The 144,179-nt window shown below is 40.4% G+C and overlaps 2 protein-coding genes across 3 annotated transcripts; both read left to right on the forward strand.

Annotated features, from left to right (window-relative positions):
- Positions 1-6,475: 6,475 nt before the first annotated feature.
- plch2a (phospholipase C, eta 2a) lies at positions 6,476-83,133 on the forward strand. The gene is made up of 23 exons (XM_076167220.1): positions 6,476-6,653; positions 7,254-7,885; positions 50,833-50,979; positions 54,624-54,867; positions 55,096-55,225; positions 57,497-57,667; positions 59,857-59,950; positions 60,473-60,676; positions 61,446-61,566; positions 63,037-63,208; positions 64,211-64,318; positions 66,784-66,939; positions 67,985-68,083; positions 68,562-68,662; positions 68,876-68,964; positions 69,587-69,769; positions 69,983-70,090; positions 71,053-71,177; positions 71,806-71,890; positions 72,627-72,773; positions 73,104-73,183; positions 76,100-76,469; positions 80,492-83,133. Exons 2-23 carry the CDS (start codon positions 7,732-7,734, stop codon positions 82,051-82,053), a joined length of 4,650 nt encoding a protein of 1,549 aa, XP_076023335.1. The 5' UTR covers positions 6,476-6,653; positions 7,254-7,731; the 3' UTR covers positions 82,054-83,133.
- A 4,007-nt stretch (positions 83,134-87,140) lies between these two features.
- LOC143013201 (putative glutamate receptor) lies at positions 87,141-94,521 on the forward strand. Of its 2 annotated transcripts, none has more exons than XM_076166743.1 (10): positions 87,141-87,199; positions 87,370-87,445; positions 89,098-89,129; positions 89,687-89,866; positions 90,522-90,745; positions 91,371-91,468; positions 91,948-92,165; positions 92,376-92,595; positions 93,438-93,688; positions 94,312-94,521. In XM_076166743.1, the coding sequence occupies exons 2-10, from the start codon at positions 87,382-87,384 to the stop codon at positions 94,408-94,410; spliced, it is 1,386 nt and encodes a 461-aa protein (XP_076022858.1). In that variant the 5' UTR covers positions 87,141-87,199; positions 87,370-87,381; the 3' UTR covers positions 94,411-94,521. The 2 variants fall into 2 exon arrangements, with proteins under 2 accessions (XP_076022858.1, XP_076022859.1); XM_076166744.1 differs by having other exon boundaries at positions 87,145-87,227.
- The last annotated feature ends 49,658 nt before the right edge of the window (positions 94,522-144,179 follow it).

A 144,179-nucleotide genomic window follows, 5' to 3' on the forward strand; every position in this document is an offset into this window, starting at 1 on the left:
ATCTACAAAATGTCCCATAGCTGCATGGTCATTGTCATTGAACAACATTAAAAAAAGAAAGCTATTCTGTGTTATGATTTAGTATCAGATTTAATATGAGTCTATAAGTAGCAGAAAAAATGTGATACAGTTTATGTACATATTGTGATACAGGGTGGTGCGTAAAAGTACACCAAAAAATGGTATAGGTCTTACAATAATTACAGCATAACACAGTTCTTGTGGATTTCTAAACAACATTTAGCTTTTATTGTGGTGTGTATAACTTATCTTTGTGTTCTTAAATTAATCGCACAGGGATCCATTAGGGTCTATTCAAAGGCCTACAGATCTGACAAGCGAATGCCAAATATTTCCAAATGCTATAAAATAAATGAACAAAATCTATTTCAGTGACCTAGTTCAGATAGATAGATAGATAGATAGATAGATAGATAGATAGATAGATAGATAGATTAATAAAGTTAATAGTTAATAAGTTAAATTAATATGATAGACAACAGAGTTGTTGTTTTAATGTGACTCACATGTTTCTAGAAGGCTACTATTCTCCCTGTGTATGTCAGTTTAATACATTCATCTAACTTTTTACTACTCTACAACTATAATAGACCAATCAGCTCTGCTTTAATCTGCCCTGCAAGTTGTAGAACCAGTTTCTTTGTCTATGCACAACTGCTCCCTGTGCCAGTTGGGTGTACAATAACCGCTATGTTGAACATCTCTTTATAAACCCACCGATATCCTTTTACAGTGTCTATTCTGTGGAGTTATACCAGCCCTTAGACAATGTGAACAGCACACTTAAAGGGACAGACCATCCTGCAGAGAAGGAAGTGGAACTTTGCTTGCTGTGGAGGTGGAGCTTTCATTCCCATCCTCCCTTTAAGTTCAGTAGCTCCTTTTGACTTGCTGCAGAGGGAAAGTGGTTGGTGTGTAGACAGAACCTTACTGCTTGGACTAAACCACTGAGGAGCAAACCAAGAGAGTCTTGGATTTAGACAGGTAAGACACTGTATGTATATTCCTTTACCTGCAGGCTTTTAATGAGTTGGCTGTTTTGTATAGGACTCATAATGTATTTTAGAGGCTATAAGTTTGTTGTGCTGTGTTTCATTATCATATTACATACATAATTTTGAGCACACGCCTGATTCCTATTAGCTTCCTAAAGACAGTTGAGGCTGGATAACTGGAACAGATCTGATTATTAGGCCAATATCAGTAAATTGACACTTTAGATTAACTCAAAATACAAGAGAAAAATGCACACATGTTTGAAATTTGATCAAAGTGAGACAATAGTGTGATTATGTTATAATTGTGTCTTCTATTAAACAAAAGTGTTTCCTTTAGGACCTCGCTCAAACTGGTAAAATAAATATTTAGAGTAAAGGACACTGCCACACATGGTTATGATAATAATATAATAATAATATATGAAAGTGCATTCGTCATGTGTTCATTCTCTTCAAGGTATCAATGCAGAATAAAGATTTCTAAACAACAAGTGTAGGTTGATCAATCACTTTGTTACCAATCAAAGTGCATGGTGTAATATGAGAGTTAGCTAACATTGTTGACTAGACCAGAGCTGTTACACACAGAGTTACTGTTGCACAAACCTGTACTGGATGGATTATCAGTATCACTGTGTAAAATTATTTCATTTCATGGATTTATTTTTTAACAAAGTAAAACCAAGAAGGAAACAGAAAACGATTGATGATATAACTTCTATCTTAAGAGCTTATCTCATATTTTCGAAGTAGAACTCGAAAGAGAGAATAATTACACTCATAGAATCAAGAAAAAGTTTTCCAGAATGCTACTATTAGCAAGTTCACCAGTACTGGAGTATAAACTTATAAGTAATACCTCAATTTTGTATTTCCATACTTTTTAAGTTTGTTTTATGGTAGCCTGAATGCAACATGTGTGGTGCTGAAGTTAAATGGAAAGTAATAAAAAAACCCCAATAACACTAGATATCGTAGAATATGTGCGGGTGGTAGTTTGTTGTTTTCAAAGGGACAAGCTTAAAGGACTCACACACTCACAGACACTTTAGAATTTGCATTCACGGGCGTGTCAGGTTGATAAACACTTGGGGCCTTGGGGAAAACATGGAAACATGAAAAGCTATCCGAAACACAACCAAGTAGGCTACCACACCCCTTTATGTGTTTGGGTCCATGTGGTTTGCCTAGCCCAGGGGTCAGCAACCTTTACCACAAAAGAGCAATTTTTGGCCATCTTGGCCCAAAAAATCTACCTGGAGCTGCAAAACACATTTGAGTTATATAATGAAGGTGGCACTGAGGAAGGGACAGGAGGCAGAGTTAGAGGTAGCAGAAATGAAAATGTTGAGGAGCTCTTTGGGAGTGACAAGGATGGATAGGATCAGGAATGAGTACATAAGAGGGACGGCACATGTTAGTTGTTTTGGAGATAAAGTCAAAGAGGCCAGACTGAGATGGTTTGGACATGTACAGAGGAGGGATAGTGAATTTATTGGGAAAAGGATGCTGAGGTGGGAACTGCCAGGTAGGAGACCTAGAGAGGACTAATTCGAGGATGTTTAAGATAAGAAAAGATCAGACAAACCTATCTATTGATATTAAATTGTTATGCCAAGTTGCCCTCTGGGTGTTTTGCTGACCAACAAGCTTACAACATTATAGTTTTAGGACTAATATTCAATTTGATATGGCAGCAGGACAGGTCAACGCCAGGCACTGCAGAGGTTTGAGGGGAAAACCTAGAAAAAAATTACACACACATGCAGAGATTTCCACTTCTTTGTCACCGTAATGCCAGTTTCATACTGGTAGGGATTTTAGTGCTGAAGCAGTGCTGCCGTGGAAGTGCTGCAGAGCAGAACAGCTGCCTGATGGATCCACTATAGTTTTTTGGTTGTTTTTGGCTTTGACAGTGCAAATTGTGAACTGAAGCGGAGAGCACAGGATTCCTGCGTGAGCCCCTTGTGACTCCTGTGTGTGAAAAGGCTGTAACACCTGTTTCACAGTGCCAGCATATACAGTAGCATTGCTGATGGCTGCTGCTGGAAAGCTTTTCACCCTATAGGCATCACTGCTGCAGGGCAGAACAGCAGTTGTGTAGTAGTCTCTTTTTGCAATGACCTGTCCTGCTGCTATATCAGATATTTGAGTGGTTTCATTTAAATAATTCTGAAGACAGAAAGCATGCAAGTACTTAATTTAAGCGCTCCTGTAAACTGTTTAAGAACAGCAATCTTATATGATTGTTGCATCTGACTATGTGAAATCTGTCTTATAAAATCTTGCATGTCATCAACTCACCCTACACCATCCACACTGATTTGGTGGGCCATTACAACAGCTAAATTCTGAATGCTTGACTGTGTCCACATTTTGTCTTCAGTAGCAAGAGGACTTACCAGAGAGTAAGCTAAGTGTAAATTTAAACTTTTATGTGTATGGTGCATATGTGTAACATTTTGACCCTCCTGAACACCATATAAATATCGTTTGGTAACCACGCTATAAATGGCAGCGTGGTTTGATGAGTGAAGACAGTTCCAAATTCCTTTGTGGAGACTTGTTTTTCAGGAGGGTGCTTGTTTTCAGCCTCTTTCAGCTCACGGGAATTACCAGAAACGAAACCCAGCACCTTACCTGGGATGGAGACCTTTAAGAGAGAAAACAATACAACCCTACTGCAAAGCAACTTGCTGTTAATGCGGAAATTGTCTTCTGTATGTAAGCTTGACTATTCATGCGTTCAGAGGAAGAATGAAGAAGAAGAATGAAATATTGTATCAATTAATGTATGTGCATGTGACTTTAACTTGCCAATATTTAGCTGAATGAAATAATAATGATAAAAGAAATGAAAATGGCATGGACAAAATTATTGATAGTCCTTAGAAGTGATGAAAACTAATTGGTGATATTTCACATAGACAATTTTTCTTTAATTAATACCATAGGTGTCTTCAATCTTATAATAGTCCTTGAGCCTATTTAAAAGGACGAAAGTTCCCCCTGTGCTATCTTTTATCATTTTGCACCACACTGGACATTGACAAGAGAAAGAAGTGAGGCACATCCGAGTGTAGTACTATATTTTAGAGGGAAATATTGAACGTAAGGTACTACTGCATTTATTGGAGCAGATTGCACATAAATTATTGTATTCATGGCAATCGAAGAATTTTAAGAATTTAGAGAGAGCTTTAGTGAATTAAATTTAGTCTCAGTAAGTTCATAAATACTACATATTTTAGATTTAAGCACTTTTTTAACCACTGGTCAAATTAGCTCCTTTTAAAAGTGAATGTGTTGAACATTTCACTGTGCTCATTCAGTCAGACACCCACAGTTAGATTAGGGAATCAGTCCATTATACAGACTCCTTAACAAGTTAGTCACTACAACACCCAGCAGTCATAACCACAAGTTGAAACACTTTCTGCAGAGCAGCTGACTCACCCTCTGACAACACGGCTGCTGGGCTGTCACTGCGGCTGTGTACTCTTTGGTCAGGGGGTTGTTCACACTATGATTTGACTCACTAGGAAGTGTTCATAAACTATTGGTTTAGAAAACATTTGAGAGTTTTTTTGTGTTTTTGTTTATTTTGCAGCAGTCTCAGGACATGCACATTTAAACTCCAATCAATGCAATACATTTCTTTCAAAACTTCAGGTAAGCAGACCTAGATTATGTAATTGTAAATCGATTGAGTCAAGCAAGATACTTCTAAAGACATTTTCTCACCTGTAGACCTCTCCTTATATCATCTCCTTAAAAATGGATTTTTGACTCATTGGCCCTTGTCCCTCTGTTCCCCTCCTCTGTCAATTTTTTCACTTTTGGTCCCTCGCATGTTAGATTCTTAAAAAACTAATTGAATTTCCAGTGACATTTTGTGGGAGCTGAGTGTGTTTGATTCATAGGTAGAGGACTTGAGTGACATCTGCTGCTGGTAGAGAAACATGTCCCGATTATGCCTACAGGAGTGGACAAACAACCCTCAATAAAAGTGCTCTTCACTCACAAGAGTGGGCAATTCAGTGAGAGGGTGAGTGTGCCTTCACTTGTATGTGACCAAAACATGACAACAATAAATTAAATCCAGTGAGCTGTATTTTTGTTTGATGTTGGAGAAGTGCATTTTGTCCAAATAAAAGATACCAGTGAGACCACTCAAGCGTGAGTCTACTGGTGGTTATTTTAGTACTAGGTGGAAAAATACACCCCTGCTTATTCAATTCTCTGTGTAATACATCTTTTCGTGTAATGAGTGTGAAACTACACAGAATTATCATCTCTCATCTACTTCATCAAGTACTTATAATACGCACAGTTTCGCAGAAGCTGTGTTTCTTCTCATACCTGCCAGGAGTCTGTCTTAGCCTGTTGCCTTGTATATTGCTCCCTCATGAAACACATTCTTCTAACTTTAGTTTTGCCCTACATTTTACCCTGGTTATCCTTGCCTCTACTCTCCAGCAATGTTTTTGTCCCCCCAGTCTGAAGCCAACTGACTTTATGTGATCTTTCTTTCCGTGCTCAGTCAGGGGTATTGTTGTGAAATATTTGCTTCAGTGCATGCTTGTGCCTGAGCTTGACTCTAACTCCATCAACAAACTGGGTGTTGATCTGAAGGCAGGAACATTCAATTATAGTTTAATGTTCCTGCCTTCAGGAATCTCTTTGTTCCATTTGAGGAAAACAATCCCATCTTAAAATGTAGATACAATGTGGTAAAGCCAGCATGTGTTGTGTGTTTAATGAATAAAACTGTAATCAACATATTGTCAATACTTTGATGCCAGCTTGTCAGATGTAGGTATAAGTGTAAGTTTTGTCAGACTAAATAAGTCATATTGTAAAGATCAAATATGATTTATGGGTCTCTAACACATGACCACTTTATTTTCCATGCACGCTTTACTCGTTTAAAAAATTGTCAAAACCAGCATTTTCCCACATTAAAGCCCACAGTGATACATAATTCCAATGGATGTGTAGCTTTAACATTTTTTTGTTCCCCGACTCACACCTACCAGTAGTGGGGCTTGAAAACAGCAATTTGGTGAACACTAAATCCCCAAATTCCATGAAAAATTCAACCGTTGCACATACCCAAAAAAATCCAGATGAATATTCTTTTTATAGCTGCCTAGTTTTGAGTCTTCTTTCCTTGTGTTCCCTCAGTTTTCTGCTATTGTTTTTTTTTTTTTTTTTGATATTTGTTCATCATTTAGCTTCTCTCTGTTGTCTTTCCTCCTAGAAGTAAGTTAAATGTGAGTGAATGGAATCACCAGTCAGTCAGTGAATTATTTTACTATCCCTGTGCAAACAATGAATGAACTGAACGGTCTGATAGCAGCAGGAACAGGCCCAGGCCTGCTGCTGAAGCAATCTGACCGCCAACCTTTCAAAAGCAGTTCTCAACACGTCCTTCAACAGACCCAACTCGCTACCTAACCTGACCTCCCCCACCTAACTTCACACACATTATTCAGTTGGAGCCGCGCAGTAGATGTACACGTACACTTGAAGGTGATTTGATAGGGCTTCCAAGACGAGAACTGTATTCGGGTTAATCCACCCTTTACAGGAGTGGATTTATTTGAGGGCTGTGTGGCGGAATACAACAATGTAAGTAAACAATTGAAGCTTAGGTAGGAGAGGTGGAGTCGTGGAAAATACCTGCATCTGTCATGCTGCTTTGGATTTAGATTCCCCAATGTTTCCGTCTAGTTTTAAGACTATGTCTCAAGCCATTAGAAAGTTTTTGATCCTATTTTTTCAGAATGTTAATCCTTATGTAAACGTAAATTTCCCCTCCAATCTACAGAACTCTAATGTGTCTTCATTATTGCTACTAGTGACATACAGTAGTTATTTACACATGTGAACATAGTGGTCTTTACAGGTCCCAACATGGGACACAAGTCTGACATGTCCAATTTAGTTGAATTGAGTATTTTTGTCTAAGGCCTGTGTGTCCATAGGTTGTGGAGTATAAGGTCAAAGGGAAACAAATGCAAAACTAAAAATACACAAACAATACAGTTAAATGATTTGCTTCTTGAATGGATGTGGATATTTTCAATTTGACTGACCCTAACCAAACAAAGATTCCACTTTATTTACTTTATTATTTATTCGGTAAAACATCTTCCAATCAACATGTGCCTCATCGTTTTGTCTGTTTATATGTGACACTGATTTTTTTCTTTCTCCCCTCTGCTGTAGGTGACTCATGCAGCTCAGCCTGCTTACGGAAGACCAATAATTGTCCATTTCTATAATCCATTGAGCACAAAGAAAAGACTAGCCTTTTCACGATCCCTACAGCTTTTCAATCCAAATATAAATGGGAAGATCATCTCAAGGCATTTTTTGCATTGTGTCTGGATACCTGCACTGACTCACTCAACCTTACACGCACTGAGAAAGTACCACCAGCCACAGGATTCCTGCAGGCTGCCACCACTGCTGGCCAACAATTTAAACAACCACTGAGGAATACTGTCTATTTTTTTGTGTCTAGTCCAGGTTCACATCAGGGAACATTTTTTTCTGAACCTTTCTGATAATGAGTGCAACATACCTCCTGAATATTATTCCTGGTTACTTTTGATTTTTGGATTGTATTGGATTATCTTAAGCCAGTTATATATTTCCCATATTTCCACTGCATTCCACCCCACACTATTTTCCATCACCAGCCATGGAACCCGTGACAATTAGAAGGGCCATGGTGCCTGACTCTCCAAACCCATCGCTAAGATCAACATCTACTATGACGACAGATGGTGACTCTTTTGTGAGCGCCACCAGCCTTCACTGCTGCCACTTCCTGTCTGCCAGTGTCATTGCTGTTGGTAAGTGATTGATTCCATGACGTGCAGGTGGTATGTGAGTGGTTGAATGTCCTTGGTTCAGTAACAAGAAGAGATAATCTGACAGGGATTTGTCTGTGAGTTTGAAAGTGTCAAGTCCTTAAATAATGGTAAGGTGCCAATAGTCTCTGCTGGGTTATACTGTACTGTGCTGTATTGTGCTCTGTATATTTTCCTATATGATGCTATGAATGTTACCAGGTTTTATTTAGAAAAGACTAGTTGTTGAATACACATGGTAGTCCTACCAGTAAGGCAATGTGGTAGTTCAGGTGTGGGATGACAAGAACCAGTAGCTGTGCTGCATACTGAGAGAGTTAGGGTCTGATATATGTTATGTTGAGCTAAAGGCGCCTGTCCTTCATCCATCCTGTAATATTAATCCTGATGTGCAAACTGAGTACAGTCTTCTGGTGGGAAGGACAGGAAGAGTTGCACGTTGTCAGCACACAAATGGCAAGAGAAGACACGAGCGGATGGTTGCGCGGAATGAGTGTATTTTGAAAAGAAGGGTCGAAGCACTGAACCTTGAGGTACCTCTGTGCTCTCTTAAACTGAGGTGCTCAGCTCAAGACTGTTTACGGTTGGCAAATGCCTTATCAGAAAGGAGGCCAAGATGTTAGCAGTGAGCAAATTGGAGGGTGGAGCTGGTGGAGGGTTAAAGCACTAATGTACTATTTATGATTTTTGGGAAAGGAATTGGGAAGAATTGTCTGTTCAAGAGTAGCTACTGTAGCTTTGTTTTGTTATTTTTGGTAGCTGTTTTAGTTGTCTTGCCATTCATAAGCTGGTTGTTACTGTAAAGGGAAACTATTGAGTGTTGTTAGTACGACGTAGATACAGTTCTACAGGATGATCATATTGCAGTGTATTGTATCGTAGATTAAGATGCTATCAATGTCACACACACAGCCATACACAACACAACATGTAGTGAAATCTAGCCTCTGCATTTAACCCATGAGCAGTGGGTAGCCACTGTGGGGTGCCCGGGGACTGCTACTCACAGAGAACAGTGTGATCTCTGGATTTACGCCACATCCTCTAAACCGAGTGTTGCTTGTTGCTCTCTGATGGTGTCAGTGAGCCATGGGCACAAGAGACTGTTAGGGTAGAACACAAATGTCACTCTGACTCACTTTGAAATGTCCGTGTTCATTTTCTGTTGTTTCTTTATTTGGTCCTACTTACAATGTGGATGTAGATGTCTGTCATTCTGGAATGTGTATACATACATACATACAGTACACACACACAGACACAGAGACACACACACACACACACACACACACACACACACACACACACACACACACACACACACATTTATATTCACAGAGCCTCTCAAGTGTCTTGTGAGCACTGAGCACAAGATAATGCATGGTAAATTGCTGCATGGTAAATAATTTTCAATTCACCGCATATTTGGTAACTTTGGAGGCCATTTCTTGTCATGTTCAAGAAACCAATTAGAGATGATTTGAGCTTTGTGACGTGGTGCACTATCCTTCCGGAAGTAACCATCAGAACATCGTACACTGTCGTCATAAAGGGATGGACATGGTCAGCAACAATACTCAGGTAGGCTGTGGCATTTAAACAATGCTCAATTGGGGGCCCAAAGTGTTCCAAGAAGATAAGCCCCACACCGTTACACCACCACCGCAGGCCTGAACCGCTGATACAAGGCACGATGGATCCATGCTTTCAAGTTGTTTACGCCAAATTCTGATCCTACTATCCGAATGTCGCAGCAGAAATCGGGGACTCATCTGACCAGGCAACGGTTTTCCTATCTTCTATCGTTCGATTTTGGTGAGCGTGTGCGAATTGGAGCCCATCTCCTGCAAGGTTTAGCCGTGTTGTGCGTTCAGAGATGGTCTTCTGCGTACGCTGGTTGTAAACAAGTGATTATTTGAGTTGTTGTTGCCTTTCTATCATCTCAAACCAGTCTGGCCATTCTCCTCTGACCTTTGGCATCAACAAACACATTTTCGCCCAGAGAACTGCAGCTCACTGGATATGTTGTCTTTTATTGGACCATTCTCTGTGAATGTCTCTAATTGCGTTTGCTTTGGGTGATCTGTAGGCCTTCAGCTCTCCACATTTCCCTCCTATCCACAAATCTCACATATTACTCTCTCCAGCATGGGCCAGTAAATTTGAGACTAAATAGTCTTTTATTGTCATTCTACTGTTTTGCATTGTATTTGATGGAATAAAACAGTACTAGCCAAGACCTTTGCGAACAGATATGTACAAATGCAGTCTATGTTGGTGTGCGCAGCCGTGTCTGTGTAAATAGTGTTTGGTGGGCTTTAGACGCTTTGAGCCATTCATTCCAATTGAACATAAAGTAGTTTCCATAGTAACCACTGGCTCTGCTGCTCATCGAAGGTTGGTGCTTTAGAACCTTCACTTGACAGAAAAAACTTTCTGTTGTTGTATTGTAAGCATGAGCATAATGCACAGTGTAATGTACCATTATTTAAATTTTTTTATACCTGGGCTCGGTGGTGGCAGTAATCACTGACATGTTTCTATATGCCTGTCCTATTGACGACACCAACAACTTTTGTGTCCAATTTGAATACAAATAATAAAGAATAAAAATTGCATGAGAAATATACTGAAGGCATATGGAAAACACATGAAATATACACTATGGACAAGAGTATTGGGATACCTACACTTGCTTTTCCCATTCTAACTCTATACAGTAGGTATTAATATAGAGTTGGTCCCCCTTTGCAGCTATTACAGGGGCAGTGACTTGGCTTGGGAACCTGAGGGTGGCCGGTTCATGGCATGAAGCTCCTGGCACAGTTTTTGTGCTGATGTTACTGCCAGAGGAGGTTTGGAACTTGAGTGATTGATTCAGCAGAGTGTTTTTTACACAACTTTTACACACTATGTGCCTCAGCACTCGGTGACCCTGCTCTCTAACTTTACATGGTCAGCCATTTCACGGCTGAGTTGCTGTGGTTCTTAATACTGACTTGTTGCATTCTATTTCAGTACAACACTCCAATTTAGTGAGCTCTTTAAAATTACACATTCTTTCACAAATGTTTGGTAAGGCAGACAACATGGCTAGGTGATTGATTTTATATATCTGTGGCAATGGAACCGAACAAACCTGACTTAAATTTTTAGAGATGTGTCCCAATACTTTTGTCCATGGTATTATACATTTGTATATGGCTATTATTGGAGATATATATTCAGTAGGTATGCGGGTGATAAGAGGTGAAATTACCAAACATATTACACTGAATTAATCTTAAGATTTGTTTTGGCATAATCTAATGAATAATTAATTATGTAAACTCTCACAGTGGGTTTCCCCACCTGCATTATCTGGCTAAATGTATCATGGAATCAAAAGTCCCTTACAACATATATATACCCTAGGAAAATTTAAAAAAAGAAAATAGTTTAACACCTTAACAATCCTTAATACATACCAAATTATAATCATCATCAGTAAAAAGTACCGTCAAGGTTGCTGAATTTATGTTTGGTATTTATTATTATGTTCTTTTTATTTATTTATCTATGGAAAAATAATCTTTACAAAGGTGTAAATGCGCTCCAATTCAAGAGAGCCATCTAAAAAACAATTATATATACAACCACAGGAGGGGCAGTATAACTTTTTTCCCACACTGTGAGTCCCAAACTAGTGTTTCACAATTGAGAGAGTGCCAATTAAGTCCTTATCTTGGCATCAGTTATCACAATGGAGTGCTGGTTTCCATGACAATCCCTTCATATAAATCTCTGTCTTCCTTCCAATGTGTGAGAGGTTAACCCTTTATAGGCTATTGTTACTGGTGCTGGTCATTTATCATATAAAGAACATTTATCAAGACAAGTTATATTCATGTATTTTGAGCTTTTATGTCAAATATTCTGCATATCAATATTTCCTCATTCAGTAATTTTTTCATACTTATTTCTCTTAACATCATAAAACCAGGGCATGTGACCGAGTGATGGCAGAAACAAAAGCCTAGAGAAGAATAGAACATTACCCCTGTCATATTTTTTTTTTATAAATGTACTACTGCATCTAGTAGAAATTTACAAGCATGACACAATGTGAAATGATTCTCCCTTATAGTGGTGCTGTTTATGTGGTTATAATAAGCAGTTTCTTGGGTCTTCCATGAGCATTGGGCTACATCCAGTTACAAGCTGTGTTGCTGTTGTCATGTGTCATCAGCTCGGAAAATTGGGAAAAACCATGGCTCTACCTTAACCTTAGTTTTCAGATGCAGAAAAAGATTGATAGCACTCACAAATATGTTTTCAATTAAAAATGACGTGAAAATGAGGCTGTGCTTCTAATACGTTTAATTCATTGTGTACTTTTTCTGATAACATTTATTACATTTTACTATTTATTAGCTGACTGCGTGTGTGTTTGCAGCTTGTTGTATATCTTCACGCATGCACTTTATTCACACAAACCTGTATAAGGATGTATAATTAGATGACATGGACTCATCACAATATTCCTGTGTTTGTGTGTGTGTGTGTGTGTGTGTGTGTGTGTGTGTGTGTGTGGCCTCTGGTTTGCTTGAGCACAACCACTTCCATTTACCAACTGCCACATGCTAGGTTAATGAATAATATAGCATGATGTAATGGCAAAACATCCTTATGTGCATAATACATTGTGACTGGTGATGAGGAGTGATGACTGATACTCAGGCAACAGGCATGGATAACAAAACTGAAATCATGCAATATTGAATAGCTTCTTTAATAGTTGTTGGTGGTTGCTGTACACACCAAACATCAAAGGCTTTGGCGAAGAGACCAAGGAAGGTTAATGTGTGCATACAGTTGGAAGTGAAGTGTGAGTGCAGATACAGCTTCTTACAAATGCAATGAAATGGACTCTGAAAATGAAAATGGAGGCTCCATCCCACAAAAAATGGATTACATATATATTACATATATAAGATAAATACACATTACATACATATTGGTGGGCAGCCATCTGCCTTGACCGGTTGGGTCTAGAGAGAGATAGAGAGAATGAGAGAGACCCATGTCGTGTTCAAAATACTTCAGGCTGGCAAGAAGGACTTCAAGTTGAGAGAGATCACACTTAAGCTGTTTATTAAGCAAAATAGGTGAACGTTGTGATACAAAGTATTTGTCTCAGCTGAGGTCTCAATGAGTTTCAGTGGTCCACAGACTGCAATCCAGTTAACTGTCTACACCTCCACTCAATGAGCCCAGAACTCAGGATTGTCATACAATATATACTGTTCAAAGGTGGGTGTGTCTCCTCCTTTGTGTTGGTTTCTGGTTGGTGGTCACTGGCGAGTTCACTCCACTCGGCACATTCCTCTTAATGCATCCTGTACAGTGCAGATGATATGATAGTGGGTTTTGCCCATATTGATTCAATCCCCACTTCTTCCAGTGAAGCCGGTCCAATGATCACATCGTGCAATATCCCGGATGCACAACATCTAATGCATGCAGTCCCTTGATTCACTCATTGATCCTGAAAACCTCTGGACTTGGTATAGCTGTCCTTTGATAGACGTTATACTTAACATAGTGCTCTGTATTACATTGTCCACTCACATGAACTGACTCATCATGTGAACCCCGAACTTCCCCGCTGTGGACAGACGAAGAATCTGATATTGTCAGTTATAGATCATCTTAGTTGGACCTTGTTACTGAGCTTCCTGTTGTCAGAATCTCTCACTCTCTTTGTGTCAGCAGGCTTCTCTGTATCAGACTTAGACAATTCTTAATGATAAGCACAGTTAAATGGAATGAATAGGATTATTCCACTCTTTACGCACAAAAAGAGAAGCAAAGCAACAATAAATAAAATACATGATAATACATATAAATAAATATGATTAATTTCTTTAACTTTAGTCATCAGGGAACTCTATAACACACACATTCATGGTTGCATAGCCTACTGACTGAGATTTCTTCCCAAATATCAAAATCCAGAATTATCACTTATAACAGTTGGAAATTACAGAAGCAAGTTCCTCCTGTTTTCTATTCTTACTATTCCTGCAATTGTGGGCCTTAATTGACACGTTATTAAAAAGTTGTTATGCTAACCCCTGAAACTCATCACAAGCTTAAATTGAATGCTTGACGTGTCAAACAAAGAGTCAACCATCATGAATGTCTCCACTGCTGACAAATAAAAGAGGAAGACAAGTGTCTTACCTGAACACACACAAACACAAACCAGGGAATACTTCAGAAAGCCAAATGTCAACAATTTCAACAAAGAAAATAGAGGCTTTGTGTTTGTGTCACAGATATTGTAACAGCCTCACCTGACAGATGACAGAACCATCAGAGTAGCTAGGACAACAATGTGATACGTAGGACAGGTTATATATATATATATATATATATATATATACATTATATATATTTCCATGTATCCATCTGTATACAGTATGGATAGATAGACAGACAGACAGACAGACAGTCAGACCAACTCTGGGAAAGAGAAGACAAGAAGGACGGACCTGAAATATTAAACAGAACTACTAGGTGAAGTGCGGCAGCCAGAGAGAGAAGTGTGGATGTCTGCGGTGTTTCCTTCGGGCTGTGGGGGATGTGTAACTGGGTCAAAAAATAAATAAATATAAAATAATGTAAATGTGTCCTCAGCCGCACCACAGTTACTAGGGAAGAACTCCATGCTTTAGTTTAGACATTCTGCCTCATCCTCTAACTGATCATCCAAATCAGAATCTGCTTTATTCATGGAGAAGCAGTTACAAATGTACATTATACATACATATATTACAGACAAGCTCAATACAAATACAATATTAATACAAAAATCTCCACATTACAAACCAGAATATCCATCCGTATATGTGTTTAAGAGGAAGCATATGTGCTCACACACACACACACACACACACACACACACACACACACACACACACACACACACACACACACACACACACACACACACATGTGTATGTGTGTACACTCATAGTGGTATACAGACAAAGAAATACACCATTTTAAAATGAAAGATGCAAGTATGTAGCTTCTGAAAATAGATAATGATTTGTAGATACTTTGCATGTGTAGGAAGGTCATGGTGTGTATAGCAGGGGATAGTCTTCATTGGTGACAGATTTGGCCCGGGGAAAGAAACTCCTGATGTGTTGGGCTGTCTGGTTTTTGCAGCTCTCTCTCTCACTCTCTCCTCTGAGGGGGAAGAGAGGGTGGCCGGAATGGGTAGGGGTCTGCCATTATTCCCTCTGCTCTCTTTCTCTTACCTATAAAATGAGATCACATGTGAAGGTTAAGCAAGAGCTCACTACTTCTGATATGAGATTGATTTGATTGAATTGCCTTAATTGAATAGCATTGGGTCTGATGTATTTCCTCCCAAGTTAATAAATTACTGTAATTTACCCATTGGGAGGTGGTTCCCAACCAACGAGTGCAAATATGGAACTGTACTGGTTATGTTTCATACTGAAGAGGGAAATAATCCTATTCATTCCATTTAACTGTGCTTGCTCATTAAGAATTGTCTATGTGTGAACTGTGATACAGAGAAGCCTGCTGACACAAAGAGAGAGAGAGATTCTGACAGGAAGCTCAGTAACAAGGTCAAACTAAGGTGATCTATAACTGACAAGATCAGATTCTTCGTCTGTCCACAGCAGGGAAGTTCGAGGTTCACATGATGAGTCAGTTCATATGAGTGGACAATGCGGGACAATACAGAGCACTATGTTAAGTAAAACGTCTATCAAAGGACAGCTATACCAAGTCCAGAGGTTTTCAGGATCAATGAGTGAATGAAAGGACTGAATGCATTAGATGTTGCACATCAGGGATATTGCACGATGTGATCATTGGACCGGTTTCACTGGAAGAAGTGGGGATTGAATAATCAATATGGGCAAGACGCCACTACCATATCATCTGCACTGTACAGGATGCATGAAGAGGAATCATGTGCCGAGAAGAGTGGACTCACCAGTGACCACCAACCAGAAACCAACACAAAGGAGGAGACACACCCACATTTGAACAGTATATATTGTATGAAAATCCTGAGTTCTGGGCTCATTGAGTGGAGGTGTAGACAGTTGAGACCTCAGATGAGCGAAATACTTTGTATCACAACTTTGACCTCTTTTGCTTAATAAACAGCTTAAGTGACCGTTCTACCTTCCTGAGCTATACCGTCATATTGCTCATTGTAAAGCAATGTTTTTTTACCTTTTCTCTTCATTACTGGTATTTCTTACCATGATTTTACATTTCATGAGATCAGAATTGTGAGGTATTATCTACCCATAGGCCATTTAAAAAATACAAGGCTTTTATGCTTTCCCAATGTTTTTCCGAAATGTTACAACTTTTGACTTTTCAAAATATTGAACCAATATGTGTGAAAAACACAACAGCAAGCCCTCAAGAAGATTAAGCATCCTTCACTAACTAAGTTTATGTACTGAACTCGCAACCAAAATGCCATAGGGAACCTTGTAATGGTGACCTAATGATTTGTTTACTAGCTGAGAAATATACAGTGTAACAAAAGAGAGGAAAAACTGGTTCATCTGGAATCTAAAATTAAATTTCAAACTAAATAGATGGAAATAGCAGTCTACTATTCCAGATCGGGGCATAGGCCAAAACATCCTCTGTGCACCAGGGAAATGCAACTTCACAGACTCAAATCTACGCAGTGCACCATGCAAACGAAAATAGAATATATGTCTCGAGCTCAGGTGTAAAAGTATGTCCTTAGCACAATGCCAGCTTAATGTGATTGCACACACGCACACACCCCCAAACACACCTCTCTCTCACACACACACACACACACACACACACACACACACACACACACACACACACACACACACACACACACACATACACACACCCACACACACGTTCCATTTCTGCACTGTTGCATACATAATGCTAATGTTCCTACCTCCCGTAGGACATGAAGGAAGCATGGCCTACATGTACCTTCACTTTACTATCGTCAATGACTACTTCATCCAGTCAAATTGATGTGGATATTAATTATTTAAGCTAATTCATAATTATTCGATAAATCATTTTCGACTGCTGACAAGCATTTGTCAATACTGAAGACAATTTTATAACTCACAACTCTTCATTCAGTCTGCATCACCAACATGCATTTTAGCCAAACAGTTAATAATCTCATTACCAAAACTCACTCAATGCACAAAAACACCTCATACATGTTCAAGTTCAACAACCTCAAAATAAACTTGTGTGACCAAAAAACACTGGTAACAATTCTCCCACAGAAAGCATATATTGTTATTATTATTATATATTATTATTTTTAATACCTAAGTTTGAGTATTTCATTTTTGCACAAGAACAACACCTTTTCCCTTTATTGAAGTAATGTATGTAACAACAATGAATCAGACATACAGCAGTTTGCTTCTAATTGTAATTTACTGTCATTGGGAAAAATGAAAAGTTGAAACAAAAAAACTGTTTCTCAAAGTCTAGGCTGCAATAGTAATGGCAGAATTTAAAAAAATAAAATAATCGCTAATTCTGTACATTACTGCAAGGGTTCTAGTCCTTCCTCTCTCCTGCATGTGACCACACCGCCAACATCTGGCAATGCATCTTGGAAAGTATCTTTTGGAATATCTAATGCAAAGCTGGTAGTCCTTGGGAGAAGGACTTAATTTAGATCATTGACATGCAGTATGTTACATTTACGACAACATATGAGGTTTTGATAGCACGCAAGCAGAGATTGCTCAAAGTTAAGTAGTCAACTACATTTAATTTAGCTTTGAAGCCAAGGATACTTTAAAAGAAGTATAACTTTATTTTGCAAGGCTAAAGACACGGTCACTGAGACTCATTGGGTGTTCTTTGTGCAGGACCCCAAGCAGAACATTCCTTAATTTGATATCTGCTCCTGGCGGTGATTGGTCCAAATATCACCTGGCTGGTTGCATTAACTGGACTGTTGTTGCTTGGTCTTTAATAGGGCCATTTGGGGTTGAGCATCCTTTCAAATTAAATGGAAATTGCCCTATAGATTGCACTTCAGCAACATGATATGTTTAAATAGCTACAACTCTGTGATTATAAGTCTAACCCGCTGTACAATTTGCACAATTTATTCTTACGTAAAAACCCAACATTTTTACAGACACAATTTATGCTTTATAAACAATGCTCACCGTCAATCAATTAGCATGTTTGTGTCAATGCACTGTTTGTATTTGTCACCGGGTTAGATGCAGATAAAACGATTTTCCACATTTTCTATTGTTTAAAGGGTGGATTTTGCTGCATTGGCACATCATAGAGAAATGTGTCATGGAGAAATCACATAGATAGCCAGATAATGAGAGAAAAATAGACAGACACAGAGGAAGCACGAGACACAGACTCATGTAGACACAGAGCGAACACAGACAGACTGAGAAACCGAGAGAAAAAGAGAAGCAAGACAGACAGAGGAAAAGAGAGAGAGCTAGAGAGAGACCACACACACAGTGTGGGGGAAACCAAGATGTAAGGTTAAGAAGACTCATTACTGAGAGAGATCGAGGAAAAGAAGAGAGGAAAAAGAAGAGGAAAATTAGGTTAACGCTAGGCAGAGAGAGGCACACACACATACACACATACAGAGCACTCACAGAGGAGAGAGAGAGGAGGCAGAGAGAGCTTTGTGGCGTATTATTCCCTGCTCTCTGTCTCTTAAGTGTCAGTTGCTTCAGCGAGGGAGCAGCAGGCAACATGGAGATGGAGCCTCAAAGATTCAGTATGTAACCATTTACTCTATTTTCCCTTTCTGTTGCTTTTAAGCTCCTCTAATCTTTTCTTGTCTTTGATTGTTTTCGACTTCTACATTAGTATTATAATGCTGAGATTGTCTGTGTGTCAGTAAAAGTTGTGTTATCTGGACATCAGTGTGGTTTACCATTGATGTGACTGACTCATTGGATTGTCTGTTCACCTGAGCTGATTCTGAGCATTTTGACACAAGTCTCAGTATATTGATGAGTTGTAGTGGTCTGAAGGTTTGAGGTGTTTCCACCCTGACAGTCACAATGGTTCATGGAGAATCACTTGGATATTTTTGAATCGTCTTGGAAAATTCAAATTCAGCTCAATGAAGTTAACTGAATGTGAAGGCACAGACGTTTAGACATTACATGTATTGCATGTAATGTAATTAAAGAAAAGCCTCTGTGTATAATTATTTGTAGCTGTGGCGGTATTTTTTTAATATATGTGGTCAGTTTAGGTTAAAACTGCAGCAAACTATGTAAGGTGTTTTTACTAACCTCAAATGTCAAAAACCGGTCACATTTGACCTTAACCATATGTAAGAGCTTAACCTTCCATCTGCATGTCATTTACAGTGTTATTTGGGGGGAGAAATTATTGTCTGTTTTACCACCTTATTGCAACTAAACATTTGAGACTTCACCTCACCTCCACTTTCACAATGAATTGCAATTGCAATTTTTACAAGACTAAGCCATTATAGTAGTAGACATGCATTCTCACATTGTCATTTTTTAGTTGACCAGTGCGCTGTTGCTTCATAGCGAGAATGTCCTTTTCTTCAAATCCAGTTGGGGCCAACTGGGACATCTAACTTGGTTCATCACGTTTCATTGCAAAGTTTTCAACTTGTCTTGCATCTCTTTATTGTGCCACAATGTCCATGATGTTTTGCACTGATTACTTTTGCCGGTTTTTATGCTGAAATCTTGTTTGCTGCAGCTGGTTATGAAAATTATTGCTTTTAAGGTAAACAACGACTGGCATCACCTGTCACCTGGTGGTGGTGACATCTCGTTTCCTCTGTTCTAGGGCAGTAAGTTTCTTGGGCTAAAAAAACCCAACAGTTTTGCTTGTGGTGGAAAGGATTCCTTAAAGGGTTGTAGAGTTGGTTTGCATTGGCGCTAAGTCACGGCCGTTTAAACCTGTACTCTCCCATACCATAACCACCAGTCAGAATCTCTGGCCAGAGGCTTTGTCTTCCATTCTGCAAGTCGATAAAAAACAAAATCATAGAATCACATGTATATAACAATGAACACAGAGAGTAATATGCCATGTGCTAACATACAATCCTGCGGTTACATCAGAATCACAGTGGGAGATATCAGAATCATAGCAGATTCATTTCCATACATGAATATGGTCAAAATCTGATCCCAAAATATCATATTCCATGTGTTGTCCTTTGGTCATTATGCAGATCTCATCAGTGTCATAAATGAGATTGGGTTGCATGGACCTCACAATGTGAAAGTAGCATTTGTGTATCAGCTCTGTGATGAACTGGACACCTGTCCAGGGTGTACCCTGCCCCTAGCACAACCAGTGCAAGGAACAGGTGAAGGGGGTAAAAAGAATGGATTCTTAAACAACTTTAATTTAATGTTGTTCCAAGCTAATATGTATTTGTGTATTGAAGCTGTAATGTAAAGGGGAAAAGAACACAAAACAGGTACTGGGGTTAAAGGGAGTCAGGGTTAAGTGTCACTGAGATAAATGGCTTTCACATACCATGTCTGTATTCCTTTGAGTGGACTGTTATGTATTCCCAAACTAAACACTATGAAAAGCCTTGAAATGCTACACAATTATTCATCACCCATACAACCCGACTTTACAGTACACTAGCTATGCTGCGTCGCTGTTACTTTATCCCCTTATGCATCCACTCCACATGTGCACCACATCTCAATGGTCTCATTAATACTTCTTTCCTTTTCCTTTTTTCCACTATATGTAAAAAAATAAAATAAAAAAAAAAGTCCCATAACTGCATGGCCATTGTCATTGAACAACATTAAAAAAGAAAGCTATTCTGTGTTATGATTTAGGATGAGTCAATTCTATAAGTAGCAGAAAGAATGTGATACAGTATATATATATTGTGATGCAGGGTGGTGCAAAATAGTACACCAAAATTGGAATTGATTGATTTGAAAAGGTCTTACAATCATTACAGCATAACACAGTTCTCGTGGAGTTCTAAACAACATTTAGCTTTTATTGTGGTGTGCATAACTTATCTTTGTGTTCTCAAAGTAATCGCACAGGGATCCATTTAGTCACAGGAGCCAGCCATGAAATAGAAGTCAGCAAGCAGGCAAGCGTTCTGTACATAGATGTGCAGGAAGCAAACCAGATTAAAGTGGAACAGCTAAACTCACGATCCAGGAAGCAGGCTGAAGTCAATTATGGAGAAATGTGACAGACAATGCTTTTGTGCATTGATTCTGTAAAAACATGAATTAAAAATCAAATTTTAACCTTCCTGAAAAGGCTTGACACTACTTGGCACTACTTCTCAGAAAAGAACCACTTTGTAGTAATAAAGGGTTTTATAATATTTCTCAGTGAGACACGTCTCAATTTTGATAAAAATTTCAGGTGCACAAATCCATTGTTTCTAGGGAGCTAAATGACGCCTGTGGAAGGACATTGATATAAAAGTACAAGAACTTCATGTTCGTTTATTGAAAAAGGTCAGGGTTTTTACTCGAATTTTAATTTAAAATGATACATCTTGTGATTCAACTCATGGAATCTCATGGTCATGGTGTCTACAACAATTGTGCTCTTTTGTTTCTGTAATGTGTTTATATAGAGCTTTAAGCACAACACAAGATTAAAAAAATACAGGCGAGCTTCAAAATTACTGTAGAATCAAGATTGATGATCAGAGGCAGAACTAAGAAAAGAAGGACTCTGGAAAAGAGCAGCAAATCTAACCTTGGTACAGACACACACAGTCAGTATGCCACTTTCCTCAATGATAACACCATGAAAAAGAAACATAAAAAAAAAAAGAAAGGTAAAACTGGAGAAAAAGTGCTGCTGTGGGAATGCAGCTAATACAAGCAACTGCAGAGAGAATACTGGACCAAGCAAATGTCACGGAATCTTTAATATTTCATGTAATTCTCACAACTGTAATTCGCTGCTCCAGAAAAAGAAAGGTCAGAGAGCACCTCCACCAAGGTTGAACATTTCTCTCTATATCTACATTTGTGGTTTTGGACTGAATACAAATCCTGAGTGAATCATTGTGAATTCATTTCCCACTGGCTTTTTCTACTGATCCAGTAGTCATGTCAGAGTTGTCGACCATGACACACGCCTCTTCACAACAGAGATGTCAAAATGTGAAAGCCAAAGCCAAATTAATCTTGTTAGTATAGAGTTTTATTTTGAATTACATGAGTACATGTATTAGTACTCTCCTTTTCTTTTTCCTGAAACGTCAAATGTTATTCTTGCTATGGTAAATCTGTCTCCTAGGCCTCAGAGCTTTTAGATGCTTGAGCGAATAATGCCATCAGTGCAATGCTTTTCAGTCACCCCACAAGCATTTCACAGATTAGATGTGGTTATAGTAATTGCACTGATGGTTTTAATGTGGTGTGTTGCTTGGAATGGCCCTATTTTTACATCAGTAAAAATGAAGCCCAGCTATCCTTTCTGGCAAAGCAGCTTGCTCTGAAATCATTTGGAGCAAATGTATTACATTTTTATGTATTATGTGGCTTGCATTTACTTGAGCACCAGTAGCACAAATATTGTGTGATCATTAAAGTATTGCGATGCAATACTTTAAGATAAATGTTTTTCTATGTAAGGCAACGGATCTACAACTACTACTTCTACTAGTGCTACTATTACTACTACTACTACTACTACTACTACTACTACTACTAACATTAGTACAACTACTCGGGATGCTTGTACTAGTAGTGCCACCACCCAGACTCATCATAGCAACCACCCACTCTTTGCCCTGCCAACCAACCTGTACATTCTAGTGACTACGACAACCTTGTAAATCAAGCCTCAACCCAAGCAACCACCTCAAAGTACCTAGGTACAACCTCACATGCCATTGTCTGTCATCTGGATTCATGGTGTGACTGCATCTACAGCATATTATTTGAGGAATGAAAATGAGAAGATTAAGATTATTTTCACTGGACTGTATTTAGCATTATGAACACTAATTCGTGACATCCCGATCCTCTTTAAGCAGTGTACTGACTGTGATTGACAGTTGTCCATTTGTGGTACAACAGCCAGTTTGTTCTGAAAAAATGCTGCTTGAAAGAGACTGTGCGCTTACTGTAAGAGCTTCTGCACCAGTCTTAGATCTGAATGCTGTCAGCAGTACACTTCACATCCCTGACAGGTGGCAAACTGCACTGCATTTCCTACAGCCCATGTCCAAGCAGCCTACGTTTAGCCAATCAAAAAAGACTTTGGAGCAATTTTAAATCAGTGGAAAGAGACAATTATTACTTACAGACACAAATGAAGGGTGAGACTTGTGTAATATTTTGATGGATCTGAAACAAATACCACCATCTTCTAACAACGGAAGCCCTCATGGGAGGAAGACACCAGTGCATTGTGTTTCTGTAGGGAGGGATGTTTGTGCAGACCAACTCAAGCAAGACAGGAAAAATAGTGTGTCCAGGGGATAGAGTTAGTCCTGAGATTTGTCTGTATTTTTCTTTTTTACTGAAACCAGAAAGGAAGTTAGCCTGAGGGAAGAAGCCTGAAAGTCAAAATCAATCAGGGTCTTTGCTCACTGCAGATAATTTTATAAAGGAAGTTGCCACACTTTCTCCAGGAGATGATTGCTGCAGGAGAGCAGAGGCTGTGGGTCATCCTCCTTTCCGCTCATACATAAGACAGCAGCGGACATGTGAAACTGGCTTCGCTTTCTCGCCAGAGCCTGCATTCTAAATCATTGAGGGGGGATTGGAAATGACAATTCTTATAGTTCATTTGCTTGTTCTTTTGCTTAACGTTGTCTCAAGTCATGGATCACCAGACACTGTTCATATTTATTTTCCACTCTCATTGCTTCAGTTCTCTCATGAAAAAAACTTGATGTACTTCTACGTGATCTTAACCACACACTGGTCCAGAGTGGTCATGATAAGACTTTATGGATCAATAGTTATGAAAAAGACCCCATTTATTGCTGGTGATAGTTGAGAGTGCCATTCTTTCGCAAAAGCGTTTTGACTAGGGTGATTATCACATTGATGTTATCATGATGCCTTAGTTACTAAACTTAGTTGCTCCCCTTGTGTTTTTCATTTATCTGGCTGTCAGTTCCCCACCTTTCTCTTTGATCTGGCAAGATCTGAAGTCTCTTCAAAAAACCACCGACAAAAAACTCCATGATGAACCAGTCCGTAGATCCGGCCCTGGATCACTCTTTTCACCATCCCCTCCTTTCCTTTGTCTGCTGCCTGTTTTTATATAGGCATGGTACTGCCCTGATGTCCAACAGGTGTGGCACCTTGTACACCATCTTTGTAGACTTTTTTTATGGCCGCTTTTTTAGGGATTGTAGTCCATATTGCAACCAGCAGAGGGGGACATATCTCCCCCCAGGACCCAGCCTCTCGTGGTGTCACACATCCCCCCTCTCAGACCCGATGTCCTCAGCAGGGCAAAGGCGGTGTAGAACAGCGGTCCCCAACCACCGTTTGGTACCGGGCCGCACAGAAAAACTGATAATCCAAAAAATATTTTTTATTCACTCTGAAAGATGTCTTATTATGAAAAATGTCCAGAACCATTAAACTGTGCTTCTGTGTCTCTTGACACATGCAAAGACGCTAGTCTGATACAGAAATTAAGCCCACAAGCTAGCAAAAATGAGCGGGAAACAAACGTCTGTAAAGAGCCATCATTCTCAGGGTTGATTTATCACCTGTTCTTGCTTTTAAAAGAGTGAATCGAGCCTGTCCGTGCCAGAAGATCAACTGCCTGAGAATGCAAATGACGGTGGCCTTAAAAGTTAGTTTCAGACAACAACTCTGTCTTTGTGACAGGATGTTGTATTTATCTATTTATCCCCTCACACCTTGAATGCCAGTCTGTGAAATTTTTGTCTTGCATGTAACGTTTGGGCATTCCGTCGCGAGAGAGCATCAGCATTTCCATGGCACCGGCCAGACCGCAGTGAAACTGGCTCTGGTCGCTGGCTCAGGTCGCCGACCCTAACCCTTTAGTATGGCCCCTGCGGGCTGATGGCAAGCTTCCCCCAGTGCCTATTTTGGCAAGAAAAAACTTTTACCAGCTTTTCCTATACCCCATACACTGCACAACCTCAGGAATCACTAGTTAAATTGAATGTCTGAGAGCATACAGCATTCAACCCACACGCTCAGTTTACACCACTCCACCATCTTACAGTTCAAACAATAAAACATAAACAATTAGCAACTATGAACACATACAAGCATGAATGTACAAACATTAGACAACCATGAACAGTATCACGCATGACACAACTATTTTAACCATCAAAAAATCTTTTCAGGTAAACTTTTACCTACGCAGTCCTTGAACATTTACTGTAAAAACTGTATTTACCTTATGAGATCATCGCAATTTTAATCTACTTGTATTCTACCTCAGGGTCTACGTATAAAGTTTAACAACAACAATAGTAATAATGATGCAACCTTCCTTCTCTCTCTCTCTCTCTCTCTCTCTCTCTCTCTCTCTCTCTCTCTCTCTCTCTCTCTCTCTCTCTCTGATGTGCCTGTCAAGATAAAATGTTAATTTTGGTCAGCATGTATAAAATAGAATTAATTAATGAATTCTTTTGTTTTTATATTCCATAATGTCACATTGGGTCTCCTACAGTATTGATTGATGTACTGTATGTAATAATCGGATCAAACGGTTAGCGGAGCCACACTGTAGTTTGAATGTCAGGACAGCCTTGGACAAAAGAAATTACGACTGATTAGTGTATGATAGCAGAGAGGCAGATAGACAAAGGAGAGATCCAAACACAGACACTGAGATAAATAGATGAGGCAGGCAGATATAATAGATGCCATTCAGAGGTAGTCGTAGCACAGGACTTGCAAATGCAGTCCTGAAGTCAGATCTGGGAATTTTAGATTCCTAGAGTATACAAGAGAGACATTATGTTTCTCCAATACATCCTGGCAGATGGTCATGCTGGAGCCGAAAGTTCCCTGGGAGGAGCGAATGGAAGAAACCAGTGAGAGGACGTGAGATAAGCACATGAACACAGACTTGGTGGAAGAGTGCCACAGATGGTAGTGATGTAGATGGTGTGTGCCATTAGCCATGCCTAATCTGCAAAGCCTCTACAGCCCAGGCATTGTGCTAAGCCTTTATCACAGGTGATAGGATACCAATTGTTTTGACCTCGTTCTAAGACCACACAAATAGGAATCCTTTATCAATGGTTACAAATTATGGTTATTTTAGTATGTTTGTATAAATGATCATCCTGCCATTATTTTTTGCCCACTCTGGAGTTAGACACCTGCAAGCAATTGGCTATACCCCTAAGTCCCACTTTGCATTTTCTCTGGTTTGGATCTTTGTGGATAAGAATCTATACTGCAGTAGTAAAATGACAAAAACAAAAACAAAACCTCAAAGCATTGAGAGAACTACTTGAAGACCAAAGATGATCAAGGAGTGGGTTCATCTTTGTCCTCCCTTTTTTGACTGACACACAGATACATGTCTGCTATTATTTAGACAGACATCACACAGTACCCCCATACTTGCACTCGTTGTGGGAAAGCACCACCAAATGGGTAACTTCATTGATTAATTTTTGGGGGACGGAAAAAATAAGCCTGCTGGCCTCATGAATTTAGACTTTAGGTCAGAGGTCTTCAACAGGGAAACTTGTGGTTGATTAGACAATTTAAATTTTTTTTCAAAAACCAATTTATTTCCCTACAAATTTAAATGTCTTTAAATTCACATTAACATGGATCTGACATATTGTACCGCTTCCTCTCAGATTGCGCAAACCCTCACAAACTGGTCAAAACCGGCCCGCTACGGGGTTCAATCTGGCCCGCAGGATGACTTTTGAAAGTGAAAAAATGCATAAAAGACACAAACTAGAAATTTGGGATGATATCGATGTTTGTCCAAAAGGATAGGCGAAGTTCTATGTACAGCGATTAATTATGAAATGATATTTAATTGTAATCACAGAATGCAATTAATGCAGTTCAAATCCTAATATTTCCTCTTATTATGTTACATTTTGCCTAGACGACATATTTTATTCCCTAAGGAATGGATGGAAGTATTTTTACCGTGAGGCTTACATACTGCCACTGCTATTTGAGGTAATTGCTCAGCTTGTGTTGGAGCCATAATGTATGAGAGTGGTGGCTGTGGCATTGTCAGCACAATGCCACAGCCGAGGTCTCATGGTCTCAGCTGAGGTCTCAATGAGTTTCAGTGGTCCACAGACTGCAATCCAGTTAACTGTCTACACCTCCACTCAATGAGCCCAGAACTCAGGATTTTCATACAATATATACTGTTCAAATGTGGGTGTATCTCCTCCTTTGTGTTGGTTTCTGGTTGGTGGTCACTGGTGAGTCCACTCCACGTGGCACATTCCTCTTAATGCATCCTGTAAATTGCAGATGATATGATAGTTGCGTCTTCCCCATATTGATTATTAAATCCCCACTTATTCCAGTGAACCCCGTCCAATGATCACATCTTGTGATATCCCTGATGTGCAGGTGGGAATTGCCAGGTAGGAGGCCTAGAGGAAGACCAAAGAGGAGATACAGTATATGGATGCAGTGAAGGAGGAGATGAGGTTAGTTGGTGTAAGAGAAGAGGATGCAGAGAATAGGGGTGGATGGAGGCGCACTCGTCGGTGCCACTGACCCATTGGGAGGTGGCCCCAACATCGAGTGTACACAAGTATTCTCCTACACTGTAATACAGTAATAATTTCCTCAGTGTCATGGCAGTAACATCCCTCCTTTGTATCCCTTCCATTTGTTCAGCTCTTCAGTCACCCAGTGGAGAGTCTGGGTTATGGAGTTTATCTAAGTGTCAGTAGTAGAAGTTTTTCCTGTTTCTGTCAACAGTAATCATTCATATATTAAAACCATGATAACAATTTGACCACAACCTGGTACTGGGTCAGTGAGGGCTTAAGTGACCTTAAATTTGTCATGGCTGATTCTTATTGCACATCACATTGTGTTGCTGCCTAAAATATATTTATCATGATCACGTTAAATGTGAAAATTGGAGCCTTCCACTCATTAATAACAGCACAGTACCTATGTCAGTATTAAATCCCTGCTGAAATGCAAGTGATTGTGATAAAGAGAACTTATCACCACGTTGCGATTCTGGTCACTGCTGCGTCTCACTCCAAAATGTGGCATTGACATCTGCGCCATTATTACTTAGTAGAGTATATATTCTGGTCTCATATTTCATATAAGAGTCACATGAAAGATGTCATTCAATAAATAATGGACACAGGGCCATGTGGTGGTGAATTGGATTGACAGGAGAGACTCAATTAAACAGCATGTGCCATCAGTCAATGTCTCAGCTAGAGGAGATCATGCCACACATTGAGACTGAGATTTTTCTTTTGCACTCAGCATCATCATTTGTTCATCCATCACTTCTTACACACCACTTTTAATGCCCTTTAATGTTGTGCACTATCCACTTTGCTGCTGTTACAATGTGAATTTGCCCGTTGTGGGACGAAAAAAGGATTATCTTATCTTATCTTAAGATAAGAGATCTCCCTGAGAGATAGCAGTCAAACCAGCTGAGAGGAGATCCTCTGGGGCCAAGCTCAGAGTCTGAAGAGAAAAGGCAGCCAATTGGTTAAGTAACTTGAGAACTCAGGATTGACCAGCAGTTTTGTTGATCACGGGGCTTCCACTACAGACAATAGGCCAGTTTCAGTACCCTCCCTTGAAGCCTGACTTGTTGGAATCATGTACTGTAGGTTGTTCTCAGACAGGGACTACTGTTTAAGTGTGAAGTAAAGCATTGTGTTTTGTTACCCCTTCCTTCTCTGAAAATGAATTTCCTTCTTACAAGCTCTGTATAGTATGTGCACCAACCTGAGTTCATCTCCACAACTCTCCTTACACTTAAACACATAACACCAAACACACACATCAAGTCTGCTCTAGTTTATACCAGTTAGGGCACTGTCCATTGTCCATTGTGGAATGGGCTTCTAATCTGTTCCCAATGACTGAGCTGAGAAATAAAATTAAGCAGCTAGTGTGCACCATGAAATTATTCAGGGGTGGCGAACACGCCGGCTGACGCAGCACAAACTGACCTGCCAGACTAAATAGATAGGAAACAATGAATTTATCAATTTGCAAAGAGGACCTACCAACTCTTGCTTACTTAGACCAGGATTACTGCATTTTTATTTCATGTGATTACTACATAAATGCAAATCAAATCCAGCTCTATCCAACATGGACCTCGCAGTACACATTCCACACTATATCCTACACTAAAACCATCAACATCAATTTTACACCAGCAGACACACAAACTGAATATTACTGAATATTCCACTTACTTCAGTCTACAGCTCATTGAAATAAATTACATATTGGTTATATTAACTCTGTGAGACACAGACAAACACACAGTGTGTTTTGTGCTGACAATGCCACAGCCGAAGACCACTCTCATACATTATGGCTCCAACACAAGCTGAGCAATTAACTCAAATAGCAGTGGCAGTATGTAAGCCCAGCGGAACAGTTAACCTGCAAAGGCAGCTGGAGCTGCACAAAATACTTTACAGACAATAAAACAAAAAAGCTTTCAGAGAGATGCTACACCCATGCTAAAGGTTATTTCCTCCACAATCAATGAAACACACCAACTCAAATTTGGCAGCAAATTGTAACACAACAGTATGACAAAGACTTTGATGACTTTTTAAAAATCATTTTTAAACGGTATTATTTGATTATTTTTAATCATTTCTTAGGGGCATTATTATTTTTGTCCATACCAAAAGCAAAGGGTCGGATTGATTAAATATGGAATAAATATTAGATGTTAATTAATTGAGCCAGTTTCAACTTATTTCAGAAACAATTGTGCTGTTGTTTTCAGTTATCAGTACCAAAACTTAAGCCACATCTGTTTATGTGTATGTGCTACTGTTTGTATCTTTTCATATTACGACTTGTTCTTTGGTTGTCGCGCTTCAATGGATATTTGGCGTGTACTGTATTTTATGTGACCTGATTTGTGGATAGAGGCGATCCTCCCTGGCTGGTCTATATAATATACACAAAATAAATGAAAACATAGATAAAGACAAATTGTAGTGCTTGATGAACAGAGCTGTTTCTCCATTCTTGTTTTTCATCATAGGCCTCTATAGTATGATTGACGGATTGAGCCAAATGAAGTATGATGTTAAAAGTACTGAATTCCCATTACAGAAAGTAACAATGTTTGTGCAAATAAGTATGGTATGGTGTTGAGTAATAAGTAAAACAGCCAAATAACTTTGTTTTTAAAAGTGTTAACTTTTTTTGCATAATATTGTCTAAACTTGTGCTAAACTTGTTCAAAACTTTTCACAGTTACCAAAAAGTAAGTGAGTAAATAATATTCTCTACAATTTTCCTGAAATTGGTTCTGAAGGACTGTTAAACATCAACTTCACATTTAAATTACATTTACCACAGTTCACCCTGCTGATTTGCTTGTGGCTCTGCTTGTGGCTCTGACTCTCACTATGTGGGAGGGGCCAGTGCGCTCAATTCTCCAAACACACAGGTGCCAGACAGATGCTCAAAGGAGAATGTTCGTCGCAAAGATCACCCGACTTTTTATACAGATGTTTTTTTTCCACTCTGAAACTTGTACTTATGTCTAGATCTTGGTAGTATTATTGCTGGCTACTGCTATGCATGGTGGGATAGAGATCAGTTATTTGTGAAATAAGGAAATCGTGTTCCAAATCATGAAAAGTATCTTGAACAAATGTCAGAAAAAAAGAGGGACAGTAGACATACATGTTTCTCTAAATTACTTTAGCATGAAATCATATGCTTTCACAGATCACTGTGTGTATATGTGGATTTGTAGATGTGTGTAAAAGCTTAAATTCTGAGTCTATTGCCCTGATGTAATATAGTGTACCACATAAGGCACTGTCTTTACTGCTGCAGTTTTCCTTTCATTTTCCAGCATGTAGCCATTGTCTGTCACACAATCTGTCCATTCAAAAGATGGATAATGTGTCACAACAGCAATATCAGGAAAAACAAAGCAGTTAAGAACACAGCCAATGAATTCCTGGACCCTGCATGGATCTGTGTTTGTGCAGATATGAGTCTTTCTTCACAAATCTAAGGAAAGTTAATCTTAAGCAACTGGACTTATTGGTAAAGGGGTGAAAACGTTTTGTTTGTACCTTAACTGTGATTAATCATCTTTAAATAAAATCAGTCTGCCGAAGGTTCAATGCAATAACTAACACAATCTGAATAAAAATGCGTAACCCCTCTCTGTACACATGCTATGACGCCACACACACCAAGTTCCAAACAAAAGGGATTTTATGGATCATCAAAGTAGCCTTGTTAGCTTCCTAGCTGAGCCGGCCAAGTAGCATTTAGCATCGAACAAAGCTAAAAATCCAGCCAGGCGACCTGACACAGCCAACCAACAGAGCCAGCCATTTAAACTTTGACATGGAGTTACAACATTCATTCATATAGTCATAACATCGGCAAATTATGGAATAAATCTGCAAACTCACAGTCATTTTGAAGCTTGGGATGTTGTTCAGCTATAATGCAAAACACAACAACATCCAAGCAATGGTGGCTGCGTGCTCCCTGACCAAACTGACCTAAAGAAAAACCAATCACTTCTAGTCGATATAACTTCTTAATGTCAGAGATGACGCATGTCTGAGGCAAATTTTTCACAGACTTTGACAATTTTGTCAAAAGAATCAAACAAGAAGGAGTTGCTAACCATTCAAGCAGTGTGTGTTATTTTGTATCCCAAAAAAGAAAAGGTGACGTTGTTTTGCCTTTGTCTCTTTCCCTCCCACACTCTTTCATTGTTGTTTTAGGAGTTTGTCAAACTAAAAGAGTACCTTAGACATTGAAAAATGTATTGAGCATGTGGTCTCTGTGATGGCTTCATGACTGGTACAGGTTTAAACAGATTGAATCTTAGAAGAAGAAACTTTTATTGTCACACATTGACTGGATAAGCTGAGATAAGTATATTATATATATTAGTAGTCTGAGCGTAAAATTAGATGCAGTCTAATATATTGCTTAAATATTTTGCCAGAACTGCATCTTAAAATAGATGGTGCATGAGGAGTTCATGGAAGTCTACATCACCATGAATCAAATTGCTCAAAGCTTGCTGAAAGAAAAATACATATAATTGAAAAAAGTGTTACATAGATTGACTCTGTCCTTGGCAAGCTCGCCAAATTATTATGGCATATGTTATTGTGGTATGGTGAATATTACACCATGTTATACACTTGATGTGTACAACATTGTATGAAAGTACGTATGAAAAGTACCCAATGGAGTGCAATGCATCATTGCGTAGCCATTCTTTATGTTTGTAGACATGCAATTATTTTCAGATTATCCTGATGCTAATTTAACATAAATCACGTCCCATACCCTGCTTTATTGATAGTGAAATATGCAGTTGTACTGTGGCTCAAGCGCCCAAATAAAGCCTTTAGCATTCTCCAAGGCATATAGCCCAGCCCCCACTAGCAACACATACACACATCACAACACAGACACTTAAGAGACCATACCACTATTCCTTATGGACTGTTCCTGTGCTTTTAGCTTACTCTTGACTATGCCGCCTATGGCTCTGGAAATGTAAAACAAGATGTCTTGCTGTAAAGCTCATCCATGAAGCAGGAGGTGTTGCACACTAATGTAAAAAGATGACCATGGTTGATAAATGAGGCTGGACTTTTAATTGAGCTGCAGGTTGAGATACAGCTCCTGGGGTGGTGGATCATATTTGGCAGGAGGATGAAAAACAGCATTGGGCCTTTGAAAATCAATGCACAACAAAAGAGCAAAGGGGTTGTCATTTCTGGCTCATGAAATATGCATGGATGAGACAATGCAGAATGTGTGATTCATTCAACATCTGAACATTGCTGCACATGTGCTTACTTGTGTTGATGACTTGAAATGACTAGTTCCTCACAAAAGCGTCCTGTACAAACTTTGCTGTGTTGAAGTCTGTTACCAGGAGAGTTGGAGATCAGTATTCAAATCAGAACTGTCTCACTAGAGAAAACATGAGAAACTAACCTGCGACTGAAAATAAGTGAGCACAAGAAAATGTAATAGATCAACTACAGGAGCACTAAATGAGAAATTATGTCTTAGTGCACTGACTGTCAAACTGTTATTCCTAATATTTAACATTGAGAGTACATTGACTTCCTGTTCCTGCCAGCTTATACTTTATACTGTATAAGGAACCTGGTTTCCTAGTTATAACCAAAATGATGTTGAACATCAGCAAATGCTACAAACAAACACAAATCCCTCTCTTTTTTTACTTCAGGCAGTGGTTCCTAAACTCCCCCCCTGCAGTAGCTATGCGCCCCCCTAGGGGACTTAAGGTGATCTGTTCAACAAGTAGTTATTTTGTTATCGGAACTTAAAATCAAGTGATAATAATTCAAGCATTGGCAGTGTTGTTTTTCCTTAATTTTCTGCCTCCTATGCCCTGGTATGTCAGATATTATTTGCATAATTGTATACACATTTCTGCCAACTGACTTGATGTCCTTCAGAATCTTAATATAATACAAAACTCTGGGGAAGAAGTAAAGTTAGTGAAATGCAGTAATGATGCATGGATATGCTCTTTCTCCTTTCTCTAGCTTTCTCCCTCTCTTTCGCTCTCAACCCAAACGGTCAAGGCAGATGGCTACTCACGTAGGGCTTGGTTCTGCTTGATGTTTCTTCCTGTTAAAGGGGAGTTTTCTTTGCTGCTGTTGCCAAGTGCTTGCTCATGGGGGAATATTGGGATTTAAATCAGGGGTGGGGAACCTCCGCCGGTCGTATCGCAAGGCTGTTTGGTCCGGTGGCGCTATATTAATAAAGTTGAATTTAATGTAATTGAACAAAATGCCTTATTTGTAACTAATGCAGACAATACATATATACAAGTGTAACACCAGTATACAAGTACATATAAACAAGGTAAACTCTACCTGCCTACGTGTAGCTTGAAAGCTGCAAATTTCAAGTAAACTGATTTTGCTTTTGGTTCCACTTAATTAACATAGAAAGACATTTTAAGAATGTCATTCTGCCTGGCAGGATTTTTTAAAGGTTACCCTTAGTTTAAAGTTTGCCTTTTTAAGTATCATTAATTTTGAGAAAATAGTTTATGCATGTCTTGAATGTACTTTTCATCTCAAAAAGCCTCTTTCAGGGGTATATGTAGGCGGTATATGTAGGCGGTATATGTAGGCGGTATATGTAGGCGATTACTCCACTTCTACCATTTGGAGAGAATTCCGTTCCCTTCTCTCATGTTTATGCTTTTTTATCTTTCCCTTTCACGGCTAACTGCTGGGACTACCCATCTGTGCCCAACTGGTCTCCATCTCTGTCAGCAGCTCTGTCCTGAATAAACAATGAGCTCCAGAAGCTGCTCTCAGCTATCATAGCCACATTTCTTCCTTCTCACCTCTCAATCCATCTCCTCCATCTACCTCTTTATTTTCCTCTTTTCTCAGCTTCCTCTCCCCTCAATTTCAGCAGATACTCTCTGATATTTCTTCTCTTCCTGCCCCTCCTTCCTTTTAGTTTTTCACTCCCCTGGCACTAGGTTTTCCTGACACTTTCCCCCTCCCCTCCCTCTCTCTTCTATCTAATAGTGCTCGTTCTCCCAGATGATTGGCCTTGCAACCCCCCCCCTTTCTTGAACAAGAGCTGTGAGTGGTAGGCTACACTGAGCGTGTTTCCAAAGCTCTAGAGGCAGCAGCCCTCACCCCAGTGTACAGTAGAGGCAGAAAAATTGAACAGCACACTATTGTTTAGGCTCCTACCCACCAGTTTAGCAAATACAGGCAGGATGTGAGGGAGAGAGAGAGAGAGAGAGAGAGAGAGAGAGAGAGAGAGAGAGAGAGAGAGAGAGAGAGAGAGAGAGAGAAAGAGCGAGAGAGAGAGAGAGAGAGAGAGAGAGAGAGAGAGGATGTAAGAGGAAATACTATGTTAGAGAAAGGAGACAGGATAGGTAAGTTCACCTATCTTGGATGATGACACCAATGGGGCGAGTTATGTCTTACAGTTGCAGCCCTCCAGATGGTAGTTAGTGTGCCCCTACATCCTTGTTTTAGCAGCATATGGAGCTCTCTTTCTTTGGAGAATAAACCAATGGACCACTCCAGCAATCTTTGCAGCCTGAGCCCAGAGCAAGGTAGGAAGCAAGCAAACAATCCTGAATTCCCACTTGCATTATGGTTTTGAGAAATAGGCCAGTGCAGGAGGAGGGGCTTCTCGGAGAGAGAGTGGGGGAGTAGTGTGATAGAGGCAGAGTACTTAAGATTACTGACTTATGCTGCATTGGTTCAACTCTCGTCTGTCTGCATTGTAATTCCGACTTTTAACTCGAGAAATGCAGGATCAAAAAAAGTATTGTTAGGCAGAGTATTGTGCTCATCATTTGCTTGTTTTGCCAAACAGATGCAACCTTTACTGTTGTTGTTTTGGCTTGGTTTGTTGCTGCACATGCAAGGAATAGCTACACTTTTTCCAGTGTTGATGGTGGATCATTTTCTATGTAGGGCTCCTAAAATTTTCCATTGAGAAGTTCATTATCAACCACAACTGGCTTTCAAAAAAAGCTGCCATCAGCAGCCCTGCCTAGCTCTTAAGTGATCACTTGGGATCACAAACAAGTACAAACAGCCAGGTCAAGTTGTTTGGCTTTGTCAGCCTGTGTAATAGAGGAAAGATCAGACAGACATTTCTGGCCATATTGGCATAAACAAATCTGCCAAGACAGCCTTTTAAATCTAAATTAGCCTTTCAACATTACTTATCATTGTAAATCAGCATTCAATAAAATGTTTTACCACATGTGATGACTCTGCAGTGGGCTACAGTATATATGATGATTTGGTACTTTGATTCCATCTTTATAACACCATGTTTTACAACTACATCAAAGATAACTTCTTGTTTTATTTCTGTTGGGGGATGCAATTACCAACAAAACTGAACAATTGTGAAGTGGAGAAGCTTGGTTCTGTTTGACTAAGATAAGATAGTTTATTTATGTTGCATGCAATCATGCGCAAATTACATGCAATTGAAATTTTTCTTGCACCCCCTCTTACTTATCACACACACAAACACATGCCTTACAGAGGGGGTGCAGGGAAGCCATTTTTCGGCGCCCATGGAGCAGTTGGGGGTTTGGTGCCTTGCTCATGTGCACCTCGGCAGTGCTCTGGAGGCAAACTGGTAACTCACCAGCTACCAGTCTGCTTACTGGTCCACACAGGGGATTCGAACCGGCGTCACTCTGGTTCCCAGCTGTTGACCCAGCGGACTGAGCTACTGCCGCCCCAGCAGAGCGCCGGGGCCTAGTGGCCAATCAGAGTTCATATACCTGCAGCTCAGTGATGTTTGTTGCAAGTTTCATGTCTCTATCTCTGACGGTCTTTGCAGGGAGAGGCATATGTTTGATTATCTGAACTATCTCTGCTTTACTTTTCTCTGAGAATAGATGCACTGATGTTTGAATAAACTACTCTTTCATGTATTCAAAGACCACAAAGTCTTTCAATGGCTTTCAGCACCGTACTATCTCCAGAGCATCAAGCAGCCGTAGTGGAGATTGGAAATTGGGTCCAATTATGAAAAGTAAATTAGCTCTGCTCTGCCATGGCAGCAGTTTTGACATTGCTCTTTCTCTCATCCTCAGCCGTACACTATGACGCATATTTTAGTTGGCGAAATTATAAAACACTGTTATTCTTTGTATAAGCTACATAATTTTCAATTTTAGAATACAAAAGTCACTTACAACAACAACAAATTAAAATGTTGTATAAAAAGAGAATCTAGAATGCCACAGGAAAGCTGACCTCTGAGAAAGAGAATGAGGAGAGACACAGTGAGCGGGGGATATGGGATGGCAACAAAATGGAAGCAGGGAAAAAATTAAGTCAACTCCCCATCAGGGCAAACCAATTCTTCCTCCCACTCTGTTCTTACCTGCATTCCCCCAAGCCCCAGTAACCATAGAGCAAGTCATTAGTGTTGGATCACCTCGATTCACAGGATGAAAGCAGATGCAGAGTGCTATAATCAGCCTTTTCACAAATCCATACAGTGAACGGTGTCAAACCTCAATTCAACCCCGATGTTTCAGCTGTTTCAGTCAGCGTTCCATTTCTGATATGATGAATGAGATGCCTTGGGTAGGGTGCTGATTGAAAACCATTAATCTGAACTGATTCTGAAACATCTTTGATTAGATTCTCAGAAACTTGAAACCCCATTACACTCAAACCACTGCATATGCCTTTTTGTGCAAATCTTATCTTATATGAGACCGTGCGGCAGTTGTTTGTTTAGAGTACATTTCAACAATCGCCTCCAAATTTTTAAACATTAGTTCTTCGGTCTTGCATTTGCATAGGGTGCTTCTTATTTCAGTATTCATTGCTCAAGCGAAAAGGTGTGACTGTAGCAGTGCCTGTGAACCAAACCTCCACTTCATTTTGGCCGATGTGAGCCCTTAAACAAGCCATTTAGCAGCCCTTCTCCAGAAATATTGATTAGCTGTAGGGTCATCTGAGAAAATTCAATCGCAATACCATCCTCCAATAACTACTCCACTCTCAGTACCATCACCTTAATTCTTCAAGACCTTCAGCATTGTATTCTAGCTGTATTCTAGTCTGTGTACAAAGAAAAAAAACTGAGTGAGGAAGAAAATTTCCCTCTGCGGATCAATAAAAAGTGTGTTTCTTACAGCCATGTTCATTGTAAACTGTTTTGCAAATCAGTAAGACAACACAAGTCGTGATTGATGAGCATTCTCTTGCCATTTGTTAATCAGAGGTGGTTCCCCCTGGTTTGAAAGTAATTTTGCGGTCTCTTTAATACCACCCAGGTTGCACAATAACGATATTAGACAAGAATGATAATGAGTTCTTTGAATGTCTGAAAGTTCTTTTGCCAAAAGGCCTAGTGACGCGAGTGGCATCAACTGCCACTAACAAGGAAACTTCCTGCATTAATAAATGCTCTGTAGAGGTTGCAGATACCAAAATGAGTTGGACCAACATGGATGTGTTAAAAACAATACCTTCATCATCCGCATAAATTATTTGATATGTTAAATATATTTAATCCTGCCAAAATTTGAACTACTTTTTCACTCAAAATGACAATGTATTCTTGTTAGAATGGAAGATAAGAGTTTTAGGTGTACATGGGACACTAAAACTCCCCACTTAAATTCAAGCATTTTTTAAACATCGCCTTGCTGCCATCTACTAGCACCACCTCGGTGAAACAGGTTGATCAATTTAGGTATCTAATTTTAGACAATAACTTAGTTACTTTGGGCACAACCCCTTATTATAAGGGGAAAGGATATTGATTGATCGAGGTTTACTATAAAGTTGAAATATTTCAATGAGGAATTACAATAACCAAAATAAAAGGGAATCAGGAGATGTGTCCAGGAGAGAGGGAGAGGATCTCCTACCAGCAGCAAGGGCATCCCACGTAGAGCAAGGGTCTCCTATCAGCAACTGGAATGGTCACATGGAGAGAGAGAATTGAATGTACACAGTTTTATTGGCAGGATGACACCACAGGTTGGTAGTAACACTCGACCAATGACAGTTGACAAGCGAAGTCAATGGGACGGATTCACACCTCAGTGTGAGAAGTGGAGGATCTTTGCCCTGTTTAAGGCCCTACATCCTCCCCTTTCGTCTTGAGGCTGGGGTTTCTGCCATAGTAACCTTAGTGCAGAGTAGTTCATAGGAGCACATCTCTCATGACAGAATTCAGTCAGCGATTCCATTCCTGATGGATCCAGAAGTGGAGGCGAGTCGGCAATTACAACTTATAGAAATGCATGCAATGTGTGATAATTCTTTGCTGAATCAACATCAGCTTCTCTCCCTACCCGACTTCTACCGAGCTTGGAAAAGGGGGTATTCTTTTTCCGCGAGACGCCACGCAAAAAGAATGATGATATGTTCGGCTGAACATACATATGCGAGCAAACATTTTCTCTGTTAACTCTGAACAAAAGTAGATTGACAACTCAAATGACCAACAGCCATCTTTGTGATGTCCTTCGCACCACAACCACCAAACTTACTCAGGACCTGCCAACAATCCTTCAGTCCAAAGCGCAGCATCACTCCCGCTTAAACTATTCCCATCCCCTTTCCCCCTTGTTTTTCCCCCTTTATAGAGTGCTGTGAAGCAATGTGAGGCTGCTGTTATGAGAATGTGCTGCCAACCAATATCGGAACAAAATGAATGAAAACGCATTCATGGAAAGCTGTGATGGAGGCTGTTTTTTCTTTAAGTATATTCAATTCTCAGGCATAATTGACCTACATTTGATTGATTTTGATAACTTTAATACACTAGATGTGAGGCAATATACTCCGCCTCTAGTGAGTGGCCCAGTCCTCCATATATTTTTCTGATGTGGCCCTCAGTGAAAAAAGTTTGGACACCCTTGCCTTTGATGGACCTCAGCTCAGCTTGAAGTTGTAGGTGCTGCTTTTCATCTTTAATGACACAAACAATCAGCAGCATTTCCATTCAAGTCTATTCTCATCACAGAAAATCTCAGAACTTTTGCTTATAACATAGAACACAAACACAGCACATGGCACGGTAGCCAAGTCATTTTCTGTTACTTTCTTTGCTGTCACAATTGTCACAAAATGTGCACACATGCTGACAAAGCAGTGAGTGTTCTTTGTCACTTTAGATTCCTAGGACATTGGCTGCTTGCTGTCACCTCCTACTTGTGGCTCCTTTGTTACTGTATCTGTCATCAGATGATAACTGTTTGATCTCAGTTCAGTTTGCTAGTAACTCGAATGGCACGTTCAAACATTAGGTTTGAGTGGAAGCAGTAAGATTACAGGAGAACTATAAAGTAAAAATCCTGCATTTAAGACATTATTAAACTACAGTATAATTAATAATATTATATAATAATAATACAAATGTTACTATGTATTTGCTGCATCCAGTGAAATAACTCAGTGGTAAGAATGGTGGTGTGAGGGGTTTGACAAGGAAACTCCCCAAATCTGGAATTTAAAAAGTGCGGAAAATAGCCGTTTATTCAAAAATGTTAAAATGTCATAGATTTGGGAGATACTGTATGATTACGATTGTTAAGATTTTTTCTTGGTTTACCTGACACCATTCATTTGTTTTTGATGTTAAATTGAAAAATTGTTAGTACTTAGAAAAACAAAGTAGTAACGACTGCTTTCAGATAAATGTTGTGGATTGAAATATTAAAGTCTCTTTACATGGCATTACTTCGACTAACTGACCGTGAGTAAGTGTAATGAGCAACCACCTTTACCATCAAGTCCAGTTGCCTAAGATTTACTTTCCTTGTGTAGTGAAACCATACACACAGAAAAAATAGCAATAGTACACAGACAAAACAGACAAAAACACATAGCTGAATTAATTTACACTGACATTACCCCATCACACAGTATCACAAAATATAACTTCCTCTATCATGATCTTAAGTTTGGATCCATTATGGAAAAGTGTCTGAAATGTAACAAATCTGCCAGCGAGTTTGCATGGTATGATGAGAGAATGTTAATCCAGGTGGCAGCAAATACGTCTCACCTCACTGAGCAGATAGGCCTGAGCTGAAATAGCTCAGTGAGCCTTTACACACTCTGGTAATTGATTAGCAGCTATGTGAGAAGAATGCAATAAGAACCATGACACACTTTAGAGGCCTTGGGCTGGAAGTGCTGTCTCTCTTCCTCTTCACCTTGTACACCACAGACTTTAGTACAACTTTGGGTCTTGCTACTTGCAGAAGTTTTCTGACGACTCTGCAGTGATTGGGTGTATTAGGGATGGACGGGAGGAGGAGTACAGAAAACTGGTGGATGATTTTGTAGAGTGGTCTGGTAGGAATCATCTGATTCTGAATGTGGCCAAGACCAGGGGGATGGTCATCGATTTCAGAAGGAAGAGGACGGTTTTACGGCCCCTGTGCATTCTGGGTGAGGATGTTTAGGTGGTGGAGGTTTATAAATACTTCGGATTCCACATCGACAACAGGCTGGACTGGAAGACCAACAGTGAGGTTGTATATAAGAAGGGGATGAGTAGACTCTTTTTCCTGAGGAAGCTGAGATCTTTCAATGTGTTCAGCAAGATGTTGGAAATGTTCTACCAGTCTGGAGCCAGGGACACCAGCAGACTTGATAAACTTATTAAGTAGGCTGCCTCTGTAATGGGCAGCAAACCAGATATTTTTGGTACTGTGAAGGAGAAGAGGTCACTAAACAAACTGGTTTCCATCATGGATAAACCTGATCATTCTCTCCACCTACTGGACAGACAGCGGAGCTCCTTCTCTGAGAGACTGTCCGTCCGTCCGTCCGTCCCTCCTTCTCTCTCTCTCTCTCTCTCTCCCTCTCTCTCTCTCTCTCTCTCTCTCTCACTGATAACTTTCATCTTTTTTGCCAAATGAGGATTTGCCTTCAATGCCTTTAGGCTGCAGAAACGAAGATTTGGCAAACTCCAGCAGCTGATTGATGGGTTGATGGACTCGAACTGCAAAGATTTGAAATAATCATAAAATGATCCTATCCCATTATCCCTAGCATGGAAATTATCCAAGCACATGGACACATATCCCTCTTGATGAGTGTTCAATTGTGCAAATTTGAAGATCCTGAAAATAACAAGCAAATTACTGAAAAAACACCAATGATAGATAACAACCTTTGAGAATTTAGGTCATTATGATTTGTAGCACTCCTATTCAATGCACAACAGTCTTACACTGAATACAGTTATACTTTCTTACTGGAAATGGCAGATCACCATGCACAATAAGAAATCATGCTTCCATTAGTGAAGTAAACACTCAACACAATGAACAACCTGAAGTCTACCGTGTTTATACTGTACAGGTTTCTCAATGGTGGTTGCATCCAACACCTCTTCGGTTTCAAACACTTGAATTAATGGATGGACTGGTTTGAAATCAAATTTTTTTTCCTAAATTGTAAATTTGCACCTAATTGCAAACTAATGCACCTTGTCTGAGCCCTGGATCAAAGCCTAACAGAACCATGGTGCAACTGTAAAACACTTGTTGCCTGTCCGGCAAAGTGCATTCAGCTTGGTCAAACTCACAGACTGGGCACAAATAGAGTTCAAATCTGCACAATCCAAAAGCCTGGTACCGAGGAGGGTGTGTGTCCAGGGGAATTTCGCTTTAAGATTGGAAAAGGATATAATACAGAGAGAAATAGAAACTAGTGAAGAGCTTGAGGAAGTGGTAAAGGGCGAACAGAATGACAAGCAGAGTGTCTTAGCCTGAAAATTGGATGGCATCGAGAGAAATGGCTCAAACGATAAGCATAAGGTCTGTGGATACCAGCATGGACGTAGAGAGGGTTCCTACCTCCCGCATCGAATCTGGAAGCTGGATCCATTAAAGAGGAGCTGATGATATGAGAGTTTGTTTTTACTGAAATCAGAATGTAAACCATATACTTTAATATGAGATTAACCAACTATTCAAATGATCCAAAACTCAAACGTGGATAGACCTAAGAATACATTTACTACTGATGGTGACAATTAACAGTTATAGTGAGCCATATTCTCCTGTACCCTGTTACATATGTTATGTATACATAAAACAAATGTTATCTGTTGATAAGGGGAGTATCTGTATGACTGCAGTCCAAATGGCAGCTCATTGCTTGCTCATTGGAACTGATATGCTATACACCACAGCTAAGAATGACCCTTCAGTGAATGGTCTTGTTAGATTAGTACATTGCCAGAGCTCACACCGTCATGGAGCACCAGTGGTCTTGTAAATTCATACTTTGCCTCCAGTTTACCCTGCTGATTTAGCTGGACCAATAGGAGACATTTGCGAAAAGATATGGATCCAAGTGGATATAGACTACTGTAAGTTGTCAGCACTGAGGGCATCATATTTAGCAAGCTTGTTAAGGGAAACCATCATTTCTTGTGGGTACAGCTGCAGCTAATCTTTATTGTCTGTGCACAGACTCTCATTCTCTCTCTCTCTCTCATACACGCATGCACACGCGCGCGTGCATGCATGAGAGCAACAAACCATCACACACTGAGATGGTTTATGTTCCCCTGCGTAGCGAAGCAGCAGGCCTTGGCTTCGATGGTGCCACTATGCCATCTGGCAGCTTCAGATGGTTTGGTTAGTCCACACCAGGATCCTGCACTTACATCCAGTGGGACCAAATTGATGCAACAAAAGAAAACCAAAAGTACTTCACTAAAACCACAGAAAGCCCTTGATGCCTTAAGTAGGGTTCAGTTATGTCTTCTTATAAGATGGTAAACAATGTGATAGATTCCACCACAGTCTATTTTAATAAATCCTTTGAAAATGAAAGATTTACACTGATCAAGACAAGAGTGAGAGTTTGTTCAGCTCAGTGGTGGTCCAAGATCTTTGCCTGAACCATCTTACCTCTCACTTGTTGTGTGTTTAATACAAGTAGAATATAGTGTCTTCATGAGAATTTGAAAGTCGAAGAGAAGAAAAATTAGTGTGGGCAGCAGCAGTTTTGTAGAAGGCACTGGTGCCTGTGGAAAACCTAATCTACAATGCATGAATGAGGATGGATTGTGTAAACACACACACACACACCAACACACACAATGCGTACATCCAGGATCTTCAAAATGAGCAATTAGCAATTGCAATTATCGAAAATATTTATATTGATTGTTAATATGAAAAGTTATTTAGGGCAAAAATGTCAGGAAACATGCAATCATTGCTGAATTTATTATTCAAATGAACTGCATCTCTCAGAAATGATACGCACTCCAACTTAAATCCCTTAAGACAGTAAATGTCCACCAACCTTTCTTTCAATGATGGGTCATAATATGCACTACACAACAGGTGCACATGGGCATTATTTAGCATACAGAGTGCAAATTTGGCACTAATACGTTCTCTGCCCATTAAAAGGTTGATGTAATATCCTGCTGTTGTTCTATAAATAACTAACTAATCTCTCTCTCTCTCTCTCTCTCTCTCACTCACACACACACACACACACACACACACACACACACACACACACACACACACACACACACACACACACAGCCACCCTTTCACATTGGATTTGGACCCATTGTATGAAGTGTAGTTTTGCCTCATTATGTCTGACTGTTGTGGCTGAGCTGCTATCCAGTCCTCCCTCATAGTAACTGATAGAAAATTGGATTTCTGTATGCATCACTGGTTTGGAGTTTAACTCAAGGTGGTTACAATGATCTTCCATTTATAATCATTTGAATCCACAGTTTCTTCTTCTGCTGATGTGCACCTTGACAGTATACTGGAAGGGATTTCAAAAGTAACTTAGCCTGCACATTTTTTTAGGTATGACAGATGGCTCTAATTACTTACTGAATCTGTGTGCGTCAGCTGTCAGCTACAGAGAAAGCAGCAACCATATTCATGCTGTACGAAATGTAGAACTACTAATTGATCCCAGTTTAACAATCTTTTGTTACTGAATATTTCATTGAGTAAAACGTCTTATTATTATAATTATTATAATTATTATTATTAAGCATACTAATCACTCATCCACTCACAACATATATGAAAAACCTGAAGCCTGAAACATTTCAGCCAGCTGAACTCCATTCCTCTCAGAGAGATGGGGTTTGTCCAGCTCAACCCAGTTCACCCTTGAGAGATGGTGGTTGGTTGACCTGGCCATTGTTTTGCAATGTTTCAGGTCATAGGGCTGACATTCAGGCTTCTTACTTGAGGAGAAATATGAAATAAATGACAAAGGCACTAAATCCCTCCGAATGATATGCTATTAGTCACAGTCATCAGACTTGAAGATGACCCAAACAAGAAACACATTATGCACGAGATGAAAATACAGTACATTGTGCTGGTGAGGTACCAGAAAACAAGATTAAACAATCACAAACAATGAAAGTGAGGCATCCACCTTGGAAGACCCAAATATACATCACATGGCAGAAATACATAATCATTTCTTCAACCATATATTCTTAAGGGAGAATATTATATTATATTCCCAACTCCCAAGGGTCCAAGTCAGGTCACATGGCGTGGACTTTGATAATCAAGTCCAAAACAAATCATAATAAGTTCGACACCAAGTTTAATGTGATGGTAGTATTTCGCAAGTTTATTAAATTGAATTTGTCTTATTATTTCCAGACAAAATAGATATGACTGTTTCGTGTTTTAACTGGAAAAGAAGTCGAGTTACAAGTCATCTTATTGGTACCTGGAGTCCTCCTCAGCTGTATTGGTGAACACTTGATTCATCTAAATGTGACTATACCATCACGTTTACAATTCTATTTTTTTTCTCAGAACATGAATGTGACACAGATGTGGTCACGTGCCTTTGTCATTATTTCACGCAAAGATGCCCACTGGTTTGCCTTGTTGACGATGGATGCGTATTAATTAATTCCATAATTTTGGATTGACAATGACTGTAATAATACCGTGTGTGCATCTACATACTTTCAGTTTATAGTTTTCCCCTCAAACGTTTCTGGCCTTTTTCCGGTGCTCTAAATGAGACTCCACAGAGTTGCTATGCCACAGATAGCTAGCTTACAGAATCCAGCTCATCTCTGGAATCTCAATGATACATCGTCGAAAATTCACATATATGCGACTTGGTCCAAATTACGCCAACGCAAAGTAAACGTCAATTTACGCCATGACAACTGCGTCTCGAATTGTTACCATGGAAATCCTTCGAAGAAGAGCTCGAAGAATCGAAGTCATGGTGAGTGAGCTGAAAGAGATTTACTCCTCTGTTTTCTTTTTTTCAGATTATATATTTCAAAGACATTCACGTGAATGTGTCTGCTTTTCAGCCGCAGTGAATACATCAATGATGTAAACTTTCAAGGGAAGTTCGTTTCAGTGATCCAGATAGTTTAAAAGTTGAAAACGCCCTGGACTTGGATCGTTCAGATCTTCTGGTACATTCTGCTTTTGGGTAGCTTGGTTAATTCCACGAAGAAGCGTTTTATCCTATTAAAATGGTTTGGCTTTGGCTTGACTCCCAGCGGTGACGTATTATACAGAGCAAATCAGGCGAGTGCTGAGGCTGGTTTGTATGTGCGCGGTGTAATGATGGATTTCACACTGGGAAAGGGAATCTAGGATGTTGATGGTGGCAACATGCTAATTTTGGAATGTTACGGTCTCTACTTGTATATGATGCTGGTGTAACAGTAATATTCTGTAAGCTTCCAAAGTATTTGTCAATGTAAATAAAAATATTGCATCTTTTAGTTATATGGTTACCTCTCTGTGTTGTTCCATAGGGACATAGTATTCTCTCTGCTCATTAGTTATTTTATTTGAGAAGTGATGGACAACAATCTTGTACAACATCTTAAGCAGGCAGAGTGTGTTTGTTGGCTACACCGACAATACTTGTATGTGTAAACCATTTGTGATGTTGGTCTTCTCATAGGGTTTGTTATCAATGAGAACGTATTGTCCTCTTTTGCCCAAGGTTTGAATTTTGTCAAGTCAAGTTTATTTGTATAGCCCAATATCACATACAATGTCTCAAAGGGCTTTACAGACCCACATCAGGACAATTCCCGACCCAGCTCAAAGCTCTCAAGGAAGACGAGGAAAAACTCCCGAAATAAACCTAGATTGATAAGGAAAAAAAGGAAGAAACCTCAGGAGAGGCACTTCCATGAGAGATCCCCTCTCCATGAATGGCTGGGTGTGCAATAGGTCCCTCGTAGGGGTGACATCAGCAAATGTTATCGTAATAGGAGAAGAGTTATCGATTGATGTTTTGATGATGATTGATGTCATCAATTTTGTTCGTAAAAACCTCCATGAAGTCATTTGGTACAAGCTCAGAGCTGACTGTGGCTGCAGGTTTACTCGAAAGCTGTGCCACTGTGACGAAGAGGAAGTTAGGATTGCTCTTATAGTCAGTAATTAGTTTTGAATAATAGCTAACGCGTGCAGAACAAAGTGCTCCTTTATAGTCTAAAAGGCTATCAGACCAGGCGAGTCGAAAAACTTCTAATTTGTTCGGGCGCCACTTCCGTTCTAACCGTCTGCATGCTTGTTTAAGTGACCGGATGTCATTCGAGAACCAAGCTAAAAATAGCTTTATTGCCAATTAAGTTTACACTTAAAAAGTTTTTTTATGTGGTTGTTGGTGCGTTCAACATATAAAACAACTGTATAAAAAAAATAAATTAGATCAAACTAAACGTGCAAGTTGCTAAGGTAATTATGTGGTCAGTGGAAGACCCGGCCTTGTTGATGAGGCCCACTGCAGAAGGGAAGAAGCTGAATTTGTAGCGTGAGGTTTTGGTCCCTCCCCTCAGCCTCCTGCCAGAGGGGAGGAAAATGGCAAATGCCAAAATAACACCTTTTTTGTTCATTGTGAGCATGGTCAAATGGTTTAGAAATGGATTGGGGAGTTGAGGGTTTCCTGGTGTAACACAAGGGCAAAAGGTTGTTACACTTGATTTTGTTCGACACTTTATTTAAAGAACTTTAAATGAGTTTTCAAGAGAAAGGGGATGATAATTTTCTGTCTTTGTGAGATAATTCCTCCCTTTTTTTGCCTTCCAACCACAATGATGTTGCCTTTCCCCTGGGTCAGAGATGCAAAACTGGTGTGAAGTAAATGATAAAGGGAGTTGGGTTGTGGGATGGCTATTGGCAGGTGTCTGTCTATTACTCTCAGAGAAAACACCCTCTAAGATTAAATGGACTAGTTAGTTTTGTAACATAAAAGAAGGTACAGGGATTTCTCCTGCTGTCACTCTGTTGGAGTCCCGTGGGTCATTTTGTTTTACTGAACATATTGAGTAAATCATCTAGACCAGGATTACTGCTTCTAAGGGGTTTAGGATATTTCCCCGCCCAACATATGTTGCAGAGTTACTGCACTGTGGTCTGCTTCCAAACGTTTCCTGCTCTTTGTTTATGCACCTGCATTCTCTCAACACGTCTGTCAGGGGTACCGAAGAATGCTATGGAGGGGAAGAAATGAATGGTGAAATGGTGGCATAGAATGGAGAGACATTTTTATCTTTGGTCTCCACTTTGGTCCTTGTGAATGAGAAGTATTGAAAAGATGGCACTGCTGTCAGCGTGTTGAACTGACTGAGAGTGAGAAGAATTCGTTCTGACAGCTTTTACGGATTCTGCTTGGAACCTTGGCAGCAAATCACAATGGACAATTGGTCGAGTTGACACAAAAGGAAAAGTCGCTGGAAAATACATCAGGTTATATTTTTGGATGTCTGTTTGAGGACTTAATTTGCTTTATTTAATTTGTCTTAGGGTGACCATCAAATATCATTTAGATTGGGAAAATCTTTTGTCAGCACCATCAATTACTTAAAATGCCCAAATCCAGAAGAAGCAATTTTTTCTCTGGCAGCCCAGTGCCTTCAGCCCTGATTCGTTCCACTGGTGTTGTCGCCAATAGAGATTGGCCTGATCCTCCAGCAAAAGCTGCCTTCTCTTCAGAAAGAGACAAGGACAAACACCACGCGGTAGCCCAGCCCAAGAGTCGGTATCAGGCCCCTTTGTCTTGTGTGGTGGAAGAGTTCTTCTGGATAGACAGCAGCATTGTGGCCTTCTCCAAATGGAGGCTTGGCTACACGGGTAAGCAATGTTGCATACATCATCTCAAGGTTAAACCTTTCTTATAATGTTGATATTGGCATCCTGTCAGGATTTGTGACTAAGGCAGACTGGCTACAGTAGCTTCATACTTTTTGGTATAGCTTATGCTTTTAGTGTTAAGTTTTACATTATCTACTTTTGAAGCATTTTTCTGTCTAGTCCATTTGCTTTGGCGTGAATTATACATTGACAGCTTAGCACAGTTTGGTTTCACGTGTTCAGAAATGGTGAGTGAATGAGTGAATGAGTGTTGCCGTCAAAAAAATGAACAAAAGAAAAACAGGATAGCAAAACAACTTGGAACAAAGATAGAATTGGGATGCTTTCCATCAAACTCTAAGCAGAAGTTAAACTTGAAGACATTGTGTGGAAACCATATCTTGCTTCACATTATGTAACCTTCAGATGCATAGCCTTCAGGTACATATTTATGTGTATGTTAGATACTGTATGTTACAACTGTTTCATGGGATCCCTTTATGATTGAGTTATAGTTTTGCAAGTTCCCTCTAAATTCAATATCCATCTGTTGTTGGATCGGTATGAGTACAAATAGATACATTTTTATATCATAAACAAACCACTCAAAAGTTCAACATTTGTGAATTGAGCACTACACATACACACAGAGGAGAGCATAGCACCCTCACTTTCACAACCTACAATTATCAAGATGGTTTGTTTAACATCACCAAGATGGACCTCTTCACCACACAGTTATCTCTTTCTGTGTTTGTGTGGGTGCACGCGAGCGTGTGTAGGCAAGTAACATATGTCCGGACAATCCCTCCTGGCTTAACCTTGTAACCTGACAGAAGATCGTATCTATCTACGCCTCCTTGGCCCATATGCTGACTAGTGCTGATCTGCCGCAGTGTAGACATTGTATTGACAACTGGAGAAAGATGAGCCTCTCAGATTGCTACATAGTTGGCTTTTGACATAATGACCTAGAAGTCTACCAGCCCTCAGAGACTGCAGTTCATTTAATAGATAATATCCCTTGTTCTTCTGCAAACAGCCAATTGGCATCAAGCACTGCAAACAACTATAAAGCTGCTCCATTGTTATTCTTTAGTTGTGTTGTGTGCAGTGGAAGTGTCCAACTTTAGAAATAATTGAAGAGCTCAATTTTACATAGATGATCTATCCTGTCCTCCTCATACAGAGTATTCAAATATGACAATACATTTATATTTACTCTGATCTTTACTGGCGCAGAATGATCATTAAACGTGTTTCAGTTTTCATGTATCATTTAAGTTATGAATTGATCTTGGTGCTCCTGTTTGGAATTGGAATTTTGGAATGTTGGTGGATTTATATTTGAGTGGACAAATTAAGCACAAGAGAGATGCAGCTCTCTTCGAGTATGATCAGTAAGCATGCCATAATGAAGAGCCTGGCTGTAACTCGCTCCCCAAAAATAATGTCCATTCTGTTTCTGCTTCTATCTTACTTCTGCTCTACCATACAAGACTACATAGCTTACATGCTTTTTAAAAAGAATCTTAGACAGCCCTGTATTGAAATGTGGATACTGAGAAACCAAACATAGATAGAATGTAGATGAGATGTTAAATAATCCTTAAAACAATGGCAATAACTCAGGATCAATATTGATTTGTTGTCTTCTAGATGCCCCATGTCCCTACAATGTGAAATAAATGTCTTGTTAAAAAGATTTTTGTCGAGAACTTGCCTCACGCTTTTTTTCTCCCTTTGTCTTTGTCCCATGAGAAGTGGGATAGTAAAATACTGGCTGCATGACAGGCCATATCCATTGTATTGCTGTGTCTGTGAGTGAATATAAGTTAATAACTCCAAATCCCTGATAGATTTTTCTGGAAATACACTACACAAACTGCCAATTCCGTGAATGAAAATGTGACATGAAAACACACTTCTCTCTGTCACACTGCCCTGACTTCCCTTTCACAAACCTTTAATTTCATATGTCTGGATTGTTTTCTGTTCTCTAGTGGAAAAATGTATGAGCTCCATGCAGATTGGGACCCAGATGGTGAAACTTCGCGGTGGCTCCAAGGGACTGGTGCGTTTCTTCTATCTAGATGAACACAAGTCCTGCATCCGCTGGAGGCCTTCACGCAAGAATGAAAAAGCCAAGAGTGAGTTTCTTCCTCTTTCCAACAGTCACAAAGGCACATATGCTGAATTTACATGCATACTACAGGTATACCTTGATAAGTCTAACATTTGAATAAGATGTTTACCTGATTCTCTGATGTCTTGAATATTGATACGTTGCATAATGAATATGAGGCGAGGCCACCAGGTAATAAAAATGTATATCCAGCTGCTTACTCAAATCTTAACATTTACATTACAACAAATAACACAGCGGAAAATAAGTATACCGCTCTCCCACACTGCCTATTCAATCCCATGTGTAGGACTGGCAGTGACGGAACAACTCTAGCGCATGTTTTCGGATCAACAAGTCGTCGGAACTATGGACCTTTGTTTTCAGGACACCAAGTTGTCGGACCAATTGGCTTTTGGCCCAATGGGACGTTTTTTAACTATTGGGGTTTCAGAATAATGGGCTTTTGGACCACTTGGCAGTACCCATTTGAGTGTCATCTGACATGCATGAGTTTTTGAAAAAATTTTAATGTGTTTTCTTAGATTTTTATTATACAAGCTGTATGAAGTACAGGAAAACACATGGCTGGTGATCAATTCTAACTTATTGGCAACCTTTACATTTTTATTTTGTTGTGTTACGACTGTATTTGATGATTTCATGATCCAATTTCATATGTGGTGCACCTGCTGAGATTGCTGTGTTACGCTTAGGCGAATGCATGTTCAAGGCACCTGCAATTGAAGTTACAGCTGACTATAGAGTGAGTGAAAGGGAGGGACTTCCATGTAAATTGAGGGTTTTCCACATATTTTGCCATAACGACTCATATATTCACAAAGGGACTTGGTCCTAAATGTCTTAAATGAAACACTTAAGTACCCGTGGTTGCTTAAACAGGTAAACATATACACACACTCACATGCACTCAATACAAAAGCCAGAAATACATCAGTCAGTTAGAGCTTTGAAAACAGGAGTACAATATCGTAGCATTCCTTTTTATTACAAAGTCTAATGGATTTACTGTAAGCCTGTTTTTAGCAATCGGGGTGGATGATTTAGTCTTCTTATTACATAAATGTAGGTTCTCCAAAATGAATGATATGAAAATGAATAATTGTCATTTGACATTATTAAACCATTAACATTTTGAACGTTGGTAATCTACTTTAATTACTCCAAGGTCTACTTTTCGTGGACGAGGCAAATTGCTTTTGTTTCATTATTATCATATTTTCACTGGCATCTGCAACTAAATTTTATTGTTTAATTTCTAAAAGGCGGAGGCATAGGGACTAGTGCATAGCACTCCTTAACTGAACTGCCAAGGATGGGTCTCTTGTCGGGGCTTAGGGGTTCAGTTTCCTGTTGCTCCGCCTCCTATGTTGGTCTGAATTTAATAAGCTAAGAAGATTTAATTATTCATTAACTTTAATCTGGCAAACAGTGGCTTACACACATGTGCACCAATATTAAGCTGACACACTTCGCTGGCAGTACTTGAAATGCCCTTCATTTTATTTTTATTGTACCAATGTCAGTTTTTAGTTGCCCTCTTAGTTGTCCTCTTGTTTGTTTCAAGCTGTGATCTAATCCTGTTTACATTGAATGAGCCTGCTCCCGAGGTTTTACAGATGTGTTGTTATGACAACATCTCCAACAAGTGCTTCAGAGATCCATGAGATCAAGGATGCCAAATTGTTAACAATTAAAGCTCATTAATACACGCACAGAAAATTGGCCCCAGGTTACTGGATTATAGTCAGTGTTTATCGTTGTGGTTCGGTACGTGCAAGGAAATTGTCCGTGGAATTTCTGAAATGGGACCTAGGTTGAGTAACACACGCACATTCTTAACCATCTGCTGTCATTGGGAAAACTAATGTATGAATAGAGGCTGTGTCTTTTTGTAAAATACTGTTACCATCTCAGAAATGTTGCATCTGAATAAAGCACTCTATTTCTTGCCCACTGTGTTCAGCATTTCAGTAATTTTACCCTCATATCATCGCCCCTAAATTCCGAAAAATGAATTCTGCCTCTTAACCTTCCCATATATCCAGCGTTAATGCACAGAATATTTGCTAAATATGAAATGAAAATTTGATAGAATGTTACACCATTACATTTATGAACATATTATTTTTGGAGAAGTAGAAGGTATGTGTGCACAGCCATCCCTGCGGTGAAAACCAGAGCAAAGCACTCCTCAGATGCTTTGCCCTAGTTTCACCCCAACCTCCCCTGGCCTCCTTCCTGCCCCACCACTTCAAATGACATGAGACTGGTTAAGTCAAAAGATCCAGATGGAGAATTTGTGTTCAGAGATGAGATGTGTGGGTGCTTAATTTCATTTCTGGGTGGCACATTCAGAAAATTAAAATGAGATGTTTCCAGATTTTTCAATGTCTCCTGTCCCTCCTTTGAAAAGGAGCAGCTGCCAAGCCACCTAATCTTACTAAATGAACAGTAGGGAATTGATAATGTGCAAATGATGTGATAAACATTAAAATGGTGAAATTAGTTTTTTAGAAATTCGACACTAGCAAGGCAGAGTAATTTATTTTAATATATCAGTTTCATTATTTTTGGTTTGTGTTTGGGGGGGTAGTTGAGTATTTGTTATTGTCTTTGCTGTATGTTCTTCTTGGAAAAATTTAAAGCGTTAGAAAATAAAGTCAAACAATTAATGCGGACTAATGAATAAAGGCTCCGCATTTAATTGTATGTATGCAAACAAATTTGTGTATATTCATATATTCAAATATATATATCATTCATGTCTTCAGGAAATAGATCAATGATTCATGTGACTATGGAATTCAAACTACATGGAATGAAATGCTGATATATTTTGAATTAAAGCTTCCTGGTAGAATCAGACTCCTGAGCCCGTCCCTAACAGCCCTTAATTTTCTCGCTTAGATTGTTTTTTTTTTCGCTTTAGATGGATGTTTATATTTGATCTTTCCCCACATTTAGAGGGTTAAGTGAACGCACGATTCAGAAGAAAGTTTACCTGAAACTGTAATCAGTACTTTACATTGATTTCATTTTCAACTAACTAGAATTATCACATGCATCTTAAGACACTGGAGAAGTTGCATGTTGATATTTGTTTTTCATTATCGTCATATTCACTTATGCTCTGTATTGTTAAGAGTCTTTTACTCATTATGGTAGTTTAGAAATGCTAGAAGGGGAATAGAACATTGGCAATGCCATCACATTTGGGTAGTTGTTGATAGTAGACATAGATGTTACTCTGGGTTTGTGAAGTCATTGTTGTTTGTGGTATTCAATGCCACACTAACATTTCTTGTAATTTATTTGTTTGAATAAGTCTTACTTTTTATTAACTTCTCATTTTGTTGTGCTCAGCCCTGCAGAATGCTAATCGCAGCCTTGTATATATGTCACATATATCAACTCTGAATACATCTATTGGTCTCAGCTATCTTGCCTTTTCACTCTTTCAGCTTTGTATTCTTTCTATCTCTGTATAATTCAGGAATTCTTGTTATCACTAGAATCAAAGCAGTTTGGCTTTGAATTGTGTAATTTAGACATTTGGTTTCTGAGTGCAAGATGATTTGCAAGATTTTACTATAATGGAGAAGATGCATGCTTACTTACCTACGTACCTGCTGTGTCCTCCCACAGTCTCCGTTGACTCCATCCGGGAAGTGTGTGAAGGCAAGCAGTCAGAGATATTCCAGCGCTACTCTGATGGAAGCTTTGACCCTAACTGTTGCTTTAGCCTGTACTACGGCGAACACATGGAGTCTCTGGACCTGGTGTCTGGACGTGGTGAGGAAGCCCGAACGTGGATCACAGGCCTGAAGTACCTGATGGCTGGCATCAGCGACGAGGACAGTCTGGCTAAAAGGCAACGCACCCGTGACCAATATCCTTCATTTATACAGCAGGAGACTGTTGAGTATGATATTGCATAGGGTGATAGTGGTGGGTCATGATTGATGTAATGGTAATAGAAATAGTTTATAGTAGTTTCCCATTATATGTCTTGTGGAGTATATTTAATAATTTCTGAGTAATACCTTATATTCCTAATAATGTTTCTCTCCTACAGCAACATTAACCACAACTTTTCCTTAATTCACCTTGACTTCATGTGGCTGAAGCAGACTTTTACAGAGGCTGATAAGAATGGTGATGGCAGCTTGAATATCAGCGAGGTCCTACAGCTCCTCCACAAACTCAATGTCAATTTGCCTCGACAGAAGGTCAAGCAAATGTTCAAGGTACAGCCATGTGCATGAGCCCAAACGAGGTGTAGCAATGCAGCATGTTCTCACCTTCAAAAGAAGAGAGCCCCACTAAAAATGTGTTCGGATATGTGCCAAGAATACTGATCTTAGAAAAGCACTTTCTAAGCCTATCAGGCAAAACAATGGGCTGTCTATTCCCACTTCGAGAATCTATTTTATTCTAATTGTTAAATTGTATATTTGTTGATAATTCTTGCATCCTTCTGTTGATTTGTAGTATTGGTTGTAATTTTGGGATAGTGATGTTTTGTTATATATAGTTCAGTTCTCAAAGCTCTCACTTTGGTTATACAAGGACAGAATTGCTCGTAGCATCAGCCCATATACACCATACTCCTGCAGAATGCCCCCCACATGATCCCCAGGGAACAATGTTGAAAGCCTTCTCCAAGAGGGGAGCATGATGACTGTTCACATTAGTTACATGAGAACAGCAGAGAAAAAGGAAACGTCTTCAGCTAGAAATTCTCTGGGTTCGCAAACAACCATAACTTCAATTAGATTCAGTTACTTTTTTCCTACTGTAATTCCTTGCGATACTGTTAGCGTTAGTGTAAGTGTTTTGTACACTTTTCTGATAATGACAGTTCAACAAATCTTTATCAAATTGATTCTGTCTCAGCTTGCCCAAGTAAAGTTATAGCATATAGTACCGTCAGTATGGGGCATGCTCCACCACAGCTATGTTTCGATAATGCTGACCACAAACAAACTATCTGCCCTTACTTGCATTCTAGTTTTACCTCTCATTACAACCAATCCATTTAGCTTGTATGTTAATTCCATGTGTAGTGAAGTATCCATGTATTAGTTTTATTACTTTTGACATCCCTGAAAAATATTTACCTTTACAAGGTAAAATTGCCATAAAGTAATGATCTGCACATAATGCTGCCAAGCTCATTAAGACACTAACTGGCGTCATGAGGTCACCTTAGAGACAGTCTGTACTCACTGACAGGAACATTGTGAGTGACCGGTAAACACGTATGGAACCTGTTTCTGAAGTTAACAGTAGCTTGGGGTTTAGCTTGCTGACGTTCATATTCAGGGTGTTGTTTTAGTCTTACTTTTAGGGGCTAGCCAGCCTGCTATCACTAAGCTCAGCAGCCTGTTGACGATCTCCCATATGGTGCTGCTGGGACACAGATGGCCTCTGGTGTAATGCGGGATAAACACACCAGAGACCAATCTGTGAATTGCTGGCTGTGTGTGTTGCGTGCATTCATGAAGACTTGTCAACTGTGTTGACAATTTCTTAGCTAGTTTCTTGGATTGACTTCCCTCCCAGTTTGAAAACATTACCACTTGGTCCTTCCTCACTCTGCTGTCACTATTATGCCTTCAGTTTGGTTATGTGACGGCTACCAATATGTTTGCTTTTATGCTGCTTAAATAACAGATTTAAACTAATAATACACTGTATTACTAAATAATGAAGCCCAATACATTGATTGATTTAGTTTGAACTCATTACAAAAATGCTGTCTGTTAAATGTGCTCTGTCTACATATAAAGCAGGGGTGTCAAACTCATTTAAGTTTGGGGCCACATTCAGCCCAATTTAGATTCAAGTGGGCCGGATCAGTAAAATCATAGCATAATAAACTATAAATGGATCTTAATGGACAAATCCAAGTTTTCCCTTTGTTTTAGTGCAAATAAGTCCAGGTTTTATTGCAAATGTTTACTTCAATTTAACTATCTTTTTCCAAAACATATTATGAACAACCTGAAATTTCTTAACTAAGTGGTTCCCAAACTTTTTCTGAAGGCCCCCCCTATTTGTGATAAGAATATTTTCTCGCCCTCCGCATGATTTTGAATGTACATACATTTCTACATCTGTGTACTGAACTGACTCATTATCCATATATAACTCCAAAAAAAGTCTTGGAGGAACAAAGAGTTTAATTCTGCCTGGACAGTTACAATTTGCTTTCAACAACAACAATACAGGAGAGAAATAATAATAATCATTAATAATGTGCTTGCTATATGGAGAGAAATTAAAGAGAAATTACTGCAAATTTAATTTGCAGTGAATTCCGCAATTGTGGAATAGAGAATTGCTGGAGGGACTGTAATTGAAAACCGTACAAAATACAAAAAATTTCATGACTTAACTCAGTGGTCCCCAAACTTTTTCTTTCGCGCCCCCCTTTTAGAGATCAGAATTTTTTTAATGAAGTACATTGAGTATTGTTTTCATTAAATCTTTGTGCTCATTGTACCTGTGTGCAGGAAGCTGACACAGATGACAATCAAGGGACATTGGGCTTTGAGGAGTTCTGCTCTTTCTATAAGATGATGTCAACCCGCAGGGATCTGTACCTCCTCATGCTCACCTACAGCAACCACAAAGACAACCTGGACACAGACAACCTATCCCGCTTCCTAGAGACAGAACAGAAGGTACGCCCTGTTCCTTTACATTAGCCTTTCGAGCTCTACAAAGGAATTCTGCACAAGCTGTTAGCTTTTCAAGTAGTTACAGAAACTGCTCATCTGTAAGTGCTACCACCCTGAGATGTGATCATAATAATATGGTAAGGTAAGACCTTTTTTAAGTGTAGATGAAGCCCTAGCAATGCGTTTCTTTGTACCTGTGTATATATATTTAGTAGGAGTTGTTTCTATTGTATTTTTGCCAAACTTGACAATGTACAAATGTGAATGAATTATTGTTTGCAAATTACCCCTTTATCAAATTGCCAAAAATCTGCACCTACATCAAGGACCTTTAGTTAGATAAACATGTAATGCAGATCTGGAAATATAATGCAGAACTTTTGCAACAGCAAAATGTATTTTTGTTCACTGACCAGTTGGGCCACTGAAAATCAATACTCACTGGCCTGAAGCTGTATTAAAAGGTAGGTTGGAGGTTAGCTCCAACAACAGCATAACTTTGTGCTGCGGTTGACTTGTAATAGGGGTGGGAAATGAATACATGTATATTAGGTACCAATGGTTCTGTTTGTATTCTATAATAATTCTCAGCCCGCCTTAATTTTCTATCTCACTGTCCCAGAAAATCCTGTTACTTCGATTCAAATTCGAGCGGAGGAATTATGCAGTCTATGCAGAAAAACGTTGTTTTCTTCATTGGCTTCACTTTTCATTGTCTTATAGTTCTGCTGGTCATTATGACATTGCATCAAAAGAGAAAATAGCTAATGAACAGCTAGAAATCTAAACAGGAAATATTAGTATCGAAGCCTTTATGAAGCAGGGAATTTTTTTCTTAAACTATCTTCTGCACTTTGTTGTTCTCAGCTGCCAGAATCATTAAATACAGCCTTTCTCAGTATCTTCATGTCTCAAATGGAAAGAAATATGTAAGACTCCGGCGTATACTGTATATGATTGTGGTTTAATGTATTCTACAACAGAAAGAAAAACACAAATCAGTTAGTAGGTTTTCACTTACATGGACTTCGCTTTGGTGTTTGGTGCAATAAAAATAATAAGAGAAAAATAAATCACAGGTATTTTACAGTACTAAAAAGAAGGATAGCCATCATCAGCCACTCACATATCAGGCAACAATTGGGTTGTACCTTCTAGTCGTAGACAAAACTAAACCAGGATGTTTGACTCTGCCGTTTAGCAGACTTACTGGAAGGAATGGCACCACCCCCACCACAGCCAAACAAGCTCATTTATATGACTGACACGGATGAAAAACTGACAAAACAGACTGGTTTAAAGAGCACTTGCTAAGTAGACAGTCAGGACCAGTGGCGGGCCGTCGGGGCCAGCAGGGCCCTCTCTGCTGGCCTAAACATCATCAGAATATAAATTTAATTTTGATATATTTCTCCACAAATCTGTATTAAATTATTCCCCATAGTCTATTCTCTTCATTTCATAGCTTTCGTCTTGGTTGCGCTGCTTCTAGCCTCAGAACGGTATTTGGAGGGGGCTGGGCTTTATGTTAGAGCTTTTATCCAATCGTACTTCAGCCTTAATGTGTTGCCAGGGTCCATGAAATCTGCCCTTAGGCCTTCAGAATCAACAGTGTGGTCGCCTGTAGCTTAAAGTCAACGCAAACAAAACTGTGGTGTAAACCAATCAGATTTAGAGTTGGCTACTACGGGCCAGCTAGCAGGTGTGCGTTTTTTTCCAACCCACAATGGCTGAAGGAGGAGAAGAGATTGATTTGGTCGCAGATATAATTACAAAGCCATTTTCAAGACAAACTTTTCAAGAAAAGCTAGACATCGTGAGAAGAGAACTGCAACCCCGACGATGGCGATCTAAGCGATCTTAAAGTTGGTAGTTTAACACTCTTGATTTCTTGATTATAATGCTTCAGAAATGTTAATATAACTTTACTTGACTATGTTAAGGTGATGCAACGCTCGGTTATACTGCGTTTCTGTCAAATTGTTTAGTTTCTAGAGCCGAATGCCTAGGTGTGAAATGCACGGCCCGCCACTGGTCAGGACTTCTTGGCTTAAGGTCTCCACAGGAATGCTGCATACTGTTGATTCCCTGGGGATTTCCATTTACAACATATTTTGATTTTAGCAATCATCTGTTAATATTGTTGAACAAGATGTGGCTAATTTCATACCATTTTTATTGCTACTTCATAGATGACAAAGGTGACCAAAGACCACTGCCTCGAGATTATCAACAAATTCGAGCCATGCTCTGAGAACCAAAAGCAAGGAGTTCTGGGTATTGATGGTAAGTTCACACCTCTAAGAATCACATCAGTTTGAGTATTTATTGGGGGATTATACAATGGGATATAACTAATAAAAAATCATAGGTAATAACATTAGCACAGGGAAGTTTAATCTTACAGCCGTCCTTATGTTAATTACTGCACTGGTGTTTTTATTATTGCCACCATTGTTGTAAGGTATGAACCAAGTGAAAGCTAATGCATTCATATGTCAAAGCTGGTAATTGATATTTTGGTAAATTTGCTTATTTCTTTTATGAAAAAAACCTAGTGATTACAGAGCAATGAAACATTTTTGTGCAGCAGTAGTTTCGACTGGTCAAATTTACACAATATGCGAGCAGTGTGTTTTGCAGTCTCGACTGTAAGTAGCTGAACAAAATATGAACTGTATACTATAGATTTACTGAAGCCCTGTTGCACACCTGCAGTATTACTGGCCAAGGTCTTCTTAAGAAAAGAGTGCAGAGTTTAAATAAACAAGAGACCATTGCAAAAAAAAAAATGTTGTCATCTTTCAGGTTTCACCAATTACATGCGCAGCCCAGCAGGGGACATCTTTAACCCAGAGCACTATAATGTGAACCAGGACATGAGACGGCCACTTTGCAACTACTTCATTGCTTCCTCACACAACACCTACCTTATGGGTGACCAGCTGATGTCACAGTCCAGAGTGGACATGTATGCTTGGGTTTTGCAGGCTGGCTGCCGCTGTGTGGAAGGTCAGTAAGGATATGCATGAATAGATGCAGCAAGAATTTTAATATAACAAACAGGTTAGGCATGCAATGGGGAACAAGCACATGGACAACGACAAACCTTAGAAATAAGCAGAATATGTATCTCTCACTGACAGTTGGAGTTAAGACCAACTTCAAGCATCAAGGCTGCCAGTAAATATACATGTACAATAACAAAATACTTAACTAAATTTGACTGAAATTTAGCTCTGTACTAAAGTTATGTGGGGACTTTTAACCTACATATCGTAAATCAAGTTTCAATTCTGCAATTCTGCAAAATTTAATAGGTTAAGGCTTGCACCACCTTTGATAATAAACATTAACATGCCATCTTAATGTTGGCTGTTTGGTCCGGCCTGCGAGCGGATCCGGCGATCCAGCCCGCCCGGTTGCTATTCGGCCCGCCCGCCCGCTATTCAGCCAACCCGCCCGCTATTCGGCCCGCCCAGCCGCTATTCGGCCCGCGATCCGGCCCGCGACCGGCATATCGCTCCACAAATTTCGAAACGCGCAACATCAAACATCAACATCCCCACCTCTGCTCTAATTGATAGACTCTAAACCGATTGAAACATAGTCACATGCCAATATGTATGTAACGTAATGATTTAACTTAACTGATAAAACTTAATTGATAAAACCTAATCACAACAAACACTATATGTTGTATCGTCACAGTTGATGATTATGTTGATGATGTTGATGATCAGACTGCTCATTTGTCCCTCCCTTTCTTTGCTGTCCTCAGTGGACTGTTGGGACGGACAGGATGGGGAACCCATCGTGCACCATGGTTACACCCTCACCTCCAAGATTCTCTTCAAAGATGTTATTGAGACCATCAACAAATATGCTTTCATCAAAAATGAGTATGTTTGGACGCAGACCCCTCAATCTCTGCATTGTCTCTTTCACTTTGTTAATGGATTTAAAATATGCTGCATGCTCCTATAACAGTCAACAACTGATTGGTAATACTTTTCATTGCAAAACCATGAAGCTGTAAAACCATATATGAGTCATTCATGCGTGTTCAACAATGTCAGCTCAGAACTGTCTGCGAGCTCCTTTCGTGTCGAGGCTTCGAAGCGTTTATCGAGTAATCCAGGAAGATTTTTGCAAAGCGAGTATCGATGCGTGTGTTGGTGATGTATGTGGTGACGTCCGAAGCCTCTAAAACCTGCCGCACACCGTGACTGATTCAGCCAATATAATCACTGCCTGTTTTACATTTATTGTCCCCTTGATGGCACAGTAGAGCAAATTAAGCAGCGTGATGCTCCAGCGCATGTGTCGAGCAATTGGATGGAATGCTTCAACATCTCGCCATCACGAGCCATATGCGGTCATCGAAAGAGCCATACATGACTCGCAAGCCATAGGTTCCAGACCCCTGAGCTACAGAGACAAAACAGCAAGCACACGCCTATCAAGACAGAGAGAAATTAAAATATACCCACATTGTCCAGGCAGCTTTCTCGTCACAAAAGCCACATTAGAAGGTGATAATTCCGTCAACATGCATGGTATCTTGAAGAGAGAAAACCACTATTTTTAGCCCCCGTCTCAGCATAAAATGATCAAGAAATTCTGTCTGGACGTCTGCACTCCTGTTTGTAGTTTGACATAATTTTAGATGACATATTTCCTGTATAATTGACAACACAAAGCAAACAGGGTGAATGGCTACATTTAACAACAAAGAAGATGACTTACCATGAAAAAGTACTCATGGAATGAGTATGAGATGATGGAATCTTCTATTACATAGACTATGAAGCATCTGCATTAATTTTGCAACTTTGCAAGCTAGACATAAAGACTGTATAAAATAATCTTTATAGATTCAAATAAATTGAAATTCACAATTCAAGTTGAAATTAAATAATTTGTTGGCATCCACCATTCTTTATTCTATTTTTGATACAACTGACACTTTCCTTTTTATTTTTAATGCAAATTGAAATAGTAAAATCAATGAAAATGGTGCCAAAATGGTGCCACCGCTGTGTTGTAGTCCGCTGAGCACACCTCCACGTGTTGACTTGTTTGAATCATGTATCTGGAAGCCAACAGACCTCAGCTCAGCATGCAGTTCCCAACCTGTTGCTGTATTTTTCATGTGCCTATGGATTTAACTATCATAAAAGCATTCAATTCTGGATTAACCCTTAAAAGTCTCCAGGCCCAGCACCAACCTTGAATTATGATCACCATTATGTCTCAGATTGTCAATGAACCACAATAACATCAATATATGCTCATTTAAAGGCGGGTTATATAGGGTTAGGGTTAGAGAATGGTTTCTGAAATTTGTGTCATTGTCTTTTCTCCCACAGCTACCCAGCCATCCTGTCCATAGAGAACCACTGCAGCGTTCCTCAGCAAAAGAAGATGGCCCAGTATCTGATTGAAATCCTGGGGGACAAGCTGGATGTGTCTAGCATCAAAGTCGACGGGTCGGACCACCTGCCCTCGCCTGAAATGCTCAAGGGCAAGATCCTTGTTAAGGTAAATGTGGGTGTACGGAACTGTAAAGCACTTAGAAGCCGAGTTTTGATCATACAATTCACCACTTTCTTCATGAGAAGTATTTGTTCTATGGCTAAGATGTCAGCTCACCTTTCACAGCAGCATTCCAAGGAAGGACAAGGGGGAAAGAAGATACTTTTTTCTGTTTAGTGGGAATTAACACTGCAGTTATTAATTGAGTGTAGCAGAGCTTTAATTGGTCTAGAACCCATAACAGCACATGATCATGTCCCCCTACTTTTCTGAACAAGCATTTTCCACAAATGCTTTATTGCCATTGTTAAATCATTAAGCTGATTCAGCCCACCTGTTTTGACAAGCAGTACTGGCATAAATTGTATTTTAAACCATTAATGTTAGGTTTGTTTGAGATGCGTATTTCACATGTGGTGATCTAAACTAACATATTGGGTGTGGGTACAGCTGGTAGGGGTAGAACCTATGCAGTGTTATGGGTCTCAAGGCGCCTGGATCATGAGGGGCTTCATTACTACAGTGCTACAGAGATACTACAATCCGTATCGTTTAGCACTCAGTGTGTAACTGATGGTACTAATATCATTTTAAAACACTCTTAGGAACCACATTAACATGGTATGGTGTGGAACACTTTGGCTTTGAGTGTGAACAATGCAAGTGCAAATGTCAGGCCATTATCATGCCAACAGTATTGCTACAGGACTCAACTCCTTGGCAGTGTGATTGAAAATGATGGCTAACCACTGGAAATATACGCTCACTTGTTAGACCTCATCAAAAATATTGTAAAAAATACACTTGTTCAGAATCCATTTTTGAAGTAGCAAGCAAGTTTCTGTTTGTTGTTCACTTCTTATTTACAGTCTGTTCTGTTATCTCTTCTCTCAATGCAGTCTTTGATAAATAAACCCTGAATCAAACATTTGTTTATTCACCAACAAATTAATTTCATAAATGAATTGTGATAATAATGTACAGCCCTTCTCACACCTTCCTTTCCAGGGCAAAAAGCTCCCTCCTAATATTGACGAGAATGCAGAGGAAGGGGAGGTGTCAGATGAGGACAGTGCTGACGAGATGGAGGACGATTGCAAGCTCATGAACGGAGATGTATGTACTTACCCTTGTCGTTTTTCTGCACTGTTATTGCCACTGGGGTTACAGGTAAACATTTCATTAGCAGATCAGACTCAATCTGTACATGTGTTCTGCTGTCCCTGATGGGGTACAACTCAGTTAAAAGGTGGTGATTAGTATCTATAGGATCCCCTTTCCACTGTCTTGTCCTTGTGATGCTTTGTCTTTAACGCATATCTCCTGTATTGGTGCCTGTGCTTTTTCTCTTGTTTCTCCTCTCTTCCTCTGTCTCTTCCTTTCTGTGGGTGTTTTATCTCATTTTCTTTCATTTTCTCTCTGTCCCCTACTCTTCTCATCAATGGCTTACTTTTTCAAAGTGGAAGGTACTGTATATCTCTGTTATCTTCACTCATGTCCTTTTTCATTCTCCACAATCCTGCCTGTGCTAAGATAAATAAAAAACATCCAGTCTTCATCATTTACATGGTGGGTGTTGAATAGCAATTATTCTGAATCTATTTCCCACCTTCAACCTCAAGGGGGTTTTGAAAGGCTAGGGCTAAGACACTTGTTATTGATAAACCCTGAGAACAGGCTACAATGTTGAATCAATCAATACAGACTGAAAGAATTTTTCAGTCATTTTATCAGCCATTTTACCTTAATGTAATGGTTTACAGTTGTAAACGGAGGACATTGATTGCTCAAACTTTTATCAGGAATAGGTGCCTTCACGCAGTCAACATGCGTGACAAGGGAGGTTCCCTATGCCGTAGGGGACCTCACTTGTACCACCATCCCGTATTTTGTGCGTAATTCGCTTGTCCCATAGTTCCATCAAATTGTTAAGCACAAAATATGGGACGTTCGGGACTGTTGGCAACCCTACTGTAACTTCAAACAGCAAACAAAAGCAAAAATGAATGAATTCCCAGATAACAATCCCCTAATTTACATTATGACCCCATTTCCCAACTAGAGTCAACATATAAAGGTTGCTGGGTATCTTCCTTTACATTTATTTAACTATTAAGACATTAAGCAGCGAAGCCTGTGAAAGCCACTATAGTGACCGGAAATAGGTCTGGGCTTTTTGCCGCAGGATGAGATACAGGTTTCACGTAAGAAAACTACAGGAAAGAGCGAGTTGTCACGTTAACACATACATAAAAGACTGCAGATTAAATTGACTGGCTGACTTCATCACATTCCACTTTAATTCGTGTTAAATTCCAAAATAATTCTATATTGGCTACATATGCATAACAATCCTAGTGATTAGGGACACCTGTGCAGTCAAAATACTGCACAAGTACAAATACAACAGCACAACAATATTTCAAGACTGAGAAGTTTTGTTTGTCTTTCTTAACATACATGAGGGGATAAAAGATTGGAAACAACACTACAATGCAGTTCAATACAGTTGGTTTCCATGGATATAGTCTGACACCATGTGGCTTAAGTGAGCATGAGTATATTATTTTAGGTGGCGCATTGCCTCTCATCAAGGGAACTATCCATATCATCCATTTTTGTCATGTGTTCCATATCATCTTCCCCCCCGCCTGGAATTGCTTATGTTACTATGTGTTCCATCTGTCACATGATAATGTGGAGGTTATGCATTATGTAACAGATTATCATTGCCTCATATTTGCTCTTCATGAAACCATGTTTTTTTCCTTCAGGCTAGAAAATCTATTTTTGAAGTTTCATTTATGCTTACAGTTCAAACAATGAATGCATTTCATATGGGTCAAGAAAGAGTTCAACATGAAAGACTGATCCATTTTTCTAACCAATTTGTCTGCAACAACAAAACCCGGTTAAGGTTATTGTAAGTTTTAGTTTGTATGTTCACTTTTGTGGGGCTTCTCATTCACTCAACATTTTCATGTAGGTAAAGCTTTCCATTGTATTTAATCAAAAAGGCTAAAAAGATAATAAGGATCTCTTAACATTTACTTTGAAGAAAAAACTCAATGCAAAGCTCATTTGTCCACGTGTCACAATTTTATATGAAAGTAATTATACAATGTTTTCAAAAAGTATCCATGATTTGTGTAAACTGACAAAATTAAAGTTACCCTGGCGTCAAATTTGAAATTGACTTTTAAGTCCTAATGTGGTCCTCAGTGTCTTCAGTGTAGGGCTTGCTTTGGACTCGTCAGTCTGAACTTGTGACTTGCATTTCTTGATTCGGGACTTCACTTGGGACTTTAACTGTCAAGATTTACTGGCTAATGACTTAATGGCTAATGAAACAATGACCTGTTTTCTCAGCTGTTCATTCAAGAGCTGACTAGTGAATGAGGCATACTGGTTTGTCTAAAGAAATATTCAAACTGATCTTCAGGTGTGAATCGTGCATGTAAAATGTCATAATGACCTTAATAATGTTTTGACAATGCACATCGTATTGGGTGCCATTCTGAGTGGAATTGTTCCCTTTTACCCCTGTATAAAGTTCTGTCTTCCACTGCCCTCTCATCTAGACCTCACCCAATAGAAAACAAGTGGAGAATGTGGCCAAGAAGAAGCTGGACAACCTGCTGAAGGAGTCCAAAATCAGAGACAGAGAGGACCCAGACAACTTTACCATTGCTGCCCTACCTTCAACTGGGAAGACCCCAGATAAGGCTGGATGCCAGGTAAAGGTCTTAGGGCCCGATTAACTAAGCCTTTAGCGCTGGTTTGGGGTGCAGATTTGGCGGAAGTATCAGCATAGTTTAGCGCTGTATATTTCATTCTCTATACTGCCCCTTCATGGCGTCAGTTTCCCGCCATAATTCCACTTCTGGATATGTCAAATCAGCAGATGAAACCTAAATTCTCATGCCCATTCCAAAAGAGGCGGCACAAAATGCTGCTGAATCCAGGCGCTACCAAGAGTCCCAGGGGTTGACATTTGAGAAAGAGCCATAGCACCTCAAGAATGTGTGCACCGGAACAACATTTGCCATTAAACTAAACTGGTCTTCATTTTTGTTTGATTGTGTGTTTTTATGAATAATATTCCTGACATGTAAATGAAGTATTGTACTTAGGCCTCTTTCAATGCAAATGCTAACAAGGCCAGTGAAATACATACAGTGGGTGTAACCGGTAGATTTGAAACTTTAAATCTACCGGTTACACCCACTACAGTGTGTACGGCAGGTGTGTAACCCACTACCTACTACCGGTTACCAGCTCTTGTACTGGTAAATAACCCAATTTTGAGTGTTATTGTTTCGCATTTACTGCAGTAGTATCAGGTGGGCAATTTGGCTCAGATCAGAACACTGTCTGCCTCATGCTGGTTTGAGTCAGAATGTGAAGGTCTCATTGGACTGAAAGCCCATTAGTCAGACAGCCCAGTATCCCAAAAACAATTGTTCTGAAAATACAGTTTCTGAGTAGTTGGAGTCCGGGTGGTCTCTGGCTCTCCCGCTTTGTGCATTCAGAGACTTCCTCACTGTCTGGTCTAAGCCTGATACCAAGCCTGAAAAATGACACTAGATGAGCTTCCAATACGTCCTGCCACTTTGTCTTGTGTATTCCCAACCTCAAGTAGTTGCTTCGACTAGGCTATATTTGCAAAGGAAGTAAAAAGAAACCAACTTGGTTCTGCACTTAAGTACTGGGGATTATATACATTATTATTAATGTTGAAGGTAACGTTTCCATGACGCAACTTTGTATCTTGTGTTTTAGGGCAAGGGTGAAGATGGGACTGACACCGCAGACGAGGCAAACCCCAGCAGCAACAAACGTACAGGTCGTTCCATCATAGGAAGCTTCTCTAAACGCAAGGTTGGACCTTTCATTTCTCCTCCATTGCTTTATTGATTCTTTAGTTATTTTGTTGTGTTTGCTGTGTTCCCAGATCCAATCCACATTGCAGCTATTGATAGTCTATGATGGGATCTTGATTCCTGTTTTTTTTTCATTTAAATGTTTTGATTACCTTTGAACTTAACGTATCAAATAAACCAACCAAAGGAAAACATAAACTTGGTAGAGGGAAAATATTGATATTGATCACTGGAACCAGTGATGTATATAGTGCAGATTATTGTTTTCTATCTTGTAATGTCATCACAAATTTCACCTTCTGCTTTTGAATCTTAGCAGGAATACAGGTTCTACAATAAAGTTTCAAGAGCACCAATTATACTTTTGCTGGTTAATGCTACTGTCACAAATCATCTCCGGAATCCTCTCCAAAAGCACCTCCATCACCTATAGTCTCTGCTATTATCAAGTAATATGTAATTCATTTTTACCTTAGAAAAAGATAACCAAGCTAAAGAAAACCTCAAGCTTTGAAGACACGGATACAGACCAAGAGAACACCAGCAGTGCCTCACGTGCCCCCTTACACCACAGCAAGTATGTAAGACACACACACACACACACACACACACACACACACACACACATATATACGTGCCTTTAATAAAGAAAACTTGAGCAGTGCTCGAGCATCCCGTCACTCAAGCCTTATACATTACCCCTAACCCTGCTGACCCCCCTGACCCTCCTCCCCCCTTGCTTCTCCTGTCATGAATCATTAATTAATAATGAACTTTGTTGAATTTATAGAAAGAAGAAGACCATGAAGCTATCCAGAGCTCTGTCTGACCTGGTCAAATACACCTGCTCTGTGGGCCTGTATGATATTGAGGCACAAGGTGGGCTTCTCCATTTCCTCTGAAATTCCCTTGGAAACCAGTTGTCTTGTCCAGCTAATGTTGAAAGTATCCAAATATTTCACTACCCAAATACGTATTTCACTTGGTAGTACAGAAATAGGTCAAAATTCCTCTGTAAAGTGACCTTTACACATCAGAAGGCAGCAGTAAGACACAACTCATCTGAGTTAAAGTGATAGTGGAGAATTTACAGATATACTCCTATTTGGTCCATCTTGCGAGTGTAGATTCTACTTGTTTGACCTGTGAAGTCCTTCCCGGTCACAAGAATGTGTGTGACCAGGAACGTGCTGCTCCAAAATGATTGCAAGTAAATACATTCCCCTAAACCACGCCCTCAACCACAGAGTGCCAAATAAAAAAGTGGTTCTGCTATTTAGAGAGCGTTTGGTAGGTAGGTAGCTAGGTATATGGATACAACAGCTTATTGAGCTGATAGGAAAATGGATGTCAGCATTTTTCGTAATTCTTAAAGTTATATCCCATGTGATAACATTTTAATGAAATTATGTGAAAAATATCAATTATAGAAATGCAGGGGTCTAGTGAGGGTGTCAGTGTCAGTAAGAGTTGAGGTGTCAAGGTGTCTTTGTGTTTTCAGCCAATTGCAGCTGGCAGGTGTCATCCCTGAGTGAGACCAAAGCCCACCAGGTTATGCAGCAGAAGTCTGCCGCCTTCCTCCAGTTTAACCAGAGACAGCTTTCCCGAATCTATCCCTCCTCTTACCGTGTGGACTCCTCCAACTTCAACCCACAGCCCTTTTGGAATGCTGGCTGCCAGCTGGGTATGAGGTCCACTTTCATGAATACTGTTTAAAATGATCTAATGTTTAACATGTAAACGACTGCTACTACTGGTATTGTTGTCAGGGCTTAAAATGAACAACTGTTTTATACAATTCTTTCAATCTTCTACTATATCTATTGATCAACTCCTTATATAGAGAATGATTTAACTTCTAGTGACAATAACCTGACTTGCATTGCTTTGCTTTCAGTTGCACTCAACTACCAGTCAGAGGGCCGTGTGCTCCAACTGAACAGAGCCAAGTTCTACAGCAATGGTAACTGTGGCTACATCCTCAAGCCTGCCTGCATGTGTGAAGGTCAGCCCTGACAAATGGAAATGGAATGTTTGTGTGACTAGTGGGGTAATGTGATGGAGATACTTTTCTGATCACAGACAGTAATTGTTTTAATCTCCCAACCTGGTTTGATGGCCTGTGCTTGTGCATTTGCATTGTTAAAGCTCAAACTGGCAAATGAATTTACGCAAATGGGTGTCTTGAATGTTGGGAAACATTTTACAACCATTGAATGCGTTAGAAAGTATTGAGGCATTTTGTCAGAATTAAGCTAAAAAAAACGCAGTAACAGTGCAGGTTTTCAACCCTAAGCCAGAAAGCCCTGATTTTTTAGTGTCACTGTAGCACTTGGTTTATGAAATGAATGGGAAGAAAAGATTACTGGTTTCCTTGCCTAGGGTAAAACTCACCAAAAGCTGCCGCCCGGTAGATGTACCTCCAAAACGGCTTAGTAGAGATGCAAGTCTCACTTAACCAGGAATAGCTTTGTAGCCTTCCTGAATAGCAATTGGCCAGTAATCAATTCTGTTTGAGGTCATGTTTGAGTCTAGGAATACAGGACACATGCCCGCAGTGTAAAGGTAGTAATTATCTCCTCTTGTCTAAGCAGTTGCCTAAATTTTGTTTTATTACATTATTTTTAGGTATGAACAAAAATAACAATTGGAGTATATGTCCGTTTAAGACAACAGTTCCTTAAGACTTACTGGATCTGGACTCGATTCAATCCCTGTTATGTCTTACTGTTTTATGTTTTGTTTCAAAAACAATTTTGTCCTTTTGTTAATTGTCTAATCCAACTCCTGTGTTTCTCTTGGTCTTTTGGAGAGAGGGGACTTCTTTCAATTGCCTTTCCTGAAATTTCCTCCTTTTTGTCCATCCATGTTAAGGGTTTGATTTACGGTGTTTTCCACGTCTTCTTAGAAAGCTTTTATCTGCTGATACAAATGACCTTGGCTTGACTAGATTTGTGTCCACTTTAGGCACCTTCAACCCCAACATGGAGGACCTGCTACCAGAACAGATGAAGAAACAATTGGTGCTGAAGATCATCAGTGGACAACAGCTGCCCAAACCTAAAGATTCCATGCTTGGGGACAGGGGAGAGGTAGTATACATGTAATCACACCTACATCTTTGCTACATGAGGATCCATTGAGCTATGTTGTGATGACGAACTGAACATCTTACCTCCTTGAAATATTTTTTGACAGCTTTTTTTCTTGGACCAAAAATGTTTTAGCATTTGAAAAAAATGAGGTTCCTGGCTATGCAGAAATCTTAATCAGATGAATTAATCTTGAATCTGGCTTTTAATCTGTATTTATTTTTTACAGTTTTAACGCAGGGTTTTTAATAAATATAGGAGGGTGTTTTTTACACCTGTGGTGCATCTGATTAGAATTTTAAGACACACTAGAGCGACAGCTCTTGCAATGTCACATCAGAATAATTGGGGAGTGCTGAGTAATGTGGACATCATCTCAATGAGAATGAAGTCATCAATATAAATGGGCTCTACAGAGTATTGAGACTCACCCTCATGGACAGGGTGGTGAGTTTTAGAAGGCATTTGGAGGAGATAGAACCACTGCTCCTTCATATTAAAAGAGGCAAGCGGAGGTAGTTTGGACATCTAATCAGGATGCCTTTGGACCCAGATAAACCATGAAAGATATATGGACAGATGGATAATAGATGAGTGAGTTCACTGGTTTGTTCTATCTCTCTGTCAGATCATTGATCCTTTTGTTGAGGTGGAGATAATCGGCCTCCCAGTAGACTGCTGCAAAGAGCAGACCAGAGTGGTGGATGATAATGGTGAGTTGATGGAGGGTTTAATTTGATCCTGCAGATCCTCTTTCCTTGGTTAGATCGGGGTGATATTGGACATAGTGTATATTCTAGAGTTTTATTCAGGTTAATTCAGGTGTAGGTACAACTGTAGGGATGCTGTTTAATATACAAACCTCCCTTAAGTTAAATTTCCGCATGAAAGTATCAGAATTGACACTAAATATACTGAGCACCCCCACACCCCCCCAGTACCATGTTGACCTTCCAAGAGAACATTTCAAAACATTTTCTAGACCCCTCTCCTGGACAGCGATTATTGTGGTTTGTTGTGGTTTCTCTTTTACATGTGATTAGATCATTTATGTGGTGAGTAAAGCATTCATTGATTTATGAATCTCTCTACTTGTGTGTGTAGATGTGTTTTATTGCATTTTAGATGTGTGTCTGTATGGTTTGTGATCTGTAATTGATAAGGTCACAAACCGGGGAATGTGCACAGGCATCACCTCTCTGTCAGGCACACACACCAAATAATTCATGACTGTTGAGCTCACACTCTCTCTCTCTTCTCTGCTTTCCGTCTCTAATACTCTTTCTTTCTCCATCTTCACCGTCCTCTATATGTGGCTAACACATTCACACTCTCACTCCTTATTTCTTCTTTCAATTTATTTTCTTCTTTTCTCCCTCCACTCTGTTCTCCCCTGCCACTCCTTCTCCCCATCACTTCCCTCCATCCTTCCCTGCGATTGTTGTTTAGGGTTCAACCCAATGTGGGAGGAGACTCTGGTGTTCACTGTGCATATGCCTGAGTTGACGCTCGTCCGTTTCCTAGTGTGGGACCATGACCCTATTGGTCAGGACTTTATTGGTCAACGTACCATTGCCTTCAACAGCATGATACCAGGTAAGAGAACTTGGAGTATTTAGATACTTAATGCTTTAAGCATTTCAGAAACTGATTGATACGCCCCTCATCTCCTGAGGTCATAATCATGTGATGTGAATATCTTTTCACTAAGCTTATGCGGACATTTTCACATTTCCATACACAAGGAAATTCATGTAATCAAGAGTAAGAGCAAGAGAACTGTGTCTGAGATGCATTTTAATATTCAATATTTGATATACTAGCATTTTCTCATCCCCATCCCTTTGAGCCTTTCTTTTGTCTCCCCAGTCCCACAGGCCTGTATTATTTATTTGCGTGTGTGTGTGTGTGTGTGTGTGTGTGTAGGTTATCGTCACGTGTATTTGGAAGGTATGGAGGAGGCTTCCATCTTTGTTCATGTAGCTGTGAACGACATCACTGGTAAGGTAGGTAGTGCTGAGGCAGACAACCAAGTATTACCAATACAGCCTATCAAAGATCTGCCAACACACCAACACTACACATTTTATACTTAACAATAGAATTTCATGCCTGGATTGTTGAGCATTAATATATAAAATAGAACATTTTCCTGGAAACAAACAAGTCTTAAAAAAGAAAATGAAGAAAAACATCAAGACATTGATGAGATCATTTATCACTTATGACTGTGTGTGTGCCTTGCCCTTGAATGAACAACAACGGTCAAACTGTGATCCTTCAAAGCAATGTTTTGTTTAGTGGGCTCCTGTTCCTGGTCTTTACAGACAATGACTCTGTACTGACCCTTCTCAAAAGGGAAATGAGGACAAATGGAAGAGAGTATGTTTCATACTTCACAGACACAATCTTAAATGCAGGTGGTCCAAACAAACCCAGTGAGAGAGGGGCAACACTGGCAGCAGCACTTTGCTCTATCAATTAATGAGCAGGTGAAAGTCACCAAACAAGCCTCCATTTTTCCACTCTTATCAGTATTAAGGCTTTTCGGACTGAGATGCAACATGTTAACACCAGGGGTTGGCCAAATCGACGTGACAGACAAAGATATATTAGCTCATTACAGCGAACAAGACAGCAGCCTTCGCAGCAAGTACATTATTATTTCATTGACATATTCTATCATAAATAGTTCAATTCTGCTGTTAACACACTGTGACATTTTTATTTCAGTGCATAATAATGTCTCCAGCCATGCTGTAAATGACCACTGTTTGTCACATTGTCTTGTCTTTGAACCTCCTCTTACTCTGTTATTGTTGTCTGTCCTCCTCTTGTTCTTTCTTTCATCGCCCACCTCCTCTATCTTTTCTGTCTTTTATCCTTCTCTGATTATGGCTTTCTTCCTCTGTTTGTGATTTCAGTGGACCCCTCTTTTTCCAAATGCTGCATTTAGAGGCAGAAAATTGTTAGGAGCCATGAAGCTGCCTCTCAAAACCCAGGTGTAGTGAGACCCAATCGACATTTTGCATGAGCTACACGCTCCACTCTTTTTCTCCACCTGTCACTAAGTGACGCCACCACCGACACCCCCTCCTCCCCGCAGCTGACTGCAATAAAAGGCCAACTCATGCTTCACATGAGTTATGAAGGCTTGACCTTGCTGCATCTTCATTGATCCCAAGAGTAGATCCAGTGTCACTAATATGCACAATAGAAGAGCAGCATAGAGGAGAGTCAGGATGCTTGAGTTTCCCCCCTATGCTGCACTGCAGGGATATACTGTAAAATCTCAATAGCATGTAGAACTGCTGTTTCTTTTTTCAGCATTATGCTCCTTTTCATCACTTTGCATCTATTTTCTTTTCTGTCTTTCTTCACTACGGAAACAAAACAAAGTACATAGACAGTAGGACTGTTCTTCAAAGCAGTACAATACTGGATGATCAGTGAGAATGCACTTGGACTCAGTTTATACCAGTAAAACTCACATGCTTTTTTTCAGTAATCGCATTTTTAAAAACATGAGCCCAAACTGAATATAGATCGGCATAACTGACCAACATTATGCAATTGATTACAGGCATTAAGTCAGAGTAAGCCACCGCATGCTTTCCCTTACCTGACAAAGCAACATGTCTTGTATATCCCTATTAATTCCATCCATGTATATTCTCACATTTTTGCAGTAACTCTTGTGACAAACGGTCAGAATATACGGAGTGTGTCAACGTTGTGATTAATAAGGGCTGGTTTTGTGTTTTATAGCAAAGACACCTTCTAAAATGTTGGCGGAATTTACAGTGTGATTTCAGTCTTTGCGCTATTAAACATGTACCTGACATGACCTGATATGGGACACAGAAAAATGATATCAAACCTCTCATCTAGTTTTGGCAGTGCCCACAATGTCAGATTGTTCCTTTTAAGGGTAATTCAACACTGTGTGACATAATGCAGAAAACTGCTGCTGTTGCACTTCTGGTGTGGAGCAATCTGCCGATCGCCGGACCCGCTTGCGGGCCGGAGGTTCCCCACCCATGTCCTAGAAGAACAGAATGTATTCAACAATATTCAGCTCACTGTGACATTGTCTCATGGCTTCTTTCTTTATTGTCCTGTCTTTTGTAAATGGTCTAAGTCAGTGTGACCTTTGATCCTCACACTTCTTTACCTAATACATAACGTTCATTTAGCAGACGCTTTTATCCAAAGCGACTTCCAATAAGTGCATATCAACATAGGTAGATAAAAGAGCTTCAGGTCACAAGAAATCTTAAGTGCATTTCCTTCCAAAACCAACAGCTAAGAGCATAATAATAATAGCATAGTAAATATTCACAGCCTGTGGGGTCCCAATAACAGACCAGTGAGGATAATGATTTAACATTGTCAATGCCAGCTCTTACTCGTTGCCTCTCTATGACGCATAGTTCACAAGAAGTATTCTCAAATATTTAGATTGTTCCTCTATCATACTTCAGTGTTGTTTGTCTGTGCCTCTCATCAGTGTAACAATTAGTCTCCAAGCATGATTCTATTCTTACCATATACATTAGTACAACTAAACTAAACTAAAGATTGTTATATCAACTAATCTTCAAACTAGTCTTTGAATCCAGATGGAATTCAAAGCCAGTAGTGTGTGCTGTGATTATCTGCATGTTATTACATGACATCTCTTGGGTAAGTCTGTGTAATTGATCTAAACTGAGTTTTTGGTCATTGCTTTACAAGCATGTTCATTGTACAAAAACTGTTCATATATGATTGTGGTAATGCTGGCATCAGACCAGTGAGACCTGCCTTGTGATCACCCTCTTTAGGTAAATAATAATCCTGTATGATCTCTATATGACTTATTTCAGGCGTTCTTTCTTTGTATGTGTTTTGACAGATGTGTTTTGTTTTGTTTTGTTCAGACCAAGGTGGCCAGCGGCATAAAAGGGCTGTTTCACAGAAACCCAAAGCAGGCTTCCCTCGACAGCCATGCTGCTGCACAGCACGGCCGTAAGCACCCATTTGGTGCCCATCTCCTGCGCCGCACAGCCAGTGCACCTACCAAGGGCCAGCCTAAAATCAAAAAGGGCTTCCCAGAAATCGCCATCGACACCAAAGACTACAGCTCAGAGGGCGGTAGTGAGGAGCAAGTGTCTAAGGACACTGCCCCCTCCTCTCACCTACCAACTCCACCACAACACCGCAACAGGGAGTCACCCGCATCCCACCAAGCCAAAGGTCCTTGGGATCGTTCTGACACCAATGGGGCTTTTCACCATGGGGAGGGCAAAGGTAAGAGCCCAGATTTTACCATTCGTCATCCAATGAGCGAGCCTCTGAAACGAGCAAGTCGGCCGAGATTACAAGATCCACTGGACATGAAGCCTGGGTTGTTTGCGCGTGTTACGCTTAACAGCTCAGGTAAGGTGGGGATGTCTTCCAACTGCATCACATGTGTAGCTGGCTTCAGCGAAAGTCCACAGACTGAAAGGAAGGGTCAGGTTGAGGAAGTGCAGGGAGGCAAGTCAAAGTTGCCAGACAGGGAGGGACAGGAGCAAAGGAACCAGTCGTCAATGGGTTGGCAAGTTCAGCCAAAGCCCAAGCCCCAGCTCCTAGCTACTCAGCCAGACCCCAGGCAGCCTCTTCCCCATATATACTCACCAGAGGCTGTCATCAGACATGTCTCCTGGTCTAAAGCCAGACAAACTCTGGGAGCCCTGCACACCCATGCTAAGCCTGATGCATTGGAGAGAAAAGTGCAGTCCTGCACTGTTCCACAAAGGCGCTTTTCAAACACTGTTAAGCCAGCATCCAGTCTTAAACCGGCCCCCATTCTGTTTGTACATGATAAAGGAAATGAAGGTCATTTACTCAGTGATTCTGGCAGCTCTGACAGCCTTGTCAGTTTGAGCAGCTTAGAGCTGCCTCCTGTGCTACCTCCACTTTTCATACTTGACAATCAAAAGATGGCTGTAGGGACCCTGCAGCGTGAGATGAACACCCTGTTTGCCCAGAAAATGGAAGAGCTGCGCAATACATCCCCCATGTTCTTTGCTGGTAAGATGGAGCTGTTGACTACAGCAAGTACTGTATAGTGCTGTGCTGTGCTGTAGTAGATGTAGTGGGTCTTTTTAGGTAAAATAGATAAACATATATATTATACAGGTGCAGCTCAATAAATTAGAATATGGTCGTCTTCCCCATGTTGTGTCGCCTACTGAACCAGACTGAGAGACAATTTAAAGGCTCAGGAAACCTTTGCAGGTTATTTGAGTTAGTTGGCTGATTGAGTGGGACAATGTGAGTCTACAATATTGAACTTTTTAACAGTATTCAAATTTTCTGGGATACTGAACTTCGGGTTTTCATGAGTTGTAAGCCATTATCATCAAAATTTAAACAAATAAAGGCTTGAAATATTTCATTTTGTGTGTATTGAATCTATAATACATGTGAGTTTCACTTTTTGAATTGAATTACAGAAATAAATTTACTTTTCCACGATATTCTAATTCATTGAGCTGCACCTGTATACATATATATCTGTATTTATCTAGATGGATAAACAACCTGAAATGAAGATAATTTGGGTCAGACATTTGCCACCCCTAATTTGACTACCTGTTCAAATGTATCCAAAATAATTTAGGTGATGAACAACGATCAACTGTTCATTTATGATATCCTTTTTTCTTGGTTGGATCCCAATGGAATAGCCCTTGTCAATAAGGGGCTTAAACAAATATGCTGAAGCTGATGATTGAAAGACCAGAAGAGTTAAGTAGACTTTGAAACACTGACTGGTATTTGGAGGCCGACAGCAACATTAAAGGAGCTGGATTCTATAAGGAACTGGTCAATCCATGTAAGTGTATCTGTCTGTTAGGACTGTCTTTAGCACAGAGTAACAACTCTTTATCAAAGCTCATACTTGCTGTCAAACATTTTGGTTGCATTGCGCTTTTGGAATCATCCTCTTCAGACACAGCCTTCAAAGAGAATCATTCCATCTTTAGTTCTCTGTCAACTAAAGATGGAAAGCAAGACAATGATCAAAAGTAGATATCCACCAATGCTTTCAGATGTAACTGTTGGAATGGCCCATTGAGAGCTCACCAACTTGGAATGATCTGAACAGGGTTGTTCACAACCTCTAAACCACTCCACTCACAAATTGATGGAGCTTAGAAAGGGTGGGTTGATTTAGCAAAATCTAGGCATGCAACATTAAATGGCACACGCAGAGAAAACAAAGGTGTTTCTGCAGGTTTGAGTTTTTTTTATTGTTTCACCTGAAAAAAACTAAAGCAAAAGAAACTACTATGTGTTCCATTGCAAGGTAAAAGTGTAAATACACCTGACTGAAATTATCTTAATTCCCAGCTTTCCCAGCTACCCACAATTTGTATAGATATTTTGTGTATCCACTGTAGATTAGGGAACTCCTATTAGCCTCATCACATCACAAATCTTCTGTTTACCTTTATGTAATACACACCTTGTATTCCCATGTGCACCCAATAACAAACACAATACAATAAGTTAGAATTCAATTCTAGTTTCCAAAGTGAAGTACTAATTCTTTAAACACATTCGTTTTAAGTTAAATTGTTTTCTTTCACTTGTCGTATGATAAACTGCTGTCTAAGTTACTTAACCCCTCAGCCTCCTTTCAGTGTAAAGCAAACATGATGTTCTCATCATTTTTGGAATGCTTTGTGATTACTTACATTTTTGTCTTGGTGGTCTCACTGTCAGAAGCAGTTTCCTTTTCTCAGTCCCCCCCCCCCTTCTTTTCCAGTTGTGCTAAAAATCCTTTCTCGTTTCTATCCCTTTTTTGCATGCTCTCTCTGTTCCTAGTGCAGAATTGAAGGGATGACCAGAGCCAGGTAAACAGCTGAAAGCATGCAACTTTTAACATCTTGTGTCCTTTGCACTTGCACCTTCACCTTTACTTCAGCCATATTCAGCCTTTTTCCCTTAAGACCCATGTGTCACTGCTGTGACAGCATTTCTGTGAGGGGTTTCAAACTCAAATTATAAATCCTTTTTCATTCTTTCTCTGAAACGGCACTGTCTCATTTGTTCAGTCTGTTCACACCAGTGTGCAGCTATGGATATGGATTTTGTTTGGCCAAACTACATTGCATCACTTTTTTGTACACTGATTAGCATGGGAGTGGTATACATTCCGTTGGATTGTTGTTTTATTATTTACAAGTATTTATTTGGACAGCATTTCAGTTGAAATTCCACTGAATTCAACTTTGGTAAATTGCACCAATGTTGATCTGGAGTATGGGAAACTGTGTCCTGCTGGTACAAACTGAGATCTTCCTGATTTGCCTGAGAGCTACAATACAAAATGGTTCCCTTTATATAACTCATGAGCCAGTTAATATTCAAAAGATTGGAGTTGTGGCATTATTCTTTGCCTCATTATTTTGTTTAATGAAGAACTTGATTGTGGATTTCATTGTATTTAGACAACTATGACTAGATCATATGTAATTGATGATGTTTTCAATTTCAATTTACTTGTATATGAGTAACCTAGTCCCCAGGACACCCATCTCATATTCTCGCTTACTTGCATTGGGAAGCACACAAGATACCACTCATCTATTAGTCCAAATCTTGCATTGTGCTTGTGAATATACCCACATTTTTTATTAAAAAGAAAAATTACATATCTAGAAAGCAATCCTCAAATAATGCCTGAGTTGAAAATGAAATACACTGCACACCAAGTCAGTTAAAGTTCAGGGATAACCTGTCCATTTAGGAAGCACAAGTGCTTGTGAATCAATTTCACCTGCTTTGCTGCAAATGAATGTGAAACAGGTGCAATGGAGTAGGCTACTGGTGTGCATGTTTGTGACTAATCATGTTGGCCAACAGCAGTCAGGGTCTGAATCTATTTATTGATCACATTTGAGGCAAATATATAAATGTATATGATATATATTAATACTGCTGGAATATCCTGCAAGACTGCAACAGTTTTCAGTGATGGTTTGTATAATAACAAGTCTATCCAACATGCAAATGAGGGAATACCGTAGTCATGACTCTTTCATGTCTAAAAGAGGTAATTGACAATTATTAATGATGGTACATTGTTGCATTAAATGTGGATCTTAGCTGTAGTTATTCCTACAACTAATCTCAACAGACTTACTTTTAAGATGAAAACAAATTCTCCCCAGAAAATAAAACTAGGACTTGTACACAGGACAACCAACAAAGATGTCCAGTGAGCATTTAGCCATTTCTGTTTATAAAATAATTAGTTATTTTCTTTTATCCCACAGACTGTACCGCAGTGCAGAGAACAGCTCCCCCTCTTCCAGTGCTAATCTCTGAAGACACTAGCAACAAATGTTCCATCCTCTCAGCCTCAAACTCAGAAGCGAGACAGTCGTCACAACACTCCTCATTTGCATCACTGCACTCTCCATCCACAGCAATTACTGCAGCCTCCTTGTTGCCCATTAATTTGGATGCAGTTGTGGACAGTACCATCAAGGTAAGGGGAGACCCTAAGAAAGCCCCTATTCATAGGAGAACCATTTCACTCCACCCAACAACCCCAATGGAGCAAATTGCCCTATCGCAGTGCAGTCAGAACCCCCAAGCAAATACCAGCAGCCAGCCATGTATGGAGCATATACAAAAGCAGATGGAAGCCTTGAGAAGTCTGAAAGAAAGCAAAAATGATACGGTACAATTGCCATCTAAGCACAAAACAGTGGCCCCTGCTGCAGCTGTGTTGGCTAATGGAAGTAAAAGTGCGGCCTCAGCTTGTCAAGGCCAATCCACAGTGCCAGAGGTTTCCATAGATGCCACCATGAATGATCACCTTTGGGTCAAGCTCGAGCCAGGAAGCCACCGAAATAGTATGTCATCCTCCTCTAGCATCTCTTCCAGCGACACTGTCATTGACATGTCCTTGCCTAACCTGGTCAGGAAGAGCCTCACCAGCCCATCCACAGCCAACACTTCCTGCGACCCTCACTGGGTCAACTGCCGTCACTCAGCATTGGTCTCCTATGATGCCGTGCCAGTCAGCAAGAGCATGTCCAACCCCAATCTTCAGCAAACTAAGTGTTGCAAAGACGAACTTCACCCTCAGCCCCTGCAGACCTCACAAGAACTATCCACTGACTCCCTCAGCAGACTAACCCAAAGGAAGCACGCATGGAGCCGGCTCCACATGCAAGGACTCATGCAATCATCAACAAACAAGCCCTCCTCTTCAGCTACAACCCCCACTACGTCAGCTTCCATGTCCAAAAGCCTTGGCGATTTGACGTCAGATGACATTTCCTGCAACTTTGACAGCAAGTACAGCAGCATCAGCCGCAGCTTTATCACTAGGCCAACCAGAGAGGGGCTACGGAAGGGCAGTCTGCACAAATCCAACTCCCCTAAGGACCTGACAGAACAGCTGCGGAGACTAACTGATGTGGAGCCCTTGACCGCTAGCGATTTTGCCAGACCAAGAGAGTGCCTGGAGGAAGGCATGGATGAGACCCTGGTCCGAAGGACATCCTCGAGGAGCCAGAGCAGGGTGCGCTATATTGCAAACAGAGCCAAGCAGGCCCAAGAAAAGCAGAGACTCCAGGGTCTGAACCAAGGAAGAATTGCAAGTGTTAGCTTTACAGGTAGCATTAGCAATGGAAGTAGTACTAGTCCTATTGAGGAGCGGGGGAACCCTGAGGGGGCATGTTGCGTGGCTCGAAATCCTTGCTCCAGCCTCGATCTACTGAGTCACCTCACCTCCGTAGGATTGCCCTCCATCAGAGCATCCCAGCACTCACAATCCTCCCCAGAACCGGAAAACAGTGAAGTCTTTTTCATGCTCAAACTCTGAAAACCGGCTGACTGCTTTTGGACTGAGAATAAGACATGCCTTGACACATCTAGGTTTCTCAATAAGACATTTAAACCATGTAATCTTTTTCAGGAAAAATGTCTGATCTTGCAAAACATGTTTAGAAACTGACTATTTTACTATCTCACATAAACCTGTGTTCTAATGCACTATAAACCCATAAGCAATTTAGTTGTCATCTTGAGATTGTTCAAGAAAAATTTCAACCTGTACACACAGTAATATTGTTTTAGAATAAGCAGTCCTTCTGACAGCATTTATAGCAGCTGTCTTCTGTTTGCACCATATGCAAGTTAAGTGAAAGAATGTGTGAGAGAAGTAGAGGAAATAACAGATTGATATGGCTGTTTATGTTGAGCTCTACTCTCATGTTTGAGTATATTTTGAAACTTTACAAAAGCACACAGTAGCAGTAGATGACAAGAGGACAGGATTTTAAATGATCCCATTCTTTAAAGCGGTATAGTATAAATAAGTTTGAATTAAATATGACTACTCTATGTTAAGACTTTATTGGTTTCTCATCCATGCACTAGCAATATTTTGAAAATGGTTATGTGTCATATTGAATATGTACAGTTTGCTGGAAAAAAAGGAGTTCATCCTACAATGCAGGATAAACGTCTTAATCTCTAAAATTCAGTGTGTAGTGATTATATTATAATTTGACCGAGCTGCCAATATGTTGCTATTCTTCCAAATCTGTCGCATGACGATGCTAACATCATCTTGTTTAAAAAAGAAATGATCGCTCCATGCGAACTTTAGCCCTTTTAAAGTCAAGCTGCATGTTTTACGCACTGGAATGTTTATGGCAAGGGTGTTCTTTATCCAAGACTTTTTATATCAAGATTTGTTAATATTTCAAATATTTGTGAATGTGGTAATGGTGGTCACAGGTGCACCATATCGGAATCCTCATGTTCTCATGTGGCACTAAAACAAGATGGCAATGATTTGTATAAAGCATGTTTATTATCTACTGTTTTGTTTGCACTGCCATATCAGTTCTTTGTGCAGCATTTTAGGATCAATATTTAATTCAAGCCATGTGTAATAATGACCTGAATAAATCTCAAATGAATATTAGTACAAGCTTCTTGGCTCATTCATTTAATTTCCACTTAATCAGTGGACATCTGTCTCAATCTTGAGACCAAAACCAGTCGATAACAAACTGGGCATCCAGTTAACATGAGCTCGACACAAGCTTATATGTGAAAACCTTTGGCCTTGGTTTTGGTTTTGGCAGGCTGTGCTTGCTGCTCTAATTATGGCCTATGCTTGAGTCTGTGTTTTGCAGCCATCACCTCTATTGACCTCTGGCAAAACTCTCCAGACCGCCTAAAGGCAGGGAGCGTGTGCCAGAACAAAATGTTAAGGGTGGACTACAACAAGTTGTTCAAGAGAAAAACATCTACTCAGTATCATGTGAAATCAATTACACAAGGATACATTTTGCTAAGTGGTGAATGGAATGAAAGCCTTTCATAAACCAAAGTTTGTGGGGATCAACGATTGGTTATTTCCATAGTCCCTGAATGCACAGTTTACCATCCAAAATATACTATCCACTGAGTGTGTACATAATGATGATAGTCATGTTTTTTTTTACATATGGAATCGAATTTAAACGCTAAAGAAACAAGAAAGAAACTGTGTTCCTTTCGGACTACTAGTATAATACTCATCAATTCTACACAGAAGTGTGTAATCGAATAATCTGTATTAGGTGAGATACCTGACAACATCTCACCCCAATCTCTACCCCAGAGAGTATGTGAGTGTAGTGCTAGTACAATTTTTGTTACATTTACATTCCAAGCCTTAAAGGTCAATTCTGCCTTTTTTTGTCAGACCACATTTTTGACTTCTTTCGTTCCAATAGAAAAGAAGTTAAGATACAAAAAAAATGCAGTGAGTTGGTTGAGGTAGACATTTTTGGGGACTGTGAGGAAAGCCTTCTCTGGTAGTACTGACAGAGGCAATGCTGTACCACAACTGACACATCTTGCTCTCAGTGAGTATGTGATTGTTGATGTATTTTGGACAGTGTGTACATTGATGCATAATGAGGACTTTCATAAGCACCAACTCGGAGAGAAAGAGAACTGCTGAAATTCTGTGATGCAGGTGATATAATTCTAGTGTCAATTATGCAAGTGAAAAAACCTTATGTGAAAAAAATTGGTTTGTTCATACATCTTAGACACAAAATCAGGTTAAATAATATCACATAAAAAAATATTGTATTTGGGCTGCTTGTAATGTGAACATAGGGACCTTGTTGATGCTTTCTCAGGACAGTGATTTGTAAGTCAATAGCATGTAAATTATCCAGACTGTGGTTCAAGGACGACCACCTCTTGTGAGCAGTCGGACATTGCCAGACCTCTTTCTCAGTTCTGTTGGACTTTGTGAAGCATGACATGCTCATTTTAGTGCCACAGACTCTGCTCCAAGCTGCACACAATAACAAAAGACAGCTTCATTAGGATTCCAAGCTAACCGCAGCGTCCCTTTTTAAAGCCTCATTTAGACGATTTGGCACAGCTTGGCCTCTCGACTGAAATTTTCATGCCTGTCAAGCTCTGTGGGGCTCAGAGAATGGTTTTGTCTCACACGGTCAATGCAGCTCCTCCACTGAAAATGAAGTCAGTGCTTGTTTTTGAAGATTCTGTGGAAAACAATCCCTTTTTTTGTCCAGATCCAGACTTTTTTACATCAGAAAGATCCAGATGGAGTTTTCTGTAGATTATAGCAATTTTCCGGCTGTTCTCAAAATTCATTACATTACACATTACATTACGGTCATATAGCAGACGCTTTTATCCAAAGAGACTTCCAATAAGTGCGTTCAAACCTAGGTAGGTTATCAACTTCACAAATACCCAAGTCACAAAAATAGTGACATGTTGGTGTCACCTTCAAGTCCTTCAATTCATTGAAAGATCAGATGTTTGTATTGCATACTCTGACAATCTACCCACATTACCTCTGCGATCAACCGGTCAATCGCGATCGACATATTGGGCACTCCTGCCCTATTGGAATTGTCTTCTGCCCCACATGACATTCTACAGGGGGTAATGGCAACAATTGAAAGGTTTATAATCCAGCACATCCACAAACATAGACCAAGCTAGGATGATGTTATTTGCAAGGAGGCATCATCATATCACAGGAATCCATGCAACTTTGAAGCAGTAACGCTTTTCAAACCTGTCTTGAAAACCATCATGAAATGTAACAGCCATCTTTAAATGTATTTGTATCATTCATGTACACACTCCGAAGAGCTATGTGAGGTAAATAAATTAAGCTAACTATATGATCAATATCATATTATAAGCAACACACAAAAGAAATTTTACATGGCCTGCCACGGCCGCCATATTGAAAATTTGCGATGGCCCAATGTCTAATTTTTGTCTTTGTCTTTGACTGTCTTTGGCTATAAGTGTAACGTATTTCACGCTTTTATCACAAGGTGTACGATTCTTAGGAATTATGCTGTTAAGCCACCCCCCTATTACTATAGTTGGGCCTCCTGAGACCTTATCTGTGGTTCACAATATCAAAGATCTGTAAATCTAGCATAGGCTGTAGGAGCACTTTGTCTCAAGTAATTTGTGAAACATACTCCGCTGTGTTTAATTTGTTTGGGGGGAAACCATGTTTCGAAGGGATGAATTACACTTTTAGCTATTTACAAAAGCAGATCTGGGCTCACATCTGTTGTAGTAATACAATGCTGGCATGCTTCAGTTAGCAGGCTGTTGTATTTTGACGAGCTAGAAATGGTGGTCGATGATCCGGCTGGTAATGGTCACATTAAGGGTCACTGCATGGCTTCAGAAAAAAACACTCCATTGCAGTTCAGACACGTTACTGAATTCATGATTTCACTCTTGTAAGATATGTCATGTACTCTTACCATTTTGATGGTTTGTTTCTTTCATACTGGCTTGCTGTGGGTAATACAAGCAGTATGTGTTTTGTAAAGGACCATTGTTCTACAACTGTGTTTGTGCCCCTCCCCCCCTCACCCCCCTCCAACCGAGTTCCACTGTTATGCAACCTTACAAAAACTAGTGTGGTTCGTGTCATACTGTTTAAACCTGGTTTAGACCTTTGTTCAAGTTTCTGTAATGTAATATTACAATTTTACCTCTGAGGGTTTTACAGGCCCCCCAGAGCTTTCAGAGAAATCAGGGAAACCTTTCTATAATGTAATGTAACTCCTTCATACAAGCTTCTTGTTTTTTTGTGCGCGCGTGCATTCGCGTGCGTGCGTGTGTGCTTCTTTCATACTGGCTTCCTGTGGGTAATTCAAGCGGTATGTGATTTGTGAAGGACCATTGTTCTACAACTGTGTTTGTGCCCTGTATGTTTAACTGTCAGCCTTTGACCCCCAGTTTTACTTACTTTTTACTTTTACTTACCTTATGTGGTGATCTGTTGTCATTGAAGTATCCATTAATTGACTTAATCACAGTATCATCTGAGCTTTAACATGCATGCAAATATACTGGTTGGACTGAATTTTCTGCTTCACAACTGGTTTTATAATAATCCTGTAATCATCCTCTAAGTGTATTGTCATTGACACTACTTTGGACTGTGAAACCTTAATTTAGAAGGGACTTATGTTGTGAGAGTCTCTCAGGGTCATTCAGGAGGGGAGAAAATACAACTACAATCCATCTCAGCTTCCTCCAACCCTGCTCGCCCCCTTGGCTGAGTTCCACTGTTATGCAATCCTTACAAAACAAATGTGGTTCATGTCATTCTGTTTAAACCTTTACATTTTCTCAAGTTCTCTGTAATGTGACATCACAATTTTACCTCTAAGGGTTTTCCAGGCCCCCCATAGCTTTCTGAGAAATCAGGGAAACCTTTCATAAAATGTAATGTAACAGTCCTTCATACAAGCATCTTGTTTTTTTATGTATGTGTGTGTGTGTGTGTGTGTGTGTGTGTGTGTTTTGGAGGGAGGATATCTCCTCCCTCTGTACCCACATATAAAAACCCCTCAAAACAATCTGTTGCTCACAACTCACACTGCACACTGCAGGAGTTACAGCAATTTTGTTACATATTTTATTCTTCTCTCTCACATAAGGCAAGTGTTTTTTATCATTGCATCTGAGGTACGGTGTATCAGGTTCTATATTGCTATTTTTCCTCATCATTGAGTATATTATATGTAATAAGCAATGTTTTGCTGCTTGTTAACATTAGTTACATGAGGTTTGAATGGGTGGTAAATGACAACAATTGTGTAATTTCCAGGTGTGTGGCATCATGAAAGGCTGCATGGCATTGATCACATATGCAGCATCCCTGACTGCATGGATGCTCACTGCAGGTAAGACAGGCACTGCCACACCAGCTCCATTCATTGTTGGTGCCTATTAAATGAATGTATTACACTTATTACTTTACTGGTCTGTAATTAAGGCAAAATGCTTGAGTAAGTTGAATAACACATGCACATATTATTGTATTCAGAGTAAATCCATGCTTATTTGTGCTGGTTTCAATCAAATTATGGTTTTGCATTATGAGTGAAATGTTATTTGTGCATTTATCGCAGCCTGGGTCCTACTGTATATTATGCATTTTTTAATTTGACTGTGTAAACATTATATTGGGAGTAACACCTCCACATACATTTCCTCACCAGGAAGATACCAATGAAGTAACATACATGCACTGTATAGTCAGCCAAATGCGGCATCCTATTCATTCTGTTTATGTGCTCATCTTTCTTGCATGTTTGTCTTAATAGAACTCCAATTTAAAGATTGAATGAATGGTGATATCTTAAAACCTGAACAAATAAAATTGAAATGATCTGCAGAGAAAAGATTTTATTTGATGAATATTTTTATTGAAGAAAAGAGATTTTGAGGGTTTTTGTGAGAGGATGCCCCTGCACATACTCCCGGCCAACTCGCCCCCCACACCCACCCCCTCCACCACCACAACTCTGGCAGGGCATGTTAGGTCTTGCTTGACATGCTGTGAATGCAATTGCTCACAGCAAATGTTTAGCAGTCAAGGATAGATTTCTGAATGGGGAGAGTGTTAGGAGGTTTATCCCCCGCTCTGATTACACAGTGGAAGAATGAAGAATCACTTCGGAACACATCCTGCAGTCAGGATTCTCCACTTTGATCAGCCCACAGCCTGTACCCTCACCCCCTGTTGTAGCTTGCAGATGTCAACTCAGTATGTAGCACCTTTCTTAAAGCCCACTAAAAAAACAACCAACAAGACGCTCTTTGTCTTTTAGTGATTGTTTGGTGTATTTAGTGCTGAGGCTGAGAGGAAAACATACAAGGGTGACACAAAGCAACAATGTGCTTCATAGAGTCGGCTTTAGAGTTCCAGAGCCCACACATATGGGTTGGGGTGGCTGAAATGGCTGCGCCAGGGGGAAGCATGCATGCAACCGGAGAACAAACTGCGGCGAAAAAAAGTCGCCCACGGTATAAAGCACTTTGTGTCCCCGCCCACCAAGCATGACACACTAGAACAGGGGTGGCGAAAACGCCGCTCGCGGGTCGCAAGCGGGTCTTTTGTGTTCGACGTGTGGAAGCGCAAACTGATCTGATGTTGTTGAATGCAGATTGTGCTCGATCACTTTTACTTGAATTGAATAAGCAATATGTTAGTAATTATAGTTTTCAAGAGAAGATATTGAAATATTAATGCGATAGGTTTGATATTTATTTTGGGGGAAATAATTGTTGCATTGCGTAATAAATTTAATCTATAGATTAATGGACTAATCGGAAAAAAAAATCTGTTGATTAATCGTGTAAGAAATAATCGTTAGGTGCAGCCCTACCACACATAGACCATAAAACTGAAACCAAACCAGCAGGAAGCCAAAGCAGACCAATGAATCCTAGCATCTTTGTACTGATACTTTGCGCTGTACTGATATTGCTTTATTTGTTTAACTGGCTTGATAACAGGAATCTAAAATGTTTGATTTTCTTTCCTCTCTAGATGGCAAGGAGTTATCCATCACCACTATTGAGGTATTCCTTCAATTAATCTTACCATAGACATGTGTTTCCCATTGATGAATACAAAGGTATTAGTTCATCTCCGTACCCCCTCAAATCTCAGATTCAGGTGGGACACTAAACACCAAATCCACTGGAGCCTGAAGGTCCCGCCCAAACATCAGGGCAGCAAACATTAACTAATGTTGCGCTCTGAGCATGAATAACTTTAGTAACTTTTATATAAGAACACACTTTCCATTGTATCATAAGTCTCCAGTGATTATGTGACTGGGAGAACAAAAGCAATAATTAATAACAATAAGCAAGCAAAAAACAATAGGCTTCCTGCTTGGACCCCTAATAAAAATCTGAGCAAAAACAATAGGCTTTATATAGCATCAAAGTATTTAGATAAGATTTGGCACCAGGACTGTATAATGAATACAAAAGAAACAAAAGAATACAGGAGAGGGAAGAATAAAAAGTATAACATCTAGTTACACAAATGTCACCATAACAATAACTACTTAATCTATTGTATGTTTTTAGGCTCACTATTTCAAATAGACTGTTTTCTGTTCATACAGCAAGATCCATACATCATGAGTAAAGGCAGTGAGCTGGAAGGATACTGCATTGACCTGATATCTGCGCTCGCTAAAAGGCTGAACTTCAACTACACAATTCACACAGTGAAGGACAATCGTTATGGCTTCTTGGACTCCAGTGGCAACTGGCATGGCATGATTGGTGAGGTCATTCGAGGAGTAAGTACCTGGGCTAGGAGGCTTTTATCACATTAAATATTATAATACTATTGTAAATTTATGTTAGGAATATACAGATTGTATGTACAGTGATTTGTGAAATGTACTATGTCATGTGTTAAAGGCTGTTCTAGGCGTCAAACCCAATTTCCTAAACTATCATGACACCACAATACGATACCCTAACGTGAAGGTTTTAAAAAGCACACAAGCATTTCTAAATGGATTATACGGTCTCTTGGGTATCTCTTATACTCATTTAAGCCTATTAAGCATCCGTAACTTCTTTGTATCTTGATAAGCTTGTTTGTGAATATATGGGGTATATTGGTTTATTTTCGAAAAATCATCCAATTAACTTTTGTTATGACTCACTTAACATGTCATTTGGTATTTTAATTGTACCCATGTTTATGAAGCTGTTTCAAAGACTTTTTACTTTTTTAGTTTTATATGCAGGTCTTCACATAAGTGGTACAGACATGCACGCTTAAAAGGAAGTTGTGCAAGTCAGGGTTAGGGTTAGCTAAACCAAATAGAGTTAAAAGAATTTGCTGCAATGTTTGTGTGCACGTGAGTCGGTGGGTGTTTTCTCTAGGAAAAAGGGGGCTGCAAAAAGTGAATGAGATTATACGTTTGACAATGTGTTCATCAGGAGGCTGACCTGGCTGTGGCCCCGCTGACCTTGACAGCAACAAGAGAACGGTTTGTTGAGATGACCACACCCTTCATGCAAACTGGCATTGGTTTCCTTCTGCGCAAAGACTTGGCAAATATATCAAGCAACTTCAGTTTCCTATCGCCATTCTCCACTGAGATGTGGGTGGGCCTCATCATTGCATTCCTGCTAACAGTTTTCTGCATATTTCTGGTGGCTAGGTAAGCGAGATTGATACAAAGTACTACATACTGCATGAAATAGTAAAGTGATATCAATAAAAATGCAGCAGTGATTTGCATTTGCTTAGCACAAATAAAGACATAAGTATATGACTTTTTGATAACCCTGTTTTTTGTACAATTTGCTGAAATCTCCTCCTACCGTGGTACAGACATGCACGCTTAAAAGGAAAGCGTGGAATCCAGAACAAATTCCTTTAGTGCACTCATTTCAGTGCACCAGAAGAGTTCTTAAAAAGATCAACACACACCTGTTAATCTACTGGCTCAAATACATTTCTTTTACATTTTTGGGCAGCTGTTATGTAAAGACCACACTCAAAGTTCATCTTATCTCTCTAAACTTGCACCTATTTGCATGAGCAAATATTTGTTTCTGTACTACGTTGCAATACAAATCCTGTCATTTGCACATCATCATCCCTAAACTATTCTGTAAAATCGGTTGCCAATTGGCTCATAGATACTGCTTGGCACCATGAAAATGTAAATGGACATACATTTGTAGAATTGGTACTTGATCTGGTTCATTCTCGCTGAATGTTCAATCCAATTCTGATATAACAGTGCTGTTTATTGGTCGTTTATATTTTTGCATCTACAGGATCAGTCCGGCTGAATGGGCAGAACCAGAGTCAGAGGAACACAGATTCACATTGCTGCACAGTTTCTGGTACATCACGGGAGCTCTTACTTTGCAAGGTGACTCAAGTCAATTTACTAGATTAGATTATGCATCATGTGTAAGACAATTTCCTCGAGCATGTGAATTCTCTACTACAATCTGAAGTTTTCTTTACGTTCATTTCTTTGTCTGCATACTTAGCCAATAAAGCAACAAGTTATGTATATATATACATTTCTGCTATACATATGGCTTATTTTGCATTTTTGCACTAATCAAAATTCAAAATCAAGTAATTTAAAGTTACTCTTTAAAACACCTACAAAATAAGCTGACAGACGCATAGCACTTATATCTCCCTAAAATTGACATGGCTAAAAGTACATGTTGAGCAGACTGACTGGAGTTGTTGTGGTTCAGAAATCTCCTGGTTCAAGTACCTTGATACTGAAATTGAATAAGGACTACTTTCCATAATTTCATCAATCTACTGATTTGTCAAAATGTTGATGATTTTTTTTATTTGACCATAACCTCACGTGCTGTTGCCATCTAGGTGCTGGCCCCCACCCAAAAGCTCTCTCTGGACATATAGTCAGTGCCGTCTGGTGGGTGTTTGCTCTTCTCCTGCTGGCTTGCTACTTTGCCAACTTCAACTCCAGATTACACACTGACAACCCACATATGTCTATCCAGAGCTTTGAAGACCTCGCTAATCAAGACATGATAGATTATAGCACAGTTGAAGGTGGTTCCACAAGGGCTTTCTTTAAGGTTGGTTGTACTAATACAGCAATACATTGTACAATGATATAACTGATGATCTTTAAACTGTGTCTTTGCTCTCATCGCTGTCCTCCTACTGACATTGATAGGATAGGGGCTGCAGAATTTTTTCACATCAAATACATGTTACTAATGTTAATCACTCAGAATGTTCTGTGTTGAGTAGTTGGGAGAGTATTCATTTTTTTTCTGCCGCAGAATTCCAAATACCCTGTTTACCGTCGCATCTACGAGCATATGGAGCGTAAGAATAGCTATGTGTCCAGCATGGAGGAAGGTTTTCGCCGAGCCCAGGACGAAAATTTTGCCTTCATTGGTGAAGCTGTGTCCTTGGATTTGGCTGTAGCTCGCTATTGTAAACTGACCCGTTCCCAGCAGGTTGTTGCTATGAGAGGGTACAGCATTGCAGCAGCCCTTGGTGAGTAATTGAAGCCTATTTGTTGATTCACCACAAACAACAATGTGCAATAATTATTATGATTATTTAAGGCGTTGGTTTCTTTTACACCAATGACCCCCATGCTTGAAGAAGCTGCTGCAAATCATGAACAATCAGCTTTTCTCTTGTATCTAAACTTCATTCATGTCAAGTTTGCTCTACCAAAGGTAGATGGTCATGGATTAAAGGTGGTTGATGCTGGATCGTTAATTTATAATTGATTTGACATTTATCAAATGTCCAATGAATGGGGAAGTGGTTCATCTACTTTGTTACTTGTAAAAGTAACATGTATACAATATACTATGTATACAATAAATACTATGTATACAATGAATATACTGTAAGGTATGGAAATGCAACATAGTTTCAGTGATATTCAACCCATTATCTTTTCAGTTTGCAATGTACTGTCAATATTTCTAATTGACTTAAGAGTGATTCTTATTACAAATCAAACTTTAAGAATAGCAAAGCCTCTCCCCCATTTGGGGAGGCGTGGCTAGGGATGGTAGGGCAGTCAAATTGGAATTAGGAGGTTCCCGGTTCAATTCCTAGAGAGACTTTCGAAGTGCAAGACACTAAAGCTCTATCTGTTCCGATGTGTTGATTGGCTGCTTACTACGTGGTTTGCCCTTGCCATCAGTGTATTAATTAAAATTGATTTAGCACTTGCCATGAAACAGGCCTTACTGCAGTATGTCCTTAAATGGAGGTGCTTATTTGGCATGACGATGTGTTGATCTTTTTTAACTAACCATAGTCTTGGTTTGATTTGAAAAGACATGATGGCTTTACACGACCTCTCAACTCTTTCCCAGGTTCTCCACTGGTTAAAAACCTAACTCTGGCCATCCTAGAGCTGAGTGAGGATGGTGAACTGACCTACCTGAGGAATAAGTGGTGGTCCAATGCCTGTGCAGGAGCTGATGGGTCCCACACCTCCGAGGCTCTGAAGCCCCATGACCTGAGGGGTCTTTTTCTTCTTCTGGGCCTGGGACTTGGCCTTGGGCTCTTGCTGTCCATGCTGGAGCTCTTCTCTAAGGCCCACAACCAAGCTAAAGATGGCAAGGTAAGAATTTTGTTCATATCCTCTCAATTTTGTCTTGACTTCAGCAGTAGATTTCAGAACAAAATATAATTGTTGTCTCAAACTGGCTAACGTTTTGGGATCAATAAATATAATCTATAAAGGCAAACAATTAGTCAGCTTATGTAGCTTTGTAAAACGTTTGAATCTGATCTCCCATACATCATATGAGCTTTTTCCTCCAGCATCAACCAATTTCTCTCTCTCTCTCTCTCTTACTGCGCACAAAAGCACACACAGGCACACGCACACCACAGACATCCCTCAGTACTAATGTAAGGGAAACCTTATAAATGAGCTTCAATTATGCTTTGCAAATTTAGTGTGGTCCTGTGTTAAGTCGTTGTGATTTAAAAAAAGTTTTTTTCTTTTTTTTTTTTTCACCACAATTGTATCATCAAGCTGAAACCAGGCTGTGTTTAGAGTTTGGAAAAAGTTTTTAAAGACACATTTTACATACTAACATATTTGCTTACTTAAGGACAAGTCTTTGCATGAATGTGACAGAGTGTAAAGTTCCACAATGGAGCGCTGTTTACAACCTCAAAATCAAAAAAGTTAATGTACCTTGATAATTTTCACTCCTGCTTTTGTTCTCTTCACAGCAATCCTGCTATTCAGTTTTGACATCGGAGCTGAATTGTCGCTTTGGAAGTGGAGGGAAGAATAAAGACCAAGAGACCTCAGATAAAAACACAGCTTAAGTTTTTATGCAGTAAATTTTGTTGCCAGTAGTTGTGTTTCCATTTTGCGAAGTTTAAAGTTCTGTATTGAAAAATGTGTAATGGTAACTGTCAAATGCAACAAAACAAAAATATAAAGCAAAAACATGTTTACGCTCACTTGGATGACAACAGTCTGATATTGACATATGATATTGAAAATAAACACCTTGGATCCCCAAATTCTATGTTGTCTGAAATTATGGGTTCAGTAAGCATTACCCCACTACCTCAATAGGACTCCAGATTAACACAAAACTGAATCTTTTCTTAAAGCTCCTAATGGGCAGTCACTAAACCTACTACTACTACTACTAATTCTGGCAGGCAGCATTGCATACAATCTTTTTTTTTTCTTTTCTGAATCACCTGGGGATTCAGTCTACTATAGTCAAAGTCACAGTTGCTCAATACAGGGCATAACTGTTCCATGTAGGTGTTTTGAACCGCCATATGAATGTGGAAATCAAACCTTTCTTTACAAGGTCTCATCTAAACTCACACGGGAGAAGAAACTTGTCTGCTCCCCCAGTGGAGATTTTTGTCACACATTACCTTTAAATCCACATTAAAATTTGACTATGGATATATACCATAATTAACATAATTACATTATGGGAAGCTCACCCTATACTGTGCCATTTGGCAATAGTCATAATCATTTACAAAGAGATCAAGCAGATGCAGGCCTTACAACCATTTCTTGATTATTAAATCATTACATTTTAATTCACAGAAAACAGCTGACTTCAATAACCCTTCACACATCAAAATGTATTAAGTGTTATTTTCTAATGCATGTCTGTTTGTGTTTGTGCTTTGCAAGCTTTTTTTGTATTATCCCACTCAAAGTTCCTATTGTACAACTAGCCATTTATGGAGAGGGAATCTCTCTTGGAATTGCCTCTCCCAAGCATTTCTTGCTTTCTCCTTGTACTATAACATTTTCTTGGGAGTATTTCCTTGTCTTTCTAGAGAGCTTTGGACAGGGTCAGGAATTTTCCTGATGTTCTGGGTCTGTAGAGCTCTTTGATACATTGTATGTGATATTGAGCTATAAAAATAAACTTGACTTGACTACTGAAAGATAATTAGTGACTTCAGGAATAGAGAAAGAAAAGGCATTTTTACATGCTGAAGTATAATAAACCTAAGATAGCATCAACACTGAAAGTTGAAAGTAAACGACAAACCACCTATGAAGAATAGACCTATTTTTGTAATGCCTTTGTATCACCACTTGGGGATGCTATTGTACTTTTTTTATCTGTGAAGTTTCTCAGTCATCCAGGTAATGTTTTGCAAGGAAAGTAAATCATAGGCAACTGCCATTACTGGTAAAGGCTTGAAGACGTTTTATCTCTCATCTGAAAGGCTTCTTCAGTTCTGCAGAACTGAATTTACATCCCTTCGATATTGTGAGGCCCAGGATTTGACATCAACCATTGATCAGTTCCCTTGTCGTACAAATTAGGAAAATAGTAAACACACACACACACACAGATGTACATGCACACGCATTCACATGCACACACATTATCAAGTGCACTCCAAACTGGAGACTTTAATATTAGACTTACTTACAATGTGAAAAACTCAACTTAATACAGAATACTACAACGGTCGCCCGATGAAGTTGGAATAAACCTTATGGGCAACAGTGTGTGTGTGTATATATATATATATACAAATTCTGTTGCCAAAATGGTGCAACGTGCAAATGTGTAAATTTGGAGACAGGGTGATGGAGCATAAGATCTAGGTAGGTGTATTTGACCTACTCTGTAACTGTTTTCCTGCTAGGTGAGCACTTTTGTTATTACATGAGAAGATTGTGTTCTTTATTCATGACTTTTTATAAGTTTTACACATAATAATGCCGTGAAGTTAGCATGTACTAACTCTCTCTCACTGGAACACCAGGAGAGCTACGTCAGGATGCTCTTTTACAGACTACAGCTTCAACACAATATTATAATAATTTCTAAATAGTCAGCAAACTGTCTGACCTAGACCTCCCTCTCTCCACCTGCCCCTGGTTAAAGGACTCCCTCACATATCACCCCCTTAAACCTGGCCCCCACCTCTCATCCACCCTCACGCTAGACACCGGCTGTCCACAAGGCTGTCTGCTTAGTCCACCACTCCATGCATTATACACCTACGACTGCACTCTTACCCATTCCACCAACACCATCATCAAATTAGCAGATGACACCATCTCAGGAGGTGACGAGTCTGCCTACAGAGATGAGATCCAGAAATTGACAGTCTGGTGCTCAGAAAACAATCTGACACTCAACACCATAAAAATCAAAGAACTAATCACAGAGCAGACCATGCCCCACTCCACATCAACGGTGACCTTGTGGAACTGTTTCCCAGCTTCAAATTCCTGGAGATGCACATCTCCGAGGCCCTCTCCTGGTCTACCAACAGTGGTGCGGTTGTGAAGAAAACACAGCAGCGGCTTCTCTTCGCGAGAGAACAGACTGCTGGTGGTGCTCTGCAGTGGACAGTAGTGCTCTTCAGAGGGTCATAAACACCGCTCAAAAGATTATCGGCTGCCCTCTGCCCCCCCTACAACACATCTGGAGCTCCTGCTGTCTCAGCAGAGCAAAAACATCCATAAAGACTCCTCCTTGACATTGTTGGGCCTAGAGAGCAGGACCCAAGCCTGTCGCCATGTGCTTCCTTTGTTCATAAACTAACAAGAGAACAAACAAACCCCAAATCCCAAGACCTACACCCACCCACCTTTCACACCTTGATGTGAAAGTGTCACAGACTCTGCTGGCGCTGCATTGGTCAAATGATGACCTACAGACTGTAATGTCATCCAAGCTATAAGAAGCTGCAACAACTTTGAATTCTTTCTCTCCCTGCGAACAACTAACGTGCATAGGACACCTATCATAAGATCCTGCTCTGGACTTTAGTCCGGTGAACACAGAACCTCTAAGGCCTGCACATCCGTTGCTTTCATCTTTTGTCTGACCGTGACTCCAATTGTGGACCAAGGAGTGATCACGTCCCCTTTTTCCTCTGCATCACAAAGACAATTTTCCAACTTCTTCAAGCCCGGGAACGATGATTTGGAGCAAAGCTCACCACAATGGAATATCATCGACACATGGATCAGTCAGCACAGCGCAGCCAGCAACCTAATAAACCCCCTGTGGTGTTAACCCGACCTGGAACTGAATTTCCATTTTTGCCCATAGTAGTCGGGGCTTGGGTTAGCTACTCTGCACCCAGACACACACACACACACACACACACACACACACACACACACACACACACACACACACACTCAAGCCTAACTACCTAATTAACTTGTGATTGAATCCCTTATTATTTGAACTTCCTGTTATTGTTTATGTTTTTCTGATTTATCATATTCATGGTGATGACTCGTAGATATTATTGTGAGTTAAGGAATCTTTTCGTATTATGGCAAAAGTGTCTGGTTTTGCTTGTTTTGAATATTTGTTTTAATATTTATATTTATTTATTTTATTTATTTTTATTTTGATGGCAATATTTGATAAAGTGGAAACACCACCTGTTTCACCTGTTGTCCTCTGGCAGACGCTACAGGAGCACTAAAGCTCGGACCACCAGACTCAAAGACAGCTTCTTTCCGTGGGCCATAAGAACACTGAACTCCTGTACATAGGAATGACCCCTCACTTGCAATAGTCGGTGGACTCTGTGCAATAATTGTAAGGGCAATTACCTTTTATTTTGTTTTTGTGCAATTACCACTACCTATTTGCTGGCTGTGGACATTAACTTCTTATTCGTTGTATCCTCTACAATGTCAATAAAGGCTTTCTATTTCTATTCTATTTCTAATGATCAATTAATTCTGGGTTTGCCATACCTAAACAGATAATTGAAATTTATAAATTCCTATTAGCTAGAAGCTAGAGAGGAATCTGTCGTATCTGAGAGTAGAAAAGGAAGTATTGATTGGGAGGCAGGCACCTCCTGACAGCTGCGCTAAGCTAACACGTTCTTCCCTCAGTCACTGTGCATACAGCCAACAGGGAAAGCAGTTTCAGCCCTAAATCCCAGAGATTTCCTCCAATTGTTGTTATGATGTAAAGTGAAAGAAAAAAATCTTCTAATGAATGATAACTAAGCTTTCAAGAAACATTACAAGGGTTCAACTCTACTTTTTTGGGGAACTCATTACAAGCATGCATGCTCCTTAAAAATACAGAAAAAAGTAGTAGCATACCATAATCTCTCTCTCTCTCTTCTCAATAGTGGCCTAGATTTTTCCTCATCCATTCTCTGCCTGTGCACTAGCCTTAGGCTTGTCAATGTGATCAAAATTAGACTTTCTAATGGACGTGTCACCACTTTGAACTAAAGGCTTGAAGAGCTTTGAGTCTGGCGCTCCCTTGGATATGCCAGGCAAAGTCTGCTTATTGATCCCTCAGAATATGTTTGACTTTGGCATTCTCTCTTTTATTTTCGTATTCCCTCTCTCCTCCTCACTCCATTTATCTTCTTGCTCGCTTGCTCATTCTCTTTCTTGTTTACTCTTTCCCTGACTTCTGTCGGAGGATTCAATATATTTAACAGTCTCAATCTCTCTCTATCTCTCTCTCTCACACACACACACACACACACACGCGCACACACACACACACACGCGCGCACACACACACACACACACACACACACACGCACACACACTGCATTTCTACTTTGCAGTTTTTCAGCTCTCCTTTTCACATTCAGGTACGGTGCTTTTTCCTACTCCTACATTGGAGTGTATTTGACTGGAAGCTACAGCTGGCATGCAATGTCAGAATATGTAAAATTTAATATGATAATGCTTAGATTCTATTATGGTATGAAGAAGAGCAGAAAAAGTGGGTTTCACTAATATTTATTTCGTACCAATATTTGTAAAAACAGGTTTTTAAGGGAAAAGCCTCCGGGACTAATGGGGTATAGTGAGGTTACATCGCTGTCTCCGTGCCTCTCCTCTGCTCCACTGTTTGTCTCATGATGGAGCTATTTAGCTGCAGGTCCAAATTGACGCATTTAGCTGAATGTGCTGTGCTGTCCTCTCTTGCCGGTAGGTTGTGCCGGCAGTACTGGCACGGTATGGCGTTCTGGACTGTACTGTCCTACTTTCATGAGACAGACCAAAATTGACCACACCATCAGAAGACAAATACATTGAGCCAGTGGTTCCCAAAATGTTTCTGCAGGGCCCCCCTTTATAGATCAGAATTTTTTAAGGGTCGACTGATCAGTCTGACACCGAAGAGTTGTAGTTAAAACAGACAGACAAACCTGATAACAGAGCATACAAATACATGGAGCAATAATGTTATCTGGATGCTCATCCTCCTGCAGCGAGACGAAGAAGTATTGCCATTTCATTGATTTACCTGAGGCGGTACTTATTCATATCACTCCTCTTCCGATCCCAGCCTCATCAGAGATACATAATGTCTTGAATAAAGAGCAAAAGACTCCAGCAAGATTACTGTCAAAAGACGACTTAATAGTAGTGGCCTCAAAGAAAGAGTCGCCGTTTCTCAACCACTTCCCAGGAGGGGAAACAAGGCAAAACGCTTGGCAGTGACGGCCCTTTTAGCTGATGAATCCAAGTTAATATATCTTGTATATATCTAAATATAAAACACGTCATATACATTATATGCAGCCTTTGGAAAAAGAAGATTTAATGTATGCTATAACAAATAGTTAAAACCAAAATGCTGTCAGGAATGAAATTCAAATAGTCAATAATTATTATTACACATTAGACATTTTTAATTGGAGGAGTAACAGGAACAGCAATCATGTAATAATTGCAATTATACATTTACATTTGTATTACAGTTGTTAGAAATTGTGTTTTGCGGCTTCCTGATATTGACGATCATGTCTCAGTGACATATTCCTGAAACTCAGATCTAGTCCAATTTTTGAAATTTTTGAAATTGCTCAACATTGCCCTCTCGTGGCGTGATGTATGTATCCTGTTATGTACCTTAGTAGTGCAGCAATTCTTTGGAAGGTTCTTCTACAGTCATGGTGGGTTAGGGTTAGCACTGTAGCTTCACAGCAATGTGGAAGTAAGGGTTCAGCCTCACAGTGTGAGGCATTTTATAAATCATGTGCAAATGACTATAAGCACACAGTAAGAACCATATAGTTGTATATGATATAGATTGAATTGTAGGTTATGTGATCCTGATCCCGCCCTAATGCATACATGGTATTGAGAGGGGCATCTGAGAGGCGGAGCCAAGGATGTAGTCAAATGGGGCATCAGGAATAGGAATACTGATATTCAAAAATACAGGGAAGTCTTTAATTGTTCTTGGAACACCTCTGTCTCAGACTTCTACACAACTCTACCCTAAGATCCAAGGGTTTCTACAAATATTGATTTAGGCTCAACTGAATGCCTCAAAGAACAGGCAGAACTGCCAAGCCTCCATGCCTCCGCGCCTTCGGAAGGACCTCAAGGGTTCCCCCATGGGGATCCCAGCCCCTGCTCCAGTGCTACAGAGTCGCGCTGGTCGGGCGATCTGTGTGTCTTTTCTTTCCTTTTTTTCTTCTTTCTTTTCTCTTTCTTAAGAATGTCCTGTGTTTTTGTCATGATCTGCACAGCTGGCACATACAGTATGTGTCAGTCTTAAATAAAGGTGCGAGCAATCCAGGAGCAAGCAATCTAGGAGCCCACAAAACAAAACACGAAACTGCAGCTAAAGAGGAAAGTTCATCAGGTAAATACACTGAATATTGTGGTGGCAGTCTGTTTGTAAATGCACTCAAGAGAAGCACAAACTAGTGAGTTGGTAGGTTATATTCAGCAGAATTCAGCTGCTCAGATTGAGCAGAGTGTGAGACGCCCTGTGTGAATCCCCTCACCCCAAACATGTTGAAACCCCATTTATTTGAACCCCACCCCAATATATATGTAGTACGTGTATAACAGAGAAAAACATATTTTTGGGTCACCATTTTACATAGTGCTGCTTGCTGAGTGAAAACATCAAACCTGCCCTCAGCTCTCTTGGGCGATTTATGTCTAGGTGTTGCACAGGCTGGAGCTGCTCTTTGGCCTTTATCCTGTCCTACAGAGGCCCTTTGGTGTTTTCCCCAACTGACTGACAGCCGAAATTGAACACAATGATGAGGAGGCACTGTTTGTTGTCAGAGCCCCCTTTGAAAAGCTGTGACAATCTGAGTTGGACCCTGCTGACATCAGGGACACTCACACATCGTTGACACCAGAACCCCCAAGACCTCCCTCCCTGCCTCACTCAATGATGTCTGCAGATGTGCCTGCCTGAATGATAATGGCCTTCACTAGAGGAGCCCCTTGCAGTGCCCACTTATAAATCACACAGGGGGCAGGGAGCAGACTGCGGCTCCTGTGTATGTGTGTGCTTTAAGATTGTGTGTTTATGCCTGTTTTTGCTCTTTCTGTGTGTGAGAGTGTGTGCACTGCTTGAGGAGTTGCATTGCATTCCACATTGCATTATTGATAGTCCTCGGGGAGGGATGAAAGTGTGAATAGAGGCAGCAGTGGGGTTGAGGAGGTGGCAGTAGCTGAGATATGAGAGCCCTTGGATTTATTTTGCATGGCTAGCCATACACTGACATCCACATCCAGAGACAGCTGTAGGTTTCCATAGAATATAATGCTGACATGTGAGGCCTCTGGAGGACAGCAAAGCAGTGGTTAAGAAGGAGGAGGACAGTGAGGTAAACTCAAGGAAATAAATTGCATTGACATGTTCTTTGGCAGGCTACTGCTACTGCTGCTGGTGATGGAAAGAGGACACACCAAAGGCACCTATATTGGCCTTAATTTACCAGTCAATATGTATACATGCACTATGAGAATCTGATTGCAACTAAAGGCAGAAATGCGATAAAGTATACATGCATCGAATCAAGAGTATGATCTCAGGGTAAACGTGAAATGAAACAAAAGCACAGTCTGCATTCAGAAAAATCTCTGCAGAGCTAGCATTTTATATTGTCATATTGGCATTATGAATTACATGATAAATTGACTGATTGAGTTACATGGAGTAAGCCTATCAATTTCAATCACATTAAGATGTCTAGAGCAGACTACACAATGTTAGAAAAAGCAAATTTTTTGCCTTAAAATGTATTGCCATAAAATGTATTGCATTAAAACAGGGGGCCAACATGTCGCTTGCGAGCTACCAGTAGTACGCGACCCGGTTCTGAGTAGCTTGCGAAAGGTTCAAAGATATGTACATTTGACAACACAACGTCACTTGGGAAAGCTGTTTAAATTTCTATCAAATCAAATTCACAAACATTCCGCCCCCTTTTGTCACAGAACGATTATAAACCAATCAGCTGTCAGTCCAACAAATGACGCTGCTGTCAAGTTTGGTTACATGACACCGTGACATTCGACTAGCAAAGCACACGCCAGATTTGACGATGACCGCCCTGATAAAAGGCAACAAATAGAGGAATTCATGAGGAATTAAAAAAATTTACGAATGCGAATGTCAGGTGTGTGCGTGTCTCATTTGTGGTGCAAACGTCTCATTTGATACAAAATGTGAGTGTTGAGAGTTGAACATCAACATTTTGTAAATGTTCACACAAAAGAAGCTTATTCAGCTGGTTTGGGTGGAGAATCAGCCATGTGGATCAATGTTAAGAATAATATAAAACATGAGTAGCTCTCGGGCACTTTTATTTTGCCAAAGTAGACCGAGGCAAAAAGGTTGGAGAGAGAGTAAGAGGCAAGTTAAAGACAGTAGAAAAACATTATGAGCGTCCAGAACTTTGCTTCAAGAAATTTTCTCTGACTGGACCTCTTTGAATTTTAGTTGAATACCCCTGCTGTAGAAAGTTATTGATATAAATGTACAAAAATGTATGTTCATTTATTTAAAAAAGGGTTTTTACCTGTATTTCATCTATAATGATCCAAAGTAATTATTTTCTTTCAACACATGGAATCTCATGGTGAAGGTGTCTAGAGCAACTGTGAGCTTTGCTGTGTTTCTGTGATGTGTATAAAGAGTTAATACCAACAGAATATGTATTTCACTGCGCTTAGAATATGCCCGCCCCACATACGTATTTGTGCAATCCTCCCATAAACGCATTTGCATACAGGAGAGAAGGGCACATGGTGATGACTCACGGAGCTGACATGCAAACTCCGCTTCCAGGCCCATGTGATTCTGTGACATAAGAGGCAGCATGTGTCAAATCTGCATCCCAAACACCAGGCTTAGTACATTTGGCCGTCAGTTTGTTTCCATTCCAACTTCAATTATACTGCAAATAATGTCCACATTTGTTGTACGCTGTTCTGGACATACAGAGAAATCAGTTTCCCCACATCCCATACTTCATTGATTAGTATTTCTATTTCAATAACACTGAATTATATTTTTTGTTTATTTTCTGAGCTTTTTTAAGGGCTTCATGTTGGATAGGTTCTACCATTCAACTGCGCCTTTCAACATTTCATCCACACACCAAATGCGATTGCTAGACGAGCACATTCACTGATTGCATAATTAGCTGCAACCTTAGTAAATCAGGCATTAATTTCAACCTAATTGCGAATGCACAACAATACTCTCAAGAGGTCACAATTTGTGCTACGTGTTTCATCTTTCACATCTGGCCCTTGGTGTCTTCCAGTAAAATCCATTCCAATGATGGATACCAGATCTGGGGCAAAGTTATTATTTTGCAACCCACAAATCAAGACTAAAGGAAATTTAATTTTGGTTTCTAAACCAAAAGGGTTGTAATTGGTTAATTCTCTGCTGAAACATTTTTGCTCTCCAGTGTTTGCATAGGTTGTGCATTGTTGGTACGCATATGTCTTCCCATATAGGCACCAGAGTAATTGTAAAGTGTGAATGTGCTTGTCAACAGTAATGATAATGCAATGTATTGTATATACTTAAGTGCATGCATGTACTGCATGTTTATGTATTAATCTGCTGCATGTGTGTGTGTGTGTTTATAGAGAAGGTGTTGGCTCTGCATCTTTTCCCCTGCTGACTCGATCCTGCACAGACCTGACAGGGATGTAAATTGCCGAGATTAGGCTTGTGGCAGACTTGGCATCTGCCTGTGCTTCATGATAATGACTGCTGCCAACAAGGAGCAGCCCCTACCCACACTCTCTCTGTTACTGATGGTTCATCTAATTTTTCATGCCCCCACCGTTAAACAACCTCTTCCCCCAACTCTGGGACAATCACCATTGCACATTATGAGTCCTCATGTCTGCTGTACCTGTGTTCTTTTCCTGTACGCTGATCATGAAGTTGCAAGTAGCTTTATCAAGTCTGGACTTTTCATGCAGCAGTCATACAGTATATCAACACTGTTGTGGAGTGTGTCGGCTGTAGAGTTTGACAGATAAGTGTTTGCAGGTTTGGTATTGGCTATTAATTGCAAACTGGGTATTTGCTGTTGTTACTCTCCTCCCGGATTCTAGACATATGACTGAATTTTTATTCTACATCAAAGTAACAGCATATGAGGATGTGATGTTCCATGAGATGCCAACATTGTTGAGATGAGCAGCTACACTCAGCCTTTGGGTTCATACTTATGGCTGCATTGCTACAAAGCCAGCCATAGTACACCAAAAACTTGGCATAACAAGTGTCCAGCCTCCAGTGCCACTGTTAAAAATCAAGTCAAAAGCTAATGATCGGGATTTGTTATTTATCGCCCACATAAAACAAATTTCAAGGACTGTATTCTGTCACTTATGCAACATTGCAGAAATCAGGCACATTCTGTTACAGAATGGAACCATTTTGATAACATTAGCAGTGCAAGCCCTGTTTTTAGAGACGTTAAACATTGAATGGGGTCATATTGACCCCAAGGATAACAAGAGGGTTAAATAGCTCATAGTACTATATTAACCCCCCAGAACACTGCGCTCCTAGAATGCAGGCTTACTTGTGGTTCCTAGTATCTCCAAAAGTAGAACGGGAGGAAGAGCCAGTCATCAGTTACCCCTCTTGTGGAACCATCTCCCAGAGTCGGTCCGGGGGGCAGACACCCTCTCTACGTTTAAGAGTCGGCATAAATCTTTCGTGTTTGATCAAGCTTATAGTTAGGGCCAGCAAGGCTTGCCCTAGTTATGACTGCTGGGGGACTACTGGGGGAACTGTACTTCTCCCCCAGAGTTTTCTGTGTTCTCTCGTGTCACAGGTTGCACGAATGTGCAATATACTCCAACATGGAAACTATGACCTTTATGCCTGTCATCGTTAATTTTTACTGAATAAAACTATGCACGCAAGTACTGACAAAAACTAGACCTTGTTACCAACAATGGCCATATAAAACCTCATAAAGCAACTGTCAACAGACTACCCATGACTTACCCATGATTTTTAAGCTGAAACTGTCCCAGAACAGAATCCAACAGCACAAGTCGAAGCTATGTTTTCAATGAGTCTGCCGTTTCAAGGCTCTTCCTCCCGTTTTAGTTTTGGAGGTACTAGGAACAAAAGTAACCCTGCATTCTGGAAGCGCAGTGTTCTAGGGGAGTAATATAGTACTATGAGCTCTTTAATGTATCAGGAAGAAACCTCCAAGAGAGATTCCCTCTTCACGAACAGCTGGGTGTGCAATAGGAATATCCAGTGGGATTATACAAAGGTACAAAAAAGAAGGAAGAGCAGTACACACAGTCATGCATTAGGAAAGACAGACAGGCACCCTGACATCTGTTTGTCTTTTTAATTGCTTAAGTTAGTAATTTTCCCGAGAGCTTTAAACTCTCACCTGCAATTTACTTTACCAGAGTGTCCATACCTGCTGAAAGAACCTGAACAATTGATAAAGTTGGTGAGATGTGGTGGTGTGCACCAAACAAGGTAGGTGTGAAAACACGTCATTAAAACATTACAGAAATGCATCATCAAAATACATTTACAAGTGTGAGTGTATCTAAGGGTTGGTTTGCAATTTGAAGAGCAATTTCCATCTTGTTTGATTGTGTCATGTAGTCTTGACAAGAGTCCAGTCTTTCTGAGAGAAATATATGGCGGCATTAGCAATAGAATTATATAAATCTGCATTGGTTGAGCCCTCGTTCTTCAATTGTCTCCTCTATCATGCTTGCCCACTTTAATCCACAGTCTCTTGTCCTCCCCATTTCCATCTCTTCCTTTCCCCTGTACAACACTCTCCCACTATCTCTACGCACATGCTCTTCCTGCCTTCATTTACGGGCTTTCAGGTTGTCAGCTATCTTTTGATGGGGAGAGCCTTTGAAATCTCCAGAGGACTGGCAGCCTCCATCATCCATCCCCATTGTTAGTCTTAGCAGTAGCTAAATAGGGCTCAGTGGCGGGGGCTGACTTTTCGCTCCTGGAGGGCGAGTGGGAGTCTGGAAACAGATCAGACGACCCAGTGCTCCCAGATGGAGTTGCCACCCCCAGCTACCTGGACGGTGAGGGGAGATAGTGCTGCATCTGGAACAAGCTCTTTAGTCACACACAAACACACTGACTCATACACAGTGTCAGTTAAATTAAATTAACATTTGTCTTTGTGTTCACTTTTCGTGCTTTATTTACTTATTTACAAAATCGTTATTTTGTTCTCTCACTACGCACGTCTATTTGTATGTCAACCTTTTATTTGGACGCATGTGTCTGGTGGAGGTGTGGCCTCTGCACAGTGAGATTATGTAAAAAAGCCCTAGACAAGCAGTTTAAGGCACATATGAGTAATCCAGGAACACAACAGGTAGTCCAGCAAGAAAACAGGGAGAAAACCCGAAGTATAGCATAACAAACAGGGAACATGGCTGAAACAACAAGACAAACTGGCAAAAAACAGGGAGTTTTAATGCACTAGGAACAAATGAGGAAATGAGGGCCAGATGTGCGAGGCTGGACAGAGGAGTACAACTGAAACAAAAATATGTCACAGGAGGTGAGTAGAACATGAACAAAGGGAATCTAATCAGGAGCAGGTTAAGGCAATCAGGTAACACCGTGCAGGAGGTGAAGTTTAAAATAAGAGCAGAGGGGAGAAAAACAAAATAAACAGGAAACAAGACAATACAGGTTCATGACATGTACATACATGCGTATGTATGTGTGCTTTCTCAGCCAGGGCCCAGTCCCTCAGGACTGCTGCGTCATCTGGTAGTGGGTAGCAAAGGGAATCATCATTAGATTAGTCTCAGATCACTCTCTCCAAGTAATTATTCTCCTGCCCAAGCTCCTGCAGCATGCACACTCCTGCAGCATGCACAATTGATTTAATGCAGTGTGTTCTCTGTCTCTCTGACTCTCCTTCTCAGTCTCTCTTGACATTTTCCCCATCACATTTCCTCCCATCAGAGTTAAGGGCTGTATTCAGACTTGGCTGGTCTGGAGCACTTATTCCGAAACCTGGAGCGTTTCCCCTCCTAGATTGGTTTGTTTGGGTATACGTGAACACCACAATCGCACACGAGTCCGGAAAAAATAAATTGATCAGAGACCGCCTGGAGAGGGCGCCCACCTGCAATCGCTTCACAGAGCAGTTCAACTGCAGTGAGATAGCAACCAACTCAATAAACGGAAGCCGAAAAATAGAATACAGAAAACAAGCCTTTTTCCTTTGAAAAATTATTTCACATTCAATTTAAGGAAAGCCACAAATCTATATAAAGTATAAAAAATGTGCAATGACAGAAAACATGTGCAAGATGTGCAGAATTGTGCACATTGGTCAGTCGTATGCACATATTATATGTGTGTGGACTGAGGGTAGACACTGTTTTGAACTTTGAAGTCCTGCTTTTCACATTCCTGTACGGCGTGCAGGAGTGTGACAAGATTACATGCAGGTGATTGTTTTATAGGGAGGGACAAGAGACATTGAAGAATCTCATCGCCAGAAAAGTTGGCAACCTCGGAGGCGTGGGCATTAACACACATCTCAGCTCTGAATATGTATAACTTTACCTGCAGATCTTTTGACTTAAACAGTGCCAGTTACATTGATTTGTCTTGTTTAAAGGCTGACTCAAACAATGCAGCATAAGTAGATGCTTGGCTAAGTGATATCAACAGCCATGAATATCACATAGCCTGGGGCCAGTGCTTGACCTTATTGCTGCTTAATTAACTGCTGAGAGACAAAAGCTGTAAATAGGACTGAATCACAAATGTAGCTTTCACATCCAGTTTGCGCCAAACTAAAACACAATTTTCATCAACATACAACATAACAAAATCAAGGATGCACACATATGATCACACAAAGCCCTTTGCATAACCATTTTGCTTAGCTGGATGAGATAATGAGGCCACACAACAATTATAGCATTAGAGGATGCAGGTTTGGGCATATTAGTCCCTGCATGGTGCATGCTCACTAACATAGCATGTTAATTGGCTGGAACACAGATTCACAGAATTGAAACATGGCCTGAGGGAGTTGATTGAGACAAGCCCTCAAGGGTTGGTCACATGAACACATGCTTAATTAAAAAATATATGCCATTTGTTTTTGTTCTACTACCTCAGACCCTTGGCCCAGTGTTGCTGCCTCCATTCAGCCCCCTCCTGTGGCTGTTTTTTGTATGACTTTCGATGGCAGCAGGTCAGCAGACTTTTGACAGGCTGCAGTTAATACATAGCTAATCATATTGAATGTTAGTGTGTCCTTGTTGCTGCTCACACAGAGCAGTGCCCAAGCATATCCTGGATGTGATGTGCTGGCTAAAGAGTGGGCTATGTACTTCAAAGACATCCACCTGAAGACTTTAAACCAGTGGTTCCCAAACTTTTTCTGCAGGGCCTCGCTTCTGTGGGTAAAATATTTTCGCCTATTTTTTTCATTTGCCTGAGGCAACACTTATTCGTATCGCTTCTCTTCCCATCGCCCCCCACTTTAGGAACCACTGCATTAAACAAATAGTTCATGACATGGAAACATGGAAATCTGTGCTTCACAATTTGCACTTCGATCAGCCGGTTGTGCTGAGCATAGCTGTTCACACTGTTCGACTTTAACAGTTGTGAAAGCTCCTTTTTTCTGTTTAACAATAGCAAAGAAGGCACTATTACCTAGGTCCCCTAATAATAAAAAATCAGAGCAACAACAATAGGGTTGCAGCACTTCGTGCTCGGACCGGTAACTATTGCATCAAAATTGGTAACAAACCAACCACCTCCCTGGAGAAAATAGGAACTTTAGTGTTTGCTGTTATGCTTTTGTATTTTGTATTATTCATTTTTATTGTGGTGTGGGTTTTAAAGTTGAGATTCAGTTATGAATGTTGGGCGGAAAATTCAAAGAAAGGTGGGGGCAAGTGTTCTCTTTTTCATTTTCATTTTTATCCCCTACATTTTAATCTGTCACATTTGTCTTGTTTTATTATGAGTGGGTGATATGCAGACAAGAGTCATATTGGATTTTAAATCTCTCTAATTATTTAATACCACTCTCTACGTCAATAATCCAGATCAATTTCTGTCACAAGTACACCTCCTGAATGATGAGTTGCTCGTGAATTGATGGCTAATCAAAGCCACTATGAGGTTTGAGCTGGAATGGAGCTCTTAATTATCAAGGCTACTCAAGTGCAGTTAAGATTTTTCATTTGTACTATACTTTTTCCTTTGCTTTTTGATTAGAGGTCTTCATGGGACTTGGGACCTGAGATAGGACAAATCAAAATTATAATCTGTCTGAACAAGTGGAGTTGGGTCTTTGGGTCCTTGTGTCAGTGTGTCAATGTGTCATATACCCATGTGGACCTGAGTCCATTACCCATTACATCACATGCTGTGTCATAATCATGCAGGACAAAACGGGCTTTTTGAGGTGAGACCGAATGTAACCGAAGGGCATTAAAAAGGGAGGTGAAATGAGAAACAAGTTGAAAGAGAAGTAACTAATTAGTCATGCTGATGCCAGTGTTGGAGTGTACCAGATTTTGGGTTGGGTTTCATAATCCTTAGGTCTCTTCCAGGTTGGGTATGACAGAAATGTGGTCCCTTTTTGGAAGTTTTTCTATGCTTTGGTTAATATGTTTTCAATGGCTGTTTCTAAAACATTTGACCCATGGAGAATGTGGGAGGCAGTAGCTCAGTTCGTAGAGCTTCTGCTTGGGAACCGGAGGTCGCCGGTTCAAGTCCCTGCCGGGGTGCCCCTGAGCAAGGCACCAAACCCCAATTGCTCCCCCCTCTGCGAAGGGTGGTAATGTAATGTAAGTCGCTTTGGATAAAAGCGTCTGCCAAATGATCGTAATGTAATGTAATGAGAATTCGTTGCTGTTATCCTGACTGCAGCAGCACAGAGCCCAAGGATCAAAGGCACACATTCATTCAACTCAACTTTTCTTGCTTTTGTTTGTGGGAAATAGAGGTCTGGGACGGATCGGTCATGTCCCTGTAATGCATTTAGATGAGAGTTGTATTTCGTCGCATTTGGATGTCTATGATGTCAGCAGTCTAGAAATGCGACCTTCTAAGTGCTACATCCCATGAAATGAGACCCTGCCCTCATTGTTTCTTATTTTTGCGGTTGAAATAAACACCTTTTGGTGGGTGCCATTAATAAGTCATTTCATTAGATTTTGTCAAAACTTCATCAATGACCGAGGCTTAGCCAACCTTGATATCTAATGCAATACAGGGCTACCAGGATGAGGGTTAGGGTTAGCCATGGCCAGTTCTTATGATTTTGGCACCCTTGTTAACCAATGTGACCGTTTACAGTAGACACATCACGACACCATTGGGAAGACAGATCTTTTCTATGTCTGGTCTTTCTTCGTCGCAGGCCGTGAAGGTCTTGCCATTGGGGAAGGGGCAATGTAAAAAGATTTTAAGTAGAGTTTCTTCTTGCCTGTAGGCATTGCATCAATTAGCGTTTTGGATCTATCTGGATGCTATCTGCATTGCGCAACATGTTTTTGTAACATGCTCTGTCATGAAGCACTGTTGATTCAAAATTGAGTCAAAATTGCAAAATTTATTCACAAGTATGCGGGCCGCAACTTGACACATCATCCACATCGACCCGGATACACATTGTGTGTTAGGTATGTAGAGATACACTCCAGCACAATTCAGGGATTGTGTTGTGTTGTGTATATATATACAATATTCTACTGGCACAAGCACGTGTTGCATGTGTTTTAATGTTCCTTTCAAAAAACACAGGTGGGCTATTGGAAGTGTGGTAGGCATTCTGTCATCCAAACTAAAAAAAAACATCATGTAGAAAAGAGAGACATTTCTCTGGCTTGTAATTTGCAACAAAGCTGCTTGATTACCCCTCCTGCACTTTCAATTTTGTGTAATGGAACAATTAGTTGCGCAGTACGCCATTTGTTTATCCGCCCACTCACCCCAAAATGGCAAAGACGAGAGTAATTGTGCACACTCACCTGCAGCCACTTAGAGGGAAGCCAGCCACAGGGACACATGGGAGAGGGGGAAGAGTATAATTATTTCACTCAAAATGAAAAATCTGTGCACCATTATTTTTGTTTTACACGAATTTGTTATTCTTAACTTTATTCTGTTTTTCACTTGAACCCTGATCGTCGTAAGGTTAGATTAAATGGGAAGAATGACATGATTATTTGGTTTTCAGGCTTTATATCACTAAAGCCTGCAATTTCAATTAAAGATGTATGTACTTATTTATATCCACCATAAATCATGTGCTTTCCTGTAAGCTCCCACTTCTGGATGTCACACTAAAAGTATATCTATCTATCTATATCTATCTATCTATATCTAAACCAGGGCCGGTCCTAGAATTTTGGTGGCCTTAAACAAGATTTTTTTTGTGGCCCCAAAACAATCATCAAATCACACGCACTGCTCATAACTGAACTAACATACATACACACAAACAAGAGATCGGCAAATTAATTAATAGCAATTTGAAATTGTATATATTTATACAGTTATATTGTTGTTTTCGTTCAAATAGCTGGTGGCATCATGAGGAAGAATGTGTGTGCTGTAAATGAGCTCCTGCTTGCCACACTGCTATGGTTAAGGAACCTGTGACCTGCTGACCACTAAATGTTGTTCTGGAACCCAAAATCTCTCACCCCTTGCATCATTAACCTGCGGCTTGCTGCATTTGTGCACACATCACAGTAATAGCACTGTTGCCTCATAACCAGATGTCTCTGACTTCAAACCCTGAATGTACTGTAATCCTTTTAGTGTGTGTAAAGTTGTGTTTAGAATGAATGCAAAAGGAACTTTCACTACTGAGGTTGCTTCTTGTAGTTGTGATTTCACATGAGCACGCTATATTGCCATCCTCTTTTTCAGATTGTGCTTACACTCGTGTGAGTGTTAAAGTCCTGAAGTTTAGCTGAGTCCAGAGATCCAGCCTGCTGGTGAACCATTTGCTCTGCTGTGTCCCCTCTGTGCACTTGTATCCTATTCTGCTTCACCTGTGGCTCCCCTAGCTGTACACAGATTACAGAACACAAGTAAAATGTGTTCTTTTTTGCAAAATGTCATTTTGAAGATCATTCCTGCCTTCGATTTTCTTTTTTACCCGAACAGTTTAGAAACAGGGTTTAGTATAGGTGTATCATCTTGTGCTGTTTTTTGTTGTCGTTGATGTTAAGTTTATGTTTTACTGTTTTACAGTCTCTTGTGTATTGTTTTCATGTATTATGTGTTTTAAAGGCTCCTCTAGGGATGGGCATAGCAAATTAGCCCAGGCTATAAATGCTGGGGTGTGTGTGGCATTGTTCATGTTACATACCTGCCCTACTTAAATAAACAAAAAATGAAACTATAGTCTGCACTACTGATGGATACTGCCATTCTGTACCCCAATAGTCATACCATAGCCAAAAGTCCTTCTTATGATCACAACTGCAGAAGCCTTTCAGATGAGAGGTGAAATGTCTTCAAGCCTTGACTACCAAGTCAAGTTGCCTAAGATCAACTTTCCTTGGATACCGTGACCTGTATGACTCAGAACCTTCACAGACATTGTCTTATGATGCCTGTGTAAATTGCATAATTAGTGGCTTTGTTTTATTGTACTTGTTTAGCCTCCTCTGTTGCTTAGCCCTGTAAGATATCCTCCAGGCGCCGTTGTTCTTCACTTTCCCAGGAAATAAAACCGATACCGCTGTGAACTTATTCATATAAATATCGATAATGGCACACAGCCAATTACACCAAAAGATCAAATGAACCCACAAATAATGGAGGGTAAAGTTAGATTCAGGTGTGTCCTGGAATTCCTTGGAAAAAGTTGGAAACAGTTTGAAATCTACTGTTGTCAGTCCAGTTCTTCCCATGCTGTGTCAGAGAATGGTGCATAGAGATACCAGGTTTTTGCTAAAGAAAAAGATAACAACAGTATCCGTTTGATAAGATGCTTCATTTAAAAGGGAATACCAGGAGGAGGTAAAACCATGAAAAACTGTGGGGTAAAGGAAAACTTTTATTTAACACAAGTTAATTAGACATCTGTTTCATAAGACCACCTTTCTTAGCGAAGCTTCAATTACTCGATCCTGCATAAAAGGCAACATACAGGCATTTTGGCACTTGTGTCAATCAGTGACAGCACTCTGTGTTGAGTTACTTCTTTTGTTGCACAGTTTTATTCAGTGCCCTTCAATCATGTAAACGACAGAAAGGTTTCCCAAATTAATTGGATCAATGATTAAGTGGGCGGCATCCCACCCTGTCATGACGAGACAAAGGCAGGAGAAAGGGCCAAAACAGGTGCTTGCAGAAAATTGACACTTGAATTAGATGAGGAAGAATAGAAAACTGGAGAAAGAGAAAAAAGGTGTATGGTCTTCAAGGGGGGGAGACGTGTAATCAGCCAGTGAGGCCAGACAATTTTAAATTAATTTGTTTATCTCCCCGCAATATTGATTTGCAAGGTGAGGCTGAATTGATTCTTTTTTGTTATTATTGAAATACACATTATACAACACTTCCTTTCTATGCAAGTATGTGGAGGTACTGTGACCCAGACTGTCCAGCAGTAGTAACTAGTGCATGTTTTATGACACCAAAATTTAGTGACTAAAATTTTTTTTTGTTGTTTAAAGATATTATAGTATTATAGTATAGTATGACAGACAAAATACCTCATATCTCTAGTGCTGGTGACTTTCATTGTATATCCTACAACTGTATACTGCATAAACTGTACCAGATATGTGCATCAATTATTTAACACCATAGAGCGGTGGCTCAGTAGTTTACTCTATTGCCTCACCACAAGGAGGTCTCAGTTTTTACTGGATTTGCAATGTAGGCTAGGACAAATCGCATCATAGGTTGTGATAGCGAGAAAGAGAAGTAGAAAAAAAAACCCAAAGAGACGACATCCCACCCAGAAACCCCACCCAACCCCACAGTCACACAACCCTGTCCTGGCCCGCCTGGGATGTAAAATATGAAGAAATAAAAAGGAACTGTTTGGTGTTCTGGTAATCAGTCACAGGTTTGGCATAGCCTGTAAATCTGTGAAGTACGAGAGAAACGGTTGTCATCTCTGATAGAACTTATCAGTGTGGCCCCTCATAGTGTACTTGATTTTCTCGAGTTTAAGAATATACATTCTATCCTTCAGCCATTGCAAAATAGAGGGAGGGGTGAGGGATTTCCAATGCAGGAGCAGGCTTCGTCTAGCTGTGCTACATAGCTTGTTACTAAAGAATGATTGATCATATTTAGGTAGGGGAGTGCTAATTGAAGGAAGAACTTGCCTAGTTGGAATAGGTTCCAGGAGACAAGTTGATGATTTAGATGAGGAAATCATTGAACATAATTCAGTTAGGTCAGTTAGAGAGAAACTATCAAAACATATATTGGGGTTTACAGCTGTTGCTAAGGTTCCTGTGATTGAGGATAAGTCGGTGCCTATTGAGGGCAGGAGGTGATGAATTTTGTTTCTAATTATTATAATTTTATCATCAAGGAAGCTCATGAAGTCATTACTACTACTATTACCACTACTACCACTATATCTATAGGGATACATGGGTCAATAGAGATATGGCTCTTTGTCAGCTTGGCCAAAGTGCTGAAAAGAACAGTTTTTTCTTCTTATCTTCTATTAGTGAGGAGTAATAGGCAGCTCTGGCATTACAGAGGGCCTTCATATATGCTTTGAGGCTGTCTTGCTAAGTTGAGTGTGACTCTTCCTCGCTTGTGGATAGCCATATTCTTTCGAGTTTCCGCGGTGTTTTTTTTAATAGGCGGGTTTGAGTGTTGTACCATGGAGCTGACCTCTTTTGATTTATTATTATGATTTATTCTTTTTTCAAGGGGCAATAGGGTCAAGAGTCATTTGCAGTGACCCTGCTCTACTATCAACAAGATTATAAATCTTTTAAATACAATTTTTCACTCCAGCCAGGATTTTATGCATAAGGTGATGGAATTTGGTGGCAGCGTTGTGCAACCCGAATGGCATAACTGTAAACTGGAGGAAATTATCAGGTGTGAGGAAAGCCAGATATTCTTAAGGCCCACAGCATTAAGGAAACTTGCCAGTAACCTTTTAACATGTTACTGTTGGTTAAAAATTTGGATGAGCCTACTGTGTCTATTCAATCCTCTATCCAAGGGAGCGGAAACGAATCAGGTTTTGTATTGGCATTGTCAAGGAGTTGTGTAGCACCAGTGCTGGCTATAGCCAATCCATGTCCAATAAGATAGTTCACTTCTTATTGCATCAGGACCCTTTTGGTTGGACTAACCCTGTAACCCTGTAGGCATGCTACTTAATAAGTTTATGGCCCTGATGATGTCTGCATGTGCATAAACTGATAGATAAGCCAAGAAAGACTCCAAATTGCTCCTAATTGCTAAATTTGTCGTTTAGGCTTTGCAATCAGGTCTCGAAATGCTGATATAGAGAACATGCTTGTATGAGTTCAAATGGTTGGCCAGAACGACTGCTTTAGCTATGGTTGCTCATTAAAACCCTCGTAATGTCCTCCCCTTTTACATACACCTAAGGCCCTCTGAAGTCAAATTGACCCCAAATGGTTTGGCTGTTATTTAAAGCATATAGTTAACATTTTTGTGTTCAGTCCAACCCATTACCACATTCTCATTTCAGAATTTATGGCCAAAAAACCTTGTTCACATAAAAGTAGGTAAGGTAAAGCAGGTATTTGGGCTACTGCCGCCCCAAATACTTGCATGTTCCATGCATAGCCTGACATGCATGCTGCCCATATCTTTTTCCCATATTTCCCTGGTTTACTCAGGATGTACTGTACCTTTGAAGGGGGACCAGGCGCTCATCCACACACACATCATCACATCAGTGCCTGGATCGTACATCAGCGGCAGGAGAGACACTCGCTTGTCCCATACATCTCGAATGGGAGCAAGTTTGTCTCGTGCACGGCGATCTTCTCTTGTGTTTTTATCATCAAAGCGAATCACTCTTGAGATTTTATGAAACATCTTGAGTGTCGTGGTAGCACGGAAAATTGCCCTACCGGACTCGGCATGCAATAAACTACATGTAGCTTCTTTACTGGATCGATACACAACAGTGTGAATCAACATACTCAGATATGCCTGCAGGTCCATTAGATCCATCTTCCTCCACTTGTTGCCATACACACATGGCCCCTCCTTATTGTTCATGTTCAGCACCAACTCTTCAATAGGCTTGGGCAGAAACAGGTCAAAAGTGGACTTTATGTCAAATCAATACAAGACCTTCATACGCGGTTGGACCGTGGTGGCTTGTCTCTCTCTCTGCTCTCTCTGATGTCAACATGCGTCGTCCGCCATTGGGACAGAGGGAAGACCAGATCAATGTTTCATACTTTGACTGGACAAATTCTTCTATCTCAGCTGGGTCCTCTTCCTCTGATTCTTCATCATTAGTTGATTCTTCCTCTTCATCAGATTATGTACAGTCCGCCACTTCTGCCACTTCTTCTATTTCAGCTTCACATTCTACCTCATCTTCATGTTAATAATTTTCCTTCACTTCATCCATTTCTGCAGCGGGCGATCTGGGGGCTTCTTCAGAGGAAGAAGTAGCATGTGGTCTGTATGTTGGATCTGAATCCTACTCATCAGTTGATTATCCCTCCTCTTTATGTTCAGCATTGTCCTCTGAGTCATTCTTTTCCACAACATGGCTAAAAATTTGCTCACAAGACTCCTGTGCAGTTCAGTGCTTCTGCCCCATCTTGTGCTGCCTGTCTCTCTCAGACTAAATTGCCAAATGCCCCAACACCTTTCGTTGTTGTCATAACCATTGCTTGACCACACACATCAAACATCCAAGATTAAAGATGTGTTGGAGAGCCGTATGGTGTGACAATTTGCCCCATTGCACCACTTTGTGGGTCATTTTGACCCCAGAGTGCAGAGGAAGTTATACAATTAAATAAAACACCCATAATTCAATAAAATTACTTCAAATTTATTTTGATCATGAAGATCATAGTATCAAACAACCCCCATTATTTTCAGACCACTTGATGAATTTTGTGAATAGGAGGGTTAAAAAAAAGACATGCTTTAAATTACTACAGCAAGATTAACTCCCTCATCTCTCTCAACCGTTTTGCCTATGGGCATGTGCACTGCTGTGGGCACAAAGGACCGGAACTGCAAACCACTGGGATAGATCATAGAGTGATCTTATTTTGATTGAATGTAATTTTCTTATTACATTCAGAATATTCTTGTTTTCATTAGATATAGAATGTTTAGATCAAATGAGCGTGTTTGCATTTTCTGCTCTTAGACAGAACAATTGCTTATTATGGGGGCGGCAGTGGCTAAGTCGGTAGGTCGCCGGTTTGAGTCTCAGGAAGACCAGAAAAACGGGCGATGGACTGGTAGCTGGAGGGATATCAGCACATCTCCTGGGCACTGCCAAGGTGCCCTTGAGCAAGGTTCCTAACCCCTTAATTGCTCCCGGGCACCTGCAAGCCCCCCCTCACTCGGCATCTCTCCACAATTGCCGCATACAGACGGTGTTTGCATGTGTGCGTTTCTAGTCTGTGTTCATGTGATGGGGCCAGCAGTAGCTCAGTCCATAGGGATTCAGCTTGGGAACCGGAGGGTCGCCGGTTTGAGTCCCATATGGACCAAGCAAGCTGGTGAGTTGCCAGTTTGCCTCCAGAGCACTGCCGAGGTGGGTGCACGTGAGCAAGGCACCGAACCCCCAACTGCTCCATGGGCGCCATATAATGGCTGCCCTGCACCCCCTCTGTAGTGCATGTGTTTGTGATATGAATGGGTGCAAGATAAATTTCAATTGCATGCAATTTGCCTTCAATTACATGCAAAATGATGAATCTTATGTGTATAAAAAACAACTGAGTGAGGAAAAGGATTTCCTGTGGGGATCAGTAAGTGTGTTTCTTTCTTTTCTGTCGATATTTTCACCATCACTACATGAAGATAATAGATTGATAAAGAATTATTTAATTTGACACAGATGTTAATCTTCTGCATGCTTTACAATTTTGAGCTCGGTGAGTGTATTGACTTGCACCTAAAGTTTTTGACATAATGTCTGACTGTGATACCTGCAATGACTATTATAGTAATAATAGTATGTATATGTCTTTCAATTAAACATTAGTGCTATACCCTCACCCCAACCTACCCAACCCCCACTCCCACAATTGCTGGCGCCAGGGCTCTGAATCGCAGACACTACAGGAAAATATATTCATCAGAATACTTGGGGGAGGATCATATCTTGCATTGGTGGTTGTAGGTTCTCACCACCAAAGCTGTGTGTGTGTGTGTGTGTGTGTGTGTGTGTGTGTGTGTGTGTGTGTGTGTGTGTGTGCGCACATGCACGCTTGTGTGTGATGTTTCATTGGCCTGCACATGCTGCCCAGCAACAGACAAGGCGACTAACTGATTCACGGTGAAGACCATCTGGGGAGCTGAATGTGTCATGCTGTGCCAAGCTGCAGAAAAATAACTCATCATTGCTCTGCCCTGAGAGGAAGACAGGAGGGACAGGAAAATCAGCCATGCCAAGAAGATTCACAATGCCTCATTATTATGTTGAGAAGCTGGGATGGGCAAATCACCAACTGCCCTTTCACTATCAACATGCTTGGCATGTATACTATATGATTCTTATATCATGTTAAAATCTGTACATATTTAAGTTCACCACAGAGGTGAGACTGGAGAATATGTGTTTTTGATTGTCTGACAGGTGTCTTAAAATCATATGCCAGGACATCAAATATACAGCAGGTCCAGTTACCAGTGTAATCATCTCTGTACTGTTGCTGTGGTTACAGAACATCAATACAGATGATTTACTTAAGTGGTTTTGCCACACTTTCAGCACCAGGTGGCATCAATCATAAAACAGATGCAAGATTATATACCATGGCACAACCTGCTAAAGTTTTTGTTTTTCTAAAAACAATAACAATGAAGGTATGTTTGGCCTAATTCTCTCACACAACACTTGTTCACTTCCACAAGTGTGTTCAAATTCAGCTAAGATCAAACCCACTTCCAGAAAGAGAGAAAATAAAATAGTATAATAAGGACAAGACGGATCGAGACCACAACAAATACTGATTAATCCTATCAAATAAATAACTCAGTGCCTTCTGCAGAGTTTCAAAAAAGTCACAAAGAAAATACTGTTAGTCAATAGAAAGATAAATTCTGTGCATGTTTGGGTTAATGGAGGTGCATTTTAGTGCATGCTGATGTGAAGCCTCAAAAACTGAGACTTCTCTACAGCTTCAGTTCTGTCTTTAACTGAGACCTGGCTCGGCGGTTTAACGCCTGATGACGCAATACAGCTGACGAGGTTCCAGCTTCTCAGAGCGGATCGTGTAACCGAACTTTCCGGCTAAGTGAAAGGCGGAGCTATCTGTTTTTACACCAACAGTGGCTGGTGCAACGATGTGACAGTGATCCTACAGTACTGCTCTCCTACACTGGAAATGTGCATCATTGATTGCAAACCCTTCTTTTCCCCCCGTGAGTTTTCGTCGCTCATTCTGGTTGGTGTTTACATTCCACCGCACGCCAATGCGCAGGAGGCTCAGCGCGCACTGGCTGATCAGATACTGTGTGTTGAACAGACCAATCCGGACTCCTTAGTTATTGTCCTCAGCAACAAAGGAAATCTCAGCCATGAACTCCCCAAATATAAACAATTCATTAAATGTCCGACCAGAGAGGAGAACACCTTGGATCACTGCTACACTACAGTCAGTGGGGCTTATCACGCCGTTCCCTGTGCTCCACTGGGACACTCGGACCACGCTGTGGTAACATCTGATTCCTGCTTACAGGCAGAAACTCAAACTGTGTAAACCTGTTGTGAGGACATCTAAAAAGTGGACCAGTGAGGCTCTGGAGAATCTTCAGGCGTGCTTTGACAGCACTGACTGGGATGTTTTCAGGTCTGACACCGGTAGTCTGGACGAGTACACAGAGGCTGTGATGTCATACGTCAGCTTCTGTGAGGACAGCTGTTTACCGACAAGCACCAGGGTGAGCTTTAACATCGACAAACCCTGTTTCATGGTGAAACTCAGGCAGCTCCGCCTGCAAAAGGAGCAGGCATTTAAGAGCGGGGACAGAGATGGGTTCAAGGAGGCTAGGTACAGATTTAGCAAGGTGGTGAGAGATGCTAAGGAACTGTACTCTGTCTACTGTCTCTTCATCAACACCTCATTGGAGACATGCCATGTATCAGCCTGCTTCAAAGCTTCAACTATCAGCCCCATCCCCAAGAAGCCAAGGACCACAGGACTTAAGGACTACAGACCCGTCGCTCTGACCTCTGTAGTCATGAAGTCCTTTGAGCGCCTGGCGCTGCCCCACCTGAAATCCCTCACCGACCCCCTCCTGGACCCCCTGCAGTTCGCCTACAGAACCAACAGGTCTGTAGATGACGCCATCAACATGGCCCTCCACTTCACCCTCCAGCACCTGGACTCCGCAGGTACCTACGCCAGGATCCTGTTTGTGAACTTCAGCTCTGCCTTCAATACCATCATCCCGTCACTGCTGCAGGACAAGCTCTCCCAGCTTCACGTGCCCGACTCCACCTGCAGGTGGATCACAGACTTCCTGTCTGACAGGAAGCAGCACGTGAAGCTGGGTAAACACATCTCAGATGCACGCACCATCAGCACCGGTTCCCCTCAGGGCTGCGTTCTTTCCCCACTGCTCTTCTCCTTGTACACCAATGACTGCACCTCCAGTTATCAGTCGGTCCGGCTCCTGAAGTTCGTGGACGACACCACCCTCATTGGACTCATCTCTGATGGGGACGAGTCGGCCTACAGGCGGGAGATTGACCGTCTGGTGAATTGGTGCAGGCCGAACAAGCTGGAGCTTAATGCTCTAAAAACAAAAGAGATGGGCGTGGATTTCCGACTGAACGCAGCCCCACCCGCACCCATCACACTGTGTGACTCCCCAGTTGACACTGTGGAGTCTTTCGATTTCTGGGATCCATCATCTCCTAGGACCTCAAATGGGATCTCAACATCAGCTCCCTCACCAAAAAGGCCCAGAAGAGGATGTTCTTCCTGCGGCAGCTGAAGAAGTTCAGCCTGCCAAAGGCAACGATGGTGCACTTGCCATCATTGAGTCCATCCTCACCTCCTCCATCACCGTTTGGTTCGCTCCCAAGCGACCCCTTCCACATTGATCACAAACTGTTTGCAACCCTGCCCTCTGGCAAGAGGCTGAGGTCCATCAGGACCAAAACCTCACGCCACAAATTGCAATTCTTCCCCTCTGCAGTGGGCCTCATTAACAAGTCTGCCACTGACCACATCATTTCCCTAGCAACTTGCACATTTAATCTTATTCAATTTAGTAAATTTATTTAATTTCGTGTGTTTTCTAATTTATTTCAATTTCTTTGCATAGTTGTTGTCTTGTTGTCTTGTTGTCTTGTGTCTTATATGTTTTATATTGCACCAATAACCACAAAAAAAGTGTAAACTTAATTGGCAATAAAAACTATTCTGATTCTGATCACTACTCCTCTTTGCCCTGACCATCGAACGATTGGCCATCTCATACCACTCTCTTTAAAGGCGTTATACCGACTATCGCTATATGCGGATGACTTGTTGCTCTACTTAACTGACCCTATAACTAGTCTTCCAGCTGTCCTGTCCATCCTTGATACATTCAGCAGTTTTTCTGGCTACAAAATCAACATTTCAAAGGTGGGATGTCTTCTCTTTTTTTTTCTTTCTCTCTTCTTTCCTTCTCTTTACCACATTCTATGATGTGATTTGTACTAGCCTACTTTGCTGTTTGATCATCCTCTAAAAACTGTATTTACCCTATGAGATCATTGCAATTTCAATCTACCTAATAATAATAAATAATAATTCTATCTCAGGATCTACATATAAAGTTCAACAACAACAATAGTAATAGTAGGCTGTATAAAAAATGATCTCCAAAATATCCTATAATTGCATGCGCAATGTCATGTAAAATGTTTGCTTCAATAAAAACAAATAGCCAAAAAAAAAGTGTCTGATTTTGATTGCTAAGAATGTTCGTATGATTCAACCTCTGCCCACGTCATGGTCTCACCCTTCCATACTAATTTCGAGCGCAAAACTAATCCTCAAATTTTTCCCATTTAATTAATTAATTAAGTCGTGAATCTTTGCGGCTTAGGTCAATTACCTGCTATCTTTTCCCCTTTTAAATAAGTGGTGGTCCCCTGAGAACTTTAATTTATTAAAGGTATTTGTTATTTATTTATACGTATTTTATTTTATTTTCATTTCATGATTGATAGCAATATTTGAAAAAGTGAATATACTAACAAGACTTAAGATAAGATAATCGATAAGACAAAACGTTATCTATACCGAGGAAAAAACATTAATTCAATAATGTATTAGGACACCCCATATTGGGTAAATAAAAAAAAAAAGCATGTAAATAGTAGAACATTAAAGTGTCCTAATTTAGATAACACTGATCCATTGACAGCAGTGGCCTGGGGACACAAATGAAAATGTTGTCATATTGATTGGGAGATTCCTTTACAGCAGTTGATTGTTAATCAATGGTTATTCTCCCCTGATTGTTGCTAGTCTACTCTCTAACTTCAAGCTACTAGTGCTTCAGTACTGTTGGATTACTTGGGAGATTCAGTAGTGCAGTTTGTTTCACTAATGCGGTTAGATGTGGTTTGGGTTGGCGTAATATAATGGATTGTTGCCAAGTTAGTTTGACTTTTTCGGCCTTAGTGGGGGTACGCACGCCAATGAATTCCCTTCCAATTTTTTTGTTTTGTAGTAAGATTACATTCCTTGCCAATTATTTATTATTATTTATTTTTTTCACGTGACTTCCTCTGTGCTAACTTTGTTACAAAACTGACCAAGGCTTCATCTGACACATGAGCCAGTACAGAGTGGGTGGTCAAAGAGAGAGGGAGTCTTGTTAGAGACTGAATGCCTTGCAATCCATCACTGAGTAAGCTTGTAGGTGAATGCATTATATTATATGTCTACGGCTACCACAAATGTTGGCATTCAGCTTTTGATATTGTGCGGTGGTCTTACAACTACTGTACAGTTCTAAATTATTTCAGCTGTTCTTAACCCTCACTCAAAGCATTTTTCAGCATAATTTACTGTATTGTTCTCATGCATGAGTGTCAAAACTCTGAGCTTAACCGTTGGATGAAGAGACATTTGCATGGTGAAATCTGTAATTTAGAAAAATTATTAAGAGTCTATTAATCTGTCTCTTAACTAACTAAACACTACATTATTTAGCTGTAAAACTAATATACATTTTTTTTGTACAGCAGGAAGCAGTTAGCATGGCTACTCTGTGGGATGAATAAAGACTTGTTCTTCTTTTTCTACAAGCATTGCTATTTCATTAATGGAGTAACAATAATCATCAGTAGATGCTTGTTTCTTGCGACGGCATGTATGCATGTCCCATCCTGGAGGAGCTGGACTACCTGCAACCTGATTGGGCTGCAGGTACAGCCTCATGCTCCCAGTTGTGTCAAGGACACTAGCAGAACACAAAACTAGAGAAGAATCAGTTGGGAAGTATTAGGAGAGAGCAATTGTATGTGGCCACCATTAGTCAAACCATTCCCTTTTGGTGGGCCGCTTGCTTTCGCCTCTGCTGTCACTATTATTTCCACCAAAGCAGGTGGAACTGATTCACAATCACTTTCTGAATGGATAGATTAATATCCCTGAACTTTAACTGACTTTGTGTTATACTGTGATGATTCCGTTTTCCCTAAATTTAAAGCAGTGTGTTTCTTCTTTTGATTCCAAAAAAACAAACAAAGTAAGAATATAGAGTGTGTAATATTCCCTCCTACTACCATGAAAATCCCAGAAAAGTCACAAACTTATATAAAAATAAAATTTTCCAGGTAAATATAGCAACTATAGCATCTACCTGGAAAATATATCAATAACATATCAAAAACAACATATCAACATTGTTAGCTAGACTACAGCTTGCTGGCTTGCTTGAGTCATCGTCACAAATCCAGGCAAATGATATAAAAGAATTCATATACTTGTAATTAATTATACGCTGAAAGAATCATTGATGACATTTCTCTACATCTCCTACATACAGAAATGTGGACTGTAGAGAAATGAACAAATCCATTATTCCATCCATTCATGCATCCATCCACCTACCTGTCCATCACTCTATCAATCCTTACCTTATACTGTGTCCCTTGCAGGGTGTGTGGCCTCAGTTCTCTGCCAATTGTTCTTGTCTGGATGACTGCCATGCTGGATGCCAATCTGTCACTGCCAGCAGAAACGCCCCTACCCCCATGCCTCTTTTTTCCCCTTTAACAGCCATTTGGCATTGATACTTGCTTTTCCCTCTGTAGAGGACCCTGCTGTTCTTGCTTAATTGAGTACCAAGAAACCCTGTGTGGCAGTTGTGGCATGGCGAGAAACGTAAAGGAATGAGGGGAGACAGAAGGAGAAAAAAGACAAAAAACCCAGCGTGATTTATCATTTTCATTTGCATAATGGGATTAATAGGACCTCTGTGTGAATTCAGCAGTGGTGGGTGAGCGAGTATTAAAAGGGGGGTTGCGGCAGAGCACACAAACTGCAAGAATACACCTGTTAGACTGGCCAGTGACAGCACAGGCTGGATAAGCCCCCAGCATGAGGTTTTAATATGGCCTCTGGGGGTTGGAGGCAAAGGGGCCCCACGATAGTGAACAGACCTCCCCCTTTAACCCTAAGTGTGTTGTGACAGTTGGACAAAATTATACATTTTATTAGGCAGAAAAGGATGTCTCCAGGAAAATAAAAATAAAACCTTTGCACAGCTTGTCTGGCTGAGTGAAGGTGAACCTGATAAAATAATATTTGTGCTTCAGCATTGCACTCAAAAAAGTGCACATTGATTGGTCAACTGAAGCCTGAGACACTGATGACATCCTTGGGCACTCTGAAATTATCCAGTTACCAGGACAGGAAGTGCACAGGTTACCCAATGGGGAACAAAGAGGGAATAAGGTTTATTTTATTAAAGGGGTTATAGCGCTTCCAAATTTGTCGATCTGCCGGTCTGTCTCGCGGGCTGGATCGGCTCGCGGACTAAGTTGGATCATTTCCCATGGCACCCCTGACGATATCTCACGGCAAACTAGTGTGTAGCGGTCTGGTTAAAAAACACTTTTCTAACCAATATAGGTTGTAAGTGGTCAACTCAATGGAAAACTGTTGAGTAGTTAACAGACAAATAAAAAAAAACAGACACGCATTCTTCATGAAGTTTTAATAATGATCCCTCAGATCCCTTTCAGAAATATGTTATTGCTCCTATCTTTTTTCATTTTCCACACACCTTTTGCCTCTAACTTACTTGTTCTCCCTCCCTACATCTTTATAATAATTAAAATGCGGAAATCAGGCCAAGCTCCCATCACAGATGGGCTATAAATCTCTTCCCAAGTTGTGGCTTTTCTCATCTGTTGCAGTCCTGACCATTGTTAAAGTGGAGGCACCGCTCCAAGACCAGCTGTTAGCAGAGCAGAATACAGCCCTAAAAAAAGGGAAACTCAACCCCATTTGTATTGAACCACCATGATCCCGTATGTTCTTACAGGGAACATGTCGAATGCTGAAATCCAGTGGTATAAAAGAAAGCAAAGAAGTATTGAGAGGCAGAAACTTGCAGGAGGTGGCACAGGAGCATAGTAGCATTCACTGACCGGTGACAGAAAATCATTCCCAATTAGCATTTTGTGTTGTGTTGTGGTATGTGTTGATATCCTGATTTCAGAAGAACAGAAAAACAACATCTATGCACCTTTTACGTACTTGTATTATAAAGCAATCTTAGCAGTAACCTCACCTTGCATCGACATTAAAGCCTATCTTTTCTCTATGGATGATATTTTTTTTGATGTGAACCTCATAACTTCTAGTGTGGGCTGTCACTACAGCATGGGTGCAGATACTGTACCTATAAATGGCAACTTATTTTTGGATTTTATCTCATAGATTAGCTCAATGATCACATTACATTTACTCCTGGCTATTAGTGAACGTTAAATGCTATTTGTTTTATCTGTAAAATGTATCTGGATACTAAGATAGCATGTCAAGGAAATGAGTAAGTTGGACCTAAAGGTACAGAATGGACAGAGTTTGGCAGGGACAGAATTTTTACTTGCCAGCATGACTTGTGGTTACTATCTCAGGGTCTCAGCAAATGAGTGTGAATAATAAGAATATGCTTACATTTGTGCTCTTTTGGGGGCCCTCTGGTGGCATTATGGTGATATGCTGCTGCTTAGTTTGCCGATGCTATTAATTCGGCTTTGTTGCTGATGTAGTCTACACACTTTTTCACAAACTTGGTTAACACCTCAAGTGAGTGATTATAAATTACAGTGTGTCTTGATATATGAAAATAACACATTTTAGGCATTTTAAGCATTGCTGCTTATACATTATCACACATTAATTATTATTATTATAATTATCATTGTTATTATCATTAAATAAAATAAAGTTAAATTATGTAACATAACGTAATGTGTGTCATCAGTATTGTTGCTAAGGTTACCTTTAGTTTAATAATTGACTCAACTGTAAGCTGGCACAAACAATTTTAACAGATACCAGCCAAAAATCATATAGGTAGATTTAAATAGGTAATATAATGTGAATTTAATGTCAAAGTGTTTTGTGGGAATGCTTTGAAGGGATGCTTGTGTGATGTTTTCCTTTTGAGCCTTCCCAGTGGCCTCTGTTATACTACTACAAAGCAGGTTCAAAGCACATTCTGTCTGGTTATTTAAGTGAGGTATATACATTGAACAGTGGCAACAATTCACTGTGCACCTTTAAAATGTTTGTTATTCCAGCTCTAAGCAGATGGCTTATGCACATGAATTTCAATGAGATAGTGATCATATGTTCTGATTGAGGTTTCCCTTTGCATCCTATACTGCTGTGATATCTGCTGAGCCCATTGGGAAGCGGATGAATGTGTCCCAGGGAGATTTCTAAAATCTCCTGTGCCTCATTCATCCTTCAGGTTGCTGCAGTGCCACCCTTAATTTAATTACCTCCCTCTGTCTGCTCTGGCTGCCATCTCTGCATTACATTAAACATACGCACTCTCATATACACTTGGGGAAAAACACAGGCAGCAGAGGCCAGCCCTTCACAAATGAAATACGGTCGTATGTGTGTGCACACACAATACCACAATGTTCACAGTCCCTTCTGAGCAGGTGAGAGCTGTGCAGATGCTCTTTACTCAGCAGGAAAAATAAGCCCATAATTACCACCCAGTCTGTCTCGATCTTCCTCTCTTCCTCACCTCCCTTGTTCCCCTCCCCCTGCCCTCCTCCACTCCGTCATAGCACTGCACTGTAGTTGCGGTGGTTGCCTCAAGGCTGGCGATGCGGTGCAGGGCTCCTTCAAGAGTCTTCCCTTGTTATTATCCTTAAACAAGCAATTACAGCTGAGTCCCCAAAGTGGAGCAAAATAGAGAGGGCACACCCAAAGTAAAACTCAACGTTCCTCAGACAAACGAATTGCAAAGCACTCCAGGGTAATTTTGTTGCTCGATTTGGCCAAATGCTTCCCTCAGAACAAAGTAGCTGGAAGAAACTCTGTAGCATGGAAAACAGCAAGCAGAATAAAAAAAAAATCTAAGTTTAAATAGCATAGCTTAAAACAACATAAGCTGAATTGCTATGTTTGACATCAGACAGTTACAAAACATATTGACTATTTTTTGCATCACAGACATTTTCCTGCTGTCTGGATTTTGCTGAACAGTAAATTAGCCGGCAGAAAGGCCTCAGGAGAAGCAGCTCCAGTTCATATGTTCTTCAAATTCAAAGCCTGCCTGCACACTTAACGGAACCAGAGCAATGGCTGGTTTGCATTCAGGACTATCACTCAGAACATGTACAAATATAAGGGAGAAAGGACAAAAATTGCATTCGGTGATCATTTGGGTAAAAGCTTTTATAGGTAATTTATGTAAATTTACACTGGACCGGCCCATCTAAAATTTAAGAAATCATTGTGGCCCCTGAGTCAAAAAGTTTGCCCACCCCTCCTCTAGCTTGTGTTAGTCTTGTGTCCAATCAATGGTGCTGAATATGACTGGGATGCTACTTTGATATCCATACAGCATGACTGCTTTATAGGACTACCGTTGTCCCTCTGTGAGATTTACAGTGCTCCTTAGCATTGTGGTTGCCTCTTTAGGCCGTGTAGTTGGTGTAAAAACCTCATCAGGGTGCTCTGGCTGGGCTGCATCAAACATCTCTAAAGTACCTCTGAGAAGCCATCTCTGACAAGATCAACTATTCTTTTAAGCAATGATTGTTGGGTCGGAGTGCTATCCTGCCTTGACCAGTCAGATGGTGCCTACTTACTACACCTTTTTCCCAGATGCCTGCTGCCACTTGAGCTGCATATTGCAGCTATGGCTTCACTATGGTGATGTAACTCAAGGGTGGATTTGTTTTACTTTTTTTTTTTTAATGTATGCTTCTTTTTCTATTAGTTTACCCCATAATAAAACAGGTTACCTTATCTCGCAAAGGTTTTCTATTTTATTTCTATTTTGAATAAGATGGGTTACCTTATCTTGCAAAGGATTTCCACTCATTTCTGGATGAAACAGGTTACCTTATCTCGCAAAGGATTTATATTTTATTTCTATTTTGAAATCAGTTGTCTTACCCCTGCAGAGACCACACCACCAGGTTCTAAACTAAAACAGAATAAAACAGGTAGTTAAATTAAATTAAAAGGACACTTGAATAATAGTAATAAATAAAAACACAATTTTTTTTTTCTACATATAAAAATTAATGCAGATTAAATCAAACTAAAGCAGAATAAAGCAGGTAAAATTAGGTTTGAGTTGCAGTAAGTAACAGTGCAGTGAAAGATGATTTTGTTTCATTAAAGGCAGCGGCAAAAAGAAAAGTCTTCAGACTTGATTTAAAAGATGTGGGAAGACACAAATACACAAATAAACAACATAAACAGCAATAAACAATAAATAAACAACTATAAATAAATAATAAATAACAATATTAAACAACACACAGTTCTATTCATACATTAAAATATTGCAGTTGACCTTTGGGGTAGTAACTTGTCTAATGTTTGATTTTGTTGAGTTCACTCCTAGCCCTTAGAAGGCTCTGAGCAGCTCTGCAGACAGGTGGTTCTCCTTCAGTGTGCGTAGGAAATAGAGTCGCTGCTGCGCCTTTTTGACAAGGGCCGAGGTGTTGACAGTCCCATTGAGGTCTTCACTAATGTAAATTCCCCAGGAACTTGAAGCAGCGAACCCTCTCCACCTCCTCTCCCCTGATGACAAGAGGACTGTGGTCCTCATGGTGTCTCCTGAACTCAATGATGAGTTATTTTGTGTTTTTAATGTTGTGTGTGAGGTTGTTGTCTATGCACCAGTCCGTCAGCTTGTCTAAGAAAAAAATGCATTTACAATTTGTAGAAAGTCTGGGGCCATGCAGTTTGAGCCATTTTTGAAAAAGCCTGTTGGTAGAATATCCAGGCAGTAGGAGGAGGATTTCAGATGTGGTATAATGTCCTTTAGGTTTTTATTGTTTATTGGATAGAATTGTGTCATGGTATTCACTTTGATCAGGCCTATCATCCTGGTGTCGTCTGCGAACTTAATTATGGAATTGGAACCATAGATAGGAGCGCAGTCATGGGTGAATAGGCCGTAAAGGAGAGGGCTCAGCACGCAGCCTTGTGGCACTGGTGTTCAGGGTGATAGTGGAGGACGAGAGGTTGTCTATCTTAACAGACTGGGGTCTGTTAGATACAAAGTCCAGAGTCCAATTGCAGAGGGATGTGTTGATACCAAGCTGGCTGAGCTTGGAGATCAACTTGGAGGGGATCACAGTATTGAATGCTGAGCTGAAGTCAATGAACAGCATTCTGGCGTAACAGTTTGGGGTGTCCAGGTGTGTCAGTGTGGAGTGAAGTGCCGTGGAGATGGCGTCCTAAGTTGACCTATTGTGGCTGTAGGCAAACTGGTGAGGGTCCAAAGTAGCAGGGAGGCAGAGTTTTAGGTGTGAGAGGACCAGCCTCTCAAAGCACTTGGCGATGATGGGGTGAGGGCGACAGGATGGAAGTCCGGCGCCACCACACTGGGCAGCACACACGGCGGCACACAGCGGCACCCCCGTCATTTGCTGTGACTGTGTATTTTATGAATAGTGTACCTGACAAGCAAATGAGGAAATACCACAGACATGCCTGGTGCTTTATTTAATAGCATCACCACTCTGCTGTCCTGTCAACAAATCATACCAAGACTGTCTTGAAAGGTCTTTGCCAATGCTGTTCTTCTTTGTAGTCCCACTTATGTGGAATTTTGCAAAAGCTAACCCAGTTTACGAGGGGGGTTTGCCCTTAAACTTCTACTAACTAAACGTTTCCTGCACAATATGGGGTGCTGTTGTCTTACAAACATTATTGCCAGTTCGTCCATTGCCCCCAACAGTATATAGTCCCCCTTCTCCTGTTTGTTCACTTGAAGTTACATCACATGCATTACCTCACTCTACAGTGCAGCCAAGTCCAAACACACTCAGTGTGATGTTGCCATAACAATGTGTTCCATTGGCTTTCAACTCGTCCAGCACTGAAGCAGTCTATCACTCATAAAGCTGTAACGCCGCTCACCCGAGAGGCTGCAGGTCTCCATACTGTTCTCCTCTCCACCGCTGCAATGACGACAGACTGTTTTTCAAGCCAGAGAGAAGAATGTATTCACCAGATGTGCTGTATTAAAAAGACAAATGGAGCATGGGAAAAGTCTTTATAAAAATAATGGTGCCATTCAAAAAAGAATGACTTCAGAGCTCAACACTAAGAACGCATTAGATTTTAGCTATGTCTTTTCTCAATCCAAAGCTTTTTAATATACTGCTCTTACAGAACAGCTCCTTAAACATGTCAGCAAAATCACACCGATAGACAAAAGGGCTTCAGACGCCCTTTAAATATACTGTAATATTCTCACAGGGACCCATATGGAAATATAGTGTTGATTTAGTACTGCATTGTGTAATCCATTATGGCGGGAGTAAAATTGAGGATAACAACATCATTCTTAAAGAGTTTCTATTCCTCACTTCACGAAAGAACACTTCATACAGACCCTTTTGTGCCCCTAGATAGCAGTTTTTAATCCAATGTCCAATTTTAACTATTAACTGACATATATGTTTGTGCTTCCGCTTGGGAACCGGAGGGTCGCCGGTTCAAACCCCTGCCGAGGTGCCCCTGAGCAAGGCACCGAACCCTCAATTGCTCCCCCCTCTGCGAAGGGTGGTAATGTCGTAATGTAATGTAAGTCGCTTTGGATAAAAGCGTCTGCCAAATGATCGTAATGTAATGTAAATGTAATGCAACCAGCTTTCATTAGCCCGGTCATCATCCAGGCAACATGTTTGTTGTTCTTCCTTGTCTTTTAAAATGTCACGTTTTAAACCCACTGGACACATTACATTTGCAACACTAGCTTAAATAGCAGAGAGAGTTAAAGTGCAGGAAATCTATCTGAAAATGTACCTTGAAAACCAAACAACCCTCTCCATCACACATCCCCCTACCCTAGTCATCCCAACAACTCTCCTCATCCCTTCATCCCTCCTCTTCTTCCCAATTCATGAATACTGCTCCTATCTCGCCTTAAGATACTCCTCGTAGGCTCAGAAAACACAACGCTGGTAAAAACAGAAACCCCCTACAGAGGGCCGATCCAGAGCTGAGATACTCGTTCATAAGTTGGAATCAATTCAAAGTTGTGCAAAGAGCACCTGCTGCTATCGACGATTCAGAATTGGATTTTCTGTACATGTGGTCTACTTCAGCAGGGAGCTGTGGTGAGTTCTGTGTAACTGAAATGTGCTGCAAAACATTTCCTACTGTCTGAATATCATACTTGATTGCAGTATAACACACGCTCTCTCCATTGTGGTAAATGGTGACGTGTTTGGAGAAGATCAATGGTGATTGTGTTTTCTGATCAATTCATCCCTGATCGCTGTCAGTTAATATGACTTGATATACTGTATATGGATGACTATTGCAGCATTTCTTTTTTTCAAAAGAAAAGCGTCATTCCGAGAAAGCTGGACACCAGATGATTTTTGCAACCTCAAAGGTGTGGACTGGGTCGATTCTAATCATCTGAAAGTGCTGCCCATAAATGGAGTTACTCACTTCTGCAGCACAACTTTCACTGTGGACTTTTTTTTATTCAAGTCATATGTTGCCAATTCTGAATACAGTCCTGAGTCTCCAACATTCTGAGTCCCTACTCATCCACCTCAGACATCCACTCCATTCAATGACCACTTTCGTCATTTTGCATTCTTCAACATGCAATACTTTCATATCACTAAATAGTCAGGGGGCCAAAACTGATATTAAAACTTTGTCAGACACTTTTTGGTAAAAGCATACAACCTATCCAGTATTAATATTTAACCCCTAAACATGTGTTCTAGCTAGGTTGTCAGCTTAGAAAATGTTTTTTTGTCCATTTTAATACTATATTCTATATTTTAAGTGGTAAAATCAGATTTTTCCCAAAGTGCTTCCTCTTTCTTCCATGTTACCTCCTGTAATTTTGAGAAAATGTGCAGTATAATCTAATTTATGTGCAAGTTCGGAGGAGGTGATGTTACCCATTCTCACCACTTGGGGCCTGCCCGTCAGGAAGTCCAGGATCCAGTTGCAGAGAGAGTTGTTAAGACCCAGGATCCTGAGCTTGGGGACTAGCTTGGCTGGCACAATAGTGTTGAATGCTGAGCTGTAGTCTACAAACAGCATCCTCATGTATGGGTCCACCTTGTTCAGGTGGGAGAGGGCGGTGTGCACAGCCAGGGCGACGGCGTTGTCAGTGGATTTCGCCGGTAGGCAAATTGAAGGGGGTCCAGGGTGTCAGGAAGGGTGGAACAGATGTGGTTCTGACTAACCGTTTGAAACACTTCATGATGGTGGATGTCAGTGCTACAGGGTGGTAGTCGTTTAGACAAGTAATGGCGGGTTCTTTGGGTACAGGGACAATGTTGGTCTGTTTGAAGTTGGTGGGAACTACAGATAGGTTCAGGGAGAGGTTGAAGATAGAGGTGATGGGTCATGGCTGTGGTAAACAGACTTGTCCCTGTAGTACTTTTGGCATCTCTGATGGCCCTCTGGAGATCGTATCGGGATCTCCTCAAGGTCTCCGGGTCCCCTGAGTTGTAGGCAGACAACTGTGCCAAGATGGCAGGCTTACTGAGTGATGATGGTACAACCAGAAATTAGGTTTGAGTGGATCACCACTGAATTGGTCTGAGACCCAGAGTTGGTTGAGGCTCAGTCGAAAACCTCTGTGTCAAGATTCCAGTACAGATTTCAGATTTTAAAACTCTGAGGTCCTTCAGGTCACTTCAGTCTCTGAGTAACAGGAAATTTTTGTTTAGCAAACAATTTTTGTTTAGCAAGACCGCCTGACTGTAGACGTATTTTCCTTGGTAACAGGTTCTTACACTCACTACATTCCCTATACATACAATAAAACAACACCGTATCAGAGGGCAAAAAGCTGCTCTGCCCGGACTTGCTATTAGTACCCGGCCTGAGGTTTATTCCTGTTAAAGGGGAGTTTTTCCCTTGCCGCTCTTGCCAAGTGCTATCTTATGGGGAAATTTGGGCATCTTAATATGTTCTGTATGTAAATATGATTTAGCACCACATAAATAAAGTGAACTGAATTGATTTGAATTGAAACGCCTCCAACAGGGGTCAGTGTGGATCTTTTGTAGGGACGATTTTTGTCCTAGAAACAGAATTGGATTAATTTTCTGTGCATGATTTCCTGAATGATAATATGTGCTTTGCCAGATCTTTATTAACGACTGTTAAAAACTTGTACTATTGGGGCGGATTAACTTCAAGAATGTGACAATTTATGACATCTGAGACTGTGCTCTCTGGAGAAGGCGTTAGGAGAGGAGGAAGTAGCAGGCACTCCTAATTTTGGAAAAGAGGGAGAAGGTTCATTGAACAAAATGACAAGACATATGAGAAAATATGATGACATGACACTGTTCAACTATTCTTATTAAAATAACTTGATGATCACTTTGTCCCATATCATAGCTTATTTCTAAAAAGAGAAATTATTTTGCAATCATGATGATTCTTGACTGATAGAATGTATGCAAAGGTGTCACAAATTCAGTTTCTTTGAACGAGGAGGGTGGAAGTAAGTTGAGATGGATTTTGTTTGAGAATGATTTTCAAGAGATCCTGTATTAGAGTTAATCTCTGTGTAGAAAATAAATTAATGAATTATTTTGTTTTTATACTCCATAATGTCACATTGATCTTGTGATCTACAAAAGGGGGGCCCTGCAGAAAACATTTGGGAACCACTGTCCTACACAATGGCCCTAAACTGATAAGAAACAGTCAAATTTGGTTTGTTCACACTGATCTGAAAGGTTATTTCAAGATATTGGATAAAATTGCTCATGGCTTCAAAAATGTTTGATATTTGCACATATTGGATATTTAATGTTCACTGATTATATATTTTAACAACACTACATATAATCAATAATAAACCCACTGACTAACAGTGCTGTTTGTCATACGAGACATTACACGGCTCCTAGAAGTCACATCTGTTTTGCAGAAATTGACTTCCTCCCAAATCTCCGAAGGACTTGATAGCTCTGTCAGGGTTAAACACATAGCTTGTACGCACACGCACACGTGCACGCACACACACACACACACACACACACACACACACACACACACACACACACACACACACACACACCCTATGCACTATGATGAATCAAATTGAGGGTTGCTAATTGTAGCCTAGGGAAAGTTGCCTTTCTGCTCATCATCAGCTCTTTGGGAAGAGCAGAAAAAGAGGGGGGTTGGGTGGCTTCCTCTCTCTGCATCCGGCTCATCCTCTTCCTCCACTGTGCACACTCATTCTGCATCTTCTTTACATCTGGACCCCTTCTATGCCTCCATCCACCAGTAACATTGGCCTTCACTTTGGCTTCACAGAAGGAGGAGGAAGTACATTTTCTCAACCCATCTGTCTTTTCCACTGGAGATTTATACCTTGACACACTTCTCAATAGTGTACTTAACCAAATTATACTTGCTACTTTATTTTCAATTTTGTGAGATTTCCATATTCATAAGATACAAAGAGCGTATTTTACGGATTTAGATAATTCAAATGTTACTGTTACAGGCCCCAGTTGTATGTTGTGTCCTGTCTATGTGGCCTGTGTGTGTGTGTGTGCGTGTGTGTGTGTGTGTGTGTGTGTGTGTGTGTGTGTGTGTGTGTGTGTATGAGAGAGAGAGAAACTTGAAAAAAAAAAAGTCTTAAAAGTGGCATCATTCTGGCTGACAGCTCACAGCGTTCTTTGAAAATTCATGTAAAGTATTGCTCCTGTACTTATGTAAGTTATGTTTTGAATGTAGATTTTTCCACCAGCTATCCCACTGCAAATTAATTGCATGAGTATTATAGTTCACATAGTGTTTACTATGAATCTTCACCCTTAAAACTTATTTCAAGCTACAATTTAATGGATTTACATCCGTAGCAGTGTCCATCCATGAAAATATTTAGTCTGTGTGCAGGTTTGCACCGTCCCTTCATGTAAACATGCTCATGTCTGAGGAAATGCTGTAGACATACTATATGCATGTGCATTCAGCTGTAGTGTAGTTTTGTGGCTGCACCTTACTCCTTACCCTTAACCCTGTTTAAGACTAATCCCTTTTAGTCCTCATACTCACGGTCTCTAAATGTGACACTAGGGTTGTTTGCCCGAAGGCTGGTGGGTATCTGATTTCAATCCTTTGTCCCCCAGTGGATGGAGAACAAAATTGAAATGTACTGCTCTGCTATTTTCCACCTGGAGCCTATTTTCCCACAAGCCTCATTCACGGCAATCAATGCTAAGCAAATTTTCATAAATCATCTTCATACTCCATCTTGTTGCAAGAAGAAGAGATCCGAAAATCTTTACAGGTTCTCTCAGAAAAACTTAGTTGAGGATTGTATCCTGTTGTAATGGTGTTGGGTTTTGTTGTGGCTCTTTGACCTGGACTGGTTAGCAACCCCTGGTCTAAATGTGTAGGTCTATGTCCAGTATGAATTAAAGATGCCCAAATACTGATTTAGAGTCTATTTCTGAATTACATTTATATTTGGCAGTAGTTGTTGGCCCTCTGTGCACCACTACACAAACACACATATTTCCTCTGTTTGTATGTTCTCAGGACCCTTGTGAAGGCAGGGGCATGGTGCCAGGACAGGGCTCAGGTAATTGGGGTGTCAGATGGAAGCAAGCCTTCTGATGGCAGATAGGATCGTGCAGGATGCAGCCTGGTTAGCACCCTTCTTCCTGTGTGAATGGGAACAAGGATCCAGCCCCTATCCTGAGGATCCCCCCACCCAACCCCCATATCCACTAAATCCAGCAGACAGCCCCCAAAGAGGATTCCACCAGCTACTGCATCCCTCAGCCCTTCACCATCCTCCTGCTCATGTGTGCCTCCCCCCGGCCCCCAACAGCTTTTCGCCTTTTATTCTCACAGTGTGAGACATTTGAAAATGTACATAAACGAAATTCCAGAATAGCAGCGGGAGATGGAAAAATCACACATGGAAGTAGTTTGGCACCCCTCTGGAGAAGACTGGGAATTTTTTATAGATTTAGTCTGAGCAGAAGAAAATGCTATTAAAAAAACAACAGACAAGATCGTTGTTTTTTTGGCCATGTTATTGAGGACATCATTATCTGTAACCAGCTAAACTGCCCACGTGCCTCAAGTGCTTTATGCAAGTTTTGTACAACCAGCCAATTTCTCCAAGCCAATCCACTCTGGTAGCACTTACTGGAAGATTCTTTATTGAAATAAATTGAAGTAAATTCCTTATGAGAAATGCGTGTGCACAAATCACAAACAATTTGGAAGCGTTCCGCCAGCTGTCAGTGATTCGTGCTGAGCAATGCAACGTGTGTCTGCCTGCACGCCAAATAAGTATGCCCAATGTAGTCATATTCAAACTTTTAGATGGCACTGAGATAGCACATAACTCCTCAGTAGCACATTTCTACAGTGCCCAAGTTGGTGCCAGATCCAGAGCTAACCTGGTGCTCATGCCCAGCTCACATTTCCATGAGTCAGGTGGCAAGTATGTTTCCTCTTTGCTAATGTTTATTATTTTGTGTCTTTTTTTAAACAATTGATTACAAGTCAAATGTTCGTCTCAATGCAGATTTTGAAATGGCCTGACCAAACAATGAGTCATGGTACATTTTCCCTGCCTACAGCCTTTGACTGTAATCTGATTACTTGGTGCTGCACCAGCAGCCTCTTGGGGTCAAGATGGCACCCATTTATATTTAAGTCTGCAAGATCTGGTTTGATATCTTGTGTCTCAGCTAAATTGCACAAATGCCTTTTATTCCACTGTTAAAGAATCAGAAATATTTGTTTTCACGCAAAACTCCACTATCTGTATCTAGCTATTGTTTCATCATACATTCAATATAATCAGTCTCCCAATAGGAGGTGATAACACAGAAAGATGTACAGAGGGTGAATAATTTGGTGTTTATGTGGGCCTGTACTAATGCCCAAATTAAATCACACTACTGGTAAATTAACCTAATGTAAAATAGCTGGCATGAATGCAACCAAAAGGCATTCATGGAGGATTTATATAATGCAACAGTTTGAGTAGGAGGATGACAAATACACTGTTGCTGATAAAGTTGGAATGATTTTTTATTCCAACATTATGGGCAACAGTGTATTTGCTGCGAGACAAATACATTTCTAAAGCTGTCAATATAAACTATTCAGCAGTGCTACTGTTGCATTTGGAGTGTAAATAGAATCACTACCTCCGTTCAAAAAAGTCAAAGTATTTATGGGAGAGAATATACCCGATTGAAGTGCACAGTGCCTGACATAATTTATAACTTGAATCTGACAATTTGACAAGTAGGATCACTTCATACAGTAACTGGTGAGGTGTAGAGATGTGGGTTGGGATAACATTTCTTTTTCTTTTTTCTTTCTGGCTCTTTGTCCACAATCCAAGGAGAGAAGTGAAAGTGTGGCCTATTATCCTATATTTATATCTCCTTATAGAGATTACAAAAGAGACACATAATTCTTCTCAATCAAAAGTATGTGCTGTAATCTCCATTTATATTATCAAATGCAATGAGATTACAGTTGCACTGGCTAGTTAAGATGAATCATCACTTACTTCCCATCTCTGCTCCTCTCGACCTAGTCCTTACTCCACCCCTCCATCCTTTACCCTCGCTCTCAAATCCAAGCATGCTAGAGGTGATATCCTGTCTGCTGCTGTTTAACAACAGAAATTTGACTCTGACTGCTCCAGTTGCAGTGTTGCGGCCGAGGGAGGGAGGAGAGATGCCTGCAACAAGCTCCAGATGTGGGCTGGCAACTAAATCCTCCCAGTACTGTAACCTATAAATCTCAGGACCATAAAATGAACTTCAATCAGACCCCCCTGAGTCACTTATGTTATTGGCCTCTCTTACAGAATTATTTGGCATTGCAACCTACTGGCCAGTGGTAACATTCCTCAACCAAGCCTTCGCTGCAGGAGCTTTAGAATTTATTTTCCTGTATTTCGTAATTTTGCCCGGTTTGATATGTGCAACATTTTTAATGTGACTTTTGGAGGCTCAGATGGACTCAAAATTTATTGTTACCACTTTTATGGTGTGTTTTTTGCACTGTAGGGGAGAGTATTGCAAATTCAAGCATCTCCTCATGTCGCAGTTGGTAACTGCTGTATTCTGGTCAAACTGGATTGAGTTGTAAAACGTTTATTTTTGAAAATACACACATGAGATTTTCACCCCCAGCAATGGAATGGTTTGGTCCAGAGGATTTCTTTGAATTTTACTGAGAATATTCATGATCCCAATCCCTGACATTTAATCTTGTACCTCCATCAGGCAATAATTAACCCATAAGAAAGATACAAGAAAGACTCGGGAACTTGTATGTCAGGGGTGTCCAAACTCTGGCAGCAAATTCTTAAAAAATAATGGAATATGGCCCACACATGAAACATTCGCTTGACTGTCTTGCACTTCTTAGTTTTAGCACTAGTTAGAGCTACTGTTGAACGAGGCAGGTTCTCCGCAAAACATCTTTACTATGGGTGACCAAAATTGGCAGACACAAAGAAACGCAAATTGGCAAAGTGAGTGCAGAAACTTTCAGCCACGGTGGGAAAAATAATACGTCTTCATAGAAGTCAATGCCACCATCACAGATGCCACAGACACCACACAGTGTGAGTGAGCTGAGAGTTCAAGGTGAGGCTGTTCAAATGCACTGTATCATCCACCAAGAAGCCCTCTGTGCCAAGACAGTCCAGCTTGGTGATGTGATGAACACTGTTGTGAAAACTGTCAACATAATTCAAGCACAAGGGCTCTACTCCAGAGACTTTCAAGCTTTCCAATCTGATAGAGATGCTGAATACCAAGATGCACGCCGGATGAGTCGCGGCTCCGTGCTGCAGCAGTTTTATTCCCAGAGATCGGAAATCAACGTTTTTTGAAAGGGAAGGATCGACCTCTTCATAAACTGAGTCACCCTCTTTGAGTGGCAGACTTGGCTTTTTTAGTTGAACTTCTTCACATTGAACAAGAGCCTACAAGGCAAAGACCAGCTTAGATCACAAGTTTATGCGCACATAAAAAGCATTCTGTGTGAAGCCCCGACTCTCAAATTTGCTTTGCCAAAGCCAAAGGCCAAGCTTTCTGCTAAAAAGGGGAAATATGCGTCTGTGATCCTTCCGGTTCCGGCGCTGTGCAAGCGGCAACCAGCAACAGTTGCGCTCTCTCTCTTTCTAGCCTTTTTAGCTGTTTTCTATTAATGGTATGTGTTTTTAAATCACAATGCTGTGGAAAGTTGTCTCTGTTTCCCTTACTTTTGTGACACTTCTTCTCTTCTTCTGGCCGTCTTTGCTCAACACTACGGCAATGTCTTTGTTTACACGCCCAGCGTCAGCTGGTTTCTCTTCGGCTGATCGCGTTGGCATGGGAAAAGCCCAAAACCCCCAAGGAGTTGAGAAGGAAGTACAAGGGATGTAAGGCTGGGGCGGATACAACAAGAGAAGAAATGGAGATACAAACCGTATCTCCCTTCGATCACCATGGGGAACGTGAGATCGCTAGCTAACAAGACGGACGAGCTAGCGGTCTTGGTGAGGACTCAGCGGGTGTATCGTGGGAGCAGTGTTATGTGTTTCACAGAGACATGGCTCAACGAGGACATCCTGGACTCCAACGTGAATGTCGACAGCTTGCAGACTGTTGGGGCAGACAGGATTCACCGAGAGAGCGGCAAGAGAAAAGGTGGTGGGCTTGCTATTTTCATTAACAACAAATGGTGTAATCCTGGTCATGTCACTGTGAAAGAACATTTGTGTAGCCCAGACATTGAATTGCTCGCTGTGAGTCTAAGGCCGCATTGTTTGCCGTGTGAGTTCTCACATGTTATCCTTTTGTCTGTTTACATTCCTCCCGAGCAAGCGCGTCGCTCGCGAGTGATGTCATCCACTCATCCGTCGCCAGATTCCAAAAACAACACCCAGACTTCTTCCCGCCATCGCAATATCTGGGGACTTCAACCATATCTCTCTGGCAGCGACACTGCCCACATTCAAGCAGTCTTTGGAATGTCCAACCAGAGAGAACAAAACACTGGACCTGCTGTATGCCAATGTTAAGGAGGCATACAGCTCCGTGGCCCTTCCTCCACTAGGAAGGTCTGATCATAGACATTGGAGAGGACATTGATGATCTCACGGACTGTGTAACAAGGTACATCAACATTTGTGTGGACAGTATTGTTCCCACAGAGACTGTACACTGCTTTCCCAACAACAAACCTTCGGTGACCAGAGACATCATGGCCCTCTTGAATGAGAAGAAGGCAACCTTCCGTGTCGGTGATAGGGTGGAGATGAAGCGCGTCCAGAGGCTGCTGAAGGAGAAGATCCAACAGGGCAAGGACACCTACAGGAGGGGGCTGGACCGAAAGCTTCAGCAAAACAACCTGAGGGAGGTGTGGAGCGGCATGAGGACCATCATTGGCTACAAGCAGACCGGTAGCCAGAAAGTAGGAGGGGACCAAGACTGGGCCAAGGAGTTAAACCTGTTCTTCAACAGATTTAAGGAGAGGCCCATTGCCCACTCCTCCAGCTCATCGGCCATCGACACCCCTCAACCCTCAAGCCACGCTGACTGCCCTCCCCCACCATTCCCCCGGAACAACACAAACCTGCTATCCTCCCCCTGGCACCATCTGATCCATTCAGTGACACTTTCTGTATATAACAATGTATGTTTTTTTTACTGTAGATTTTGCAATGTTGATTGCGCCAAAAACCAGAACAAATTCCTTGTTAGTGAAAACTTACATGGCAATAAAGCTCTTCTGATTCTGATTCTGACTAAAAAGCAATCTGAGGCTGCTGTCATGAGAATGTGCTGCCAACCATTGGAAGTGGAATTTTGTTGAGAAATCAATTTTTACTGTTCATGGAAACACACCTATACACATAGTCATTTAAGGCCATGGTATGTGTGCAGAGTGTGCTGCAGGGACAAATAATGTAGAAGGCATTCAGTGTGTGTGACTGCAGGTGTGCACACACAGGGTAACATACAAAGCATTCAGTGTGTGTGTGTGTGTCTGTGTTAAGGTATACAAAGAGTGTTTGGCAATTTTTTTCTTTTCCTTTGCAAGTATGGCCATGAGATGTAAAAATTGTGTTTGGCCGTCTTCTACAAATGTTTATAGAGGTATAAAGGGAAACATTGAGGAACTAATAATAGACAGAAAATTACAGTGTGTACTTGTGCTTGGGAAACTGGAGTCTGAAAAAGATATTGGCCAAATTGAAAGAGTAAAGCTGGCTTCTTAGGTTTGGATTAAGTTTAGGCACATACGCATAGTTTATTCCAGTATGTCAGTCTGGAATGACAAGCTTTCACAGTTATTATTTATTTAGTGCCCAGAATACATGTACCTATATGGGATGATAACACATGTGTTATCATGTACAGTACAATACAGTCCCATAAAACCCCCTCGTCACCAGGAATCGGTGTGAAAGTCGGAGTGAACAGATCCGATCGACTCTAACATGAGTGCCAGATTTGTACAATACACACTCACACATACAGACAAAAGGTCGATACAAAGAAGTAGTACATACATCAAATAAAATACATTCAACATGGCTTGTTCATGATAGATTGCCACAAGGCAAATTAATATTTGTATAATAAGTGTAATGTTTGAACTACTGGACAGCCCAGCAATTTCTGTATTTGCAGTATAACTGAGATTAAAAGTATCTATCTTATATAGACAAATACTAAGAAAGATAACTATAGACAACTCATACATGTTTTTGTGATTGCGACTCAACTCTGGCACTCTGGAATGAGGCAATACATATCCTTACTGCAGCAGGAGAATGAGCATCCAGATAACAATATTGCTCCATGTGTTTGTATCCTCTGTCTGTTTTTCCTGAGACTCGTCGGCCTGGTTGTTGTTTTTGATCCGCTTCACACAGTAGTTTAGCGTTATGTTAACATTTTCCTATTCGGCCCCCAGACCGTGGTCGAGGAAAACAGGGGTGCAACTTATGGTCTGGCTCCGTGTACTGCAACAGTACTGCACCCACCCCAGAATCCGAGCCATCCACCCCCACAATAAACCTGGCAGGAGAGATGAGGCTGGGTCAGTACTGGTGCAGAGGGGAAACGCTTCTTAAGCTTCTTGAATGTGATGCTGGCCTTTGGAGTCCAGGAGAAGGGGGTTGCAGTGGAGGTGAGCTTAGTGAGAGGTGCAGGCACACAACTGAAATCCCTGAAAAATCTTCCATAATAGTAAGCAAAACCTAGAAATTATTGCAGGAACTGGCCAGGCCATCATCACTCGGAACTTTTCGGGGTCTGTCCTCCCCTGCTGGCTCTGCACAATAAAACCCCAAAAACGAATGGTGTTAACATGAAACTCGCGTGGTGGTGATTCAGAAAATCTGAATGTCATCAATGTACACATA

This window comes from Genypterus blacodes, unplaced genomic scaffold (genome assembly GCF_046128005.1).
Source record: "Genypterus blacodes isolate CSIRO-AG114 ecotype Tasmania unplaced genomic scaffold, CSIRO-AGI_Gbla_v1 ptg000156l_1, whole genome shotgun sequence".
Lineage (NCBI taxonomy): Eukaryota > Metazoa > Chordata > Actinopteri > Ophidiiformes > Ophidiidae > Genypterus > Genypterus blacodes.

Coding starts and splice junctions, on each gene's coding strand:
- plch2a (XM_076167220.1), top strand. CDS start 7,732: ATGGAACCCGTGACAATTAGAAGGGCCATGGTGCCTGACTCTCCAAAC. Junction 50,980..54,623: donor CAAGAATGAAAAAGCCAAGA/GTGAGTTTCTTC, acceptor GTCCTCCCACAG/TCTCCGTTGACTCCATCCGG. Junction 59,951..60,472: donor AGGAGTTCTGGGTATTGATG/GTAAGTTCACAC, acceptor GTCATCTTTCAG/GTTTCACCAATTACATGCGC.
- LOC143013201 (XM_076166743.1), top strand. CDS start 87,382: ATGAAAGGCTGCATGGCATTGATCACATATGCAGCATCCCTGACTGCA. Junction 90,746..91,370: donor TGCATATTTCTGGTGGCTAG/GTAAGCGAGATT, acceptor TTGCATCTACAG/GATCAGTCCGGCTGAATGGG. Junction 92,596..93,437: donor CAGCATTGCAGCAGCCCTTG/GTGAGTAATTGA, acceptor ACTCTTTCCCAG/GTTCTCCACTGGTTAAAAAC.